Source organism: Corvus hawaiiensis, chromosome 6 (genome assembly GCF_020740725.1).
Source record: "Corvus hawaiiensis isolate bCorHaw1 chromosome 6, bCorHaw1.pri.cur, whole genome shotgun sequence".
In the NCBI taxonomy this organism is placed as follows: domain Eukaryota; kingdom Metazoa; phylum Chordata; class Aves; order Passeriformes; family Corvidae; genus Corvus; species Corvus hawaiiensis.
Genome location: NC_063218.1, coordinates 16,061,135 through 16,169,859, shown reverse-complemented (window position 1 = coordinate 16,169,859; position 108,725 = coordinate 16,061,135). Strand labels below are relative to the sequence as shown.

Here is a 108,725-nt window from a genome sequence, read left to right as displayed (position 1 = left end):
CTAAAATTAAATTTGGTCAATATCTTTAACAAAAATTTCAACAGTTTCTGAAAAATTCAAAAATTTCTGAAACTGCATTCTTTACATTGGAAATAGTGTGAAAGAGTTCACTCAAATCACATGAAACTGAGATAGCACCAAAATACTGGAATTTTATATTCTGTATTTTTGCCATTTTTTCCTGAATCTTTTTAATAGTTCTAGTAATTTTGTTTCTTCTTCCCTAAAAATATCATGAGAATTGTCTAACTCTCTTGTGTTCTGCATTTGCAAGATCTTAGGTCTTTGCCTAGGATGGCTGCCTCTGTGTGAACAGTTTTCTCCATGTGAGCAGGTCCATTCAAGCAGCACATCTTTGCATTTTTTGTCTCAGCAAACCTTTTTTGTTCCAGCAAAGCAAGGGCAAATGCTGAGTGGGCCTGGTCCCTGCTGGATTGCAGGGGAGGGAAGTGGAAACTGGGGTAGAGTTGAATTTGTGTGACACATGTAGGAAATTGTTCTCATGCCAATACCTGAGGTGCATTTCAAAGGTGCCCAGCTGGTGAACAAATCTAGAAGATCTTTTTTTCTTGGACCTCTGAGCCCAGAACCCACAGAAAGATTCGGAGCTGAGATCTGACAAGTCTGCAGTAAGGGATGAGTGAATCTCAGCTAACCAGTTTCTCTAAGAGGACTGAATTTTTTATTGAATGAGTTCGTTGTGGCCTGAAAATGACTCCAGGAGTTGGAGCAAGGAGAGCCTTAATATTGCAAAAAAGAGCGGTACAAGATACAGTAGCTGAAAATTTAAAATTTTTCAAATTTTATTAGCAAAAAATCAGGTGTGAATTTAAATATTATCAGCAATTAAGTACTAAGATTCCTTACTTAGAAGGGTAGTGAATTTTCCATTTTGCAGTCTTTCATTAAGGCTCTTTCCAAGCTAATAGACTTTCTAAGATAAATCCTTGTAAAAGATAGAAGATAAATTTCCTAATGTGAACTGAAGCTACAGTCTTTATAAAAAAAAACCCAAAAAACCTGGGAAAATTTTATCTTGTGTTACATTGAAGGTGTGACTTGGTGATGGTGAAAGTCTCCCTGACTCTCCCTAGCTCAGTGCCAGCAGAATTGGCTCTGTGTTCTACACTGAGGTCTAGTTTCCCTCCTGCCAATACACTGACAGCTCCCTGGCATTTGCATTTCTGCTGTGGACTTTGTGGCACAGTCTATTTTCAGAAAGCTGAGAAACTCCTTCTAAAGATAAAAGGGGCAAAAAGTTACTTTCGTCTCCCACTCCATTCCATCCAATTGCTTTTCTCCACCTCGTCTTTCTACTTCTGCCTTTTTTTTCCATGATGTATTCTCCTAACATCAAATATTTCTGGAGCAACGGGGCTGCCAAACAGGAGTGCCACCAGCTCTGTCTGACAGCACATCTGTCAGCCCCCAGCCTCCACAGCTGGTGTGTGTTCGCTCAGGTTTCCCTCACAGCAAGCACTCGATCACTTCAGTAACTGCAGGTCAAACGTGCACTGAGCCCGGCTGGAGCTTCCCGGCGTGGATAGCCATTCATTTGCCAGCAGTCACACAACCTTATCATTAGCTTTTGCTTTAACTGGGAATGCTTTTGTGAAGCTGTCCTCTGCCAGTGTTAGACATTTCATTTTCTCAGGTCCTGTGTAAATGTAAAGGTTTCCAAGCTCCATCTGGTTCCAGTTACTCAAGCAGTAGAAATACACATGCTTCAGGAATTTGCAGACGGAGACTTACTGCTTTGCTGCCTTACACAATCCTTTACAAAGTTCACTATGCTCCGTTGCCTTCTGATATACCTGTAGTCTGTAAAACTATTTCCTCTGAAACTTACTGAGGTTAGAGAAACAAATAAGTTGAAAGTGTCAGGCCCTTCTTTCTAATAAGGTTAACCTGTCTGCACTACTAAATATGGCTTTATAACACACACGCACACACACACACACACACACACACACACACACACACACACCCCCTTGACCACCAAAGACTGCCTCTTCCTGAAATCCCCCGTTCATATAAATACAGGAAGTAGAAATAAGAGAGGCTAAAATCGGATCTTCTTGGTAGTTTGCTTTCATTTCAGTGCTTGTTTAGTCCTCTGCCCTCCGATACTACTGAGCCTGAAGCTGGTTTTACACATCTTCCCCCTCACGCCCTTGAAATACCATCTTCAGTACAAAACCTGAGGATGTGGAAGTTCTGCTCAGCGATGGGATGGAATTGCTTTTCTGACCGAGGAACTCTCAAGCCACTGTGATACAGAAAGTGCCTTAAAGTTTGCTGTAATGATGAAAACATCAGCAGGAGACAAGGGAGCCAAGGATGACTCAGGGTAAGTCCTGAATCTTTAGTGACTATTCATTTTTAATAGCTGTTGCTTTCCTTTTCCTACTTAACAAAGAGTTCTCGGCTGCATTTGTGAGCTGACTGCTGAGTTACCAGTTACACAGTCACCATGGTGTGGCATGACTGTGTTGTAATTTACAGTATTTCCTTTAACTGACAAGTTCCAACTAAAAACAAACTGCAATACCTTTATTTAGCTTGAACCTTAACTATTTAAGGAAGAAGGCTGAATCCCAAGCTGCAGTTTGGGGCAAAGGACAGAAAATGGGACTTCTTTAGTTTTGGAAATGTGACAAAGCTTTTCTGGGAGGCTTGCTTTGTTTCTGCTCAAATGCAGAAGTGGATAAGGGCTCGTCCCTATGAGCTGATGGTCACTCCAGTTCCTTCATGCTAAGGTATACACAAATCCTGTCCCCAGACTCCCAGGAGATTTCAAATGTACTTTCTGTCAGGAAAAGACTACAGGCTTCCCTTACTTCTGGAGAAAACACTGCACCTTGCAGGAACAAGCCCCAGGAAAACAGTGGGAGAGAAAATGGGTTTTGACTCAGAGAACAGTCAGCTAGCTACTGGGATTCCAGGATATCCTCCCAAGGCTTGGTTGTATCATAAAGCCCATGCTGAAGCTGGGCATTTCTGTTTCCTGTTGTAAACAATGAGGGGAAAATTACATAGCTGCTGAAACTGTCAGTCACCCTCCCCTCCCCCTGCTTGGAAAACCATAATAATACCAGATATTGAGAATTTTTCTTATCTGTCTGACACACTTAGCCTGTTTTCCATGAAGAAAAGCTCCTAGATATTTCTGTGATGGGTCCAGCAGAACCAGCTCTGTGGGTGGGTGGATAGATATGGGATACTTGCATTTCCATTTGCTGAGGGTGCTGCCCTACTTAGAACACACTCAGTCAAAAAGGGGGTGAAATTGCTGCTGATAGGCCAGTGTGTGATGGTTTCACCATAGCACTTTTCCCAAATACACACAGAATCGGGGGGATGGAGGCAGAACCCTGCATTGCCATTGTCACTGCTTTTGCCTTGTTCAGTTTTTTGCAGTAAGTGGAACAATGCCACTCCTGTTTCAAGGTATAATTCCTCAGTTCCATGTAATATTAAACACTGAGGGACAAAGATCACACAGCCATCAGGAAAAAATGAAAGCATCCATTCCCTGTAGACTGGCAAGAGGAACTTACTAGATGGTAAACCAAAGAATTTGCACTTTGCAGTTATTCCCTGCATTTGTGACAGTTAAGATGTTAAGTATGATAAACGGGAAGATAAATTCGTTTATCTCTTTCTGAGATTATTCAAAAGGAGCCACATGCTTGCAAAGGTTTGTTTTCAGTCTAGAGTTGCAGGAGAAAGTAAACAAGCCATACACCCTAGATTTGGACTGTAAATCAAGTGGTTGGAGGAATATTGAAGCATCAATGGGCATGCTGCATGCATTCTTCATAGGTTTTTGAGCATCTGAAAAATTAGACAAGAATGACCTTTTATTTCATTAACTGATTGTCTTTATTTTCAATCTATCTCCCACTCATAAAAAGGAACTTGGGTGTTTTAAAATCGATTTTAATTCTTTCTGTTTACGTGCTATAATATCGCTGGAGATCCTCAAAATTACACTTTAGCATGCATACATTGTGGCTTCCAACACGTTACAGAATTAGAAACATTTCTAAATGGTGTTGAGCTGATTTCCTGTTATGGTTACACTGAATTAGGTGCAAATTATGCAAAGTATTTGGAGTTCATAGCTTTCAAAAGAAATGGCAACCTAAGGCAAGGTGTTGATGGAGAATCTGGACGTGATTTTAAAATTCTGTACACAAAAATTGCATGAGCAGTTGCTGAGATTGCCCCTCTGCTCAGCATAGTTTTAACATTAGTTAAAAGGGAAAGCTTACTCACATGCACAGAAACTATGGCAGTGCAAATTGTCATGGAAGTACCCCAGCAACTTGGAAATATCCGTGCATTCATTCCTAGTAAGGACTAGGGTCTGTTCTGCATGTAGTAAATCCATAAAGAAGTTTTGCTCATTTATATCTGTGAAATATCAGAAAGACACTGGGGAGAAATCTGCCTCCAGAATTAGCAGCTACTCAGAGAGGAATGAGGGAGAAGTGCAGCTAGGGGCTGGGTAGAAATCAACCTAATCAAATTCTTCCAAAATGCTATGGGAGAGAAGCAGGGAAATTTAACCACTAATTTTCACCTAGAGTCAGGCTAACTCCTAGGAACATTAATAAGTGGTGAGATCACAAAACATCTGGAGAAATGTGAGCTGCTTGACCATGGTGACCATGGTTTCATGTAAAGATATATGCCTTCACTCCAACATCTGGCAAATGTATGGAGGATGTGATGAGTAGAGCAGACAGCAGCTGAGACAGAGATGCTATAAGTAAATATTGAATACATCTTTGAGATAATGGGTGTTTCAGATGGCTGAGGTGGGTTACAGTGGTTCTCATTTCTGGGACACCGGGTTATCTAATGAAGTAACGATTGTGCAGCTCTTTGGTGACATGTCTTTTTGGCACAAAACCCACCATCACCGTTGACAGATTTCATGTGCTGAATGTAGACATCAAGACGTCAAGCACTGGACGAACTGTAAACTGAACAACTATCATAGGTTCACAGATTTTAGCTTCAGAAGGGAATGTTTTGATTGTCTAGTCTGATTTCCTGTGTAGAGCAGACCAGAGAACCTACCAAGCATGCTGTGAAAACCATGAGTTCTGCTGGAATGGGAGTTTTCAGAGATTCACAGAATATTCTGTGATCCCACAAGGATTGTTGAGTCCAGCTCTTGAGCGAGTAGCCCATACAGGGATCAAACTCATGACCTTGCTGTTATTAGACGGCCACAAGAGCTTTGTTATCAAGGGGTTCTTCTACCCAGGCTACACATATGTCTCTGTAGTGCAGTAAATAAATCTTATACCAACTTTTACCAGGGAAAAAAATTCTTAGAAACTCATCAAGAGCCATCCTTTGTAAAGGGTTTAATCTCAGTTTATTTGAATCAGTGGAAAAAGTCCTGTCAGACTCTGGAAGTCTTGGAGCCAATGCAAAGTACTCCTCAAAGAAAACCTCCACCCAGAACCTGTGAGATGTGGTGTTTAAATGGGGAAGGGACGGCTCAGGCAACTGGAAACAAATCAGTGTTATTAAATCCCTGCTGTCTATCAAGCTCTGATAAGGGATACACTTTCCAGTTGAGGGGGATGGTGCTCCTCAGGAAGGAAATCTCTGTGCTCAAGATGCATTGCACCAAGATTGGGATATCACCGTAAAGATACAAAAAAGGAGGTGCTCTCCAAAGCTACCTGAATTTGGTAGGGAGGAGACAAAAATCTCCTGAAATTCATTTAACTGAAAAGCTTTTTACAACCACACTCACTTGTTACATGATTTTTCCAGCGCTTCCAGTAAGTGAGTCCTTGCCAAAATCAGTGGATGCTTGGAGCACGTTGTGCAGTGGTACTGGTGGTAGCAGAGAGGGCAACGGTCCCACTGTTTTCTGGAGGACAGACCTCAGTGGGAATATAGTCCCTTAGCAGGAACTTCTCGTCACTGCAGTCAGTCTTATACCAGTGCTCACAGGAAAGGGGGCACAACTGTAAGCAATATTCTAATCATCTACATTTTACTACAGGTTCAGCTAAATATAGTTTTTCACTTCCTGACCTAAATGGCTACGTGCCGGTTTGTATTGCTGGCTTTCCAACCTAGAGGCAACACAGGCTGAAAAATGTACATGTAAGTTGCACACATCTCCCTTGCTCTGTGTGCACAGGTACTCACGTAAAGCAGTGGGTCCTGGAGACCAGCTGGGAGTGTTGCTTGGCACAAATTTGGGCTGGCTCCATCCCTTATCAAACCACATGTACATGGTCCAGGTACTTTAGAGATTATCTATTTTACAGCATATTTCCAAATGATAGTAAGTCCATATTTCCACTCATTCATCAGTAAAAATAGATGGTTTCTCTGAGATCAACAATATAGGATTGTGAGACTCAGAAAAATCTCCAAAATGACCTGAATAATAGACATAAAAGAAAATACCTAAGCCAAATCCATTAGGAAGAAAAAAGCGGGAAAGTTTTAAATGCTTGTCTGGGCCAATTGATAAAGAGCACAGAAACCAAAGTGCCTTAGTGAAACTTGGACAAAATATTGTCCATCACAGACCTTTGACATTTATAATTTTGAAGGAGAAGGTTTTTTCCATTTGGGAACAGAAAGAAATAGCTTTTTGGAAGGGTAATTAGAAAGAACAGGCAGCTGTTTGTAATGTCTGGTCAAATTCTAGTGCAGGTAGAGTGCAGATACGGTCATCAAAAGCCCTTGGTGTCCCAGAAGTCTATCACACTTTTCCAACTGTATCAAAAGGCATTCCCCCTGTGTAGGGAAGGGTGTCTGTATGTTTGTGATTGTTTCAGTTGCCCTTTGTGAGGAATTACAAATTAATGAAGATGAATTTAGGTATTTGATATGTCATTATATTCTTTCTAATTAGATTTCAGATTAGAAAGAACCAGGGGAAAGCATGTTTAGCACATGTTCTGTAGAAGACCGAAGAGAGGCTATGATGCCTCTTGCTATAATGTCAACAGTTCTGGGTGGTCCTAAAGTCACAGGGGATGGGATGTGCTGAGATGGACCTGATCTTGACATTCCCAGTGTTCAGAGGAGCAGCTGAATCATAGATTATTTTGCTGACCTGGAGCCTTTAATTCCTTCTGAGGAATTAAAGCAGAAATAGTTACAAAGCTGAGATGTTTGATCATTATAAAAAAATTTAAAGTATTCATACTACCAAAGAAGACTTTCAGATTTCTCTAGATCAAAACTGAGAAAACAAGAATGAAAGGAGACTATGTTTCACTGCAGAAGAGAGTTTAAGAAGGCTTTCAAGAACCAGCAGAAGCAGTTAATGCGAAATCATGCTAGAAGGGCAATGAAGTTGCAAATCTTGTATCTCAAAACAGGCATTGGTTTGCAGTGGTCTGCAATTCAGTCTGTGTCCTACATTACTTCCTAATCCTAATTTTGAGGTTTGTTTTTTTCTGTGGTGTTGGGTAGGTGTTTCATGATGAGTAACACAGAGGAATCTCTAGAGTAAATGCTCATCTGGAGCCAGGCAGGAGCTAGAAAAAAATCCCGCAGTTGTCTTTAATTTAACTTCTGTCCACCCACCCCAACACACCCACCCCCCACAGAGCTCCTGTGACCTCTCACAGGTCCCTACAGAATTGCTTTTCTGGTGACCAAATACAAAACCCACCTGTTTCCCCTTGCATCTTTGTCCATGGGGTTCTGACTGGCTGGCATCTCACACTGGAGCTGGTCCCCAAGGCAGGTGGATTGGGGATGCTGTGACCACATCTGTTTGCCACACCTGCAGGTTGCATTACTGGACCAGTTTCAGGTAAGGGAGGTTGGAGCCCACTCCAGCTTTGAGCATTACTTTATCCTTAGGGAATGCTATTGCAATGCAGATACGTAGGTAAGTACACCCCTAAGTAAATGGTGGTTATTTTCAAAAGTCATCCAAAAAGTCAAGACCTCGTGCTTGCTGACCTTATACTCCCTGTACCACAGTTGTCAGATATGAGTAATAATTTAGTATCAGCACTTAAATCACCAGTGCAACACAAGAATTGATTAATAAAAATTTGTTCAGAGTTTTTAAGGTGTCAAAGGCAAGATGATTCTGATGTTAATAGGAGAAGAGCTTGAAAATCACTGTTCTGCTCAGGTTGGGTAGGTACACCAGTTTCTCAGGGTTACAAGATCTGTTGCAAAAATTCTGCTGGTCAATCAATTATATATGTTTTAGGAGAAATAGCCTTTATGGCATGTTTAATTTGAGGATGAGGAGATCACAAATCTGCCAATTTTTTGTTTCCCCAGTTTCACAAACTTTAAGGGAGGTTGTATGTGGACAGGTAAGTGATTTTTTTTTTTGCCACTGTTAGTATTTGTTGATTATTATGTCTGAGCTGGAGACATCTGGAATGCTTGTTACGTCTTCTATAACGTTAAACACAGTCAAACATTAATATTCTAAAATAATTCCTGCCTGTCTGCCTGTACAAGAAAATGTCTTTCTTAAAATCTAGGCACAGGTACATGAGAGGTTTAGTGAAGGTGCTTTCTTCTCCAGAATTTGCTGAATGAGAAGAGGCAATGCCTGCACAACCTTAGGAGGCATGGCCTGTGTTCCTGAGTGTGTTCTCTGAGCTGTAGAACTTGTTCAAAGCTAGGTTAGGTTACCAGAAGTACTGGCCATGGGCCACAGGGGACATTGTATGGCACTTGTGGGGTAAAACCAGAGGGGTCCCCCCATGAATTTGAAGAGCAAAGTGGCTGAGGGGATATGTATGACCAAGTCCTGTCCTGCATACACAACACTTGAATGAGGGTGCACAGCTTTTCCAGGAGAGCCAGCCAGCAGTGGAGTACTCTGAAATTCATTGTTACTAGGTGGGACACATCTGTACTGCAAAGTGGGAGATGTAAAACTGCTGGGCACACCCTGGCTCTGACGCTGATCTGGCTGCACAAAGGTGAGAAGACAGCCGAACAGGCAGGCAGGCATCCATGGAGAACTATCCACCGAAAAAGGTGCACAGGGTCAAAATCTGTCAAACCGCATCTATGACTCCCAGCCAGAGAGGGCTGCCTGGGGTACACAAGGGTGAGGAGAGTTGTCCTTGTGCAGTGGTTGCACCCATCTGCTGTGGAGGGCAGGGCTGTTATACAAGGTTGCCTGTGTGTATGCTGTATTTTTTTGGCACTCCACTCTCCCTCCACCACTCTGTTTGGCAACCCCGATGTGCTCATACAGTGCAGGAAAGCAAGTGCCAATCCCTTCCTCCCACCCTGGCAAGGGGAATTCCTAAACCACACAGATGCACATGGCTTAGTTGGAGCCATGCTCTGGTGTCAGTCTGGAGTGACTCTCTGGAGTTCGAGCTGGCTGAGTTCAGAATCCATCCCAGGCTGCCAGGTGTTTGCATCTCAGAGAGGCAAGGCAAGCTTTCAGCTGGTGTCCTTTAACCGTGAAGTTTAGGGCAGGATGTGTCTGTGAAAGCACCTGGTAACACAGCACTGCAAAGCAGCTGTGGTCGAGGGAGCAGTGCTGTTTAACCTGTGCAAATGAAATAGACGTACAAGTGTCACCCAGTATGGTAAATATTGTAGCCACAAGCCTTTCCTCTGTCCATTCTGTACCTGTCTGAGCTATCTAAAGTAGTTCTACCCACCTCCAGAAATAAGATCCCTCTATACCCTGCTGGAGGGGAACGTAAAAGCAGTGCTTTCCTCAATATAATCAGTCACAAGAGTTTCAAAGTGCTTAGCTCCTCTTTGCCTGCACCCAAAATAGTATAAATCTTTTTGCAAGTGAAGATGATTACTTGAGCAGTAAAGGATTAGCAGATGTGAGCATTGCATAGCTGGTTGTGCTAGTCACATTTTCCTAAATAGACATTCTGTTAGATGCACGCGAGCCAGGGAGTGCTATGGAATGCAGCTCTTTTCAAATAGATGAATATATACATGCCTGTGTGTGTGCCTTTCCCAGACTTTCTGTAAGTCTTTTGCTAAACAGGGAATGCATTTATGTCTGAATAAAGGATTTCTGCTTTCTGTATTACTAGTAACTTAAAAGGGGACAAAATGTTTCCAGTAATTGTAATCACATTGTGTGATTAATATAAAGTCCTTGTGTGTATGAAAGGATCTCTGGGTGTTTAATGGATATTAAGCCTCCCAACAACCAGCTGAAGGCAGGTACTGTCACTATAGGAAGGGAAACTGAGGCACGAATTAATGGAGCTGATTTGATTATAGTCACTTACTTTGTAGCCCAATCGCCTGGATCCTTGTTAAGCAGTGAAACCTTGATCTTCCCCAGACCTTCCTTTAAGTTTGGGGTGATGCTAGGAGCAGAATCCATTTCTCAGAAAGCCTTTTCTTTTTGGTGGATGAGTTCCCTGCTTGATTATGGAGCTTCCTCAGTGTTTACACAGCCTCTACAGCTGAAGCAGAAGTGGTGTGTTAGAGGGGTGTGGAAGTGGTGCTCTTTCTGAAGTACCCTCCATTGCCCTGGATGAGGAGGAGCACGAAGCCCCACCCTAAGAGTTGTTCTCTGAGGCAGGCCTGGAATCCGGGCTCTGATAGTGATCCTGCAAAGGGTGGGGCTGCTGGGATTTGCTCTAGGTGACTCCTTGGGGTCTGTGTATCTCCTGGTAGGGTTGGAAGACCTGTCTAACTGCTTGAAATTATCTCCTGACCACGTTAATTAGTACTTTCTCTTTGCTTTTGCAAGTCTAATAAATTGTTGGGGAATTTCAAGTGCTTTGTTGAAAGCAACTGAATACAGACAACCTTGTGGATGCTGGGAAAACTTTGCCAAATATAGGGAATCCACACAGCTCATGTACGTCCCTCCCATGGCCCTCCAGAGAAAGCCAGTCTTTTGAAGTCTCTCTCTTGTAAAAGCAGCTGTTGGGGAGAACAGAAAGCAGCTGCAGCCCCTTGTGAACTGGACTAAATTTTCTGCTGCTTGGAAAAATTCACCAAGGAAACAGAGAGAGACCAACAAATAGCAGAGTCTGGAGACAGACAGCACTGCTGGCTACCTGCATCACTGTTCTGCAAATTGCTAGCAGACTTCTAGGCAAAAAAAGTTGTCATACATACTTGGCTAAATGACAGCCTGGGACCTGGCCCAACCTTTCATCTTGCCTGCCAAGAATCTTTCTGTTCTCTCTTTCCTTTTTTGCCCCCTTGAGTTCTCTTCAAGGAATTTGTCACTCCTGATACCCCCCCACAAAACAAGAAACCAGGCAAAGCTCAGAGCTTCTCCTGCTGAATCAACACACAGGATAGAGCTTGGCTTTGGGCAACTTTCCTTTCTGTCCGTAGGACAAATATGTAATACAGAACATTTTTGTGTTATTCAGTCCTGAATTCCCATTCTAATCCTTTCTTAGGATTAGAAAGTAGTTAGTTTTAGGCTGGATCTCATTGGTAACTTCTCCAGCCAAAAGGGAAAATGACTGTTACCCTCCCAGCAGAGATGGGTCCTCAGTGCTGGGAAACCAGTAGAGATTGCAGGAGGGGTGCTGTGAAGAGCAGCCTGAGACAGGGATAGATGATGGGGTTAGTCCCTTGGCCGGGAATTCTGCTGTCTCCCTTTGCTATTAGAGCTAGCTGTCTAGGTCTAGTCTGGATTTATCCTGCCTCACTTTAGGTGTTTAATTGTTGTGTCCCATTTAGGTACCTATGCACCCATGGTGATCTCTGTCTTAGTGGAGAAGCAGCAGCTCCAGGGAGTAATTAAGGGTGATTGGTGCCATTGGGCTGAATCCAAGTCTTGTATTTGTTCAGGCCTCACCAAGCTGAGCAGGGAGCCAGGCCATAGAGCTGTGCCCTGCACTAACCTTCTTCCCTCCACTGGCCCCCTGCATCAGAGTGTCCCAGTGTCAGACAAGCAATAGCAGCCTGGAGGTGGGGGTGGCTGCAGTGTGGGTATTTGGTGGTGTCTGGTGGAGCTGACAGGTTTGCCTTGCTGCTTGGCAGGTTCTGTAGTCACATGCTGAGCTGTCAGTCACTGCAGGGCATTTTAGCAGTTTCTGACACTGCTCCACTAACCAGCCCTTTGGTCCCAGGCTGTCCCACCAGCACAGGATGACAAGGGCCATGGCCACCCACAGGGCAGGTTCCTCAACTTAGCAAACTACAACACCTCTCCCACCCTGAATTTCTAATTGTTTCTAGGTGTTCTGGAGGTGTTCACCACTAGAAGGTGGTGAGGGACCATGTCCTTTCATCACCTTTCCATATCCCTGAAATACCCAAACAAGCCCTTTTCTTCTTCCTCTCCTTCCCTCAGGAAAGCAGATCTCTAACTTTGCCCCAGTATGAATACAGGCAGGGACCCTATCAGGTAATAAAGCAAGAAATAAACACATTTCTCTAATGCCTAATCAAAGTTAAAGAGGCATATGAAACTGCTAGAGTAAGGCTTAAGGAGGACAGAGAAAGAGTAGGTTCACAGATTTAGATATTTATTTTTTTCCCTAAGAGCACCACATATTGAAATCCATTCTCACTGACACTGGAAGGAAATCTTACCCAAACCATGAATATCTGTGTGTAAGCAAGTCACTTTCTGGGGTGCCTTCTGAGAGGAGAGACCTCAGAAGTCCTGCACTCTGCTCCTTCAGATACTGCAGAATGAAAGTCCAGTGGATTTACTTCCCTTGGCAAAACGACCATTTCTAGTTGCAAATCATGACTGAGATAAGCGTTTGCAGATATTTCTTAGTACAGAGGAAAACTGCTCAGCGTTATGCAAGTTTGTGTGGTTAGCCTCTCATGTCTACACTCAATCCACTCACAGGGTGAGCAAGGCCATAGCTTTTCATAACCAGTCTCATGTTTCTCTAAGTATTTTGCCCAGGTTTTTGGCTCTAACACATCATGCAAATTTCAAATAATTTTGAATATATGGGGTTTGAAACAGAATGGCTTTATGAAAGCTAAACTGCAGTCTATTCTTAATAAAGTTTGAATTGGAAATTTGTCCCTCTACTTTATTTTCCGTTTCCTTTTCCCCTCTTTGTTAGGTGATTACAATGTAGAAAAGCATTCCCTGGGTTTCCATTCCTGACTTCCTTCCTGTCCAGATGAGCTGGAAAGGGGCAAAACCTCTGCTCATCACCTTGACCCTTCAGTAAAAGCAGGGGTGCTCTAGGCTTCCAACACTTCAGGTGTTTTTGGAATGCAGAAAACAAGCCCTTCTCTCCAGGTTGTGGCTCGTCTGGGCCCCTCTCAAGCACTGACATGGGAGGGTGAGGGAGGTCTGGGCTTTCCTTATAGTCTTAAAGCTTAGGAAGTTTTTTCTCTTCTTCACAAGATTTGCTTCTGGTTCGTGCACTGCACAAGCTTTTCCAGAGAAGTTGAATTATCCAGCAAACATGTTTGCAGTTTTTTGTTGAGGAAAATATCTGTTCTTTAGCCACTCTGACCCTGCCTTGGCTGGTGCTTCAGCAGCTCTCTTCTCTGAAAGGAAGGGCCTTGCAGAAGTATAAACGATCCTTCATTGCCTGAACACAAAGAAAAACCTTTGGTTTTGCTGATACACTGAAATTCCAAAGAGAATAATTTGGGTTTGAAAAATAGGCAAAGGACAAATGCCCTGAAAATCTCTGATTATAAATGTGGGGAAGAACAACTTATCATTAAGGGTGTTAGGAAGGGAGTAGACCTAATAAAACCTGCAAAGTGGTTTTGACTTGCCAAAGTATGCTTTGACTGAGTAAAAAGACAGTTGATGTTTGTGAGACAAATTGTTGAGTGCAAAATATATACATACAAGATTACATAAAGGCAGCAGTACAGTTTGTGAATACCAGCCAACACATGTGACCCCAATTGGATATAGTAGCCCCAGTCCAGAGTGGAGCCACAGGCAGCATATTCCATTATTGCTCCTGAATGCAGGAAGTGGCATAGACTGAAGGGGAAAAAAAACAGGGGAGGGCTTTGGAAGAAGGGCTCTTCCTTCAGGGAATTTTTGGATGTTTTTTTTTTATGTTGTTTCTGCCCATGCCATGGCTGTGAATGTGTGTGAGAAGGCTTGTTTGTTAGTAGAGCTGACCTGGGAACGATCAGTAATATGAATTAGCTTGTACTTTTTGGAGGGTTTTATGCATATGCGATTCTTTATAGCATACATGACTTTGTGTATTTAAATGGAGGGACAGACCAAATGAACCTAGGAAACATGGAGAAGCAGGAAACCTAGTAAACATTTAGTTGCAGCTCCCCACTCCTTGAGAGCACTCTTTGCTGAAAGGTTGTTGACAAGGTCAGACAAGAGGGTCTGACAGGGGTATTGCTGCTGTTTCTCTATAGGCACATACAGTTCAGCTTGACTAATTTAGGAGGAAGCAGCATTGAAGGGTTTATGGGGAAGCACTGCAGTCACCCCATACTTCTCTGTTCCTGAGTTACTTGGCCCTGCTGCTCTTGCCCTTGGAGAACCATCACTGGTCCTGAACACCAGGTGTGTGCTCTGATGAGGGACAGTGATTACATGTCCCTCACAGCATCAGTAGCTCTCCTCCAGCAAGGCTTCTGGAGAGCTGACCCGTCTCCTCACCTTTCAATAGGGGCAAGACTCTGCTCAGTTCAAATGTCGATAAACTGCAGTCACATCCTTTGTGTGCATTATGGAAGTAAGGAGGAAAACACATGTGTTAGCTTTAAACCTGGTAATGGCAGCAGCCAGGGCACCAGGGCTTAGCACAAGCTTGGTCATTCTGCCCGTGAGCTCCATGTGTTTGTGCACAGCCTGCTCCTGAGGCTCAGCTCCTTCAAGCTAGCCCAGCAATCCTTTCTGTGCTCTGCAGGCAACAGTGCAACTCCACACAGTTCCTCCAGTGTGCTGCACATCTATCAGACCTTCAAGCCGAGCCACGTACTGTGTAAGACACAAATCTGGTGTCATATGTGAGCAGAAAACTCTGTGGCTACTTGTTACTTAATAAATTGACACATGAATTAGAGCTCTTCCACAAGTGGCCATGACACTTTTTGCCCTTGAAGTATAGCAGAACTTGTTAATTTTTGTAACTTGCTCTGTTGGTTTTCACCAGGGTGGTGAGGGCTTGGTGAATTGGTGAGTGGTTTAAGGGTAGGTGAGCTGTCCCACACCTGATCACCTGATTCCTCTGTGCCATTAATGGAGCTCCCTGGCAGGATGATGACTTGCTCCACTTCGGCAAACTTCTATGACCATGTGCAAACAGGGTCCAGCTATGTGCAAACCTCTGCTAGCCTTCACAGAAGCGGGCATTTGGGAATCCCTGGCAGGTACAGAAAAGCTCACAGAAGTGAGACTTCAGTTGCAGAGTGCAAAATTTACTGTTGAAACTGATGGTGCTTCTAACAGAAAGTGGAGTAGGTGGGAAACAGGGAGTTTTGCTGAGCTATGAGGTGTCAGGGTGTTTAGGAGACCCTTGGTTTGTCTTACCTTTTGGCAGCTAGAAGAGCTGATGCCTTGGCTGCTAAGCTTGGTCCTTCCCAGGCTGAGCCAAAACTCCTGGACATGCAGAGCGTCAGCTGTATACCAAAGACCAAAGAGTCGAAGGGTGGACAATTAAGTAGAGTAGGAACAAGGAGACCAGTGAGTAGGAGGAAGTGCTCTGCCAACCACAGGTTCTCCACAGACCACAAGCTGAGAAGCACAACTTCCTCAGCTATAAACTTGTCACCAGGGTGGACCAGTAACATAAGCATTCTGCAAGGTAGGAAGGACACTGGACAGGCAAGCCTGCCTCATGGGACACACCAAACTGCTCGCATCATTTCCATTATCCAGTTTTTATGTTCATCCAAGAACCTTACAATGCAAGAAGCTCTCATGGCTTGCTTAACACCCTGCATCTTTTCCCTCTTTTTCTGCCTGTCAGACAACAAGAAACCTGTTTATTTCTGACTAGAGGGTGATAATTAGCTGGGTGTGATCCCTGAAGATCTCAGATTCTCTTTCTACATTTGGGTTTTTTCATTGTTGGTTATTTTATTTCTGTTTGTTGGTTTGCCTTTTGTCAGATCCCTTGGCTGTTATGAAAAAGCATTTATTAAAACCTGAATTTTCTGCAAGTCAGGGTTCACATTTGCCACACAAAGTTAGCTTTTGTGCTATGGGTTTTTCAATATATCACTTTGCTGCCTTCCCATCTTCCTAATACTCTGTTTTATGATGAAACAACTCTAGAATTTCAAAGGCATTGCAGCTCTTCCTGCAGCTAGGTTGGGTTCAGGGTCTCACTTCACTTTCTTCCAACTCACCTGTTGGAAGAAAGAAATAAGAACCCAGCTAGGTGACAAAAGCCAGGTCCAGAGAGTAAATGCATCCTTCTCCTTCATCTTGGAATAATTTAATCTGAACTGATCAAGTGATCAAAGATGGGCTGGTTTATGACAGTAAGTAGATGGCATAAAAAAATGGCCATTTCTAAGATGGAAGCAAAATGAAGCTTGATGTCCTCTAGCTGTGGCACTGCATAACTTCCCTCACAATGAACTGAAAGTAACAGCACATGAATTCACATGTGTTTGAATAAAGATTTTTACTGAGTCCGTGCAGCTTGGACACCAAGCTACCTACATTAAATGTGTTACTCAACACCTGTCTAATCAGAAGTGATACCAAACCAAAGAAAGCATAGGCAGCTCTGTCTCTTGCAATGGGTGAAGCCTTGTGCTTTAGCTGCTGCTCGTGTAACTCCGATTATTCCTGTAAGGAAAGAAGGTGACTATGAAGGAAAGGGATACAGAGATCTGCCTCTATTACCAGTGGCACAGAGCCCTGCAACCAAGCCCAGTTGGGTTGGTTGTGACACAGGATGTGAGCCAGACCTGTGAGTCTTCTGTCAGTCTTTTAATCTCAGCGCTGTCATCTCACCCTTCTCCATGAAGCTCCATGCTCCCAATTGTCTCTTTTAACTACAGGCATTAACAGCACTATCAACTTCCATCAGGACTGCTGTGTTGACTTCAGGAGTCTTTGATTATCTTTTCCTCCTGTTTCAGGTGCTCCTGGTAACCTCTTTTGCTGTGCTTGAAGGGTTTCCACATGTCAGCTGCAGTCACAAGCTGGCTTGTCCCAAGTGGTATCCCTTCAGGTACCAGGTAGCTTTGGTGCAAAAAAAGTCACTCTATCACCTGGCACATGGAGTTTGTGACTGTGTCTTTCTCCCTCAGTATCAAGCCAGCTGGAACACATTTTAAGACCTGCTGCCGTTTCACACAATTGCTGTGTGTCTCAGCTGCCTCAGGGAAATTCAGAATGACCAGCCGCATATAGTCCAGCCAGGAAGCCCTTAGTGTCAGCAGGTTTGTGGCAATATTTTTAAACCCCCTGCAAAGGTATGCTCAGGCCTTCACCTGCACGAAATTCAGTGGATTATATCCCCTTGCTGTTCTGCTGACTTCTGGGAATATTCAATTGGCAAGTGTGGCTCCTGGTTTCTAAAGCAATGAGTCATAGTGTACATTACTTCAGTGTACAGTCACTGTGAAGTAATTCAAACCACCATTGTCATTATTATTGCCTCCAACAAGCAACCTGATACCTTCTGCCAGCCCGGGGCAGGTGTGTGAATGTAATCACTGTGCAATTAATTAGCCTGTGCTGCCAGTCAGTACGCAGCACACAGCTTCCTGCTTCCCAACTGAATCCAGTTTAGCAGAGCCACTGCAAGATTTAAAGGTGCTTTGCAGTAAGAACTCAATAAAAGAAAAGAAAAGTAAGCAGCTCTAGGGCCAGCTTTTCATCACACCTAGCAAAATGAACACCTGCCCCTATCAGCCAAAGGGTTTTGCAGGACTGTGGGACAAGAACAGAGTTTTATGTCATTTTGAAAATTGTGAGTTTAGAAATCATCTGACGCGTGAATTCTGAGTGAGCAAAATAGGAAAGGCCAGCTGCTCACCGTGGTGGCCCTGGAAATCCCTTCAACTGGCAGCACAGCAAGAACCCAGGAGCTGCCTAGGCTCCCTCCTCTCTGTGCAGCCACAGAGCTGCCACAGAGCCAGATTAAATTGCTGGATTAAGCGCTTCCACAGCCCCATCCAAATCTTTGTGACAGCTGTGCCCAGGACAGAAGTCAAACATCGGTGCCATAACTACGTCAACTGGTGTGTCATGGGTCACAGCATTACAGCTGAAAAAGGTCTGGGAGGTCATTCACTCCCATTTCTTAGCCAGCACAGATTTGATTCGATAAAGTGTGTGCTACTGCTCCAAACATGGCATTTCAAGAGATTTGGGCAATGCAATCTTCTTCCTCTTCTCTTGGGAATTTATCCATCATCTCTTAAAACTCACTGACAGGAAATGTCTCGCCAAACACTCCCCTGATTTCATATGATCCCATTAATGACTCTTCCGGCCTTTCCTTTTACCAAAGTCTCCCCTTTCACTCAGCTGTGCTTTCCTCCCTCTTGTACAGGTACAAGAGCCTGCTTAGTTCCTTCCAGGCTGGTCTGGCTTTTGAGAGGAGAATACCTCATCCCTTAGGGCCTCCAAACTATTAGACTCCTGCCAAAAAAAGCCTTACCCACTGCCCTAAATTTGCTATACTGAAAGACTCCACATTTTCAAATAATGAGATTTTCCATTAAGACAAATATTTTCAGGCTCTTCCTTTTTCATCTTGTATGTCTGAGTTTGGAAGTATTTTCTATTTTCTATCCATTCTCCAAAATTTAGACCCTACATGCAGCCACACATGTTGGAAGATCAGTTCTGTTATTTTTCTTCACCAGCCTGTTCTCACTGCCAAACCCCAGCTGGTGCTGTGAGCAGGGCTCTGTCCAGAGGGTGTGCTCCTGAGAGGGAGCAGAGGGATGGATGCCTACACCCGCTGTGGGGAACCCTGTGCCAGGGTTACTGTGTGCCTGATGCTCACCAGGTCCAAGCTGGTTTGTGTTACTTTCCTGACTTTGTTGATAACCCTCATTTCCCTCCAGGCAATGGGATTTCTGAGCACCAGTGCTTTGCTGGCCGCACCTTACATAATTAATGGCTAACAAAGTTCAGCATCACAGGAGCTATGGCCGTATGTGTCACCTGCTGGTGCCACAGCAGGACATTATCAGCATCGACCTCCTTTTGTTTCACACATCATTCAGATGTGATCAGGTTCATGTCTATGTGACTAAACAGGGGAGTAACTTTTGCTGTTATGGAACATTTCGTTTTAACTCAGCTTTCCTTCCCTTCAACTCATTACTTCTTTCCTACTACTGAATATGAATATCGCCATCCAACACATGTTTTCCTTTCATATGGTTACAAGGCTTTTTTTTGGTTGTTTCTTCTGTTTAAAAACCCTGAGAGATTAATCAGGTTAACTTCCAAAAGCTGTCTTCCATTGTTTTACTCTATACGTTCAGATGAAATTGATTAAAATCACATGCTGTTACATTTGAAAGAAATTCCCTCACCTGTGTGACAAGCTGGGCTTTTATTGCAGGTAAAGAGGGAGTTTCATTTATTTTAATTTGCTTTTTTTTTTTTAAGCACAGTTGTCTCATTCCTACTGTCTTGACTATGATCTTAAAAAAGGATTGATAAAAATCAAGATTCTGTGAACTAATACCCTTAATCTACAACCCAAATTGCAGAGGCACCTGTATTTTCTAAGAAAGCTGTCTGAAGGGTTGCAAAAGAAAAAAAAAAAGCTACTAAAAATAAAATCTCTGTGTTGCTTGTGGGATTTGAAAGGCTATTTTTACACAAACTGACTTTTGGGAGAGACTTGTTGTGTTAGGTTAGGCCTTTGAAATTACTCTCTTTTAGTAGATTAAGACTGACCTTATCTGAAATGTAATACTTTAAGATCTGTATCTTTAAAAATAAAAGGAAAAGGAGAAATATTTGAAGACCAAATCAAAAGTGAGAGTCCTCCTATTCTCAGTTCTGACATCTAAGAAGAAAATTAGTGCAGCAAAACACTTTTTGTGTATGTTCTCTTACATTTTCTTTAAATGTAAAATCAATTAATCAAATGAATGACAAGCCCATATCCCCATGAGTCCATGGCCTTATCCAGTAGAGCTCTTGTGACCAGACTTTTCAGCACAAGTATTTCCACTGCCTGCAGTGCTTAGCACATGTATAAATACTTTGTCAAATCAGCATCATAGCTAGAAGCCAGTATTTAACACCAGTCTGCCATTACACTGCAGGGACTTCTCTGCTGCATTGCTACTTTTGAAACATCTCCCAGACCCTTCAGCTGGAGGGTGGCATCCAGGGGACAGGCACGCTCAGCTGTCTGTGGTGCTGGCTACCCCTGTGCCTCCCTTACCTGTGTCTGTGGGCACCTGCACTTGAGCAATATTGATGGGTGAGCCAAAGCCAGCAGAGCTGAGCACAAATCACCCTGCCAACCTGCTGTCGTAACAATGTGCCTGTGCTTTGCTGATGTCTAAGCGCCCCTGTGTTTGCTTCTCTGTTTGCACTTACAGTCCTTACTCCCCAGAGTTTTCCATTTGCAGTTCTGCTCACCAGGGACTCCCTTGCTGTGTTTCAGCCCTGTTGGAGGTACCAGTGAAGGAAAAGAAACACATCTCTGTCAGGCCGTTGCTCTGCGAAATTGCCTCCAGCTTCCAGGGATCAGCATCCTTGACAAACTCATCAAGACGTGTCCTGTCTGGCTTCAACTGAACATGAGCCAGGAAAGGGCTGGGGCCATCCTTGGCAAAGAAACAGCAGGGGTAAGTCCAAAATGGTTTCAGTTCAGACAATCACATTTCCTGTCCTTGGTTAGGAGAACAGTGCTTTTTTTAATGTGGAAGCAAAAGTATTTAGCAGACTGCTCTCTGTTTCCATTGCTATTAGATGCTTTACCTCTCTCAACAGCACAAGACAGATATATTGGCTTTGGGAAAATGAGGAATCTTATCTCTGGTTTTATTTGCTTACCATGTAGATTCATGGAGATGGCTTCCCATTCACTACCATACCCAAAAGTATGGTGATTATCCTAATCTGGACCAATAAAAAAGAAACTGTGAAGAAAAGGCCCTTAAATTCACCTGATGGGAGTCATTTTTATTGCAACAATTGGTATCTGGTTTACATAAACTGAGTATTAGAAAATTATATACTTGTGCAAAGCTCAGGGCTTGCTTAAGGAAAACAGCTCTGTGGCACAGGGAGCTGCTCCCTTTTCCTGAGGTCTGAGAGGTGAGCAGGCTGTAGATGTCCTGGCTGGATCCTTTGGGAAGTGCAGATGCAAATGACCTGAGCTGATATCAGGGCACACCTGCTCTGAGGACATTTGGACCCATCCTTTGGCTGAGTCAACCTATCCCAGGGCTAAATGCTGGCGCAGCCAAGTGACACCCTCCAGTGGGATTCACCTGAGCAGCCTGGGCTGTGCAGTGCACCTCACCCTGAATCAGACTTCTCAAATAGATTGAGCAAATAATTCTCTTTGTTTTTCTGCTCTGTTTGTAAGTGGGGATGTGTGTGACTGACTGTGGTGTACCCATGTATGGCCCCAAGCCTCCTCAGCCATTATCCATTCCCTGCAGTCAGGGAGTTTCCCACCTCTGAGTGGCTTTGGGGAAACATTTTGCCTCTGTTCCTCCTGCTTACACTGTCCTTGGGCACAGTCTTCAGTTGCAGTCAGAAGCAGGCAGGAGAAGAGGTGGTGCATCAGCGGAGTCCCATGACAAGGGCAGAATTTCCTGCCCACTCTGAGCCCGCCTGAAACTGAGGCAGCACCATTCCCAACTGTGGTGAAAATAGAAGAGGTTGATTTCAATACTGGTCCTGACCTGTAGGGTTAAGTACAGCTCAGAAAACCCACCTCCTACTTCTCTGAACAGCCATAGTCCAATTTTAGCCTTTGGATCCATGGCAACCAGGCGTGCCGATCAGGAAAAAAGAAGTGATTCATTTCCAGGTTTCATTTCCCTGGTTGCTTAGATTAAATTTCAGATGAAGCCATGTAAGATGGTGCTGTCTGACAGTCAAGGTTAGAGGGACAGCGCTGCCATGTGGCTGGTAGGACCTGGGCAAGGGAGAGCCTCTCCCTGCAGATACTACCTGCCTCCTACCTGCAGACGCATTCTGTGACAGAAGGTGGGGGTTGCCCTGAGCTAGAAATCAGCCTGTTTAGGGCATACACCCGTGCCTTTATTTACACTTCCTCTGCCCTGGTGGTGGGCCTGAACCCCCGGGGCTCCATTTCTCACTGTGTGAGGTTGTGAAGCTGCCCCAAAGCTGTGTGTTCAGCATGGGTGCTTCAAAGAGACTGGACATGCACTTATGACTGGGATTCATGCAGGGAGGGGAGAGGTCTTGGCTTCTAGACAAGCTTTTTTTAAAAATTCCTCTGTCCAAGAAATTAATGGGTTTTTGATAGATTTCCATACGTTACAGTTGATTAATGATTTTATCAACTCACAATTCTCTTTCTAATGTTAACATCCAGGCTACAAAATTAGCTTGATTTTTTAATTCAGTTTTTTAAAAATACCTTGACTCTCTTCTGCCTAAGCTTACTATCAAAGAACAGATGAAGATTATTTTGTCTTTGTATCTGCACCTTCAAGATACAAGCTAAAAATATCCCTGACAATGAGCTTTAATTAGAAACACACTTAGGATCTCACAACATACAAAGAATGAGGCATTTTTCCTTTTTCTTCTCTTTTTTTCTTCTCTTTTTCTTATTTCTTGTATCTTTTATCTTTTTTAAATTTTTTTTTTAAAATCTTTTTTCCCACTGGTATTGGTGGGACACAATGGCTCCAGTAGTTCCACTGGTTCCAATTAAATACTCAGGGGCCTTCTATCAATGTTTTTGCATACCTGATGGGATTGAGCCAGACCAATTTTTTTTGCTGTAGTTTATCCTTCTTTGAGCAAGGGGATTGGACTAGGTGATCTCCAGACCTCTTTTCAAGCACATCAGTTCTGTGGAGTCAGCATTCCTGGAGATGTTTAAGGAGGGACTGGATGTGGCACTCAGTGCCACAGTCTGGTTGAGGTGGTGGTGTTCGCTCATCAGTTGGACTTGATGATCTCAGAGGTCTTTTCAAACCTAATTGATCCTGTGATTCTGTGATTTCAGGACCACTCAATACACTTGAATGATCACTTGAGAGATCTTAGACAAGCTTTTGGGGACAGGGCTTGTTCCCAAATTCAACAAGGGCAAAAGCAAAGCTTTTCCTCTGGGAAGGCAGACCCCTGGCAGCGATCCGGGCTGGCACTGCCTGGCTGAGCTGCTCTGTAGGAAAGATCCTGTAGGGATGGTGGGCAGTGAGCTGGGCACAGACCCACTCGAGAGAGGCTGTGGGACCAGGGCTTGTTCAGCCAGAAGACAACTTCGGGCAGACCACACAGCAACCCCTGGTACCTACAGGGAGGTCATGGAGAAGATGAAGCCAGGCTGTGCTCAGCACCGCAGGGTGGGAGGACAAGAGATGACAGTGTACATTGAAACCAGAGGGGTTCAGACTGGGTACAGGGAAGCATTTTCTCCCTGTGAAGATGATAAGTGGTGGGACAGGTTGCCAAGAGAGGCTGTGCAGTCTCCAGCTTTGGACATTCCCCAGATTTGTACAGACAAAGTCCTGAGAAACTTGGTCTGGCCTCATGGCTTCACCCAGGGTATTGGAGAAGAGTCCTCCCAGGATACCTGCCAGCCTGAATGATCTTATGGTCCCATGAAAATGCTCTGTCATAGACACTGTGGCCACCAGAGCCTTTGGCCTTATGTCCCACTCATGGACACTCAAACCCTTACCGACTCAATGTACAGGTGACTCCCATGCTTTAGACCTGGACTGGGATGTTTTAGGGTGAGTCATCTGTGATTTAGGGCCCTGACGTGAGGACCATCGCTTAACAAATCATGAGTGCAGTTTTAAACTCTTCGGTTCATGAAATAGTTTGCTTTAGGTGTAAGTGGGACGTCGGTGATGCATAGAAACTTCACGAGTTCATTCGCAGGTCTGATGAACTGGCCCTTTATTAATTATTTTTGTTGTATAAAGCTTAACTAAGTGGAATGAAGCTAAAATAAGGCTATTTAAAGGTGGATTGTACTGATAAAAATCTACATTGCCAATGACTTAAAATAAAGTTTAGAAGCTCACATAATGTAGCTGAGCTCTTGATTCTTTTCTGCCTTTTCAGATATTCTTAGTTAGGAAAGAGGGTAATGTGGACAACATGATCCTCTCAGTCCGCCTGCCGGTGCAGAACGAAGCTCCTGGTGTGCTGGAGTACAACATTAAAGAAGAAAAATCAAGTAAGGTCTTTACATTTTTTGGTCTTGCTTTGGTTATTGTACTGAGCCCTCTTGTGATCACCAATATTTATGTAATCTCACTTGCACTGAGCAGGTTCCTCTTGTGACCAGCAGCAGATCTTGCTTTTATGATGTAGTTCAGTTAATATTTCCTGCAGCTGTTTTACCTCAGCTCCCCTGCGGTTCTGCACCTTCTGTTATCATTTACAGACTCGCAATAGGGAAATAATGCACCTCCAGATGAGGAGGCCAGTCCTTTGATCGAGAAAGGAGAGCTGCCTTTCACCAGGTGGAAGTTCTGAGGAAAGTGGAAAGCATCTCAGACTAAGCCTTGTTAACTCATTGACCCTGTCTCTGTTTAAGCCACTGAACTTGGGGGTCACCAGTCATCTGACAACTGCTACACAGCCTTTTCATGCACCTTGTACAGTCACTCTGAACAACAAGTTACTCCTAAACTGTTTGTTTTCAAAGCCTAACTGGGAAGCGGGTGGATCTCGTGGCTGGTGCTGTTCCCAGTTGGATAACCAAGTCTGCCATGAGCAAGTGAAAATTAACCCAGTTCACAGTCAGCCACATCTAATGCAGCCCTCTGTGTAAACGGCTGTGTAAGGCACATGATTTCCACTTTCAAAGGAATATTTGTAAACACCTGGATTTTAGGATAGTCATAGAAAAATGCACTCAAAAAATATATATATTTATATATATATAAATAACTTCACACTATTTATTTATCTGAACAGATCTAAATCCTCTGTCACTGAACTCTGTCCCAAAGCCAGCTCCCCAGAAAAACTGTTTTATTCTCTGTTGAACACATGTTTCTTCAGATCAATGTTGCAACATTTCTTTCCCCTTGTTCAAATGAATTTTGACAGTTGCTCAAATGAAGTTTTCCCTTCTCCTATGTTTCTTCTCATACCTCTGCATTGTAAACAGGCTTTAAAGCCAGAGGGACAACTCTTAGGCTGTTCTAATCTCAAGGCCAGACCACAGGCTGTCACAACATTGCTCCCTGTCCGGCTGCTGCATCCCCCTGGGAAGCTTTCCCTCTCATCTGCCTGCTCCTGAGAGCACCCAGCTGCAGAGGTGTTTAGGGTTCAGTGCTCCTGTGTGAGGGCAGGATCAGCAAACCTTTTGCCACAACTTCAGGTGTTCAATTAAGAATACAAGGGCAAAGGTTAGCTGTGGGGTAGGGAAACCTTTTCTTTATTTAGCTATTTGAACTTGACCCAGGACTTAGATTTTTCACGGTGGGGAATTGGTTTTTGATGATTCAAGCTTTCCTTTGGATAAAAGTTAAAAAATCAAATCCTGTCATCCTAAAAAACATCATTTATAGAAATGTTACTTCTTGACTCATGTCCTGTGCCATAAAATCTGATTTCTTTTAGGGCAGGCAAAGTAAAACGTAGTACAAAAATGTCACTGAGCTAGCCTATCTAGAGAGGCTTTTCTGCCATGCTTTTCAGACTTGCTTGGTTTTTCTAGTTTATCACTAACTTAGTGCAAAGGATGTATTGGGAGATGAGCTTTCTGGTAGAAACAAAAATTAAATCAGTTTTCACCAGTTTCATACAAGTTGCAAAGTAAGTGGAGGAAGGTAATTAAAATTCAGCTCTCATTCATAAAGCAGGAGAGCTGCCATCACGTGCAGCAATCCCAGCAGCTATGAGGCTCATGCATGCCTATAGTGGATATTGACATTATTTTTAGCTTGAGTTCTGTCAGTGTTGAGTGTCAGTTGGTAGAAAGCCTCTCAGTTCTTCATCCTGCCCTGTTTTGACAAGAACACACTGGGTACAGAATGGTCACTGTTTTGCTTCCTTTCTCATTTAGGGTAAGTACCCTGGCTTTTAAGTTTAAAAGAAATTGAACGAATTCTGGTTAATAAAGACAAAGGACTGTACCTAATGCCAGGGGAGATGGTAAATCTTCTGTGTCACAGAGTAATCTCATACCTTAGGTAATTAATTACTTCTTTAGCTTTTAAACTGCATTACTCCACTGCCTTCTAAATTTTTTTCAGAAATAAAATTAAAAATTGTCTAAATGCTTTAAAATAATTTAGAACCTGAGCTTCCCTGACACATAAAATGGTCTGTCTGGATTGCCTCAGATTAATGATGTGCCCTTCACTCATCCCTGGTGTTCTGTAAGTGTCAGGGTAGGAGACCTCTGAGCACCTCAAGAGAGGTTCTCTTGCTGTGGAATGCAAGTAAGTTGGAAGTTTGGTGTAACACTCTGGTAAATATGTAAAACACCCCAGCTGCATTGCCTGAGGGCCACTCTGGACTTTTTCCAAACATCTATTCTTTAACTTCAGAAAATCCCTCTTTCCTTTCTGAGTTGACAGGTAAGAAATTATCTCTGTGACGTGCCCCACGGAGAGCTGTTTGTCCCTTTCTGAGAGCTGGCTCCTCCTAAAGGGTTTGAAGAAGTGGGAACAAATCCTTCTCGTTACCTCAGTTCAACTCGTTAGACTCCACACAGTTGATGCATTGAGATGTAAACTGAAATCTGAATTTGCCTCGACATATATAGTTCTGATTTTATGGAGAGCCTTCCTTCAATTAAAATTCAAGTTTCAACCCAGCAAAATTCAAGTTGCAACCAGCTTACTGTTTTGAAGAACCTTGCCAGCTGCTTCTTGTCCTTGGCTGTTTGTAGAGCTATTCTCATTCCTTCCTACTTTTCAGATAGGATCTGAGGAGGCTTTCCATGGTATCATGATGATGGTACAGAGGTTGTTGCCCACCCCCTGTGTTCCATATAGAGATGGCCATTCAATGAAGTACAAAAAGACCCTTCAGAATCTTCTGGCTATTACACTGCCAAATAAGAGTGGTTCATTGTTTTACTATTTCTTTTCCCCATAACAACTATGTTGATATTTGGTGAAATATTTAGGGAAGTATAGTTTTCTGATGGGAAGAGTGGAGTTAATTGTGATTTTTCTCTTTAAATGGAAATCCCCAAAGAACCCACTAGGTAAGAGAATCAAGAAATGAAACCTCTTTCTCTTTTTTTTTTTTTTTTTTTTGTGGGAAATTTTCATCTCTTCTGTGAAGCAGCCCTTAGAGAGAACAAGAGAATGGATTTAAAAAATTTTCTTCTGGTTCCTTCTTTTTGGTTGGAATTCCTCCATAGACGGGAATGCTAAATCCTTGTGGCATCAATAGCTATAGTAGAGACCAAAGAGCAGATTCCAGGTGCCATATGGTTCATCAGAAAGTTGAGAAACCTGGCAAGTTTCAAAGCCTTGGATCTCAGAGGTTTTGCACTCGGCCTGAAGGATCCCTTACTTCTTATTCAGAGCAGTGCAAGTCCCCCAGACCTAAAGTTTGTTACAAGATTTCTACCACTTAGAGATGCAGTGTTGGCAGCTACCTCTCAATCTTTGCTAAACTCTCAACTAGTTTGTACACGTTCTTTCTGAGAGTTGACCCTTACTTCTGCTTCATTCAGAGGTGGAGTCCCAGCCTCACAAACTGAGCACCCCTTCCTCAGCTGACTCCTGCCCTTGGCTCTTCTCAGCAAACTGGTGGCAACCTCAGGGTCTAATTCCCCCTCCTTTTCATGTATATACTGTCAGAAGTCATCGTGCTGACCTCAGCTCCATTATAGCAATATTAAAAAGGAAAGAATCAGATGTTTGAAGTACATTTCTGAAATAGCATGTACTGAGAGCTTGTAAGAGGCATCTGAGTACAATAGACCATGTGGTGCAGGCAGTGACAGTAGCTTTTACTTTCACAAAGAGTTATGAAGGCATCTGCCACAGGGGTAAAATCCTTTAATAGAGGGATGCTCTAGCACCATAAACTGAATTAATGCTTTCTTTTTTCTGGGAAATTTTGTGAATAATAGCTGAAAATAATTTGATTTCATGAAACACACGAGTTGATCACATACTTCTCAGGAATCTTTTACGTATGCTTTGGTGTGGGATGTGTAGTTATTTTTTTCCAACCTCTTCTGTACCAAGAAAAGAGGATGTGATTCTAAGCAAGCAAAATGGCACTAAACAGAAGTATCTGCAACTCCACAGAATAAAGAACATATTGTTCATATTATTAAATTTTTTAAAATAGAAATAACAATGAAATTGATTTGCTAGGTCAGTCCTGAACTCTTCAGGTTCACATCCTAAGGGGTTTGAGGCTGGCCTGATCCTGCCATGGCTGCTCATCTCCTGTAATCATGCTCCTCCCTCCCCCATTGCTGCAAGTGGCTTTGCTCACTTGGAGGTGTATTTTCTGGAGGCAGTCCACATGAGCCCTTGTTGTGGAGTTGCTGTCCTTGTTCCTTATTTAAGCTGTACCTGTGGAGGACAATCTGCCACCAGACATAACTGTTCAGAAGCAGCTTTTACAGCACATGGGGCCAAGGCTGGGTTGAGCCCCCCAAAATCGATGAATGCACAGCTGAAGGAGGGGTTTGTAGTGAAGTCTGGGCTGTAGTGTGTTTTTTTCATTTATTAGAGGAAAATTATTAGATTTAAATTAAAGTTCTCTGTGCTCTGACCCTCCCAGCTTTTCTGGAGACTGACTTTGAATAAGCTGGAGTATAACAGAGGTCTTAAAATAACCTTAGCAAAATCAAATAGGAAAACCAAAATAAATTATCTCCAAGTAATACAAAAATGTCCAGAACATGATTGATACCTCCTTTGAAGGATGAGACACGGTGTCATTGGACATGGTAGCTTATACTCAATTTCTGGTTTATGGACAGCAGCTGCACTCCAGGCTGTGTGGTATGAGCTTGTGGTAAGGACCCACAATATACCTTGACAGAAAAAGTGCAGGCAATTACTGCACTCCAAAGGAGTTTAAGAGCAATCACTGAGTGTTGGTGCAAAATTGCAAGTCTGGTAGCAAAAAGGATGTTGATAAAGAAATCCAATGTCTGCCCTGGTCACCTTATCTGACCTTTCTTAAAGTCAGACTGAGCTCGGGAAGTGTGGACTGGAGTTTGATATGAAATGCTTGAGACAGTAGGAATTTAGGGAGGGATTATAACTCAAGTAAAATACATAGCAGCAGTTTAACCTGCCTGGTTAATTCTCTAACTGCTTTTACTTGTTTGCCATGGAAATTTGTGGGGATCTGACTTTGTACGTCCGCCAGTGAACTCTGTCCCTCAGGACAGAAAGAAGAGTTACACCAGATACAGATGCAGCAGGAAGGAGGCCCTGCTGGGGGGGGCAAACAGAAGTTTAGGTGAGCAAAGGTGTTCCTTTCCATGTTGGATGTTAGGGAACGTGAAATCAACTAAGGGCTAAGATTTTACAATATACTTCCTTGCCTTAATGATCCCAAATAGGTGCAGTCTAAAGATGTGAAAGCAAACTTAACTCCCAAAGTCAACTTTGCCAATCACTAGGAAGTCACTTCAGTCACTTCAACATTGCCATTCCTCCTTCCCAGGCACATATGGGAAAAACCCCCAGTTTTTTATTATAGACTAATGCCATTTGCACAGATAAAAAGGACATGTGCAGTCATTCTGACTGTCCTGTAACAGTAACAGATGGAAATTAAGTGACAGTAATCAGGCAGCAGCATGTTTACAGCAGGGCATCAGAGCAACAGGGGGATGGACTTTGCTCATCTTTGCAGGCTTAGCTCTGAACAGAGCTGCTGAAAGCCCTGGTCTTTGCATCCCAGCCAGCCTGAGATGAGGGCTGTGGGTATGCCTGGCATGATGGCAGAGCTCAAATACGAAGGAGACAAATTCCAGTCCGTGTGCCTGCACGGATCTGTGTGTCCCAGGGCTGCGTGGGGACACACTCACAGGGCAGGGAAGAGGAGGCAGATTGAGCAGGAACAGTGCAGTAGATGCTCTCTGTTGGCTCAAGCACCTTCAGATGCTGACAATGGACTTGCCTATTGCACTCTGCTGGCACCCCAGCCAGCATGGCCAAATATGGTCCTTTATGGCAGATTTCCCTGTTTAATTTTGTTAATGTTTATTTTAATACATAATGCTGAGGCTGGATTAATGATCTCAGAGACTAAAGCGCTTGCTGCTAACATGTCACAGTACAGTCAGGTAGTATTTTCCCATGTGAACTACATTGAAGTCCTGCACAAATGAGGTCATGGGAAAAAACAGGAGGATAGCTCAGTTACTGCAGCCTACCCACAATTTAGCTCCTTTAATGAGAGTGGCCAGTTGTGCAGATGAACTTTGTGATATGAATATTTTTGTGGAAGTGTTGACAGCTCTTGTAATAGCTTCCTCAGTTTTGCAAGTCTTTTTGCTAACACTCTGCCTCCTGGAATCAGGAAGTGGAGTGAAGATAGACAGAATATATTTTTCCAGAAAGAAAAATAACCATCACAAATACAGAGAAAAAACTTAAAATTTTGTAAATACTCAGGAAACAGAAGATTTTATAGGTTATAGGAAAATAACCTGTAAGAAGACAATCTGCCATTTTTAAAATTGATTTTAATTGCATTTATTTCTGATCCCTTCTGAATTAGAATGAAGATGGAAGAGGTAGAAATCTGTGGTATGGACTGAGGTCAGAAAGATGGGATCCTTCGCTTCATAGCTAAAGAGAATAAACTGGTGCTTGTGCTGGTACACCTGACCCTGACATCTAAGATAAAGACATTTAATTGGGTAGTACTTGCAGATTTCACAGGAGGTTTTAAAGACTGGGCTGGATGAAGCCTTGAGTGACTTGGTTTGACCTCATGGATGGCCCTGGTTTTAGCAGGGTTTTGTGCTAGATACCTCCTACTGTCCCTGCCAGCCTGAGGGATCCCATAAGTGATACTGAGTCAGGCTGTGGGCAAGCTCAGGGCAGAGAGCAGTTCTCAGAAAGAATATCTCAGTACAGCAGCAAAAGCACTTCCAAGGGCCAGGTTCTTGGAGAAATACTGCTAAGATTCACAGAGGGATAGTGGTGAAAAAATAAATAAAACAAATATTTTCTGTATTAGTGTCTCACCTGTGATCTCCCCCAAACCCATAACATTCCTTTCTGTGGCTCTTTCTCCCTTTTTGTATAGGGAAAGATAGAATGTGCTCAGTTTATTTAATCAGTGCAGATTTGCAGTTAACTCTTATCAGGTACTTGAACGTACTTGAAAAAGCCCAGTAATGCCACATAGAGGTAATCATATGCCCCTAGGCATATTGGAGAGCTGAGCTTGCTGCAGGCTGAAATAGACTTCATCATGTGCCATTAATAACACCGCAATGCTACTGGACTGTTGTTGCACAGATGTTAAAGGGAATTTTCAGCTGGAGTGGGACAATCCAAGAAGTAAATGTACATTCCACCCTTCCCAAGTCGAACCTCTCAAAACAATCTCTGACTCATCAAACTGCAGGCAGAAGGGCCCATCAGAAAGTATATTTGGTTACTTCTGTTATCACTGTAATGGTACCACTGTTCTTTTTTAAATGGTCACTTTAAACAAAACAGTTGGCCTCCTTCAGTGGAAGCCTTGCAGCGTTCAACAACGGAAAGAAGAATTCTTAATTCTGTAAACTAAGGCATGAAAGCAGGGTAGGACTATTTATAGCTTTGATTTCCTCTGAATAGATGAGAAGCTGAACCTGACATTACAGAGTGAAAAGATCAAGGTGGTGCTTTTTTTGCTTTTTGGGTTGTGTGCAGGTTTTTTGATAACCAATCCTGCCATTCAGCAATAAAGCAAAGAGGGGACTGACTTGGCAGCCACTTCATGAACTGCCCTGGAGACTTGTCTACCAGTCAGGAAGGTCATTAAGCATCTTCAAGTTCGCTATGGAACATGACTTTACTGAATATATATTTATGTATATAAGGCAAAAGCATCAGTTTTCCCAGCAACTAGTAGTTAAGGTACTGCAGCCTCATGAGTACAAGTAAAGTTGGTGGAAAAGGGTGCGGGGTACTGTTCCAAGGAGAGGAAAGAGTCAGGTTTTATGTGAGTTCAGGCTGTAACTTCATGCTGACACTGCTGCCACAAGAAGGGCTGTTGCCATTCCTCATCTGTCAGTAGCACATGTCCCTGTCAGGGACCCTCCAGCCCCTCTGGTCCCTGTCTTTCTCTGCCTCATGCAGGTTATGGCTGGGAAGGAGTGGGCAATGTGGATGTAGTGGTGTGAAAACAGGACAGTGTGGTGGGGCAATGCTTCCTTAGAGGTGTTACCATATGCTGAGTTATGTGAAATAAAGTCTGGAGAGGAGAAAAAAAGTGATAAAGGCCTGAGGGGCTACAGGTGACTTTGGGAAGGGTTGGTGGCAGACTGGAAAGAGAAGTCTGAGAACAAGTTGGAAAGGGGCAGCAAGTTACCAACAGGGGTCACATCCTGTAGTGCTGAATAACTGTGTGAGCCTCCAATGTGCTCAAGGCTGACCACAGAGGCAAGAACCCATCAGAGCTGCTTTATGGTGCCAGGAGAGGAGGCTGCAGGCGGGGCAAAAGCACTCTTGGGATGGGTGGGAAGTCAGTGCAAAACTGTGGCCCAGCTGCCCCCATAGCAACCAGCCTTCCCGAGGTAGAGCATTGCTGGCAGCAGAACAAGGAGCTGCCCTTTCTCTTCCCTGCCAAGCTGAATTCAGCTGACTTCTCCGAAGGAAGGCACCGATTTTACAGGCTGAGGGCTGAAGCACAGCTTGCTGAAGGGACTCAGCCAGCTGTGCATCACCAGCCCTGAACAAGCCCATCCTGGCCAGCACTCTATTAACTGGGCTGCAGAGAGACCTTTTACTTGCCGAGCTCTTGACAGCGTTCAGCACTGAGGTATCAACACAGCTATTCAGACTTCTTTTGTATGCTTTTTGTATAGCCTGACAGGCAGCTCTGCTGCTGTACTGTGTGGAGAGTCAATTTTTCCAATTTACTTAAGAGGAATGTTTTCCTTTATTGCTGCATGATGGAGCGTGTGATTGAGGCAAAGTAAGAAACTGTTGTCAGCTCTGGGCCTGACAAGCCTGAAAAAAGAAGTGTGCTGGAAAAAATAACAAGTTATCAACACCCTTGGGACAGAAGATCCCTCTTCCTTTCTTTCCCCAAAACTGTCTGATTCCATCTTAGTTAAGCAAATCATATATTTCAGCAGCAAAACTTGTCCAAGACTACTTTTTTTCAAGGATTAGCAAACTGGTGACTAAAAGTTTTTGTATTTTTAGCAGGGGAGACTGGAAAAGCTGAATATGTAGTTAACCTTCAGGTTCACATTTTAAGGAGTTTAATTGCATTTAAGGAGGCCTCTGGGCCCACATCTTGTCTCCTATTTTGCTCGGAGTAAAGGACTCTGTTCAGGGTGGCAGACACCTTGCCATTAAGGACAGTAGACTGACGAATGTTGTCTCTTAATGCAGTTCCTGTTGTTGCCTATAAGATGCAGAGCTACCCTAGTTAGCTTCGGATTAGCCTCTCTCAGACACAGATAACAATCTGCCTGCATCACCCGGGGCTCTGCATGGGCTAATTTCCCCTGTTTATGCAAGTTTCTCATTAGCAAGAAAAGTCAGCCATCACCTGCGAAGCTTCTTGGCATGAGAAGCCTCCCACTGAGCAAGTCAGCTCCATGGCATGGGATAGCTGGGCAGCTCTGCCCCAGCCCTGACCTTCAGCTCTGGGAGTCCTGTTTTGCTGCTGCTTTCTGCTGGATCTCATCTGCCTCCACAGGCAGTACCAGACCAAAGGCCACCTTTGTGTGGGCTGTAATAAGGACACAGGAGACATTATCTTTGTCTAGTCTGCTGTCTGTGGTTTGATTTGAGATAAGACACTGAATGATTTCTAGTCCCTAAGGATGTCTAACCTAGACATCTTCCCAAGATCAGTCTGTCTGCCAAGGATGAGTTCTCCATTATCCACATCTCTATTAACCCTGAAAATTGGGTTAAAGTCAAGGACTTCCCCTTCAGGAGACTACTCTGAACTAGGAACCCAGAATTTTGGTTTGGCAAGAACAGTGACCACGGGCCTGGGGGATATTGTAAAACATGGTATGAGGACACATTTTATAACCTGTTGTGCAAGTCCATCATTTCTCTCCTAAATGCAGACATGCACAAGGAAAGCAAAAAGTCTCACCAAGTCCTTCTCATTTGAGCTCAGTTCCCCATCACTTTGACACACTGCTTATTTTAAAACATAAAACATTTGTGCAGCTGCTTTTTTAAGATGTAACAGTGCCAGGTTTCTCTGTGGTTTATGAGTTGTTTTGGAAACATTCTGGTTACTTATAGCGGGGAGCTTTATTATCTTTTTTTGTTTTTAAGCTCTCATCCTGAAGTTACCTCCCCTCTCTCCATACACACACTTGCATTTTTACTCTAAGCTTTAAACCGATGGGATTGTAGGGAAAGCCTGTTGGAAAGAAGCCCTCGGGGTCTTGTTAGCTTTGTTAATCCTTGCTTTGGATTTTTTCTTTGTCTTATTTTTCACTCCCAAGAGGCATAATGCAAAATCTGTGTGTAATCAGAGCTAGAGACTATGCGCACTGTTCTAGGATAATATTGTCTTACCCTGCTCTGCTTAGTACCTTGAACACAACCCAAAAATCTTACTGCCTTTAAAACAGCTACTCGGAATCAGTACCCATAATACAAGTGCCCTTGTCTCAGTGGCTAAACTGAAACAAATTATATTTCTTGTCCTTGGACTGTGTTTGCTATCTCAAGATCTTATAGAGCTTAATAAACAACAGTTTAGATTTGTAAATGAGGTAAATAAGATACTGTTTGAAGTGAAATGAGGGCATTAAGGACCTCACACTTTGACCAGGGAGTAGGACCCTCAAAGTCAGTGACAGTGCAATCTATCCCACTCAGAAGCAGAAAACAGAAGAGCTTCTTTCACCAGGTTGGCAGCTAGGTGGGATTTCAGCTCTAGGAAGCAGAAGTATAATTTTCTTTCCTTTTTTTGTCCACCTTATTGACCTCTGCCATTTCAGAGCAGGTTATTCCCTTTCATCACTCACCCTTGGAAATTGTCTTGTTTGTAAAGGCCTTTCTTCCTGCAAGTCTCTCCTTCAGAATGTGATTCTGAATACTGGATAGCTGCCCTTAAAACATTTGGCAAACTTCCTTTTTCTGTATGATTAACCTCAGCACTATGGTACTTCACAATGTATCTCAGAGCCAGAGAAATAAAATTTTCTCCAAAGTAAACGGAGAAAAATATTTTTCAATAAAATACATCTGTATGATAGCACACATTTTTCACATAAGGATTGATTCTCAAGATTATCCATATGACCTGGAGATTGTTGCTAAGAGCTAAATCCCCAGAATTTCAAATCATAGCACTGTTTCCTGTTATATGAGGCACAGGGGAGACCCTTTATATATCTCAGTGCTTCATTTGCTTCACTAAGTTTTACAAAGGAAATTTGCATTTTGAGAGTAACTTACAAGTATCTATATCCAGTGTGTCTTGTCAGCCATGGGTCTCAGCCCTGACAGTTTGAATGGGCAGCTGGGCAGCATAAATCTTGTGCTGCCATTTTAATGTATGAGTGGATGCTGAATGACCTGCAAAAATGTGACTTCCCCAGCAATGATCCCAGCTCTTGCTCAGCTGCTTACTGCAGGATCCACATTGATTGAATGTGCTATCCTACTCCCCTGGGTGTTCCTGGGAGCCCTCTCAGTCCTCAGTATTTCAGAAAGGCCATGTTTCCTCCCTTACTGCTGCAAAAACAGACCCTGTGGGGCTACGTCTAGAACTCCAGCTGTATCTCATATTGACATCTGGTCCTGGGAATTCCCCTCAGAAGAAAGCCTGGATCTCTCCAGCCTCCAGCTGAAGAAAGAGTGAAATTTCCACAGACTTTAAGGTGTTTATTCCATACCTGGAAAAGGGATATGGGGTTGAGGATCTAACAAGTAAGGCAAGGGCTTTGAAACTGAACAGCTGCTCTCCAGCATGTGCTCTGCTCTTGGTCCCTGAAATAGCTGACAGTGCTATCCACATGGATACCTTTAAGGAAAGCACTGAGGAGCTGTGACACTTTTCTTTTAGCTGAGTTGGTTGTGCTTGAAGTACCTGTGAGAGACACCCTCTCATCCCCTGCTGAAACACTGATGGCAGTGAGGAGGAAACAGAGGAGCAAAGTCCCTCTAACACATTCCTGCTCAAGTATCCTGCAGCAGAGAAAACGAGACCAGGCAGCACCAGGATTTTATGCAGAATTAAAGACATAAAATCTCAGTGCACACCAAGGTGCTGCCCATCTGCTTGGGTGAATGTGGATGGGCCAAAGTACAATGGAGTGGTCAAGACCCCTGTGGCTGTTAGGTGTGAGGACAGTTCTTTATCTTAGCAGCAGAATATGCACACGGGGTAGAAGGGAACTGTCATCTCTACCGAGAGTCCCTTCTACTCAGCCCCAGCCAGAAAAGAGTACAAAAGCCTGTGATTTGCATCTTCTTTAACAGCTCTTTGTCGAGCGCAACATAATTATATTTAGTGAAGAACATAGTTTAAAAATAGATTTCTCTTATACTCTAGAACCAAGCTCATTAACACTTTATCACTTTCATAATTCATTAGTTTCAATTTCCCAGGAACTGCCATGAGCAGTGATTTTTTCATCATGGCCAGGAAGATTAAACTCTGTAGGAAGCCATAAAATTGAAATCCTTCGAGAAAGCTTGAGCTGGATGCACAACAGGAGACTCAGGCAGAACTTCAAACCAGGGAAGTTTCAGCCCTTCCTTGATGAGGGGAAAAACCAGAAACAACTGGCAGTTAAGAAAATAATCACTAGGAAAGACAAGAAAGACAAAACAGACATAGGATGACCAGGACAGTCTAGAATTGTGCAACCAAAACCGAAACTACAGCTTAGACATCATGTGGAAGAAGCAGAAGCATCAGATTACAGAATAAATACAAAGGCCTTGAGAAAAGAAAACAGATAAACAGTGGCAGTGTTTTACAAGCACACAGCACTAGAAGGCCATACATTACTGTCCACAAGGTCATCAAGAAATAACACAAGAAACAATGCTAGAGACAGATACTAGGAACTTCCAAACAGAGGTGTTGCAGAAAGGTCCCATAAACACACTAAGAACTTCTACCAATGAAGTCTAAACTTCCCTTTTTTAGCAATATCCAGCTGAAGCTCTTTCTCTTAATACCACCATGAGCCAAGTGCATGAATAAGGGCCTGAACTGGGGAACTGAAACAATAACCTGAAGGAATTACATCACACTCTCACACATTCCTGCAAAGCACAGCGGGTAGGACAAGCAGAGTGTATCGTGACAGACACAACAGCCTCAGCACTGGGACTATAGCAGTCACCCTAGCACTGCATTAAAGTGGCAGGAAACTGCTAACCTGCAACAGCTTGAAATTTCAGTGTCTGGGAGTAGGGATTTTGGTAGCCTCTGCCTTGGAGTGATCCCATCTTCATAGTGAGGTTTACTCACTAACAGTAGCAGAGCAGCAGGAAAGCTGGCCCGTGGTGCTTACTGAAAAGGTCATGGCAACTGTGGTATCAAACCAGAGACTTATATCAAAGGAGAGAAACACCTCTTGTTAGGAGACTATGGATTTATAATCTGAAAATAGAAAAAGAAAACTGGAATCGCACCCATAATGATAAATCTCAGTTTCCCAGAACCTGGAAAAATGAGAACATCTAAGCACATCCAAGCAGGGCTTCTGAGGATGGTTGTGTTCTCAGTAGTCCTCTGTCAACATAACTGCTGCAGAATAAGGAATTCATGTCTTTGAATTCAGATGTCTCTGAAGGATTACACAGATACAAAAAAAACCCCAAAAACAAATCCAAGTGAGTAGGACTAACAGTGCCACTAGAGAAGAAGAAGCTGAAGTAATTGAGTCCCATGAGCCTGTGTAAGCAATAAGATGGAAATTGGGTTGGTTTGTCCATGTGATCAGAACAATGGAACTAGCAAACACAATTCTGTGGGGAAAAATCAAAGAGGAAAGGAAGGCAGAATGCTCAGGGACAGTGTGACTCAAAGACATCTGCATCTGGATGGAGAAATGATGGGGAGATCCAAAGAGCAAAGAGAACATGAATACAGATTCCAACCAGTGCCTAAACATGACACTCTTCAGAGCACGCTAGTGTTTGAAAGGGGAAGATGAGACAATCATAAATATATATAACAGTTTATAACCTGGCCGTGTTCTCTTCACTTATTGAGTTGCCAAAGGACACAAAAACAGAGTATAGTCACCAATGAACCACTAATTCATGTTGCTAATGCTTCTGTAAACCATAAGAAAAATTCAATTAATTCTTATCTCTTTGTTTCAGACTACTCAAAATTGCCCACTGATCTACACATTTCCCCTTTTATTTCCTGAAGGTGGCATTTTTCAATGGGCTTCTAAATATCAGGTAAAACTCAATATGCTGTGGCAATATGTTTGGCTCACAGAACCCAGCCTATTTTTGCTCTTGCTTTTGATCATATTCTTGACATTCTGGCACTATGGTGAGATATAGATATTTCCCTGCTCTTCAGGTGCCCTGGATCTAGTTTTACAAGCCCAAGAAATGTGAATCTTTTCTCTGCAGTTTTCATTAGGATTACAGCAGTCTGGCAGATGTCTGCTTGTAGATTCTGCAAAACTCATGAGTTCCTATAAATGGCAGCATCACGATCCCTCTCCAAGCAGCAGCTCTCATGTCAATGAAATGTCCCCATCTACCCACAACACACCCACAGCCAGAGAAAATCACCTCTTCCTGATTGTGTTCTCAGAGCAGGGTGCCTTGAAGGTAGCACTGGCTCTGGGGGAGAGAAATATTGTCCCCAACAGTCAGCAGAGCCCTTTTAGCTGTACAAAATTGCTATTTTCTGTGTCTTTCCAAGAATTAGAAACATGCAGCAGAATGCACATAATGGTCTCCACAGGTGAATGACAGCCATTCCCACAAGAGATGCTCCTGTATCGAACCCGTCATCTGCCATCCAAAAGAAAAGCACTACTTATCAGTGATGTCTGCTGGTGTCAGCAGGTGTCTAGACAAAAACAGGTTAAGAGAAAAGCATTAGATTTTCTCCCAAGGAAGATGTTCCCCACAGGAGTTTGCAAGACTTCCCCCACGGGTGTTGTGCTGGGAGAGATCCAAGTAGCCATGGCAGCCCTATGCAGGCTGCTTGACATTGGCACTGTTCAGAATAAATTTTGGGCTGAGTATTGGTCCTGATGGTGTTAGTATCTCGAGTAATGACCCATCTAAAGCACTATTCTTACTATTCTTCCATCTGTTCTTACTTGTTTCCAGGCTGCCCAAAAATGTCCCAGGAGAGCTGTGGGTCTCTGTTTGATGAATTCCAGCCTGCTGAGAAATACGCTCTGTTTTGTTACCTTCTATGACCTCCCAGAGCAGGGACAGTCCTATTTATATATACCACCTGCTGAAAACTTCTGTCCTTAAGCTTCAGCAGCTTTTTGTACCTAGTCTTCTTTAGCTATATAATTCCTGGTGATTTGTGGTGTTTTATGCTATTTAACTGTATATGTGAGGAGAAGTAGCAGTGGCAAGGCACTTACATGTGGAAACTCCTGACACAGAGGGACTCAGACTAGTATTTTTTTGTCTAACATTCAAGCTCCCAAATGGCAGAGCTTCCTGGCACAGAAACAATCAATTGTCCCAATCTAAGCAATTTGCTCACATATGTGAACATGTACAGGTGCAGCCTGCTCTCCTGCAACTCAGAATACCAAAGTGAACCTGTGGTTCTTAACAGAAAAAAACTCCCTTAAAACCGTCATCTGTACAAAGGGCTTTATTTAATTGCTGGAGATTTGAGTGAATTCAGACTTTTGGGTTTTGGTTCATTCTCCAGAACAGGACTGGGTTTTGGTTTTAGTTTTGTTTCTTGTGTCAGGACTGCAAAGCAGATGGGTTTCAAATTACAGAAATTTTTCATGGTAGATGTTTAATGAAAATCCCTGACTGAAACATGATTCTTACCATGGAAAAAGAAAAACTCGCCAAACATGATTTTTTCCAGTCGTGAGAGAAAAGTGAGGGAAAGGGATTGTTTTGCTTGAAGTATGTTTTAAATTCCACATTGCAGTCTGGTATGGGTGCATACACTGAGGTTAAATTGTTCATGCTGATCCAACGTAAATTGATGCTAGGAATGACTGTTGAGAATTACATGGCCTTTGTCTCTTTAAAAAATGCCTACACTGTTGTATTCAGCCCAAAAGAGCAACCTACTGGGCCTGGGCTAGAACAAAGGGAGAAGTAAAAGGAGGAAATGCCTTATTTGGGGAATGAGATATGAACTTGAACAAGAGACAATCTTGAGCATTTCCTTGCAGTGGGATTATCTGCTGGCTGGAGAACAAGAGCCAGGACACAGAGGTGAGGGAGAGGAGAGCCAGGTGGGTGTGTCCTTCCCTCAGGTGCTGGAGACCCTGCTTTGCAGGAGACCAACCACCAGGCAGGCATGGCAAGGGGCTGGGGACTGTTCACAGGGCTGTGAATCATGGCTGACTGAGGAAGCTGAATCACAGTAGCTGAGCTTTGTGCCCACAGCTCTGACCTGTGGCCTAGAACAGTGTGAAGGAAGATGCACAGCCTCTGTGGGCAGTGCCGTGGGGATGGGAGCTGGTGCTGCTCCCTAGGGACTTCCGGCATGCTCCTGTGGCAGCTCTGGAGTGCAGCTCTGGGGGTAGTTCTTTACCACCGATAAGTGGGCATTTCTGAGAATCCACTGCAGATTTCCTTACTCTTGTCAGTGCCTGTTGTGGTGGTGTGTTGTGCACAAACAGGCATAGACAGTTTGTGAGACTATAAAGCTGAAGCAGAGATGGACACATCTCTCCTGCAGATTCAGGTCTTTCTCTCTGCTTTGCCTTATTGGTTGGGTAAACTTTCTCTACTGGCCAGTGAATTTTTTTCTGGTTTAAAAGCCAAAAGCTCTGTAATGACATGTGAGATTTGGGCTATACAATGCCCAAATGCATATCATTAGAAAGGAGGTCATCTTGAAGAACTCTGCAATATGGTGGATTTTATTTTGCCACTTGAAGGAGGGTGCAGTCACTGAATAACACCATGGGAGGGAGAAGACAGAAGAGATACAAATAGGCTATGCTCACACTGCCTGTGTGACCCAGGTCAGAGCCCACACACATAGTAATGAAACAGTAATTTCTATTTTTTTTTCTTCAAAGCACTTTGTGCATCCAGACCAAACCAGATTCCAGCATGAAGAGTCACAAGGTCAGCCGCATATGTACTGCAGATATGCACATCCTTAGAGACAGATGGGCTTGTAATGATCCCTTTGGAAGTGACCTGGGAGGTTTTCTTCTTCCCATTGTTTCTGTTAGTGTCACAACACTTGGATATCTTGAGCTAACTTTTCCAAAAGCCAGGCTGAGATATTTCTTCTCTGGTGTCTCCCTGAAGAATCTTGTTGCATTTGACCACCTGAAGCCAGTTCTTCACTCTTCTTCATATTAGTCCGTGCAATTACTGGACAGTCACAGAACACAAGACGTGCTAGCCAAACCTACCTGCTTTTTTTAAATCACATAGCTCAAAGAAAACAGCTGCTGACTGTCTTTTCTGTTTTTCACCAGTCCTGTACCTGGAAGGATCTGTCCTTGTATTTGAGGATGTTTTCAAACTGGTTGCCTTCTACTGTGTCAGCAGGTGAGTTGCATTCATTGCTTCCATGGCGCAGTCATTTTGCCCTTCCCTCTGGTCTGCCCTTCCCCAGTCCCCAGTCCCAGCACAGACCCCTCTGTTTCCTCTGCTACCCTTCAACCTGCCAGACCAGAAGGTATTTCAAATGCTTGTATCTACAGTGGGGCTAGATCATCCAGTTTCTGGCCAGGCACACCACAAGCACTGCTGTCCCTGCAGCTGGAAGCTTTGTCCATAGGGCTGCTTCCACAAAGGGCAGAGGCACAGAACAGAGGCAGGGAGGAAGAAGGGCCACGAGTTAATTATTTATTTAAAGTAGCTTTAAGCATACACACACACACACCTGGTAGCAACTTAGCAAACCTGCTAATGAACTGTTGCCTGTGGGAGACTCAAAGCACTTAGTCACCTATGGGGAACCTATCAAGGAAAGCAGTCCTGAAATAACGTATGTTCTTTCACTAAAATCTAAAATGAAAATAAAGTGCTTGTTGTCTCAGCACAGAAATACCAACCATAATGGGTATAGAGATGGGAAAGACCTGTAATGTCATTTTCACTAGTGCAAGGTGTGATCAGCATCTGATGAGCCCCTCTGTGTAATTAAACCCATATGTCTGCAGCCTCCTCTAATCTGTGTCCTTGTGCCTAGCACACTGCAGCAATACCTCCACCACCTACTTACCCTATCCTTACTGCAGCAGGCCTCGTTGGGAGTTGGTTGTAGACTTTTGACTTCCTCTATATAAACTTATGTGACTCTTAAAGTAGTTATTTCCTTTTAAGAGGAGAAAGCAGGTTCAGGATATGTTTACAAGGCAGTCACGTTAGCCACTTGGTTAGGTCACACGGTAGGAGAAGTCTGTCTGTGGTAGGAGACAGTGTGCTAAAGCTTACCCAGCCAGTCATATTCCCACTATTCTGAGGGCTGCTTCTGCAGACAGCTGAGCTCAACACTTCTGGGCCATGACTCCTACCTGCATGGAAGAAACCATGCTCTGCCTCATCCTCATCACTTAATAGACATTTAGCCATCTAGATTTGTATAGACCCTTGTAGCGGGTTGGGTTTGTAACTGGGCAGAAACACCAATTTAGTGTAGTGGTTTGACCCAAAATACTCATTACTGTTTACCTTCTGTGAGATAAGAATTAGGAGAAATGCAAAGCAGGCACCAAACTTGAAAGAATATAAAGAAGTTTATTAACAGACCTAAAAGAAGAGAGAAAAAAACCATACCACACCTTCAGAACACTTCTCCTCCCCCCACCTTCTTCCCTTCTCCCACTGACAATGTAAAAAGACAACTCTTGAGATGTTAAGTCTGTTTATCACTTCCATAATAACCTTGTTCAGTCCATTTAGGAAGAGGAGTCTCTCTTGCCCATGCTATGAAAACATTATCACAACGAGACAGCCGCCCGGGTTGGTTCTCTGCTGGCATGCGAGTCCCTTCCCACAACTTGCAGCTTTTCCCACAGCTGCTTTCAAGGGTCCACTCTTGAATTACTGGGGTACAAATTTAAGGTTGAGCCGTTCAGAAACAAAAGTTCTCTTCACCCATCTCTGGGAGCATTTCATCTCTGAGAACAGAGGTCCTTCTCCTTCCCTGGGAGCAAAGGGTCTTCCTCATCTTCATCTCTAGGACTATCTCTGGGAGCATCTCCAGGAACTGAGGTTTTCTCCTTTCCCATTTGGAGCAAAAGTCCTCATCGCTTCCATCTCTCCCTGTTCAAACTTCTCATGAAATTACAGCTGCGTCAACATCTGCCTATCTCAGCGCAGGTGCTTTTGCTCACAAGTACAAGTTGAACGCTCCACCCCCCATGCCTTCATGGAATTACAACGGGTACTCTGATAGATCATAGCTTTACAACAGAATTTCAGCTTTAAGCATCTCCTCTTTCTTCTCCCTCAGGTTTTCAGCTCTTCACAGCACTAAAAGGGTTAATCTCACCTAGGCCTTGCAGCTGGAATGTGGCTTATCACTGTTGGTCACATGATCTCTGCCGGACAGCGGTGCAGCTTCAGCTGAATCTTGGCCGCACTGGAGAGTGGGAGCCGAGCTGCTCCGGCTGCCCACAGCAGGGCTGTGGTGGGGGGTTCCGCAGGTGGAACAGGGCCCGTCGGCTCCAGGATGGCCGTGGTCTGGCCTGGCCTGGCCCGAGCAGGGCCTGGGCTGGGCCTGCTGGCCCCCGCATGGGGCCCGCAGCCACCAGTCCCAGCACCGGAAACGAGACCAAGCCTCTACCTCAGGGTTTTCTATTCTTAAGTGTGGATCACAGAGGTGGTCACAACTTTAAGTGGCTTAAAGAATTGTCCATATTCAAACTGGCCAGCTGATAGGTTCTGCCAAGTCCCAGAGGAAGCTGTACGCACCCCTGCGCAAGAACATCACTTCCGGGACTATGCTTGCTAACCCATGACAACCCTATAGAATGGACATAAATTAAGCCCTGGACCCATATAAAGACTTCTTTCTCACCAAAGCAAAGAACAGCCCAAATGCAAAATACAACTGGGCATTTCTAGTCAAATGGCTGGTGACAGAGAAAATATGCTCACTTCTGCTTTCCTGTAAAAAAGATCATGGCTTGAGAAAGAGTCTCAGAAAGAAAGAAAGAAAAATTCTTCTATTTGCTCCTGTTATAGATGTTATTTCTGAGTGTCAAATACACATTCAGATGGTTCATGTGATTTTCCAGGCTACTGTCAAGATAAAAAGGGAATAATTTTCTGAGAGAAGCAGGTAGTAAAAAGGCACTGACCCACCATTTGTTGGCAGCTCATAGGAGCTCTCTGTGATGGTGAATGTAGAGGCCTGTTCTCAGGGGTGTAGTAAGTTGCCTATGAATAGCTGGAAACAGCTTTTCAGGGCTGACAGGCTCTTCTCAAAAAAAACTTTGGCCTGGATATATTACTCACCTGTAGGTATCAGGTGACTTGGTGGCTGGTCTGCAAGCTGCTGCCCCATTAATAAGACCAGTTTTTTTTCTATTAGGGCAATGTCCTAATATTTCCTGATCTTAAAATATATTTTCCTAAAAAAAAAAAAAAAAAAAGAAAGAAAGAAAAGTAAGGGAACTATTCATGCATACAAAATAACAAAGAAAGCAGAAGGTACATGGACCCTCTTCCTCTTTTAAACCTCATATCTACCATGAAAAAATAATAAGCCAGGGATCACATCAGTTTATGTCAGTGTGACAACAGAGTGCTCAGCAGTGCACAGGGAACCCATGGAGAACACAATACATCAGTAAGGTATGTATCTGTTAAAAAGGTCAGAAATAGGCCCCCTGAATTCATCTGTCAACAGATAGGTCTGCAGTTGTGTGCATTTTTGGGGTGTGCATTTGTGTAGTAGAGACCTCCCACTCATAAGGCCAGTTTTTTCTATAATAATTCCTTGTACCATGTAGAACACTTTGTAAAACTTTTTATGTGTAAAATGATCCTGCACCATTCCTTGCTGTCTTTTAGGGACTGGCTTTTCTAGTCCTTGTTGGAATGGGAATTGAGGCAAGAACAGGTTTAGCATATTGTCACTGGGCAAGAGGCAAACCTGAACAGTTCACTGGCAGACCAAGTGCTCTGTTAAATTGCTTGAGACTTAGGGTGTGTTTCAGTGAAACCCAGCTAACATCCTCTAAGAAACTCCATCTTTTTTTTGGTAGAAATACAGCATCTTTCCAGAAACCAAGTACTCAGAAGTCTGAGAGTGGGATATATGTGTTTTCTCAGCGTCATGCAGCAATTCCTCGCTGTCTGTCCCTTCACCCAGGGGTTACCCTTCCCCAGGTGGGGTCTTCCTCCCCTAATCCCTCTGTGCCTTGCCGTGTACCCATGCCTTACACTTACAGAGATTTTTAAAAGAGGAAGCAGAGTAGTGAGGGAGGGGTAAACAGAAAGAAAAAGGACTTCAAATCCTTTCCACACCAAAAAGATTGGCTTTTCTAATTAAAATAATTACAATTTGCAGCACCTCGCTTTTCATGGGAAGATATTTCAACCCTTGTGGCCTCCCCTGAAGTGAGAGGCATTCCTGCTGTTTTCAGAGGACAGAACCAAAACAGGGGAATTAAGTCAGTGCTATGGCATGAAGCATTGCCACAGAAGCTGGTGATCTTTTGTGAAATCAGAGCAACCCAGGCCAGCACAATGTCCATGATTCCTTACCAGCCACAACTTTGCAGAACAGGGCTGAAATTTTGAGCCAATCCAATCACTAAAACCAAGTGAAGTCTGGAATTCCTAAAAATTGTGGGGTTTATCCTTTTGCTGTTTTTTCATTCTGTTTCTTTCTACAGGGATTTGCTGCCCTTTACCCTGAGGCTGCCACAAGCAATATTAGAAGCCAGTAGCTTTCAAGACCTTGAAATCATCTCTAGTCTGGGGATAGGTAAGTCCCTCAAAGCAGTCAGATTTTCACTTGGACTTGTGAGAACAATGGTGCCTTGCACAAACATAGTGCAACTGGAAGACAGATGAACTATTGTCTTTGGTATAGCTAAAGAAGTCTGAATGCAAGAAGAAGATGTTTATGATCTTTATGTTCATAGAAAGTTGCTGAGAAAAAGGGCACTTGCCCCTTTGTCCATAAACCTCCACCTGGATCTCTGTCCAGGGTGTGGTACCTACAGTCTGTGTAAGCGGTGGCTTTCACCAGCTAAAGGGCAGTACGGCCCCTCGGGATAACTTACACATGTTGGAAGTAGCTGGCATCTGAGCTATATGGAAAATACCTTTGCAGCTTCTCCTTCTGATGTGTGGGGGCAATGCTGATGAAAGTGTGATACTTTTGCATTTTGATATTTCTGCTTTCTCCCGCAGGACTTCTAGTTGGTAGAGAAATGTGTATTGTCCCAGCATGTTCTCTCACCTCACACTAATCACATGCAAAAAGGAACATTATTTTTAGTGACAGCACCAAACAAGCAAATTTTAGGTGAAATGTATAAAGTTACAGAGATAGGAAAAGAAGATCTGTTAGCTAAAGGAGGTCTCCTTTCTATTTCCTTCCATTTAACACTCTCCACTTGAGACAGCTACTTCAGTTAGCCGCTTTCACACTCCTTGGTTTTCCAGTTTTCTTTTGGGTGTTGAAAAAAGCCAAACAATGGAGAAAATTGAAGAGTTAGCTCATTTATTAGACATACTTATTAGAGCACTCTGAGCCCATCGGTATCTATTTTTGGATCTTCTGCATCATACCTCCCAGAAGGCATGGGCAAACCCCACTGGTTTCAGTTCAGGCAGCTTTGTTGAATTTGACCAACAGATTTGCCTCTAACACTTTCAGCATCCTCTATTTTGAGTATGTTCCGATTTGTCAAAGCATCCTTTTATATGGGTGTCCAGTCAGCACTTATTGCTTATAAAAAGGTACTTTGCAATTTGAGATAACAAGTTGCAAACTTAATTTTTTATAACAAGTCTAAAAATTTGGATTAAAATGTAGGAAGTGTATCATGAATCTGCAACCTTCAGTCTAATTTGAGCCATCAGAGGCTATCTTGATTCAGGCAACAGTTTCCAACAACTTCTGAAAGAAGAGATTAGTTAAAGCACAAGCACCAAAGCAATATTGATTGTAGTCTTTTCCCTTCTCTCCTGTACTGGTGGTCATAAAAGTAGTGAGGCTTGGAAGTTTATTTGTCATGGTGTATTTCACACCAGGCAAGTTTCTGACAACAGAAAAAAACTGCTATTGTGTGCATCTTCCTAGGAAACGAAGCTTTCTGAAGTGCCATGCTGTCTTAGTAGAGTCAAACAGGCTCAGCTACTGACTGATACTGTTTATTGCTTCCTGGAACAAAATCTTGTGGATATAAATGGGTACACAAACAATGAGTGCTCCCCAAAGTGGCACTTCCAAAGGAAACATAGCATTGTCTGAAATTTTCATATGTTGCTTTGTAGTTATTTCAAAGTAATATGTGTTTCAAGGGGATAGAAGTAAGATGTCTATCTACAAGCTGAATTGTTCCACAAAGGATCTGGTTGTTCTGTATGTTGTCACAGAGGATGTACTGCAGGCCTTCTAGTCCTGACCTCGCTGGTACAGAAGATATTTTAGCAGGAGAATTAGCATGATTGCACTGCACAAAGGGCACATACCATCACAGACATGCCAAAGACTCCAAGAACTGCTTAATTATCCCTCCCAGAGTACAAGATAAGGGAAGATCCAGGACAGCAATGGGAGATGATCAAACAGCCTTCTTGGCAGTGTGAGACAGTGTGGCTGTACTGGGAAATGCCTGCTGAAGCAGCCTTGTTACTTGGTAGGACCACATCATCTGTTCCTTCCCTGCATTTTCATCACAGTGCTTTATCCTGACCACTACTGAGAAAAATGACCGACTTCCCCTGTGTAGATTGGTTTACTCACCATTTCCTCAGCCCATGAGACTTCACAGCATTATATTCTGACTTACAGAAATTTCCACTGTCCTGCCTTTGCTGATGCCCAGAAGACCTGGAGAGCTTAAGGAAAATGGTACCCTAGCCATCTCAGATGTGAGGGGGTTGGCAGCATGGTTCCTAGTATGTGCAGTTATATCTGTGCATCTACTCCCAAATTCTGTTGTCAAGAGTGCTGGTGTTCCTGGCAACACTTTTATTTTAAGCTTCTTTGTTCTCCTCCCTCTTACAGTAAGAAATCAGGGAATAAAGCTGTTCTAATGTCAGTCAGCCTAAGATAACATGCTGACATGTTTATAAAGCTGAATTTGTTATGGACACTAGCCTAGGCTGTGAGAAGCTAAACAGGCAGTTTTATCCTGATGGGAATAGACTGTCTTTTAGCTCACCTCTTGACCTGAGAGCTGTACCCTATGCTCAGCACCAAGGGTCATCCCACATATGTGCAGCCCCATCCATCCTCTCTTGGGCTCAGCATGTGATGTTTTGGCAGTGAGACACTACTGACACCAAGCACAGGGCAGGGTACAGGCATTGTGTGGCAGCCCCATTGTGTCCCCTGAAATCCACATAGAAGAGTTTGCCATCAGTGTCAGCTCTGTGTTCAAGGACCAAGCATGCTGAAATAGTTATTTAATTGTCTGAATCCTTGTGTTTCCAGGATTTCCCACCTTCTCCTTATCCCTAAATCTGTGGGCATCAATATAGTTCTCATCCAATGAATACCCTCAGAGGTTTATACCCTTTTCCTTGGTCAGAACATATGAGGTTTGCTGGATCCTGTTTCCTGATGCTTCCAGTAGTGGATCCTGGGTCAGCAGCTTTAATATTGATTGAAAGCAACCAGACTTGTAAGGCAGGTTTGAAACCTCACCTTTGGGGGACGGGAGAAAAGTTAGATGTGATACTGAATCTATTAAAAAAATGTACCAGTGCTTTGTAATTTTAAAAAAACAGTTACTAAAAGACAAATTATAATAAGAGATTTCTGACAGAAATGATTACCTGCATGTGTAACACCATCTTTCTTTTTCAGTCATAGTTGATGGCACTGAAGTACTTAACTATTCCTTAGTTCATCATCATACATCCTTCCTGTGTACAGTCTTTTATCATCTTTGCTCTCTGACACCTGCAGGCAGACAGTCTCAAGGCAAGGTGCAAGGCAGAGTGGCCATGGCCATAGGTAACAGTCATCCGGAGCTATAGACTTTAATGGTAATAATAATCAGGGGAAAGTGTTTAAAATTATGTTTCTGAACTGATTATACTGCAAGGCAGGATCAGACCTCTGTGTAAAACAGACTGCCATATGAGCTTGCTGCATAGTAGAGTCATCTTCGTCTGTTGTCTCCTGGTGCATGTTGGATCCAGGCTGTCTGCCTCAGATCTGCACCTTACTGTTGTGAGCAAGAGGGAGACTCAACTTGCCTAGAATCTTCACATCCTCACCTCAGGTATCCACAGCTATTTGCATGTAGAGGGCAGTTATCACTGAACAAGCAGAGATCCCTTTTCAAAATCATTTGTATTTGTTACTTGTACCTTCCTGCTCTTACTGAAAATGCTGAACAGCATTATCAACTTTCACTAGGTGAGTGTCCTAAAATTGACAGGGGAAAGAATGCTGGTGAAGCTTCTGAGCTCATCCCCTGGCTTGATGAATTTCACATACATAAAGCAGACAACCCTTTCTTCACACTGTTTTGTGAAGAGGTTTGAAAGTTTGACATTGAAATTTGTGTACCATTTCTTTTAGCAATAAGTAGATTTTCTACATATCACTAGCAGCTAAAATTCTCTCAGATAATGTTTTCATTTTTCTTTTTTTTTCTTTTTTTTTTTTTTTTGACAGATTTCTGGGATTCCTACTTAAACCGCAGAAGAAGACAGGACCTATCCCACTCTGCAAAAGACTCTGCCTTCCGCACTGCCCAGACAGACAGTTTAAGATCTACCCAGTGTTTTGCAAGTAGCACAAACCACTGCTCATGTGAAATTGAGCTGTCAATAGGAAATGACAGGCTGTGGTTTGTGAATCCTATTTTTATAGAAGAGTGTAGTAGTCCTTGTCCTCCAGATGTACCTTCTCCTAAAGGCCACCCTGGGAGCATTGATCTCCCCCCACCCACCATGCTTACTGATAGGAGGTCTCCTCGACGGCCCCCTCCACCTCCACCTCCTCATGCTCTTGTTCAGAAATCTTCCCTGAAGCTCCCACAGGACCCCATGACTGCCTGTGAAGAAAACAAGCTACTTATTAAGCCACTAGGAAAGAGCATCGAGGAAATGAAAATTGAGGGCGGTGACGATAAAGAAGAAAGGAAGCGGAGCTGCCCGGCCAATGAGCCCTTGGCAGTGAGCCCCAAGAAGGGCTCCCAGCCCTCTGCTCCCCCGCGGAGGCGGCTGAGTGAGAGGACCTTGGAGGAGAGCTGTGTGGGTAACCCTGAAAGTTGTGAAACGCTGAAGGGAGAAGGGACAGAAGAAAACCAAGACACAAGTACAGAGAGCAGAGATAAAATGGTGCTGTGCAAAAAGGCTGTAGAAATGCCTGGGGAGGTTCCCAAAAGGGCTGTATCACAATTTCAGGAGACAATGCCCGAACCTGCAGAGAAGAAGGAGGACATGCCTAAGATAAAAAGCAGTGCCATTGAGAAAGGAAAGGCACCTCCTATCCCACCACCAAGAAGGAAGAGGGTTTCCCAGGTACCAAGGATCCCCAGCTCCTGCCAGCCAAAGCAAAGAACAGTGAGAGAGACGGCCGTGGCCACAGGGCAGGCTGTGTGCAAGGGCAGCCCAGCTACAGTGGCAGGTGGTGCCACTTGCACACACACCAAGACTGAACCGGGACATGGCCAGAAATCTGTCAGCTCAGCCGAACTGGAAGGTTCACACTTGTCCCTGGAGGACCTGGGAGGCAGCACCGCAGCTCAGGCATCAACATCTGAGCCGGACTCCTACTCCACCAGCAGTACAGAGGATGACCTGGAGATGCTGAGTAGTTCATCTGGTAAAAAGACACGCTCCGTGATCTTGGCCAAGGCCAAAAACAGGCTGTCCTTGGCAAACCTGTCCAACGTCTTCACAGTCTTTTTGTCTAGTGACAGGAAGTTGCAGAAGAAGATAGTGGAGCTGGCACAGGACAAGGATTCATATTTTGGCAACCTGGTGCGGGACTACAAAGTGTACAGTTTAGAGATGATGGCAAAACAGAGCTCCAGCACAGAGATGCTGCAAGAAATCCGGCTGATGATGACACAGCTGAAGAGTTACTTAGTGCAGAGCACCGAGTTGAAATCTCTGATAGACCCAGCCTCCTACACCGAGGAACAGTTAGGTAGGTAACTGTGGTTTATTCATCCCTGGGCATGGTTTGGGAAGGTGAGGAGGAAGACACAATTATGCAGACATGGGCTCTGCTTTAAAGAATTATAAACCACCTCCTAAAACCAGAGAGGCATGAATTGAAATCTTCTCTGTGGTTCCCAGCACTTAGAGGAACAGCTCTAAAACCTGGAGACCAATGAGGGGGAAAATCCCTTTATGAATGTTTTAAAGGGAAGAGTATAAGCAGAAGAGACGTGTGTTTGTGTGTATGAGAGATATACATGTATGTATATATATGTGTGTGTGTGTATGTATATACATAGGTATGCACACACAGAGCTGAATTCACTGGAAACACAAAAAAGGCCAACTTTCCCCTCCACAGCTGCATTCCCATGGCCTTCCACATCCACCGCTCTGCTACAAGGATGGAGAGCTCCCTGCATGTGGCAGACAATTTTGAGGCCAATCACTGTCTCATAGGGAGGGACAAGACTATGATGATTTTTAGTAGCAGGTTGGAGGAATCACTTGATTCCACTTTGTGCTCCTCAGATCTCAGAGGTGCAGAAGAGCTGCAAGACTGCAAGCTGTTGCAAGACTACCACCAGCTCCAAAATGAAATGTTCACCTCTTTGCCACAGACATAATTTGCCTTTGGGGAGTAAAAATAATTTTGTAACTGTTTACAGGTGTTTCATTGCTTCTCATTCATATTCTGTGAGGGAATAATGTGCTCTTTCTCTCCTTGCTAAGGATTGGACTAGTCTGTTTAATGTACATCCATAAAAAGAGATGTAGGACTTTTTATTGTAGTTAAAGGTGTACAGCCAGGAAAAGCGTGCCTGCATGCATACACATGCTCCTTTGAAAGCTTAAAACTGTTTCTTGAGGACCTGAGAACCAATGCAGAGCTATTTATGGATCCCTAAGTTGGCTTAAAACAAGCCGGGAGCTGGAAGACCCAGAATATGGAGGGAACCGCAGGTTCGTGCAACTGCAACTCCAGTATTAGGTGAGACTCAACTTAGTGGTGAGCCGGAGTAAAAAGCAGTCCACTGTCAGTATCAGTGGGCTCAGCTGATTTCCTTCTCCCCCAGCAAAGGCTTCACATGATCCTGCAGACTCCCCAGCAGAACAGACCTGCTGCCAGCCTCTGCCATAGCTAGGAGAGGGAACCCACACTTTCACTTTCCCTTGTGTAACACCATCAGTCTTTGTCCCAATAACCTCTTTCTTCGAGGTAGGGAGTGTGGGGGCAGCACAGAGAAGTCTGTGTTGAATCTTGATTAGTGGAAGTGGAAAGGAGGAAGAAAGAAGTATCCTTATTATTCTTGGTAGAGCTGCATGTGTGCAAGTATCCCACCATCTTCTCAGACATGCCCAGTTGTACCTAACCCTGTTCACCGACAGTTCCTTAACAGGATGATGTGGCCCAGTCAACCTTGACAGGACTGTCTTCTGTGGAGGACAGGGATTCCCACTGGAAGATCTACCACTTGAATTTGCTCTGCTTCAGGCTGATTGGTCCTCTGGATTCTTTAAAATAGTTGCATTTTGCATACATAAATATTACTGCCCTCTGGTTCATTCCTCACTGCCTGAGCAGATGAACTCTTTTGCCAATGACCTTTTTGCCTTAGTGCAAAAAGACGATCTCTTGCAGTCCCTCTAGTTCTGCCTCTGGTTTCTAGGAGTCAGACAACAAACTTCCTTGCAGTGTCTTATGCTTCCTTTAATCTCCTAACAAATACTAAGCAAATGCTCAACCCACACATACTACTTCCTCCTCCACAGGTGGTGGAAGAGGTGTCTTAAAGGATCAGTAATTTGGAGTCCCTTGAGCAGTAAGGGTAAGACACTTCTGACCAGATATTGGTGTCTGTCTTTGAGCTGGTAGCTGCAGCTGCTTTTCAGTCACTGAGAAGAAAGGATGCATGTTTGAGGATGCATTTAATTTCATCCCAAAGTGAATATCTCAAACAAGTCAGAAGGAGAGGTCAGAAGGGACATGAGATTAATCACATCTGGGCATCTGTAAGGGCAGGGCTGTGAAAAAAATCACAGTTAGGTGAGGTTCCTCTTCTCTCCCCAGAGCTGGCTTTCCTCCTGCCTGATAATGCCATGCTGGTCAGCCAGGAGTCAGGCAAAGAGAGCAGGGACTGCTGGTAGCAGGAGGTCTCCTACAGCTCCAGTAACAGAGACCACACACTGATGTTCATCTCAAGCCCATCTAGGACTTCTGGATAGTGTTGGTAATTAAATGTTTACTTTCTGGGATGTAATTTCTGTTCCCTTCTCACAGCTATGTAGTAGTGCTTGAATAACCAACCACATGCCTCCTTAGGACTTTACTTGCACCTGTACTACTGTATTGCTTATTTTTTATGTGCTTTTGTGTTCTTCCTTCTCTATGCAGAAGTGATTGCTGAGACAGCTCTGTACAAATGTGTCCTGAAACCTTTAAAGGAAGCCATTAATTCTTCCTTAAAAGAAATACACAACAAAGATGGATCTTTACAGCAGCTGAAAGAGAACCAACTTGTGATACAAAACACAACTACCACTGACCTGGGCGTCACAACCAGTGTGCCTGAAACTGCTGTGCTGGAAAAGATCCTTCACAAGTTCACGGCCATGCATAAGACCTACTCTCCAGAAAAAAAAATTGCCATCTTGCTGAAGACCTGCAAACTCATCTATGACTCCATGGCTCAGGGAAACCCAGGTACAGCACTCCTACTGCAATGGTATCCACCATGGGTCCTTCTCCATGTATCAGAGGAACAGGGTTTATGATACAGCTGGCATGGCAATATTCACATTGGAGGTAGCAGTGATGGTTGATGTGTTTGGTATCAGCTATCCACAGGCTGTGTTCAGAATGGAATGGTTAGTGACTATGAAGTTCTCTGCACTAATAACAGGTTTAAGATATTACCTGGTTAACTTTAAGCTCCGTAACTCCAAAAACTAGTTACCTGTAAGTATATGTTTTATGGATAATGTCCTTTTTTCACAGGTCTTCTCCAAATATCCTCAGAGCTCTCTCCCAATTTGTAGCAGAGTAATGGTAAATTCTAGGAATGGGTCTTTGGGAAAAGACTTTTGATTTGTCCTTTACAAAGTTTTGCCTAAACTGAGGAGGAGATGCAGCATGCTAGTAGTTTGTTACTAATTCCTTCAGTGAATTCTAAAAGCCACTTCTTCAGTGTGAGGCAGTATATGTTCTGAGTATAAAAACAACATGGGCCTCAGGCCAATCAGTAATGCAGAAATTAAACCCTTGGCTGGCAGACAGGATGCATCTTTGCAGATAGACCACCAGCTTCCTTCCTCCAGCAATCTGCCTTGTCAGTTTAAGAGCTTTTTTTGTATACTGTGAGCTGATGGCCAGCCATGCCTGAATTTGGAGAGAAGCCAGGTATTAATTTGCAATAACCTGCAGTTTTTCAAGAACTCACAGTCACCAAAGGTGCTTTTAGCTGTTCTGCTTTATTTCGTAGCGGCAACAGCCTTGGAGCACTCATACAGGGATGGTTATGTCCCTGCTGAACCTCACCTCAAGGTGATCTCTTGGATAGTAAGCAGCAAGGGTCAGCAACCAGTCTAGACACATTAACAGCAGAGCAAGAAACCACCCCAGGGCTGAGCCTTAGCTGCAGGGTGGAAAGGACCTCTCACTGTCTTCAGGTATTATGAGAAGATTTAGAAATATGTAGGGGAATTTGCTGTAACTTTGTTAAAACAGTTGTGTGAAGTTTGAGAATAAATTTGGTTTAGATCAAGGACTTGCAATCCTCATTAAAACCCACACAGTCTCTTTCTGATGGTGGTGGTATGTTATGTATTACATCACACCTTAGCTAGCTCAGGGCTGGAATTTCTCTGTTGAAGGAAATACTGTTGTGTCATTTTATGTAACAGAAATGAGGGGTCAGGGAAATAATTCAAAAATCCCTACATGTTTAAAATATTGACATTAATGAAACCAGATGGTTTCATTGTGGTTTGCTATGCTAACCAAAGCACTGCACTTCAGCCTGCTCAGCTGTTTTCTTGTCCTGAGTACTACTGCCAGCAGGGTGTAGGCTGGCAGCTGATTTCACTCCTGTGCATCCAGTTCCCTCTCCCTTACACATCATCAGTGATGCTTATCAGGGCTTGGCCAGAAGAAAACTGGCCTGGAGTGATGGAAATGTACCCCAATTAATTCCGACCAGAAAAACAGGCTAAGGGGAGAAGAATGCTGTATCTAACTCCTGGAAAACAGTGACCGTGGAGAGAAATTGAGTGAAATGCACTATAGACCCACTTAGAAGCAAAATGTGTGAAACCTCTTTCACAGAATGAGCTGATCCTAGATCATTGTCTTTTGCCACTGGCAAAGACAAATTTTCAGCAACCTGAAATATTTTTCTGACAGGGAATTCCAGCTGGTGGCATGCAGAAGAGCATGCTGTGGGCTACTCAGAGCAGATTTTAGCAGGTAGGAATTTTCCTCCTGCTCTCTGCCCATCTCAAGAGCAACAGCACAGGGCCCCTTTTACTTTCAGCCAGCCATGAGGCAGAGCAGTGTTCTTCACACAGGAAGAGCAGAGGCCATGCTCAGCTTCCTGTGCAATAGCTTCTTCTCCTTTTAGCTCCTTTTCCTCACTGCTGAACTAGAAAGTTCCCTCCTCTTCCAAGATCAGAGCAGATGGAATACAAAACTAATCATTCCCTCTGCTGCAGGACCAAAACCAGTCCACCTCTGTCAGAAAAATTACCTGTTCAATAACGTGGAAACCACTGGCGTCTGGCTTAAGTCGCAATTTGTCAGCTCAGGCCAGGTCTTTATTCGCTTTAGGCTGACCACAGGGTGAGTTGACCTAAGAATATGGCTTCATATCTCAAAGCAAAGTGCAAACACTACCTAATCAGGCACCTTTTTTTCAGACACATATGAAAATGCAAGGTTTGTAACATGCTGAGACCCATGTACAGCAGTCCAGGTTTGGCTAGGATGTCGCAAGAAGTACCAAGTTTTCTTTAAAACTAAGAACAGGCTTATTTAGGAACATCTGTACCTGTGGTAGTGCCCATCTTTGCACTGCTGAAAGAGTCATGAAACTTTGAAGTCTACCTTGATTGACTCCATGTATATCGACATTTTAAGAAAGGAGGAGATCTTTGGTTTGATTACAATTCATACTACATGACAAAATCTGCCTGATAAATTGGCTGTGGTTGAAATCCCTGATACTTAAGACTAAGAACTGAATGGGTCAGATCCTCAACTGGTTTAAACTAGCATGTCTTCCTCAAGCTGAGGGCAATCAGCTTGTGGATCTGATTCATTGCAAGGAATTAGGAAGGCAAGTTCACAGGCTTTGTCATACACTCTTCTCTCAAGAGCCACTGAGTACAGCTCCATGGTAGAGTTGAAGTAGAACTGATCTCTGGCTACATCTTGCTGTAGGTGGCCACAGAGGGGTATCGTGCCCAGCTTCTCATTACATTGTGGAGTCAGTCCATGGAGTCCAGATGATTCATCTGGCTACATATAGGTTTCTGCTTTAGCGTGAGATGACTCAAGGCAAGCTCCAATGACAATATTGATTAATTCATTACTGGCTATAAAAGAAATTAAGGGCTACTGGTTCAGATGCTCATATGGACTGTGTAGGTAGTGATATTAGTAAGTGAATTCTCACCAAAGGCACAATTATGATAGTATTGAGGTGTCTCACTGAGCTTTTCCAACTTCTATGCAAACTTAAATAACAGAAACATATGCCTCCAAGAGTAAAACCTACAATCTGAAAATATGTAACCTGCCTGCTAAAAATACTAGGAATGGTTAGTAAGAATAAAATGGATTTTAAAAAATAGGAAAAAAAAAAGAGTTTGGAAACCCACCCCCCACAAAATGGCTGACAGATTTTTTGGCACTAGAAAAAGGAAGAGGCAGGAATCAAGCAACTCTTACACTTGGAAGGCATGCTGCAATATGCACAGGGACACCTGGGCACATAGCTAATTTATATAGAAACACTGTAATGTTATGTAGGAAAAAACCCTTATTATGTATCTTTCAGAAATACCTTTACTCAGACAAAAGATTAAAGGTGTGTTGTGTGAAGTGAGTAGAATGAGAACCTCTGCTTTTCATCAAAACCACAAGTGACACCTGTAGAGTGAGAAACAATGCAAATCTGCAGTATGTGTGGTGTGTACTGGCAGTGGTGTGCCTGGGTCACCCAGCCTTGTGCTGCCTGGGAGCTGCCACTGTGGAAGAGAACTGATGGGAAAAAAAGCAGCAATAGGCATTGGTTTATGAAGAAAAACTGTGAGACAAACAGGCCAAGTTTGGTCAGACCATGAGTGAGGAAGATCAGGAATGGAAAAGCTCTAACTTCAGGTTGGAAGTTTGAAAGATGGGCAGACTGCTTTCAAAGGAGATTCAAAAAGAATGGAGGTACAGTTTTCTTACTGCAACATTTCTAACTTGTGAACTACCTAAGATTATGAAGCTTCATTTTTGGACTTTGAACTGCACAGGCAGCTGGAGTATATAGTTCAATACTATAGTTTGTACTAGTGATAGAATTGGCTAGGTGATTGAAACATCTGATTTAATAATTTCTATTGTGTAGTTTTACATGGCTAATGCACTTAGCCCGCTTTTGGAAAAAGAGGATAAGATAGGACATATATTCCATTGGAATATTTCTCTTCCTTAAGTTTTAGAATGAAGTTTGTCACCCCTACAGAACTGAGCAACCAGATATTAGCTGCCCTCATGCTCTCCTATAAGTCTCTGCAGTTGACGAAAGCAAAGCCATGTGTCTTCAGTGGGATAGCTGGGCTTCTGGAAAGGAAACTGAGCTCCAATCCTTCAGCAGCCAATGTGGAACCCGTGTTAGAAGCTCCTAAAACTCAGAGCAATCCCATTACACTGCCTATTATCATAGATCACTTCTGAGAAGGAAAATTAAGCTATACATAACAGGTTAACTTTGGTATCTTTTGGAAGAGGATATTTGTATTTAAGTTATTTTTAATGAAGACTGATAGACTAGAGATTTTGGGTGTTCTGCCATCTAGTACAATTTCTACATTTGAATCAAAGAGCCAGTTCAAATTTTTCATGGGGAAAAAATTCATCTGATCTCTAAACCACACATTTTTGAAGTGGATTCATGCTGTCTGCACCTATTAACTTGCCTAATTCACTATATCACAAATTAAACCTTGCTGAAAGTAGTATGGGATAGACAATAGACAGCAATATGCTAGTGTGTGGAAGGAAAGTCACAATCTTTTCTTATGATCTTGAACAAATTCCAGTTAACCTTTCTGCACCTCAGGTTTCCCAGCTACAAACTGAGGCTAAAATTCATATTTCATGGAGATCTGCTTCTAGACATCAAGCAAGCTAGTGTTTGTAAAATATTAGAGCAAGGTGCAGGGTATCACCCCTGTCTGCTGGTTTTCAGAATATATACAGAAAAATAAGGAATGCATGAATGTGTTAAAATAGGCTGTAATTTCTTTATGGAGGTTTGGGCAGAATTCCAGTTGCTTTAAGTCATGTATTTAATTAATACTCATCTATTCAAGTGCTGCATCCCAGCTAGGAGCTGACGTTGTATTTGCTTTGCTATAAACATAATAGGATGAATTTGTGGCAGAAGAGAAGGCTTATTTTAAGCTTCTTAGAGATATTTATGAAATAAATGTTTCCTGACCCTGCAGGGAAGAAGGGGAAATAAAGCAAGAAAGTCATATCTGGAGTAGGACACCACCACCTTGAATAGGCACTGAGAGCAGTGGCAGGGTCAGAGCTAGATTTGACTCTGCTGCAAAAATACCCCTCTGTGAGAGACCACAGATGGAGCAAGCCACACAGGTCTAGGAATTTGGCTCAGGCCCAGCTTGAAAGTAGAGCTGAGGAGGCAGTAGCCTGCAGAGAATACTCCTGCTGCAGCTCCCAGAAGGACACTGGTTAGTGCCCTGGTGCCTTTCATGGCACAGGAAGCACATAGGTTATGCCATGCTGAAACAATATCTCAGGTATCTTGGTTCACAGGCATTATTTCATCTATCTTTGTAGACTCCTGCTTCTGGTCATATTTGAGTTTCTGACAGCACCTATTATCCCCGTGAGTGGACTGAGATACAGAGCACCTCAGGGCTATGCTTGGACTGATGGCTGTACATGCCAAAGCTAGTCCCTGCTCCTGCAGGAGCCAGGAGAACAGGGGAGATTGAGTCATGCCCTCTCAGGGACTTTTCCTTGGCTCCATGTGCAACCAGTGGAGAGATGCTATTGCGATGCCTACAAGGTGCAATGTACCATGCCTGACCTGCCCTTGGCCACACTGGAGATTTGTGGCAACACATGGAGTCAGAGCTAGATCGTTGGTGATTAGTTTTGCTTTTCTCTTGTTGACACATTCTGCTCCTGCTGACTTCAGCTTTTGCTATGGATGTCGGTATTTAAAATTGGGTATCGTATAACCACAAGTGGATTAAAGTGGTGTCTAGTCATTTATGCAGGTTGTGAGCATACAGCATATGGAGCATGTGTTCTTTCCATTATTTCAGTCAGACATCCCTGCTCAGCCTTTATTACTCAAAAAGAAACCATCTATCAGATTTTTGTATTTAAGGCATATAAACAGCTGGGAGTCCAAAAATACTTCTGTGAAGTATTAAAGTTGAAAAAAGTTTATACCAAGGACTGGAGGGCAGAGCAGCTAAATCAGCTTATGGAAATGAGATAGCATGAAAAATAATTGACTCCATGCCTGATTGTACGTATAACCACTTCTCAGACAACAAAAAAGAAACAGAGAGATTCTGTAGGCATTCTTAAGAACTATCCTCTAACTTTCACTTCTGTTGACACCAGAAGTTGATGAATGGGGACATGGAATTGTTTAGTTCCAAGCTGCTGTTTCCACTCTTCATTAGTTGGTCAGTCTGTTCTCTGTCCATGATCTATTTTGGTGACATGTAAAAAAACACCAACCAACCAACTGACCAACCAACCAAGAAACCAACCAACAAACAAGCACCTCAGGGGTTTTTTCTCCAGAGAATAGGAATTTATATTGTGAAGTAGCAACTTTCTTGGGTGCCCTATCAGACATGACATGAATTAGTCATGGAAGAGAAGTAGTAGGGGAAATTCTGCCTTTGGTGTTGCACTGAAAATCCCTTGGCCTTCAGGAAACTAGAATCATTCTATCCATGCCACTGGTCAGTAACTAACAGATCATAAAGAAGAAGTTTTTAATGAAGGGGAAAATGAGCCTAACAAATCTTTGGTATTTTGTATTCCTTTACACTAGTTTTATACAGAACTAACTCTGTTGGCCTCTGGTGTACTTGGAGCAAAAGGAGAATAGGGCTTTTTGCTGTGAAGTTTTTCTGTTACATTTTCATGTCAGTTTTGTCATCTTTTTCTTTTTTTTCCTGGAAAATATTAAACAGCTGTAATACTAAGCTTCTTGTATTAAGGTAATGTATACGACAGTAATGAATTGGACCCTTTGCAGAGCTAAACCTTTCACAGAGACATAAGCCAAGGGAACAACAGACAAAAAAATGTCCATCCAGATGTTGACAGAACAATGAAGTCCATTTATAGTTTTGTTGAAGACCTAAGGCTGTGTCTTTTAACTAAAGGCAGCCATAACAAAGCAATCAGAATTGAAAGCGTTAATCCAGCTTTCATTAAATAAATTGTCTATGTTGTGGCGTGTGTGGGCTCTGTTAGAAACAGGCTGAATTACAGCCCTGATGATCTCTCATTCTCTAACACTTTGTTTTAACTGGATCAACTCTCTGTTCACTAGATGTATTACTGGGTTTATTTCAAAGCCATACTTTTTTTCTTTTTTAATCAGGGACTAAGCTCATGTTTATTTGAGGCTTCAGAAGAATATTTTCTTTGCCAGTGGAGAATCTGCGTCAGCTAAGAATGACAAAAAAAGAAATGTGACTCATGGCAAATATTTGAAATAAGTCAGTGGGAACATTTGAGAAGTAGGAATGTATGCCCTACCATGGAAGACCATGTGTGCTATGGGCCAAAAATGGCTAGACCATAATTTCACCAAAACTACATCAAGGGTAGCTGTGATTCCTTGAGGTGAGACAAGCAGGTCTCATGTGAGACACACATAGCCCATGAAATCAACATATACAAGTGCACAGGTGGAAAAAAACTCCCCACAGTCTGAGGAAAGACATTCAGAATGAAAGCAGATTAGGTTAAGAGGAATGATCAACTCTGAATGTTGGGAAGATAGGTCTGGTAAGGAACTTGCTATTGTGGGTTTTTCATGATGAATGTATGACATGTTGGTTGAAAGTGAAAGCATCTTTCAAATGAGAAAAGTTATCCTTGTGTTCTTTGTGGTTTATGCAGGGAAGCTTCAGTTTGGATTCTCTTTTAAGTAGTAATTTTTTGTAATGATGACTGTTAGCATGCATTTTTTTGTCCTCAGAGATCCCAAAGAGCTCTTACAGATTGCATATTAGATCACTTTGTTAACTTAGTTGATATGAATATGTTAAGCACAGGAAATATTGAGCAGCTGCTGCACACCAATTTCAAAAACTAGGTTTAAGTCCAATGTGAACATTTTTCTGTTTTCTTAGCTAGACACCATAGTTAGAAAGATGATTCCTCTTAGACCATAGCTCTTGGGAGACTGTTTTAATTAGGAATATGTACTGTGATGTTTTGCCTTCTGAAGGGACATAAACGCAGAAGTCCTCAGTCCTAAACCACTGTCTCAAATTCTATTTTCTGGTTTTTGGTCCCACACATAGATTAAGCCTAAGAGAATAAATACTCCTAATGCATGTAGACAACTTCCCTACTGGAATTGCCAACCTGAACTGCAGTCTTGATGTCAGTATCAAATCAGAGGGACAAGCTGGAAGCCTTTGCACTCTTCAAAAATTGCCACTTGCCTGTGATACAAAAGAAGTTAAATTTGTATCTCTCTGGTCACTTTATAAGATCCTATTTTGGGCTTGAAGCAAGTTTACTTACTTTTTAAATGATCTAACTTCCTGTTTTCAGTATTTTTTCTTTGCTTTTGAGCTTTAACTCTTCAGATAATATAAGCTAAGGTCTACAAATGACTTGCTGTTTGAGAATTTGACACTGTTGTGTGGGAACATGGTTTTGTGGTGTTTTTGGGACCACACTGTGTTTCTCTTTGCTCAGGGAAGCACTATGGTGCAGATGACTTCCTCCCTGTGCTCATGTATGTGTTGGCCCGCAGCAACTTGACTGAAGTCCTTCTGAATGTGGAGTATATGATGGAGCTCATGGACCCTGCTCTGCAGCTAGGAGAAGGTAAGAGTACAGTGTTTGCTCATGGGATATTCACTTTGGAAATCATTATTTGTCTCATTTCAGTGTTTATGAAAGTGGGGCAGCAGGCCTCTGGCTAGATTTTGCGGATAATGCTTTGGCCAATCTTTTCAAATCTGAAGGTCTAAAATTATTGCCAAACACTTTAACTCCTTTTAGCAGCGCAGTGCCTTAAGAAACAAGCTAGAAAGGCAGGGACTCATCATAAATTATAACTGAGGTGCTGGATTAGCAAACTAAACAGAGACGTCTTCCTTGGCCCTAAGACTGAAGAGCTGGAAGGTCTTTGCTAAAATTAAACAGCTGCTACAAACAATTGTGCAGATACTTTTATTTATTCCAATGAGAAAAGAGCCTATTTCTCAAACTGCATTGTATGCCTGAGGCCATACATCATTCTCATGGTCACTCTACTCTTAAATTTGAGTGAAACCTGACAATGTTCTCTGACTGAGCACTATAGAGAGACAGAGAAAATAAAGTTAGGTTAGGGAGGAATACTGAGTTTGGAAGTGACTAAAGACCTCTGTTATTAGAGAGGTAAATGCCCCAAGGAACTGTGGGCCTCTAGTTTCTTAAATATAGCTTGGAAAGCACATGCTTCCCAAGTGACAATCACCAATTACACACTCTGAATTAGGAACACAGATAATTTATCACCAAGTAGTCACTAAGCAAATCAAATGGGGTCTGTTTTAGACTTTTCTTTGGTAAATACTGAGGTTCTAGAAAGGAGTTCTGGATGAACAACAGCAGACTAATTTTTTTATATTAGATGTAAGTCTGAAACTAAGCATGTCATGCCCGCACAGTGCAGAGTGGGACAGAAGTAAGTACTAATAGAATGATTAGTAGCAATACAGTACATTAGTAAGGTGTTTCTGCACAGGTTAGTTTTTCTGCTAAGAAGAATTCTTAGCAGAAAAAAATGTTAGCTGAAGCACAGAATTTTGTGGACACAACCAAGCTGCTTTTCGTGACTACACTGCACACAAACAGGTTCTTCACTTCAAAGGGGCACACTACCAGGCTGGTTACTGAAGTCATCTGGGTTGGGGAGATCAGGGTATCGAAAGCAAAGCCGGCTGGAAGTTCTCTTAGCTCAAAGATGCAAAGACTGTATGAAATGGGCACTCCAGTCAAAAGGGAAAATTTTGTGAGGGAGTTCCAAGTCAAACTGACTGAATATTCACATCAGAAAGGACACTGGGAGTAACTGCAGATACGAGAAATGGGAAAAAAAGAACATCTCAGTGAAGACAGCTCTGAGATTGCGAAGTGTAGAACTGGCAAAAGTTAACTTGAGTAAGGCCTTTGAAAGTTGAATAGCAAAAGTGGATTCAAGTACAGAAATTAAAGGGAAAAAAGCAAAGCTGAAGTGAGAAAACTGTGAAATTGCATAGATCAATATACAAAATCACTTAAATTTTTCCTCCAAGTGAAAAATATACTTTGAATTTGTTTATAGCAATGGTGATGCTGACTGCTGGGGCAAGACAAGGACAGATTATAGGGAAAAACTGGGTGGAAATAAAACTGGAAGTGGGAAAACACTTAATTCTTTAAAAAGTTGTAATGAATTTGTGTTGTGGGGGACTCAGAGATCTTCTTCCCTGGATTCTGAGGGAAGGGATACACCCCATCCTGGGTCCCATCACAGCTACCTCTGACTCAGCCAGAAGAGGAGAAATATTGAATGACAGGCAAAGGAGGGTATTAACTATATTTAAGATGAGAAAATTGGCACTTTTAGGCTTCTTAGTCTATTCTCAGCACCTCATTGTGGGAGACAGTAAAGGAAAATGAGAGTGTTTTGGGCACACAGCTTCATAACTGTAGGACACTCCTCATCGATCCACTAGAGTACAGCAAGTCAAATGGCAGTGTCTTGGTCTCTCCTCTCCTACACCAAACTTTAATGGTGCTCTAAAAATACTGCTCTTAAATTAAGTGCTATCTTTCCCTCCCTGAGGCAGCCAGCCACGCTGACCGTGGGCTCCCCAGCGCCTGAGGAGCCAGGGGAAGCCGCGGGCTGCCGCGAGGGTTGGGTGGTGTGTGAGGGCCATCTAGAGGCACTGCAATTGATGTGAAACTCCGTCAAAACAGGGCTCCCCGGGCAGCTGCTAGTTGTCCCCGTTTGCCAGGCACCGGGATGCGGGGCCCGGATTGGGGGGTGTCCCCGCCGGCCCGGGACGCTGCGCTGCTGCTCGGCAGCTCCGCGGCCTGACTCGGCCCGAGTCCGAGCCCCCCGCTTCCCAGCTGGGGGCGGAGCTGGGAAACGAGCTCTTGGATCGGGCCTGCCTCGGGCTGCCCTGCAACCAGAGCAGCATCTCTGTCCTTCTCGGGGCTCCCCTGCAACCAGAGCAGCATCTCGGTCCTTCTCTGGGCTCCCCTGCAACCAGAGCAGCATCTCGGTCCTTCTCTGGGCTCCCCTGCACCTCTGCGGATGAGGCCGCTTTTTATCATGGCCCCGCTGCCGCCCAGTGGCTGCAGCTGGTTATTTATTTCCCTCTGCAAGCAATGCCACATCAGCCGGGGGGTTCTGAGGGAAAAGGGCTTTTGCCACTTTATCCTGCTTCTCTGCTTTACCAAGATTTATCCCGCAACTCTGAACAGTCCAGGAATTACAAGTGAACACCTGGTCTGCCTGTGTAGTCAATGGAGAATGAAGGGAACAGAGGGTGACTTGTTCCTGCAGGTCTGAGACAGTGTTGAGCCCACAGGTGACCCAGGGTCCAAATATTCGAGCAATGTAGCTGGAGTTAGGGGCTGGATCCAGGCCTTGTGCTTCTCATGCAGTACTCTACAATCATTTCTATTTCCCTGCATTGTGGGGACTGCTCAGGAGCCCAAGTTACAGACCTCTTGCATGGACCCTGTCAAACACTACAAAAAGATAGCCATGGCCCAAAGAATAAACATCTATGGCTTGGGCTTGTTTGTGAAAGCAGCTTTTGTAGCTCTTCCTTTCAGCCTGTGCTCTCTTGCAGGAACAGCCTCAGCAGTGTGGGCAGCAATACTGATTTGGAGCAGTAGCCAGAAGGGGCTGGAGGACACTAGTTATTAGGTGTCCTTCTTTTGGTTAACTTCAGTGACCCCTGCAATCCCTCCAGCGAGGCACAGGCAGTGCAAGGGTCAGACAGCTGCCCCTCTGTGGGCATCAGCAGGTAGGGTGGGAGTGGGACTGAATGGCCCATGGAGGTGTGATGTTTATACAAGACTTTCACCTTTTGCAGGCTCCTATTATTTAACCACCACCTATGGGGTCCTGGAGCATATCAAGAACTATGACAAAATCACTGTCACACGGCAGCTGAGCGTGGAGGTTCAGGACTCCATCCACCGCTGGGAGCGACGGAGAACGCTGAACAAGGCCCGGGCTTCCCGCTCATCAGTGCAGGTAGGTGGCATATTCTAGGGAAAAAGCCTGCATGCTTCCTCTATACTTAGAAATGTTTAATATGGTAATTATTTTAAAACAAAATTAATTGAAATCACTAATAAAAAAAGACTACATCTGGGGCAAGATTTCTAGATCTTAAAAAAACCCCACCACATTTGAAATATATACTACATATGAAATACATTTTAAAATCTTGAAGTACCCCCCTAATGTTGTAGTTTTAAATATGACTGCGGAGTGATTTTGTTGTTCATTCTCAAAGGAAGTGTGCTAGGAGCCTTTGCATGTGGGAGCTGTGGTGGGGACTCAGGAGCGCCTCTTATCCATCTCCCTTAATGCCTGGGGAAATCACGGGCTAAACTGAGATGTGAGCAAGTTATGCAGGGCTGCTTCTAGATGGTGTAAAGCTGTAGGAGGATCTGAGACATGCCAAGAGCCAGTCAGTCAAGCATCTTCCAGAGCCTGTCCAGTAGGAGGAAAGACCCATCAAGGTCTGGTTAGTTTTGAAGCCCATGCTGTGCATGGCCTGGCAGAGATCTCCCCGTGCACCAGTGGGAGAGGGTCCCAGGACGGATGGGTGTCGGGCCCCCAACCGCGGTGAGAGGCTGGGTGCAGGATGCCCCGCCAGCCACAGGGAGGCAGAAAAGGCCACGTCTCAGGTTCTGTAGCGCCTTCACAGAGCAGAACCGAAAATTGTGCATGCCGAGGGGAAAGCCAGGGGAAAGTCTCCTACGGTGGAGAGTAGTCCATATAGCCGTGTGAAAGCATGGAGTTGAATAGATATCCCCTATTGCAGTCAAACCAGTCCCTGATGATCTCAGAAACTATGAATGGTGGTTGAGATACAGCAAATACCCATCCAGTCCTGAGTGCTGCTCTGGCAGCAGCTCATAGAAGTACCTAGCATGGAGCATAATAGCTGAGCAAGCAAATGGCACATATCCCCAGAAGATTCCCACCACCTCCAACAGCTGAAAGGCCATTTTCCATCCCTTTGAATGAGGGGTAGTATCAGAGACATGAAAGCCCATTCTGGCAGATCTAAACAGCTTGCTGATATGCTCAGCAGGTCTCTGCCCATCCTTCTGCCTGCCTCGATCAACTGCAGTGACCCTCCTTAAATGCAATTTGGAAGCCCATAGTCCACACATTTGGAAATTTCACTTCTGCTGGGGAACCTCATTATTTTCTGAACAAAATGGTCGGGATTTGTTTTGACGTTCACAGATGCAAATTAAACACACAGGTTCCACTGAGACCAAAAGCTCTCTAGATTCTGTTCCTTATGTGTTTGGCAAGATGAAAGTTGTCACAACAGTTGTTACTGCCTGAAACAGGATACAAGTAAATCAGCTTTCTCAGCATAACTTCTGCTATTTCCTTACTGATGGAAGGAAGTTCAGAGCACACGCTCTCAAGGTACTGTTTGGTGAAGTTGCAAGGTCACCACACTGCCAGCCCTATCCTCGCTCTGGGAAACGGGAGGTTTTCAGGCCAAACGTCTGACATTTGTGGTCTGTTATTCTTGTCTGTCACTTCTTTGCAGACCCTTTCTTCAGGAGCTGTAAAAAGATGGGAGAATGAACCATTTCAGATCAGTCTCTAAGGATATTCAGTAAAATCAGAGAAAAGTGCTTTAACTTCAGTGTCTTTATGGTGCTGATCATTTGGTAAAGTGCTTGTTTAAGTATGTGCTGATTCAGAGCCTGTCAGAGGGAAGAATGGAGAGAATAACTAGGATATTGGAGAATGACTGGAGGATATTTGGGAGCTCTAGGCAGCTAGAGCTTTGTGACTGAATTTTACCTCCTTCAGTCCTAGGTTACTGTGCTAACTGCAAAGTCTCTCCTCATGTTTCTCTTCAGGACTTCATTTGTATCTCCTTTCTGGAAATCAGTGGTCAATCAAGGACACTTGCTTCCCGTCACGACACCACAGCTGAGCAGCTGAGCCAGCAGTGTGCTGAGAAGTTTGAAGTGTCCCAGCCCAAGGACTATGGACTCTTTGTTTATGTTGATGACCAGTGGCTGCAGCTGGACAAAGGTGCCCTTCCTCACCATATCAAAGCCTCCCTGCTGAAGAGCGAAACCAAGAAAGATTTCCATTTTATTTATAAACCAATAGACCATAAAACCCCACCAGTTCCAATTGTCAAAGAGTCAGACTTTTCTTAAGGGCTGTGCTGCTTTTTTTCTGTCTTTGCTGTCATCCTGGAAGAGCTGGATAATTTACCTTGTGAGATCCTCTGGTGTCTGCAGACCTCAGAAGTTCTCTGGAGTGTGGCCTTCAACACAGGGCAGATGGGCTAATTGTAGATGGTGTCTGAACACACGGCATTTCTTGACAGAGGTCATTTGCAGAAGTAAAAGGAGCATTCAGGAGAACATTCATCCTCTGGAAAACTTGAAGTATCAAGCCTCAGAACCTCTCAGTTGCAACCAGCCGACACTGCAGAATATAAATGAACAGTAGAGAAAATCCAGAGATCTTGCAAAAAGGTAGACATTTACTTTACAGTAAATGATGGCAGGTGTGAATCACATCTGTGCACAGGGCCTTTGAAAGGTCTGCACACCTCAATCTGTTTGGAGGTAAGACTGTGTTTGTGCCTTACAGAATCTGTTCACCCAGTTTGTATAAACTGGGTCTTGTCTGATGTATTCAGTGGCATAGTCTTGCCACCTGTAGCAGAACCCCATCTGTGTCTTGCTGTCAACAGCATGTCTTCACCTTTGAAATCCACATAATTACAAAAAATTCCTTTTTTTGTACTTTCACTAAGAATATATTTTCTGCCATCTATCTATTTGTCACTGAAATCAGGTAGCATATGCATTTTCATCAATGTATTTTTCCTAAAGATTGAAAGTCTTCACCATCAGTTTTACGTGTTCAGCAGTTTTATTCACATTGGTTGTTTCATAGTGTCTGCTTAATTGTATATTTATTTCAATGTGTGATATGGTGCAATTATTTTAAAACAAGCCTTTGTAAAGAACTTAATAATTTGCCCAGTGTATCAAAACCGATTAAAATTTGAAAGTCAAAAGGAGTTAGAATTAAATACCAATCCCTTTTTACATGCTGTCATTTTCACAAGTGTTATCCTACCTATAATTCCCACCAGATTATTACTTTAATAAATTCAGGCTGTTGCAGACAGAACTTTCTAATTCTCCTTTCTGTGTGTGCTTTTAATCAGTCAGTCATTGCAGACTTAAATTTCCCATAACAAACAAATTCCCACAGAAGATATTTAATCAATGCAAAAATGCATTTCATTAAATTTGAAAACAATTTTTCAGGATTGGATAACGGAAGCAGGAGGCTTAATTGCAAGATAGGTCCATGTCTGGGTGCCTTCATACAGGCAAGATTCCCACTGTAAACACAAAATACTGGGTTATCTGCCTGCAGGAGGCCAGTAACCTCCACTGCAGCTACACCAACTCAGAATCAGGCCTAGCAAAGCTCTGATTACAAAGAAAAGGTATTTTACTCTGGGTTTTGTTCAAACTTGCTATTGTTTCCTCCCAGTAACATTCAAAAGAGATTTAGGGTACCTTGGGCCAAGTTGCCCAAGGTGTCTGCCTTATTCCTGAAGCTCCAAGGATAAAAACGTATTACATGTAGCAGGTCACTATCTCAGTCTCTGGAGCTTGAAATAAATGTCATGTCTATGTGCCCCAGCTGTAGCCAAATCTTCATACAGATAGCAAACCAGTGCTGTACATCTGCCAGAGTGGGCTGCATGCACATCTTGTTGGGAAGGGACAACAACCAGGAATGAGGAACAGTGAATAACAGCAATCTTGGTTTCGAGGATATCATGTGCAGAGCTTGCAGTGCGTGACACCACAGCTGACTCCAAAGTCATGGTTATTTCTGCTATGTGCAGCTGTTGGCACCTCTGCCTGGCCTCTGGGCAGCACATCTGCAGGATGCCAGAGCTGAACCTATCCCTCGTGCTGCCATCACCCTCCTGCGGGGCTGTGTGCTCCTGCTGGGAGCCTGTGCTGCTCTCAGGGTGGCACCTGGGATGCTGGGACTGAACCTGAGGCACAGGTTTCCAGTACCGATCTGGGAGGTGATGCTGGTCTCAGGGCCCCCAGGGCACTCACAGATGTGGCTGTCTCCAGTGCCTCCCCAGTGCCTCCCCACCCTGCCTATGGCCCAGGACCCCACTTCAGCCCCCCAGGGCTGTCAGCCCCTGCCCCAGTGATGCTGCAGCACGACTGGTGTCCAGCTCCCCTGCCCTGCCTGCCCTCAGCCTGTCCCCCAGCCTGTCCCCATTCCCAGGGAGGTGCTTGATGTCCAGGACTGGGGCTTTCCCTGATGGTCCCCTGATCCTTGGCCTGATCAGATTATCATTATACTGTAACATTCACAGTCAATGAGCCCAAAAGTAATCTGATGGGTAAGAGGTTAAAGTAGACACATGGAAGGAAAGAAGCTAGGGCTGATATTCTGCTGGATATTTCTGCAGAGCAACTGCAGGGTCAAGCAACTGATTGATGAAACTAAGTACTCCAGCACCTCACAGTGTCCTGGGACATCTGAGTCACCAGCTGGACCTTGGAGCTATGGGGAAGTATGGGATATGGAGCTGGTTGGTGGAGCCTGTGGAAACAGTGCTAAATCACTGCAATCCAAATGGGCTCAGACCTAAATTTACCAATGTCTAGACTCAAAATCAGACCTGCAGATTCCAGTTTTTGAAATGCAAGAGTGCCTTGAACCTTTGAATTTATGTGGGCTTTTATAAAGGTTCTCAAATTGCATATGCAACATTTTCCTCTGGCATAACGACTGCAAAGCTCTGATTTGATTTGCAAGAGTTGCCATGGCTCTCCCAAACCCAGAGATTATTGACAGTAATGTGAATTACTGTGCCTGGCTGCAAGCTGCCTGGAAGGAAATCCCTGTGCTAGGGCTCAGTGCAGAGCGGAGCTTGCTCAGAGGCTGTGGAGCAACTGGCCTGTTTGGTCCTATCATATAAACCACCAGCAATATTTCACTAAACACACATATCTCAGGTATGGGGGTGACGTGGACACCACTGTCCCTTGTCAGGGAACATAAGCTGCGAGATGACCCATATGATGGTATTTTGGATGACCCAGGACAGAGAAGGATGCTGCCTCTCCAAGCTCACAGCTCAGTGGTGGCACTCAGGCTCTGCCTGCACCAGGGTCATGCAGAAACAAACTGTCTGCAACAAGCATGGCTGTTGTTTTGGTGACCCTGGCAAAGCACTGATTCTCCAGCGTGGAGATTGCTGGAGCAGTTCAGCATGTCCCTTCCTCTGGACCTTGGTGTCCAGGATCCTGCACTGCTTTGGGCAGGTATCTGACATTTCGGATGGTGTGAGAAAAAGCAGTCAAATGTGGGAAAGAAATGGGCTTTTTAAAATGCTCCATGTGATTTTATTCATTGGCTTTGCTATGTGGTTCCCTCATGCTGCAGCCCAGGAGAGGAGGAAGCAGCCCAGCCTGGTGATCCGTGGCCTCCCCTGGTTAGTCAAGATGGTCACACTGTGTGACTCACGTGCTGGGCCTCATGTGAGCCCTCAGCAGACAGGAGTGTTTCAGAAGGTTTTGACCAAGTAGGGTTGTGCAATCCAGCCAAGGGCTCTTCAAACACTCATTTGCAGGGAAATGTTGTGCAATGATCACTCATTGACTCACAAGGAGAGGATCCCAGTGTGAAAGAGAGGAACAGAGAGACCTGCTGAACCCAGCAACTTCTGCAGAGAAACAACCAGCCTGCATGGCCACTGCATGCACAGAGATAATTTAACGCCAGTTTGCACCCAGTGACACAATCTGTCAATAATTCACTGAAATCATTACACTGGCAGGTCAAGCTTAGCCTAAAATAAAAGCCATTGAGATCAAAGGCAGTTTCCATGCTGAATTCAAGAGCTTTTGGGCCTCCTCACACTCCAGTCACCAACTGTACTTTGAAACCTGGCACAAGACTGGCTTTTTACTATGGGCTTGTAGAGTGATTGAGGCTGGCAGGGACCCTTGGGGGTCACCAGTCCAATCCCTGCTCAAGCAGGGCTGCTTCCCAAGGTTGTTCGAAGCCTCATCCTTTCAGTGCTGCAGTCTCCAGGGTTGTGCAGCCTTGCTGGGGCCCTGGTCCAGCATTTCAACCCCTTGCACTATGAAAAATAGTTTCCTCCTATCCAGCTGCTGTGCAGGCCCTGCCTGTCCCATCAGCATCCCTCCTTGGATGGGGGCTGCTACTGTGGGATACTGGCCAGCTCCGCCTGTGGTGCAAGGCTCACAGAACTGTAGCACTTCTGCTGTCTTCTGCGTCTTTTAGGGTATCATGCCCCTTAGGAAGGAAACAGTCTCTGATTCAGAATTGCCCAAGCCCTTTAAGTCAGCACTTTAGCTTAAGCTTCCTTTCCTGCTGCTGCCCCTCCATCCCTGTTCTCACAGGCAGAAGCTGAGCACAAGAATGAGAGGCCTTCAGTCTCCTGCCCTGAGATGGGCACGGCTGCTCAGCACTTACCTTAAGCTGTCCTGAAGAGACAAGATGCAACTTGTTTCCAAGAGAGCTAAAACAATACTCTTTACTAGAATCTCTAAAAAAGTGCATTCTCTCCAACTCAGGTGAACTGCTCTCTGCTTTATTGCTGGTAGGGAAGGGAAGGTGGTTACCCATGCTCTGGACAAAGTTGTGTCCATCTAAGTTTGCATTATACAGAAGTAGCCAGCACACAGTGTACTGTGGAGGCTGATCATGGACCTGCCCTCCAGGTTCTCGCCAAGGAAAGGCGGTGAACTGCTCTGTGCAGCAGGATGTTGGGTAGAAACACACAGCGGGTTTGGCACACAGGTGGGAAAAGGGCCTTGGACTCCTTTCCTAGCAACAAGGAGAAGGAGGAAGACAGGAAACCTTGGCTATGGTGAATTACACTCTTCCCAGGGGCTGTGGATATATTCAAGTCTTCTGCTATTTTTGTAAATAACAGTCTCAACTTTGCCCTGTTTTGCCTGGTGGTGACAATTTGCTGGAAACCTGACAGTTTTCCATAGTTTACATTCCAGCATCCCAACATTCTAGGAATGATAGGCTGAGCAACTGCATGCCTGCAGGAGGAGCGAGGGTGTCTGTACTTGCCCAATACACCACAAGGTACTCTGGCGTAAGACTGACCTTGCACAATCCTAAAATTATTTTCTCATTAGATTCTATTACCATCACAAAGTAAACAGCCTGCCATGCAGGCACTGTGTGATGCTATTTGGAGGCCTTAAAACAAATCTACTGATCATTGCACGTGAAGGGTACTGGTTTTTTCTTCTGTGGGGCTGTTCCCTGAATGACTGGAAAGGAAATGGGTCTCTGGATATGAACTGAAAATTCAGGGCATGGGTGAGAACCTGCTCCATCTCAGACAGCATTGTGGGTGCAGTGACATCTTCAGTGCCTGTCTTTCAGTTTGCAACATACCTGACAGAAGGGGTAACAATGTCATTTAGGAGGGTGAAGCTTTGGACAATCACTTGCAAGAGGAAAGCAGAACAAAATCCCACTCTCATGTTTTGGCTTTGCATCCTCAGGGCTACAAGGGTCTGCAGGAGGGCCAGGGCATGTCATGGTAACAAGTGCCACCTGGGTGTCAGGGAATTGTGAAAATAAAAATGAGAGCTAGCAGCTGATTTCTCATCTGCTAATTACTTTTTGAGGTCTACTTAGTATGGCTGGAGACTCTTGGCCATAAAGTGACACCATCTATGAGGAACTGGAGGCCTCTTTTTTAACCTCTGCATTCTAGCTATGAAAATCCAAAAGAAAAAAGCCTCTTCTGAATACTTCAGGAGAAAATGGACATTTATAAAGGGTGAAAAAAATGTTAAACCTATGAATTGATGATGATAAGTGTTTGAGAAGCAGCCTGGATTTCTAGGGCAGAGAACAACTCTGAAAGCAGAGATGAGTAAAACAGCAGACTGAATGCATGCATTCAAACAGGGCTTTGAAAGAGTAATTTCTCCTGTTCTTTTCAAGTGTTTGGGAGCTCTTGGTATGCTCTTTCATGATAGCAGCCAGACTGACTAAAAGCTGTCTGTGGGGCCATCCCTTCCTCCTGCCATTGGGGAAACAACTGCAACAGGTTCAGGCAGTCATGAATTTCATACTCTTATATTTAGATTTCTGCTAAAAAAACCCCAGCTGCACAGCTGAGAAGAAACAAGCAGCAACTCAACAGCAGCATATATCTGAACTTTCAATAACCCCCAAGGTGCAAACTAATTTATTAATTCAGTAAAGCCTAATTCCACAGAGTTTTACCTTTTCCATTCATCCTGACACTAGCTGTGCTCTGGGATCGATCTCTCTCTCGCAGCAGTGTTCATGAAGCTGTTCATGTACCTGGCTTTACCTAGCTCTTCTTTATATAAAAGAAGCAGTTAGACCTCTACAACCTCTCTCCTCTGTGTGGAGCTATCCAGAACTCTCTCCATCCTGGTGATGTTGGTTCAGTTCTTGTCAAAGTCCATTCTTTTCACATGGAGATGAGGTAATTTTGCATATTTTAACACACTTTTTGAAAATAACTATGAAATATTTCTGTATCCTTTCTCTTCATGTAAAAAAGTGTGGACAACCTGAAACTTTTGTGGATCACCTCACAATCTCTAATTTTGCCGTGCTTGTCCTTTACTGAGTCACCTCTAAGGAGTGGCACCTTCAAGTGTGATTTGGGGTTTCACGTATTTGTTGTTGCTTTTAGGCTAGAGTTTTAGGGTTTGTTTTGGGTTTTGTTGGTTAGCTAGAGTGGGTTTTTTTGAGATGACGTGCCTTATGAAAGTCTTACAGGGGCCGATGAACCTTGTATTGCATATCACAGAATTAATTAGCTCTCCTTCATTTTCAAGACAGACCAACACTATTGCACTGTGGGTAGATGAAACCATCAACTTTATTATTATTCACAGGCAATTCCTGTACTCTATGACTTCCCACAGGTTTGTGAGTATACACAATTTATTACAGCATACTGGTGCTAAATTTACAGCATTAGATATGTCTGTTTTTCTTTGGAAAACAGTGCTTTCTACTCACAAAGATTTTTACTGTTCCAACATTTAACTGCGCTGTCCACATCAAATAGCTCTCAAACGCAACTCATTTCTTTAAACTGTTAAGGAGTTAAAGCTTAAAGAACAAGCTTTGGTTTCTTAACTCTTCAACCAAACTGCAAATTAGTCACTGTAATGGAATTCATTAACTTTTTTTTTAAAGTTAAGAGTTATCAAGAGTATTAAAAAAAATTCCAGAATTAATGACTCAATGTTTAGATTTAGAATGAATTTAGCAATCACATAGGTGGCCTGTAGTGTTCATCCAGAGATTCTTAAGAGCATTGTGCTTTGAAAAAAATTATCCATCTTGAAAGCTCCAGGTGGTCTGCCAAAATGCCTCTCCCAAAGCAGCAGGCTGTCAGCAAGTGGGAATGCAGGGGAGAGCACTGGCAAGTGCTGCATGGCTCATGGTCTGGTGCCTCAGCTCCCAGCACAGTTCCAGTACAATGGCTGACTCTCTCCAGGTTGCATGCACGTAAAGTCTGGATTATGACAGCTATGAAAAGTTATCATTTGTAGTAAGGATTATACTCAGGACTGTTGTTTCCATCAATACCCAAGGCACACTTGATTCATGGCCAGGCATATTCTGCAACAGAGAACAATAATGATGAGTAACGTTTTAGGCACTCTGCTCTCAAACTATTTCCCAAACTGACTGCAGTGGGCTGCCACCAGGAGTAGGGACAGCAATTCTTCACCTTCTGAGTTGCAAGTGCACACTGTCTGAACTACCAGTCCATCCTCACATTCCCTACCCTTCTGCTTTCTTCTCTCCATTTTCCTCCTCTTGCATGACTCACAAGCTGGGATCCCAGCCTCTACCACAAATTCCTAAGACAGAATTCCAACACCATGCTGCCCTCAGCTCTACTGCACCACCACAAGGGTCAGCCTGGACCATTACTTCCCTGCTTTCCTACCACACACAGGAAGGACCCAGCACCATATTCCCTTTCATCACCAGAACGCAGCAGTGCTGTGGTGTTCTGAGCTAGCAGCTGAGGGGGTAGCACAGAAGACACAGCAGTTCCCAACCTGGCTTCAGTGTAAGCTCATACAGGATTTACAGGGCAACGCCCTTGCACCAGTCATGCTGTTTTGTTCGATGCTGTGTGGTGCAGTGGGATCCTCTGACTGGCTGTCATTTCCCATGAGGCTCAGTATGGAAATTAAAGGGTTATGGGGACATGGATCATTATGAGTGGGAGGGAACTAATAATGATGTTTGTCAAAATAAACATTTCTAACTCTAGAGTGATTTACTGACAAAATGATAACAAGAGCAGAACAAGTGAGAAGCTTTTATGATTAAGCTTTATCTGCCTATTAGCTTTTGTTCTTTCAGCCATAGTTAAAACTATAGGGGGTATCTGGGAACCTCATTACCTGTCAATGGGGTATCCTCCTTCACAAAGGTTGACCAAGGCATACAGCTGTCTCAGTGCATACTCATACTGAAATAAACAAACACTGTTAGTCATTTCAGAGATGAAAAGCAGGTATTGTTTATCCAGACTAAATGGTGCAAATAATTTAGAGATGCTGTTAATATTCAAGGTCTTCAACTGATAATCTAGTACTGGGCTAAATGGATCTTTGTTCTGCTCACTTTGCTCTTTGAATTTTAGGCAAATTCAGCTGTGCTGCACACTGGCCTTGTAGGCAAGACCATCTAACCCATTACATTCCTAAAATCCCACAAAACAAAACAAAAAATCCGCTGAAGAGGCTATCTTGCCTGACATCAGGACTGTGTTATTCTTATCTAAACAGTCTAACAACAGGATTTGATCCTCAACTGGGATCCCAGGAAGAGCAAACAGTAATAAAGCCCCTAAACTAAAAAGTGGTTCTCAAGAATTCAGCAAGACTATGGAAATGGCAGCGAGGCTACCACAAGGAATTATGCATAATACTGTAACGTAATACAGAAATCTCAATGCACCAAGATTATGAATTCAGAGTGGTGGTGCTTGTGTTTTTGTTTTGTCAGTAGAGATGTTTCAAGAAGAAATACAAAATTACTTTTTAAACATTGGGATTTCTGAGGAGGAAACTGATGGAAGCAACAGCACTAACTAGTGAAAAATACAGATTTTTGGGGTTGTCTTTAGTAAACTTCTTGCTTACTTAAAGGTGCAGTAGAAGTGGTTTCCTGCTTCCAAAAGCATTACTTACCCTTCTTCCAAAACTAATCTGTATGACTGCCCCAAGGTAGCTTTTTAATAAAAGCTGGTTTTTGCAGATGTGCCTATGACTGTGCTAGTTGTTCTGGCCTGTTTATCAGGTTATATCTAATGAGTGACTTACCACAGGTAAGTGCCAGTTGAAGCAATGAGCTTTGAAGTGGTTCACCACTGACTGGTAACAGTCATAATTGCTGATGGTCAATCTGTCTGACAGAATCTGCTTGGTCTGTTCTGTTGAACCTGTGACTACGGTGACTATCTTCCGCATGGATTCTTGGATAAATTCTTTCACCTGCACATAAAACAAGAGCTTAAAATATGCTTTTTCTAAAGCTAATTTAAAGACTTTGAATGAAATTTCTCTTTCTTTAAACCTCCTTTAGCTTTTGGGCTCTTTAGGGAACCAGATTTTGCCATAATTTTTAGCATAGCCTCTTGGACTTGTCTCTTAACACTCAAATGAAAAGCAACAGAAAGTCAAGATTCCTGGAACCCAAAATCACTTACTCTCCTAGTGTCTGCCAGGGAAAGAAAGCACCACCAACACTAATACTTACTTCCATTTTGCAGGAGCTATTTGATTTGGAATGTTTCAGTTCTACTGAGACAAGAGATTCTCTAACACCAAAGATTAAGTCTTCCCCACAAGAATCCCTATGGATGCAGATGAGGAACTTCCTGTCAGTAGAAGCTATGAGACTGACTTTTGCATTTGCTTACCTTTGCCTAGATAACCATTACCGAATGTGCCTTGTGGAACAGATTCCTCAATTTTAAACGAAGAGTAAACCATCAGCTAGAGGTTACCATCTGAAGAGCAATTTTGTTGACTTTCAGAGATTTTACTTCTGCCATTGGTTAGGATGGAAATTAATCTGGCCTGATGAGCAATTATTTTTTCTATTTTTACCTCCAGGTATGCTTTCATCTCTGCAGCAATCTTCTTAGCCTCAGAAATGTCATTGGTAGCCATCAGCTTTCGTTTCATGATTGCGAAGGGCACATCAGGACTAGGCATCAGGTCATAGTGTTCTACAGGTGGCAGAGAAATGGGCATAGCTTTCTTCCCCATGCCCTGAAACTGCATCACTTTCATGGAGGAGATGCTCTGAAGGATAGAAAGTAAGCAGATGGAAACTGTCAATCAGGTGGTTCTGTCTTTGTCTGCCATGCAAACCTGACTCTCTAAACTTGTTTTGTTAGAGAAAATAAAGGAGATCACAGGATTGTAGATGTGTGTGTCTGTGTATATGCACATATTGGGGTTTTTAATACAATGAGGTAAAGGCTGCTGAAAATCAGGAACTTTTATTTCCAAAACCCACTGCAGGGAAAAAGGCTGCCAGGTTATCTAATTGCACATTATTTTTAACAAGTATTTAACCTGTTGCATAATGGGACTATTATAAATGTTGTATCACCTTTCAGCTCTTCCCATTTGAGGGATCATTGTACTTTTTAACATTTCACTAACATTCATAATATGCCTGGAAGTGGTAAATACCTCTCGTATACTTTACTGAAGTGTCAAATCACTAGCAGAGCTTGGAGGACAACTTGTACCCTGATTTCTTAGACTGAAGCATATGCAAAGGCTGATTTCCCTACCATCAGGATCATCATCTCTTAAATGCTTTAAGAGGTCTTTTAAGAGAAATGGCTCATGACTGAAAATGGCTAAATCAACCCTGCCAGTTTACAGCTGTTTTTTGTTTGGGTTTGTTTGGTTTAAGGCATGAAAGTATAGGGTTCGAAAGGCTTGAAGATATATTTGAGCAGGAAGCCCTCCCAAATACATACTCTGTTTCCATACTGCATCACATGGCTGGTGTTGGTGCGTTTCTTCACCAGCTGAAACTGCTTGTGGAGTGTTTCTTTTCTTAGATCCTCCTGCATGAAGAAACTTCCATGAGGTCAAAGATACTTAAACTCAGCTATTCTAAAAATGCAAGGGAAGCTGAAAAGGGTCTTAGCTGCCAGTGGGTGGAAGGAAGTATAGGGCGAGAGCTATACAACCTTTGAAAGACATGAAAGTAAAAACTGAAAAGCATATTTGACATACTGCTTTTAGTTTGACAACTGACAATATTGACAGCATATTGTCATACTGCTTTTAGTAATCTCCTAATCTCCCAGCAAACGGGCAAGAAGGGAGTGGACTAGCATACAAATCCCAGATTTATTTCATTAACACTATTCTCCATTATACTAACAAGTGGGTTAGCCACAGTTCTGTATTTAAGCACCCCTAAAGCAGATATACTACTTACTGAACTGCCCATTTTTTTTAACAGATTTGAAGATGTGGTCTCAGATTAGCAAATAAAGATTATGTGAATTTGGAACTAGAAATTAGATATTTTCTATCTTATAAAAAACAAAAGACAACAATATTTCTGAAAGTTGGTACTGGAAGTAAATTCAGTGGCCCAAACAAATAAAGATTATATATATGGTTCTGAGTAGTAGATAAATACTTTTACCAACTTAATTTGTTGATTTTGGTTCACATAAAGCCAAATATTTTCACAAATCCTGTAAAAGAGCTATGTTTAAAAAACCTAGTGATCTTTTTCATACATGAAAATGAAGAAAATTCATTTAAGTAACTTACCATATCTGAATCTTCCATCCAATTCACACTGTACCAGTCCCCAAGATAAGTCTGCCTTTCCTCATCATAGTAACATGCGTAAGATGACTCTTTGGGATTAGCAGCTGTTGTTGCATAAACTGTAATACAAATAGTAAGGGTGTTTTTTATCTTTTTTTTTAATATCCCCTCCCCCCTCCATGATTTAATACTTAGCTGCACATGATATATCTGTCTAAGTACTTTGCCTTTCAATCATTTACTTCCAAATAGCAGGAATGAAAAAAGCCTGTTAATCATTCTGTTCAGTCACCCTCAGTGCTGTTCCAAGAGCTTCTTCTTTTCTGCCGAATGTGGTCTGGGGTGTTTAAAAAGAATGCCTGAGGGAAAAATCTACTATTCACGAACTGCCTGAGAGCACTGTGCACTAACAACTATCTGTATACTCATTTTCTTTATTACAATAATGAGAGCTTTTCTCCAAACTTGAAGTGAATCCCCTAAAAATCATCTTTTCTTCCAGATAATGCCACCTTCTAAGTAATACACTTTGTTGGATAATGCTCTACACTGAGAGAAAAGAACAATAAACCTACAACATCTGCCCTGAGCACAGTGTTCCCAGTAAGTAATCTCTAACACAGCAGAAATACTGTAAACACATTGTTACAGATACAAAAACAAAAGCTATTTTGGCTTTTTGCCAAAGTCAATACATAGCATACTTGTGTAATTGAAGGAAAATCCAAATTTCAAACTGAAAATGTTCTACATGATTTTATAGAGCTATTGTGTTGTTTCTATTCAGAATGTACCTAAAGCTCAAAATTAAAAAAAAAGTCTTGAATCTTGTCTGCGCAGTAAAATGCTCCTCTTAGCACCCTTCAAAATGCTTACTAAGTAACCAGTTAAACTTCTTAGCTCATCAGTGAAAGCTGCCAAGGACAGCTTTGTACTCTAATACATAAATTATCAATTTTCTGCCTTTGCAAGTCTGTGGCAGAGCTGGTTGTAAAAATTTCTGATAGCATAAACTTTGAAAAATACTGAGCATTTGTCTTGAACATCGTCAACATGAAACTTTCTGTAACAAAGAAAAACTGTTGGTAAGAAATCTTGGTGGGTGTCAGGCAGCACACCCAGGGCCAAACATCCAGGATGCCATGGACAGGCACATGGCTGGTCTTCTCTGCAATCACATCTTCAAAACCACAACAGTGAGCACTTGTCCTCCAGCCACAGAATAGGTGCTTCAAAAGGCTGTGATTCCTTACCCTAATCAAGGCTGAGCTTCCAGCTCTGCAGCAGAGAGCTTGGAAACCCTGAAAAATCTGAGTTCCACGTCCTGGGCTATTGTGCAAATGTGCAGCAAAGTTGCCTGGCAGTGGTGTCTCACAGCTGCTTTACTACTCAATGAAACTGACAGCAGGAACTTCACACCTGCTGTTAGCAGTGCTGAGGCTGAGAAATGTCTGTATGACTTAACTGCTACCAGCCAAGGGCAACCACCTGGTTCCTGAAAAGAAATACTTTTTCAACTTCTCATTTCCAAGAAACTGAACGCCTTTTCAGTCTTTTGTAAGACTCTATTAAAAGGAACTTCCTGTAAACGGCAAGTATTACTTTCTTGTGCTCCCCTGCTAAAATTCTACATAAATGTGCCTTGAGCCTACTCTTGCCACAGTCAATACTTGTTTAGGTCTGTGACAAGTTGTGATATTTAAGTTCAGTAATTTAACTGACTTCTCACCATTGATATTATCAGCCAAATGATTCATCATAGATCCAGATTCACATGCTTCGATGTAGAACACCATCTATAAAATAAAAAAATCAGAGACCGTAAGAAATTAAATGAGGAAATGGAGAAAAGTTGTTTGGTGTTTTTCAGCTGTAGCTAGTTGGCCTGTACTACTATTCCTGAAACAATAGCTATGCAAAATGCTCCAAAACAAAAGACAATTTTTCATTTTCAGGAATCAAACTATGTGGAAAGGAGAAAGCACAGATCAAATATACAGCCACTCTATAGGCACAGCAATGTGTCAGTATTGAATGTAGTATCTCTGGAACTGATGCCAGCTGTATGTTCCTAAACACAACCAGCCATAGCAGACATTGCCACAAAGAGCTGCTTAAAAAAAGCACTAGTAAAATGTTAAAAACATTAATTTTTCTGCTTAAAAGGTATATGTGATAAAATAAATGCACAGAATTTTTTGACAAGAGGTCGAGTCTTTTAAACTATATAAGTAACTGTAAGAAAAACATGAGGTATATACAAACTTCCTGTAGTAACAGCACAGTCTGAAGTGAACAAAGCACAGGAAGAAAGAGTCAGGTACAGATTACGGGGCCACAGCAGTTACTGATGTTGTTTCTCTAATCAGAATATGCAGCATTAGCAAACAGCTGTTACACTACACCTCAACATTGACTGCAAAAACAAGTAAACTAAATACGGAAGGGGAAAGTTTGGAGCAGATCAATCCTTTTAAGTGCAAAATCCTAATGCAAATTTAACTGCATGTAATAGATTCTTCCTGCTTTGAACAACTCTTAAATTGAAGACATCTCTCTCTTCCACGCCAGCTGATCTTCTAATTTCAGAATTTCTGGCATGCTTGTTTACCTTCCGGTATTTCTTGTGATGATACATGTACCAAATAGTCTTATTCAAGTCCTTCACGTGAAGCTGTAAAATAAGAAGGCTTGTATTAAAACCACTTATGTTCAACAGACACACAATTCACTTAAGAATAAATACTAACTGCTGTGAATATGTACATTATTTCCCCAATAAATTTATCCAGTCCTTTGCCCTTCTGAAGTATAACATTCTAGTTTTTACCACTCTGTAAAAGATGAGTAATGGTCCCAGAGGATATGTATGGTGCACCAGAAAGCCAAGTCACACCTGTGTGAAACAGTCTGCTTGGACCACCAAAGTCCAGTGAAATATGGAATGACATAACTTAAATTTCAACTGAATGTTACAGGTTCTAACTGGAAAAAATCCAAAACGCAATAATGAGAAGAATATTGCTCTTTTTCTGCCTCTCCCCTCAATATAGCAGTGCACTACATATTCTCATGTTTTACATTTATTAGTTATTATTTTAGTATGTCACTAAAATGATGGGTTTTATGTTATTCCCAAAATGCTTACGTCATCATCAGGAAAAGCCAGAAGTCCTGGAGCTCCATGGTCAGTGAAATAAACAAACACATGATCCTTGGGACCACTGTAATGAAACAATTGCAAACACAGTCTTTTTAACTACTCCAACCTAACCTTAATTACAGCAACACTCATCTCCTTCTCAGTGCCAAGACATGCCACTATCTGAAAATAATACAGCTGAAGCACCTCTTCCTCTTGGTATTATTTTTTTCTCCCAAGCACATTATTTTGGATCCTTATTAGAGGAGATGAGTGCTCACAAAAGGAATGAAAATAGGGATATAGGCTAGTCCCTCAAGCATGGGGAATATGGCAATTACACTTCATGTTCCAAACTGTAAACTAATTGTGAGACAGGGGCTGTTATGTAGAGTATGGTGGAATCACAATTGTTTTTTAATGGCTGTCTGAAGAATTTGTTATACTGTGGGCTTTTGTAGAAGTCTGGTAAAAAAGGAATGCTTTTATACCTAAGTTATACCAAGGCACCAATAAAATAATAAGGGATAAAGCATAAAACCCTCTTTGCTAAGACCCCTAGGTATGTGTAAGTACTACCATGGCCATAATGAGCCATACAGATCACAAAGCAGTGTCAGCCTACAACTCCATGAGGAACTGATGCACGTACACACACACCTGTAAGGACAGGCTGGCATTTGCACCAGTGTCCTTGCAGTCAGTTGAGCACTGACTGCTCGCAGATCACCTGACTGCGAGACTGTTCACAGTCTGTTCACAGTCTGATCACAGACACCCTCACATCTGTGTAGTACAGTTTGCTGTACAGTCTGATTCCACTCTAAATCAAACAAAATCATGTTTGGGTGATAGAAATCAAACAAGATCGTGTTTGGGTGATAGAAAGGTCTTGCCCTAGCAGCAGATCTGCAAAGGAATTTTCCTTTTAAACTATATTTAACGACAATTAAATATAAAACGTGTAAATATATCAGCAGGAGTGTCCAAGCCCTCCTCTGTTCCTCTAAACCAGAGTCCAGAAATCTTTATTTGCTTTTGCTCTTCCCTCACGGCAAACAGGTACAACTGCAGCAGCTCAAGGGAACATTGTCCAGCCTTCTGTCTGGCCAATAACCTACTGGTTAGGGGCACCACCTGGAAGTCCACCTGGAAGCCTCCTGGGGAAAGGAGAATTGAGTCTCGTCCCACCCAATAGCAAAAGTCAGGCCACTTGAAAATTCAAACACAGCCTAACAAAGAAGTGCTGAGTGTTACTTTTCAGGTTCCTGCTCTTGATTCTAAGTGCAAAAAATTTGACCAAGGTGGAATGTAAACAACTAGGACTTTTATTTGTGGGTTCAAGTTGTCTTCCTGAGTACATTCGGAGACTTTGGCCCTCTGCACAGCTACTCCCTTATTTGAATTGGAACGTCAAGCTCTCACAAGTGAGGTGTGTTCAGAAGTACATTTTTTTAAACAAAAATTGCTTTATAGTCACCTCTTGCCTCATTCCAGATAGTAGAAGAGCACAATCTGGTAATGTGCAGTAATTTATTAACTTTTTGTCTATATGTGTTGCATATATAATTTTAAACCTCAGCTTTTAAGGATGAAGTTTAAACAATTCAGAGCAATAACTTATTGACTATTGTCCTGCTCCTTCTTTTTTATTGTTCTCTTCAGTGCCAGGGTGGGATTCATCTGCTCTGTTTCATTGCTATGCCTCTAAAATCAACTGTCAGATCAAGACAGACTTCATGGTTTTTCTTTAACAAGGTTAGTCCTTCCAAATGGTTGAATTTAAATTCTTAAAGGTTTTACAGTAATTCCTGTACATAGAAATATATAATATGATATAGCTCTTTACCAAGAATCAGAAATATAGTACATCTTAGTAAGCAGGCATCATACTTTCACATCTCAAACTGCAGAAGCAAGATGAATAATTGACACCAAGTATCCTTCCAAGAAGAGTTTTTATTAGGCCCTCAAATATATTAACTACATTCTTGAACCATCTAAATTATATAACCCTTTATAATCTACTGTTAATTATAAATCTTACATTCCACTTAGCCAATCTATAATTTATTATTCTTCATATATTAGAATATTGCTAAACTTAGAATCATTTGTGTAACTTAGTTTACAAATAATTTAAGCATAATACATCACTTACAAGTTTAATTGCTCATATTACTTTTTCAATCGCAAATTTTTTTTGCGTTAATTATAAACCATAATTCCATTTCATTAGGAATGGAATTATGGTTTATATTCAGCCTCAATAACTGTGTATGTGCTACAAAGACCAAGGCTGGGATTAGACATGCAATTCTTCCAACTGATGAGCTGGTTAAGCTCTCTCTGTCCCTCTGCCACTGATGGCTAAGTCTGACCTGAGTCTAACCTAAGTCTTCAACTGATGAATAAAACTGTTCATGTACACTAAGACAAGCCTTAGAAAACCATTTCCAGAGGTCTCCAAAGCTTAGCAACACTCTCTTTGAATAGCCTTCTTGCAAAAGACAATAGTCAAAATAACAAATACCTTAATACAGTTGATAGAGTCCTCTAGAACTTTTATACCTTGATCTATACTGGACTCTGTATGAGTCAAATATCAGCAGTTGATTCTTTGTGATGCATAGTTTAAGAAACTAGAACCACTGTATTTGTAATGTGAAGGACCTGGAATTGCCATCAATAATTTTGCTGGATTCTCAAGTTGTTCTAATTTACCCTATTCTTTTGTTGAAATCAGTGTCAATTTACAAGTACATATACAATTATTTTCTAAATTAAACTTCTCTTACCTTTTCAATACTTTTCCTGATCCCACCCCCTTCACTGCTTCCCCATCTCCTCTGAGAACTGCAAGAAAATTCTTTGGAGTAACATCCTAAGGATTTGAGAAGATTAAAGTTAGATCTGATCATAAAAACAACAAAAATTTTCATTTAGAAAGATGGCTGCTGAAAGTCAGAATCCATGCATGGATGGCAAATTTAGCTGGCCATCCTTTTCAATCCGTTTTTATCTAATGACTCACTTTGCTGCTGTGTGGCTGTTGTCGAGGCGGACATAAAAGCCACACTAATTGTAATCCATAGTCGAGAAAGGTAGAAAGATTTTTTATTTTCTCTACTGCTATTCTTATATCTCTTCACAATGGCTGTGGCCTAATTTAAGATTGGCTGCTTAGCAAACAATGACAAGGCTGCCTAACAAACAATGACCATTCAGGCAGTAAACAATCAGTATACAGGCAAAAGTATAGTTGCTACATATTATCCACAAGTTCTTCCTTGTACACTCTCAATGTCCCACAAGAACAACATCCTCCCCTTGTGTCCAGAACATCTTCTCTTATTAACTATCTTCTTGGCCTTCTCTGTAGGTTTTACTAAAGTCGCAGAATTTCACTGTAATATTCTCACAGGTAAATTCTGACTGGTTTCAAGTCTGATTCTGGGAGATTGTCAGTCCAGCTGTCAATCTCCTCACTGCTGAATCATGAAATCAGACTGGATTACAGTACTGATTTAATGAAACAATTAGTTTTACATAGCTGTTTTTCAGATTGAGTTGCAACATTTACAAATCCAAGACCTTTCTTCCTTTTATTTCATGTGTCAGCATTGAAACAGTGTAAAGGTTCACTTTTATGACCAATGCTTCACTTCAAAGAATCTATTGTTTATATTTATTTTATGAACACCAAACTTCATGCCAAACCATGCAGGTGAATAAACTTGATGCTTTATACTATGTGCATTTTGGAGTGCAAGCTACAGGCTGAAAGAATTTATTCAGATATTGTATAACGCTGAACCTTGCCCAGGGAAAGGGGTTTGGTTCCTACCTCCTTTGTATAGTCCTTAGGGACCCCAGCATAAACATCTGAGCCATTAGGTCTGTTGATGACAATGCCTTTTGTTGGATTTCTGAAAGGTAAATAGAACATAAACAGGAATAATTAGCCACATGCCCTACAATGACCATAGAACAACTAGGAGCCAGCTTGCCTGAGAGTATGGGAACTTGCACCATATGTCATTAAGTGATCTCAGAATATTGCACTTCAGTCAGTTACATGCTTGTTTCAGGTGTCCTTACCCCCAGAGTACATTCAAGTATTCTACCTCAGATCACATCAACTAACCTGAAGATGTAGGTGGATGGTCTCCATCATCTATCTCCTTGCAGTCTTGCCTTTATTGCCCTGAACACTTTGCTCCCAGTGCTGCTGTGCCTGTAATGCCTGCTGATTTGGGGGGAAGTTGCTTTGGAATTAGAGGCTGTATAAATAAACTGTTTCATACAGAAAGCAATGATATGCTCTAGACAGTCACCAAGAACGGGACTCTTTGTTGAATGTACATGCTGGGAATTAATCTGATAATATCCTTTCAAAAAAGCCCTGCAAGTCATACACAGAGCTCCCCTGTGTTCATGAGTTTAGGTTATTTATCTGCTGCACACTGTTATGCCTGGGAGTTAACATCCCTTACTCTCATAACAACGATGCTCTGCAGTGCTCAGTGCCACAGCTGATGCTGAGCTGTGGACTAAGGCTTAGAAAGCTCATGAGCACATTTCAAAGGAGCATTACTGTGCTGATGGATGAAACATCCCTGTGCATATCACAGGTGGTTTTAAAGGCTTTTCTTTCAAAATGACTACAAACTCAAAACACACTGGTGACTATGGTATGTTTGCAGTAACCATAAGCACTATGATTCATCACTTACTCCTCATTATCAGCAATGTCATCGTACATCATGACAATGATCTGCTCATCTGGAATTCCATTTCGGTGTACAATCTGGTACGCATGGCACACATCTGCCTGAAATTAAGCAAATTTTCATTACTAGCTTTAACAGAAATTTTACCTTTGAGACCAGAAGAAAAAAAACTTTTCAGACCTCAGAGCAGGCTATTGCCCAAAAGAAACTGTATTCCAATATAAGAGACTGAGGGCTGCTGCAGAGCTGAAATGCTTAAACCAGAGCTCATTGTCTTTCTCTAATTAGGAGCAGTTGCATTAATAATAGAGACTATGATTAATATCTCTCCCTCGTTACGTGTTTTGATTTCTTATTTAAACAGAAACCAGAAGTTACTTCAGACTTGGTACAGATAACAAAATTTAACATGAAGTTCTCAGCAACATTCTGCATTGTGTGAGAAAATCAAAATAAAAACCTTCTGCAATGACAGATAAATCTGAAGTGTGCCAAGCAGAAGAAAAGAGATGGATTTCCACCAATTTCACTTAGTTCTGCACCAAGCCTGCATGACTGGGCATTGAAGACTGTCCTGGACTTAAGCAAGTATTGTTTACCAATCTCATCTCTAAAAAATTTTATTAAATCTTGCTTTACTATAAAATGAGAATTTGGGTTAAGGAATATTTTCTTTTTAATTATGTATTTCTTACTCTGCAGAGCAACAACTTCAGGGCACAACAGATTTCATTGGAAAACAGAATTGCAGAATTTCTATTCAGGCTCTTTTCCTGATTTGTACAGGATATGAATAAGCACATTTTCTTTACAGAACCATTTTTCTGTGATGCAGAAATAACAATACCCATTAAAGTGATATTACAGTAAATGCAGACTTCTATCAGAATGCTAACTTTTTTGTAACCCCAGCCCAAATTATTATCTTCTTTAAAACTTACAGTCCCTGAATGCCCTAATGGGAGATTAACGATCATTCCTAAACTAGAGAACTACAACCCACCACATGCTAGAAAAAGCTGTGCAGGTTTAATGGAAGAGATCTCATCTAACAAATACACACTCCAAATGCAGGCAAGAAGCAAGCTTTAAAGCTTACTTCTGTTGAACTAATCTAATTTGCTAATTTGGAAGCCAAACTGAAGTGGTTTAAGTGGACCAATGTCTGTTCAGATTACTTAGGAGTACTACTGATTTTGATTAGTGTAACCGAAAGGACATTGTAAAATACTGTAACTTTATTATCCGTGGTCTTCTAAGTGCAGCTGAAACTGAAGAGAAGAAAGTTATACAAGATTCTGGGAAGGGTGAAGCACGTTCAATGCTAATGAACTCTCTGCAGTAAAATCTCTTCATGTGACTAACCCTGCCCCTTTTACTGCTCTTACTAAAGCAGTGCTATTTCCTACTTTGCAGGTCAACCTATGTTCTCTTCCACCTATCCCAGACAACCTCCCAGTTAGTTTTCCATTTCCCTACATGTCATTATACCAGCTGCTGCCTCAACAAGTCAAAACATTGAGGTTAAACAGAGTTAGGAAGGTATTATTTATAATATGAAACAGAAGAGCACAAGTTTGACCAAGCATGTATTCGAATTTCACAAGCAACCCAAGCAGAAGGAGAAGAAAACACTAATCAGGGCTTCTTTGCACTTATTGATGAGTAGATTATAGATCTCTTCTCACTCTCAAGATATCATACACCTCTGCGATGCTGACAGGAACTGGCAACACACGGAAATGCTCAGGCATACAGTGATACAGTATCACCATATTCAATCAGCAAGTATCTGTGCTCCCACAGACGCAGACTGGCTGGCCAGTAGGGATTTTAGAGGTGTTTTTAACTGATGCCAAGTACCCAAAATTAAACTTTATAAATGCACGTTATCACCTTTTTTTGTTTCCTCTCCTTCCTTCTGGTTCATTCACTGTTTGCTCAGTATGTGCTGTCTTAATAAACATTAGTAAAATCCCTACTGTAAAGGAAGACAGATCAATGTAGTCAATTCCCTTCAATCTTAACTTACGTGTCTTTGGGAGTTGTCCCAGCCTTTTAAAGCTTTTGATAAGGGAACTGTACCTGCTGATAGCATAATGGTATCATCAACAAAGGCTAGAGCAGCAAAAACATGTTTTCCTGCTAAAACTCCATTGACTGAAGTAGGACAGTTCTAAGTAAACAGCTGGGATTTATTGCATAGAATTAGCTGACCTAATTAGTCACCTTTGATATTGGTCCTGCTTGGTCCTTGTGTACACATAAAAACCCCACAAATCTCTAAAAAACCGAAGTAGAAAAGTCTGCAGCTAGAGTAGGGAGGTGTATGTGAATCTAGAGTATTTCCTGTTGATGTGCAACTGCCTCTCAAATACTGCTATTTGAGCCAGCTTCTCTCAGAAATATTTCTGGCATATCTGTACCTGTAAACCACTCTAAAAGAGACTTGTTCCACATCTCCTATTGGTATTATTCTTGTTGGTTTAATATGTGAAATGAATGCTATGAACATTTACTGGGTAAATTGTCACTAAACCATGTTTTTGTGACTATGATTTGGGGAAGGGCAGCAGCTGCCCCACACAGCACAGGAAAAGGTGCAGCTGTACAGCTCCTGCTGCACAACTGACCTTATGGGCAGCTCCAAAATGGACGCTGTTAAGACCTTTCACCCCTTGGTTAGTCTAAACCTGTTGCTACATCAGCAAATTTCTACGGAAGATCTCCTTAAATAATTTACTCCTACATTTTGAAAGCATGGAGATCAGAACATGAATTACCCTGTTTTCCTGGGATGGACGTTTTGTTTCCCAAAATGTACATTTGGGGGAAAGTCTAAAAAAAAAAAAACCCAAAAAAACCCACCACCCAACCAACCAGAAAAACCCACCAAAAAAACCCACTACACCCCTATTTTCCTGTGCCACACAGCTGTCTACACATTTGAATGACACAGCTTTTAAGTAGACTACTTGGGGGCATTTTTGGAAAAAACAAGTTGTTTATGACACAAGCTTCCATAAATAGTTCCTAAAGGGAAAAGCTTGGACTTGTGTGAAATTGGTTACTTCTTGTCTTATGACTGCTAGGTTCGTGGCTGAAAGGCATGTCTAAGGAAGGGCCAGCTTCACCATAAAGCAGCAAGATTCCCACTACAGCTGTGCTGAAATGTCACAGCTTAAGCAAGAATGAACTCTGATATATAAGCAAGGTAGAAGAATATGTCTGAAATGCTAGCCATGTCTTACTCCTTCGCTTAAACATACATCAGTGAATCTGCCCAAAGCTGTAACTCTATCAAGTACTTAGGGAAGGTTTCCTGTAAGTTTGGTTTAAATTTTGTAAGCACAGAGAGGAAATGTTAATTGAAGCCATGTGGCCAAGACATCCTTAGTGTCTGTTACGTACAAAACAGGAGAATTTAAGACTGTCCTGGAACAGGATACTGCTCTGGCTGGTAGTGGCTAGCGCACTGAATAAATACAGTCTCTGACCCACAAAGCTCAGTATGTACAAGACTAAAAACAACAACCAAAACCAGACCCATGTACACAAATTCATGGTTAATTTTAATTTTGCCAGATTTTATCAGTCTGGCATTTTTCTCGAGTATGCACTCAATCTTTCGTAAGACTCTTGTTTCACATCAGGCTTTTCCACAGACTATGTGGTTTTGAGTACCCAGAAAGCAAGAGTCTGTCTCTCTGATCTGATGTGAAGCCTGATTTAGATTTGAATTAGCTGCTATGTCCATCTCACAGAAGAGCCAGACTATTTCTCCTAATGAGAACCAGTTTGTTGAGTCATTCTCTAAATCTGACAGAAGCATTTAGTATTGTATTTGCTCACTTATGCCACCAAGCTTACCAGAAGTATTTTATCTAGCTCTTTGTGCAGTAGAGAGCTGAGCCACTTTGCCAAGGAACAGGGGCAGGACTCTTGAACAGCAGCCAGTCTGGTAACAGAAAAGCTGCTACAGAGAAGTCAGTGTAACTGCTGAGGAGTGGAGAGGAGCACACTGACAGCCCTTCCACAGCCCAGGCAACTCTAATCAAAACCACTAAAATAAGGATAAAACCACCAAAGAACTGAGAAGCCACAAGCATAAAGCAATATACAAGCGAGCCTTGCAATGACAGTGAGCCTATTACATTGGGCCCTATACTACACAAAATACTTAAAATTTATTTTAGGAACTTGATAAGATAAATGCATAAGACAAGTTTAGATCATCCTGATTACGGAGAAGTCCCAGTTCAGCCATCACAGAGGAAGCAACTGCCTGCAAGGTGTGAATCTCGCTCATATTAAGTGCAAATAGTGGGGTTTTTCCTTATCTTTTCTATCCTTGGTTTGTACCACTGACAATGGATCCTGACCACTGACAGCTAAATAACCAGTCTTGGGCAGAGTTTCAGATTCCTTGAGGTTACAGGTGCAAACTCAAGTGTTTCCAAGGTCTGCAGTCTTTACAAACTTACTGTTCCTGGGGTCTGTACAGCATTTAATGTATGAAATGAGACATTTTTGAATATGTAATCTGTTTCTTCTGCTTTTGTGGTTGCTCAGTCAGATGAACACATATTACCACCAGATAATTACTGCGGCAGACAATACAGTATGTTTTGACCGTGTTGTAGCAGGCAGCATGCAAAACAACTGGAGCTCACAAAATAAAAATGTAATACAAACATGCAACATCATGTACTAACTGTACCCCGGACAGCTGAACTGAGAAACTGAAACCCAGAGATGTGTCTGCTCAGTTCTCAAATTACAAAGTGACATTATGAGTGCAGTTGCATGTAGGGAATAGCAAAGGATCCAGTAATAAAAAAACCCCACACTGAATAACTACTTACTGGAACACATCTACAAATCCACTTGTACACAGGCTAGGTCAGAGAAGTTCTGGGGAAGAAAGGTGATGGCAGGAGTAAAGTGAATTAGAGTACAATGTATTTTCCTCTGCAGTTTCTCCCTTGGAAAGCAAAAAAATTACACAAACCTGCAATCCTGGAGTGCTGCTTTGATTTCTTATAGTACAGGTATTATTCTACTGAACAATACCAAGTGTTGCTATGTGTGTTCACTATGTGTTCTGAAGCACAGAAGTGACAGATCAAGTCCTGTTCCCAGTTCCATTGCAAGTGACTTGAGCAAATAATTTAATTACTTTAGATGTTTTTGCTTCCACTGCTGGAAGGTAGGGAACACTAACACACAAAGACATGGTGATCATCAGTCTGCATAACGTTTCCAAAAACCTGTTAGAACTCCTCAGATTCCTGCAGCATCTTTCCTCCTCTGTATAACTGTCCTAAAAAGTCTATCATTCTGCTTGTTTTGCTGGGAACGAATTTCTCCCATTTTTTGATACCCAAGGCACACTTGTCTGGATGACACTTCATGGCACACACAAGAGGATTTTCCATGACTAACTGCTGGGTCTGTCTCACCATATGCCACCCTCCTACCATGCATGCTCACTCCCACCAGACCCTTAAGATTGGCCACAAAAAGCCACTAGGCAGAACAGCACAAGCTACTGATGTGCTCCATCTTGTGGGAATTCATCTTTTTCATAACAAGTTAAGATGCACAGTATCTTGCTCAGGACAGGCAAGTAAGAACCCAGCCTCCTTTTGAAGGATCCTTCATACAGACTCTTCTATGATGCTGCTTTTGTAACTTTAATAGCATTTTTATTGGTGTTCTAATTTTCTTATTTCCAAATGTTAATAATGTACGTGAGGCAAGTGGTAGTTTAAAATACAGAGATTTCTCATATTTAAATTCAGAACAATCTGACATGGCAGATATTTCGCAATGTTAGTTGACATTATCTTCACAATTAAGGTATTTAAAGAAATTCTGCTCTCATTTTTCTAACATTGAAAAGGAATTACTTAATAACTGTCTGCAAAGCATGACCACACTCAAAAGTTAATAGACTTCTGTGAAACTGGCATGTTCCAAAGACTCTTGGACACAAATATGTAAATGTGGATCTTCTGTTCTTCATAACCTTATTATACCTGGCAGAGACACTTGCCATTGAAGGCTCACTGACAGAGAGATTACAAACTGTGCCCAGGCAACTGAGAAAAGGAATTCTCATGAGCCACAGCTTCAAAATGGTAGTTTTATTTAAAAAATTAATGTTGTGGTATTAACTCCTCCTAGAATGGAAAGAAGCCAGCTAGACTGGTTATACAGCAATAGCAACAAAAAGAGCACAACTCAGTAATTAAATTTAGACACCCCAAGACAAGCAGTAATCAAGTACAGCAGTAGTATTTTCATCACTGTTTTCCAGTTCCAACTTTAAAACTCCTCTCTAAGATTTAATTTGAAGTAAGAATAGTTTATATTAAGGTTGTAATATTCCAACTATGATTATCAGGTAATATTTGCTCTGTAAGGAGCTGGCAAAATCCCTAAAACCTGTTTGTCAAAGTGTTGAGCTAGCACTCGCCAGTAACAGGTTGCTCCTTCAGATGAGACAAGATTGTCAGTCTGATTCATTTAGTTTTAAGCTCATCACTGTGCTGAAGTTACAAACTGATTGTGAGCTGAGAAGGAGGAGAGCACGCACAAAACCCAGGGTGCCCAACACACAGAACGCTCATTTGTTCCTCCATCAACCAAGAGGATGAAGACTCTCTATATCTTACAGGCAGTTACATTAAAAATAATAAATACTTTAAAAGTTCCAGTGTTCAGCAAATCAGCCTGTACATTTCATACTATTCAGTTTTAAAAATGCTGATGTTGTACATTGGTATTTAACCAACAATACTATAGTAAACTATTTTTCTAACATTTAGAAATATATAAATGTATACATAAACCAGAATTAAATCAACTATGTTCTCCAGGAAAGCTAAGTTGCAAGTTTAGAGCAAAGACAGCATTTGAGCATAGATTAATCTGTTTAAGGCATTGTCCAGCAATTCCCCAAGGGGAAAATGCTGAAGTTGTTTCCTGACTGCTGGTTATAAATCTTGAACTTAACCAGAGTTATGTCACTTGGATTTAATCCTGTCCATAGTGACACCCACACTCAGCCCACAATTTCACAACGCACTGGTTTTCCCAGCAGTGTTAGACTCAGGAGTCCCGGTTCCCTTTCCTCCTGTTTCTGCCACTCACTTTGTTCCCTGCACTCTGGCGCACCATATCTTTGTTGCGCCAACATAATTCTGAGGCAATGCAGACTGGTTCACATTAAAAAGACCCCCCTTCCACACGTTCTCCACTCCTCAAAACATACAGTGCATTTGCAGCCTTCACAGATTTTTTAACTAGAAAAAAAGGAAGCTTTTCATAGCATAATGAAAAGAGGAAAACAAATGGAAAGAAACATGTATGTGTCTCAAAATGAGGTTTAACTCTAGATATCATTTGTACAACTGCAAGTTGGGGTTAGATCCTCCAGCCCAGTTAGTAACCGAGATTTACCCTAAAAGGCACAGGTCTCCTAGGATGCAGAAGTATGATTAGAGGAAGAATACTTCTCCTCCTGTAATGACAGCTTTTTCAAGAGGTTAGAAAAAGTTGTATGCAAAAAAAAAAAAAAAAAAAAAATTCACATAGTAAAAGCATCAGTGGAAGGGGATTCCTGGGGTGGTAACAACAAGAACGAAGAGCAGGTTCTGAGTGAATCTTGCTGCTGTTTGCTTTGTAAACTTCACACATACCTGGGATTCTAGAAGTAGAAGCACTTGCTCAAATGACAGAAGGTCTGAACTAGTCTAGATGACAGGCAGCTATCACCTTCCTGCAAGTCGGGGAGCTGGCATTTTCTGGAGCATGGGCAGCATCAGCATGTGGAACCAGCGGTCCTTACCTGGTGGCGATAGTTGTACCAGCCATTCGAACCTGCAACGATCACCACCCAGTGCTTGCCTCCATCTTCAGGTTCTTCCATGGGGAATGTGCTGATGCCCAGAGCACAGCCCAGAAGCACAACTGCTTTCAATATCATCTCTCTTCTTTATTTACTCCACAAATGGCAGAAAATTTTCCTAATGAAGAATTTTGAGAGAAGTAAATGAGAGGACATCAGTCAAAAACAAATGCAAAACGAACATCAGTAGTACCACATTTAGAAGCTCTTCTTGCTTGTGGGGTTTTTTTGTTTGTTTTACAGACCATCTAACCCACAGTACAATTTCTGGTCATATCTTCCTTTAGCACCAAGCTGCTACTAGTTACAATAGTTTTTTGTCAGCTTTTAAATCTGACTGAAAGCAATCCTGAATAGGACAACCAAGCTGTTCAGCCCCCTCAAGTTGTTTTGTTCTATAATAGCTGGCAATTAATAAATCTCAAATACAAAACAAGCCTCACTATCAATTATTTCACAGATAAAACTTTTTCAGATTAAAACTATTCTGTTGGTCTCTGCTTATGTGATTCCCTGGTTTCCACTCACTGGTAATTAGCCCATTATTATTGAGTCAAATCCCAGGTGATGTAGGATACTCAGACATAGAGAATTTCTGGGGAGTTGGAAGATCAGAGTGTCACAAAAGCTCTCTGTGTCCACAACACCAAAGAGGGTGGAAAGAGGCCGTGCCACTGTTCTGCACAAGATACAGCCCTAACTGCTGGGCCTGGGGGGAAGTGCAGGCTGTGAGAGACTCATGCTATTTGTGCAACCTGTCACGCTAGTGGAGAGCAAATGTGAACCAGTACCACATGAAAGAGAAGCATTTTCGCCTCTTTTGCTCAATGGTTAAGTGTTTGCACAAGGTGCACAGTGAGAAAATTGCATCTGAGCCTGTGAATGTCAAATTTAGAAAAGCTGAGCAGAAGGGAGGTTTGAGCCCATGCAGAAATGGCTCCTTCTACTTTCTTCAGAGGACTAGAAGTAGGGTCCTTGCTAGTGAATGTCCTGAGCACCTTAATTGTCTGATAAAGCATTTGCTCTAAAAGTAAACTATCTGGCCATATCTAATCACAGGTTTAAGGTTTGCTTTTGGAATTGGGGTTGCATGGGGTAGGCAGATTCCATTTACTGGTCACAGTCTCAGGTCTGCTGCATCCAATGTGAAACTCTAAAAGCAAACTCCCCTGAAGAATTGCATGCTCCTGGCCCACACATAAAGATTACACATTTCCTCATGCACTGAGAGATGGGATTTTACACCCATTTACTCACAAAAAAGAGATCCTGGAAGTCAGTAATTGCTGCTAGGTATGGAAGAGGCGTTGTAGTAAGAGGCAGACTAGTCTACTTTAACATGGCTTTCCCTGGAATAAAAGCTAGAAACCCCTAAAACCCCCAAGGCAAAATGTCAAAACTACCACTAAACCAAGTAAACAGCATCTAAGTCAGCCTCAGTACCCCAGTGAAAACCACCCACCTGCAGCCACTCAAATGAGGCTGAAACAGAGAAGCAGCCAGCTCCTCTCCAAAGTAGCTGGGTTCAGTGAAGACTACTAACCTGACACATAGCACGGGTTCACTGGTCACTAAGATTTAGTCTTCCAAGCAGTAGTATGAAATATACATATATATATATATATGTGTATATTATACTATATATATATATATTTACAAGTTGGATTTTTTTAACCTTTTTAGTGGAGCTAGCCCAAAGTAAAGGAAGTCATGTTATCATATGAGCTCCTATAGGAAGAACTGTTACCACACATAAAAACTCCAGAATAAAAAAGACAGAACCAACATTAACTGTTATGAAACTGCTTCTTCCAAAAACTTATCTTTCAGGAAGAAGCCATTCCTGTCACTGCCTGTGACACTTGGTGCAAGACTAATACATAGTAATTTAACAATTTAGGGGTTGTTGAATTATTAGCTTCTTCAGTAGTCAAGCAGATATGAAGGAATAAGCATATTTTTCATTAGATGATTATATTCTCTCACATTGAGTTGGAATTGTAAAGTTGTGTCATTGTTGTCACCAAACAATGATGGGGGCTTTGTATGATAACTCTGCCTGATCTACCTTGGCACTTCTTCAGATGATAAGACAAATAACATACTGTGCTGAAGATGCACGGTGTGTACAACATGCATAAAACTGCCTATTTTGTTGCCTACAGCCTGGCTAAGATTCAGACCAAGCTGTTTAGAACTTTTGTAAAGCACCACAGTATGCCACAGGCCAATGATCCTATTCATTTCCAATATTCAATTTCAGGTATATCTAACTCCTGAAATATTAGGCAAGAAAATAAAATCAGTATCTTTTAGACAACCTGTTTATAAATCTTAACTGAGTTCGACTTACTGGAATATTGAGCTGAATTTCCTGCAAACAGATCCCTCAAAGCTCAGTGTCTGTCTCAAAACTTTCTCCAACTATAATATGTATTCACATGAAAAAAAAAAAAGGAAAGAAATGGTTCAAACAATTACTGGAGAACCTTTCACATGATGAAAGAGCTTAGTTCTTTGAGATACCATTTATTAGAATCCAGGGCATATCAGCAGAAGCTGTGTTGGTGCCAGCTGTTCACTGGGCCATACAACATGATGGCTAATTTCAAGGGAGGTCCTGGCACACAGACATTTATCACACGGAAAGAGTCACTGCCACTATCAGTTACTGATATACCAGGCAACCAGAAACAGTTTGATGAGATTGTGTTTCCTGGTGAGTTCATGCTCCTGACTATACTAACAAGGATCTACAGTTCTCAGGACCCCAGCCAGTACCTCTGAGCGGGCCCGTGCTGTGCAGGCACAGACGTACCACAGATGTACCACACACCAGCACTGCATTCTGCCTGCAAACAGCCCCACAACAGAAAAACCCCAGGCCAGATCAGGAACAGAGACTTAAGCTACCAGCCCCTCAGGCAGTCCCTCCATGAGGGATTAAAGAGTCTTCCGGATAGTACGAGGGTATCTAAGTCCTAATAGTTCTCACCTCTGCTGAGACAAAAGTTGTGACGGATGCAGAACACCCAGGAGAAAAAAATAAACACCAAGAAACATTACACTGTACTAGCAAATCATATATATTTTGTCATGGATTATTTAGAATAGAAAAGAACCTCCTCTTTGGCACTAATTAATGACATATAATGTCACTTATCTGTCTTTTCCTATACTATAATTAAATCAGATTAACACCAGAAGGAAGAGAAGAAACAAAAAAAAAACCCCAGACATACCAAAACGGACCAATAAACCATAATTAATAAAGGCTCAGCTCCCCTAAGTTCTCCAAGCAGCACTTAAAATAGGTTTAAACACATGTGCAGTGGGAATGGGTCTTTATTGTCTCTAACTACTACTTAAAAAAACCCAAACCAAAACCAACAAAAATATAAACAAGCAAATGATGATCAAACAAAAAACCACACTCACGCACACACATATTTCTACTTGTTTTAAAGAAAGCCTCTGAGTGCAAGTGGGCAATTTAAAAGCCTGTGTTCAGGGTCCTGTTGTATGAGTTCTTGACCTACAGCCGAAAAGAGAGTTCCCCATCACATGCTTTGCCTTCAAGTCATATTAAGAGAAAGCAGCACAGCTGACCAGCATACCACAGGTACAGAAAAAGCCTTTCTCTGAAGATCTGTCACATGCAATCAGTCCTGAATCACATGCAGATTGAGACTACATGGAAAAAACTAAAAAGTTACTACAAGATCATCTTAGAGCTTTGGTGGATCCACAAAATATGATAAGATTTTACGAGCTCTGTCTAGTCTTTCTGACAGAAGAGTTAATTAACTTTGCCTTGAGACCATGCCAGGACAAAGGCCCATCTCAGACGCAGTGGGTTCAGCATCAGACCACCATGTACACATGCAGGTAAGGCTGCTGCACAGTTTGCACAATCTGTGGAGAAAGCCCGTTCAGAATTGGGTGGCTCCTGCCAGAACATTTCACTTTTAAAACCAGTCTTTCCTGACAGAGGTACCTTGACCACTTCCCACTAGATAGCTAGCATGCATCTCTGACTTGATAAGAGAGAGATGCTTAAGGAAGACCACATCTGGAAACAGCCAGCTGCTGCTAGAACAATTTTTCTGGCCAGCTGCCTGTTCCCTGAGTTCACAACTTTCCTTTGGGAAACAGTCCTTTAAGATCAATACTCTTAGAATAGGATAGCACTCTAAAGAAAGGACTTTGAGTTGACCAAAGTATTTCCCACTAGCTTTTAAAGCAATATTGACACTTCAGTAGCTTGCACTCCAAATACCTTAAGCACAGTCTCCAAGAGCTATAATAAACAGAAACCATATCTCTATTTTATTTGCATGAGAAGTACACTAACAGTAACCTTGCTGAAAAGTAACAGCCTTAAGCTGATCAGATGATCATTACAGCTTTTCTATGAAGTCTTTCTGAACAGCTCACTTCTTATAACCACTAGGCTTTCAGATTCCAGAATCAAGCCACAGTTCCTTTCTCTACACAGTGCTTGCATATTGCATGCCACTGTAATACTTAGATGCTGATTTCCACAAAATATGTGACAGTCCTCCTCACAGGAAACTGATGTCCACAGTTCTGTCAGCAATGTTCTGCCTACGTGCTGTGCTGGCTGTTACACAAACAGAAGCACCTAAACCTGTGATTAGGCCCCTGCACAAAAAATCTGATTTTCTGATTTTCGTTCTGCACTTGTGCGGGAGAAAGAAAAAAATCTTTATCATTATAAATTCTGATAAGGTACATTTTGAAGGAGATTATGGTCTGTTTCAAAACATTTCTTTACAAAGTCTGCTAGTAACCATTCTATGAACCGGATTACTATGATTAGAACTTGTAGTAAAATACTTCTGTTTAGCTAACTGAAGACGTATAAGCCACTTTTACTGTAAAAACCCATTAATTTGTAGTTAACTCAGAACGATTCTTAATGTTAAATAAATATATTTAAAAGTAGTTATAAATAAAGTTCATTCTCCTGTTTGCAGATTTACTTTTCTCAGCAGCAGAGATAGTAAAACTTACCTGAGGGTAAAAAAAACAAAAATCATTCCTAAAATGGTGATAAGCCAATACACCTGGTTTAGGGGATTTTTTCTCTACACACTTCAAAAAACCCAGATTCAAATCTGGCAAATCTTAAGGCTTCAGTAAAACTGCTTCTGCTATTTACTTTCTTATCTGTCTGCAGATATACAAAGCCTCTGCCATCACATTCTGATAGTAAGAAAAAACAGATACTGCAACACTGCATGAGTAACTTCGTTATATTCCTTGATTTGGCATGGGGGGTATAAGGGTAGAAGAATAAGTCAGATAAGGGTAAGAATTTCTACTCAGCAAACATGGAAATGTTGGGAGCACGGAGAGAATGAAATTCTGAAGAAGTTATTACGCAGAAATTCCTGTGTGAGATTACACAAGATTCCTGCACTCCACGTGTCTTTTACTATGGTTTATCTTCCCATTTCAGATCTTGGCTACAATATTTATCTTAACTCCCAAATAGAGACACTCAACACAGTGTTGGTCCATCCTAATTGGGAGCTAGTGGTGCTACCTCCAAGCAGAACCTCATGTTACAGCAAAGCTGTATACCAGCTCTGAATAACCAGCCACAGCGCAGCACCTTTCAGTCATCACCAGCTCTTTGCAGAAATCCCATAAATAGTTACTCCATCCTTTTCCCCCATTAAAAATGTATTACCGTTGACTAAATCTAAGCAGTTGCCCCTGCTTGCCCCTCCAGATCTCCCTCCTCTCCTCTGCCAGCCCTGGCCAATGCCTCTCGGAAGGAGCCGCTCTGACTCCTGTCTCCCTTCCAACACGGAGGGATGATACGCAGTTCCGAGCCACGCGTGACAGCCCCAGGGCCAGACGGGGCGCCGGGCGGAGCGGCGGGGGCTCGGCAGCGCTCGGAGCCTGGGAAGTAAACCGGCACCCTCGGCCGCTCCCCTGGGAGGCGGCGGGGCCGCTCCTCCTTGCCCCTGCCTCTGCCGCCGGGCAGTGGAGCGGGCCATCCCTCGCTCACAGCTCCCTTCACTCAGGCGCACCCCGCTTCCTCCCCCCCGGCCGGAGCCCCCGGACAGCGCGGCCCCGCCGGCCTCACCGCTCCGTGCCGAGGAGTCGCCGCCGCGGCCGCTGTGATTGCGGCGAGCGCCGTGCGGAGCCAGGCGACCGCGGCGCGCGGGGCGGACCCGGGCCCCGGCCAATCGCGGCCGGGCGGAGGCGGGGCCGGACTTCCATCTGGCCGCACTACGAGCCCCAGCAAGCCCGGCGTCACACTCCCTCAGGCGGCGCCGGGCCTTGCGCGCCAAGCTTCTTGGGAGTTGTAGTTGCGCGGCTGCGGGGTGAGTCGCCTGGTCCCGAGTGTCCCAGGAGTCCCGGGAAGCTCCTCTCGCGTGGCCCGGGATCGCGGCGCGGACGCGTCGGGAGCCGCCGGGAGCCTCCCGGGCCGTGGCGTTTGCGCCGGTTGTCCACGGAACGCGAACGGGGCAGCGTCGACTGCGCCTCCCCGTCGGAATGGCCCTGTGCCTTCGGGGCAGGATGGAGGCAAGAGTCCCAGAACGGGAAGGCAGAGGAATGTGCCAAAGGGCATCCATGAAATGACGGAACAAGACGAACGGCCCCACAAAGTCCTTGTGTGTCTCTGCAAGGATGGCCGGCGGAGCGCTGGCGGCTCGCTGCGGGCTGGGCACTGCCCATCGCGTGCTGCCAGCGGCGTGGGGCGGGGCACGCACTGTCCTGAACCGCCCGCGGCGGCGGAGGGCCCGGGGCTTTGGTTGTGCAGTGGCCCCTCTGCAAAGTCTTCTCCGCTTTTAATGAGAGAAGGAGAAGCAAAGATCCTTTTTGAAAAGTAGAGGCACCTGTTTCTTTACCTAATAAACCACGTACAAAGAAGCACACCGGCTTCCTCATTTCATACTCTAAAAAACACTTGCATATCAGTACAAAACCCCCAACAACTAACTTTGCATTTTGTGACCGTTTTTGAATGTCTGCAGAAAGTCATAGTTTTGTTCTGACTCTGCCATTTGCATTGTCTGCACCGACTCAGCTTTGCTTATGATTATAAATGTAAAAGGTCATTACAGGTTAATGATCATTACTTTTCTGGAGCTGGCGTGCCCAGTGACCTGCCATGCCTCCTGACACAGTCAAGCTGTTCGAATTCGGGTCACTTCAGGAACTACCTTTTTGAACTGACAAAGATCACCATGCTGATTATCCAGCAAGAAAAACAAGCTGGGAATCTTCCTTTCGCCTCATTTAATTCCAGTTTAGTAGCCAAGTGAGTTATGCGTGTGTTTTATTATCCTGCGGCCCTAAAAGAGATCGAATATTGCTTAAAAGCACTGCTGACCCATCATCCAAGTCCAAAGGTGTTTCTCATAGCCAGGCTACATGAGGTAAGTACACCTTGTGTCAGCTGTCACTTTTGAGAAGTCTAATACTATCATTGCCAAAATCTATAACTTCTGCATTAATAAATATCAACAGGATGTTCCTTCTTGTCAGATCGATGGGGAAGACCGCTACAAGAATGCTACATCTCTGTCGAAATGTATCAGACAGGTACTAAAGACACTCAAGTAATACACAGATTTTTACTACTGAATTTGATTATTTCTTTGATTGTGTTAGAAATTTAGGAAGCCTTCCTGAATTGAGCGGGAAGTTTATCTAAGGGAAACATATGAATGGTGTTGCGGGGTATAAGGGCTGAAGTAAGCAGAGAGATTGCTAAGGTACAGCTGTGGGGCTCAAACAGAAGCAGCTACATCACCTGCAGCAGGAATCCAGCATGATCCTTGTGACCACTGCTATCATGGAAGAGAAGAAATGGACTATGACAATGTAAACAAATGTACATAACTTTTTTAAAAGAGAAGAGCACATAAGTAGGTAAAACCATGATGGATTTATGAAATGAAATGAAATGAAATGAAATGAAATGAAATATTATTCAGCCTGCAGAAGAGAAGCCTCTTTGGAGACCTTATAGCAGCCTTCCAGTACTTAAATGGGGCTACAAGAGAGCAGGGAGACAGACTTTTACAAGTACATGTAGTGATAGGCTTTAAACTGAAAAGAGGGCAGGTTCAGATTAGGTATTAGGAAGAGATGCTTTCCTGTGAGGGGTAGGGAGGCCCTGGAGCAGGTTGTCCAGAGAAGCTGTGGATCCCTGGAAGTGTTCAAGACCAGGTTGGATGGGACTTCGAACAACCTGGTCTAGCATGGCAGGCGGACTGGAACAAGATGATCTTTGGTCCCTTCCAGTGTGAACCATTCTATAATGCTATGAAACAATTTGCTCTGGCTCTGACAGTGCTAAAAAGCAAAAGTAACCACCATCCATATGTCTCATAACAAAACTTTAACTCTGTGGAAGGCAGTTCCACCAACCCACCAAAGCCACACGCTACAAATGGTATCTAAGATGCTACCAAATTCTGAAAGTGTTTACTAAATGAGAACAAAAAAAGACCCAAATGTGAAGCTTCAAAACTGCAGATAATGTAGGTTCTTTCTTAATAGCTTTCCTACAAAACATAAGGCTGCCATATGGTAAGGGTGGGTGGTTTAGCTCTGACTCTGTTTTGCTAGGAGTGCTCTGAGAGGATTGTAACTTCTACAGCCAACGTTGCTGACACCAGGCTGGACTGGTAGTGCTGGCATTGCAGTAATAGTTCGTGTAACACACAGGTTTCCCCAAAAGAGGTTTTCCAGATTTTTGGCACAACTCTAGAGATGTTTTAACACAGGTATTTGTAGTTCCTTGCCACTAACTTAACAGCTGACAAAATTCAGGCTGCGAAGTTGATTTTGCTTTTAATCTAGCAGAGCAGATACTTCAGAAAATGTACAGGAGGCCTTTCTGGACTGCACCTACACTTTCCTTTAAGAGCAGCTGAATAGATCAAGATTTTTTTTAATGAGTCAAGGACATTTTTTAGCTGGGAAAAAAAATGGACTGGAATCATGAATCGAGCATATTTAGGATGTGTACCTTTTAAGCTTCCTTAGCCTATTTTAAACATTTTAACGTGCTTGTTCTTTGTAGTTGCACTAACTTGATAACTAATAGCAAAACAAAATAAGAAATTCTAGGAAGGAAAAGCTAATATTTGAGGTAAAGAGTGGGACAGGTTTATCACAAATGAAACAATATGCTGAGCCTGGTCTTTCCACATCTTCACTAGCAATGAGATTAGATTAGTCAGCCTAGCACTGATGCATGACTAGCTGCCTTGTAAAGGCAAACATCAGACATGATAATTCTGTATTAAATTATCTGAAACAAGGGAAGATTGTCATTTTAGCAAAATTAATAGATTAGCAATGGGGTGATCTTAGCTATCAAATGATTAAAGGAAAAAGCAATATTCATCTTTCTTTTGGGAAGAAAATCAGAAGAGATGTATGTAAAGTGACCTTAATTCTGAAAGAAAGAAAGTTAATGTCAGGCATATCGTCATGAATGTAAAGTGAGGTTAAATAAGTCTGGTAAGAAGAGGGGTCCAGACGTTTAGTTCACTTACATGACTTGGGGAATATATACACATGCATTTTGAAAGTGAATGAGGGACAATCTTATCTTTACAGCTTTGTATATGACTTCTTCAATTATTCTGACAGATTTAAGTACATTTGAGCTTGTTCAATATAGTGGGTTCCTATATTTCTCTTGAAAGTAGGTGGACGGTAGAAAGAAAGACTTGAGACAACACCAGAGAAAACAGAGTTTCTTTCAAGTCCAAAAGACATTAGGTATTTTTTGTTGTTCCTTTCTCCTATGGGCTTTTTGAGGAAAGACAACAATGTCCCAGGAAATGTAATATTTCTATCAGGTCATTTCTCCAGGCAGAACTCTGCTGGGGAAGGAGAAGCTGAGGTTCACTCTGTGAGCAGGGGAATAGGAGCATATACTGACACATATGCTGAAGACAGAGCTTAGAGACATCCTCATCTAGGAACTGTCTGCATGTAACAGTTTTATACTTGTATCTGGGGAAGTCTGAAAAAGTATTCCAGAAAGTTTAAGTGCAAGACTGTGTGGACACTACAATAGTGTCAATTGCAAACGAAGAAATGCTTCCTTGAGCACAAGCTCACATGGAGAGCTGAGAAAAGGCTCATCAGAAAAGCTAAATGCACTCAGGTTAGGTTTCTGTTTTCATCCTACAGAAAACATGAAAGTAACTTCTAACCTTGTGCATTTCTTCTGCAGATGACACTTTCCTGCTTTTGTAGAGAAGTGTAGTCAAGTGAGTTGTATGGAAAAAACCAAAAGTCTGGTGTAGGATAAAGTAGGAGTGAGGTGATATCCTCAAATATCCTTAAGATCAGGAAATTCAAGAGAATGACAATGTCTACTAGAGAAAACAAGCAGGGAGGAGAAAAAGGGGAAGAATCTAAAGGTTGAAATACTACAAACATATCCTTACTGGGAGAGGCTTCCAAATAACCTGTGTGACTATGCAATGGGGAATGTATTTTAAAAATTGTGAAATAAGGTAATGGCCAGCAGTAGGCTTAATGGTGTTATTTGTTGCAAATCTAGTTCATCAGCATTTTCATACCTACAGAATATTCACTGAAAACTGTGGGGGCAAAAAGGCCAATTATGAACAGGATAGCCAGAACAGGATTCTCTGAACATGAGTTCTGTTGTCTGTTTAGTTCATTGCAGACAGTTGTGGGAATCCTCATATCTGACTGACATACTTCCTAAGCCTCACTGCATGCATCCTCTTGATAATGATTTTTTTCCTGCACACAGTTAATGTCTAAATATTTGATATGTTTGCAGTATCACTGTGGATATCTGCACTCAGATTCCAAACACCCATTGCCACTGGCAGGAAGACTGCTCTTTTCTCTCTCTGTTGGTTAAAATACACTTCCCTCCATTTTATAGTCAAGCTTGCTCAGGCAATCTATACATTTGAAACCACAGGATCAATCCATGTAATTCACAATTAAGACAGAAGTTGCCAAACTGGCCCAGTGAAGATTTTTCACACAGCACTCACATCATGATTTTGTCTTCCATTCTTTGCATCAAATTGCATCTTCTTGTTAGAGGTAAACCCTACACTCTACCCTTTTAAAGAATTATTTTGAGTGCCTTGAGGTCATGAAAATGCATGAGGAAAGGCATATGACAGAATACAAATAACCCCCTGAATCCTTAAATGGCATTTTACTCTCCGGACTTGGTATTCCTTAAGCTGCTATTTTTTAAACATCACTAGACACTTTTGATGTCCTAACTTTGATAATTCTGGCAGTGTCTAGGAGGGCTGGCTTTGTTTCCTGCTAGAAGAATAATATGCTAATTTTGTCATTTTTATATAGAGGAAGGAAATAAGGTAGTGAGGACATTGCAGAAAAAGTGTCATTGTGATTTATTACAGGAAAATAAGGAAATAGGAGTCACAAAAGAAAATACAAACAATAACAACAAAAAAACTGACAGAATGTATGTGTCTGTCTGTGTGTGTGTTCCTAATACAGTTGAGTTACACTGAGGAAGAAGGAATACAAGTATGTTCTAACTTGGTGTCTTTCATTTTGACACAAAAGTGAGAATGCAGCAGTGGAGACAGAGCAGCCTTTCCAGGGCATAAATGAGCAGTGGTCTAACTTCAAATACCCCAGCCATGACTCAGCTGCATGTTCTAGCCAGGGTCCATTGCATTGCACCCCTGCACCTTGTGTAAGCTCATGTGCCCACAGTTACAGCCACTAGGCAGAGTAAAAAAATTCCATCATTTAGTGTTAAAACGGAGCTCTTCTAAAAGTCCCCCTCAAAAGTCCCTCCTGTCAGTTTGCCCCAAATTTTTTCTATGCTAGATGTTTATGGAAGAACTGCTTTCTGATAATTTTCAGTTTATAAATCATTCAGTGATACCAAGGAAAACAAAAAAGGAGGGGGGGGGGGAGGGGGGAGGAGGGTCCAGCAGAAGAAAACTGTATTGTGCCTCTGTTTACAAATTCTCTAGCTGAGATGGTTTTGCACCTATATGCTTTGAAAAGTTCTAATAATTATTAAAAAAATAAAAAGAAAAAAAGTCTTTGAAGGTCTTTTAAGTACAGATACCACCTTTGGCTTTGGAAGTCCCTGAGTCAAAATCCTAGGGAGAGTGTAGCTGAGAAATACCTTCTGTCCTGTAACTGTACTTCCCTCCCCACTTGCAGTTGGCCACTTTCAGAGGGAGATTTGTGCTTTTTTTTTTGCTAACCAAGAAAATTATTGTGTTCAAATCACAGCTGTGACTTTTTGCCTTGTTTGTGAGAGGTCAGTCTCATCTGGACAAGTTACATACCTTCAGACCCCAGACGTGTATTGAAGGCTGGTGATTAAAATTCTCTTACACGTTCATTAGCACTGAACACGATCCATCCCCAATGTTTGCACATTTTGACCAGACCAAACCTGCTTTGCTCTGTTCAGGCATGGAGGAGGATTTCGTCTTAAGTTCCTCCTTGCTATACCTCAATTCTCTGCTGGAATGTGAAGATAGTAACAGCAGTTGCCTCAGAGGCTGTGGGTGTGTGACAGCTCGAAGGTAGGCTCCCCTG

At 42.6% G+C, this 108,725-nt stretch overlaps 2 protein-coding genes across 3 annotated transcripts; one reads left to right on the top strand and one right to left on the bottom strand.

Annotated features, from left to right (window-relative positions):
- Positions 1-1,984: 1,984 nt before the first annotated feature.
- RIN3 (Ras and Rab interactor 3) lies at positions 1,985-69,590 on the top strand. 2 transcript variants are annotated; one of them, XM_048305404.1, is made up of 10 exons: positions 1,985-2,350; positions 20,514-20,697; positions 24,137-24,251; positions 41,820-41,892; positions 46,197-46,288; positions 50,168-51,649; positions 54,059-54,367; positions 62,873-63,004; positions 66,259-66,422; positions 68,291-69,590. In XM_048305404.1, the coding sequence occupies exons 1-10, from the start codon at positions 2,304-2,306 to the stop codon at positions 68,597-68,599; spliced, it is 2,907 nt and encodes a 968-aa protein (XP_048161361.1). In that variant the 5' UTR covers positions 1,985-2,303; the 3' UTR covers positions 68,600-69,590. The 2 variants fall into 2 exon arrangements, with proteins under 2 accessions (XP_048161361.1, XP_048161362.1); XM_048305405.1 differs by lacking the exons at positions 1,985-2,350; positions 20,514-20,697 and adding exons at positions 38,521-38,604; positions 39,499-40,593 and having other exon boundaries at positions 24,166-24,251.
- Positions 69,591-75,348: 5,758 nt separating this feature from the next.
- LGMN (legumain) lies at positions 75,349-102,334 on the bottom strand. Its single transcript, XM_048307645.1, has 14 exons — positions 102,247-102,334; positions 96,066-96,243; positions 88,214-88,311; positions 87,325-87,406; positions 86,276-86,361; positions 83,484-83,559; positions 82,947-83,009; positions 82,065-82,131; positions 80,336-80,454; positions 79,522-79,611; positions 78,632-78,829; positions 77,843-78,013; positions 76,919-76,986; positions 75,349-76,118 (listed from the first exon to the last, which is right to left on the bottom strand). Exons 2-14 carry the CDS (start codon positions 96,201-96,203, stop codon positions 76,079-76,081), a joined length of 1,296 nt encoding a protein of 431 aa, XP_048163602.1. The 5' UTR covers positions 96,204-96,243; positions 102,247-102,334; the 3' UTR covers positions 75,349-76,078.
- Between the last annotated feature and the right edge of the window lie 6,391 nt (positions 102,335-108,725).

Bases quoted from the DNA above. Each gene is read 5' to 3' on its own strand.
- RIN3 (XM_048305404.1), top strand. From the start codon at position 2,304: ATGATGAAAACATCAGCAGGAGACAAGGGAGCCAAGGATGACTCAGG. The intron at 51,650-54,058 runs GTAGGTAACTGT...TTCTCTATGCAG, and splicing joins CTACACCGAGGAACAGTTAG to AAGTGATTGCTGAGACAGCT. The intron at 66,423-68,290 runs GTAGGTGGCATA...GTTTCTCTTCAG, and splicing joins CTTCCCGCTCATCAGTGCAG to GACTTCATTTGTATCTCCTT.
- LGMN (XM_048307645.1), bottom strand. From the start codon at position 96,203: ATGATATTGAAAGCAGTTGTGCTTCTGGGCTGTGCTCTGGGCATCAGC. The intron at 78,830-79,521 runs GTATGTATTTGG...TCTATCCTTCAG, and splicing joins TGATGCAGTATGGAAACAGA to AGCATCTCCTCCATGAAAGT. The intron at 76,119-76,918 runs GTAATGAGGTTC...TCTCTGTTGCAG, and splicing joins GGAGGATACCCCATTGACAG to AATATGCCTGGCCATGAATC.